This window comes from Equus caballus, chromosome 9, assembly GCF_041296265.1.
Source record: "Equus caballus isolate H_3958 breed thoroughbred chromosome 9, TB-T2T, whole genome shotgun sequence".
In the NCBI taxonomy this organism is placed as follows: domain Eukaryota; kingdom Metazoa; phylum Chordata; class Mammalia; order Perissodactyla; family Equidae; genus Equus; species Equus caballus.
In genome coordinates this window covers 73,825,535-73,969,713 of record NC_091692.1, presented here as the reverse complement: position 1 = coordinate 73,969,713, position 144,179 = coordinate 73,825,535, and the positions used below count along the sequence as shown (strand labels likewise).

The following is a 144,179-nucleotide window of genomic DNA, read 5'->3' as shown; positions in this document are numbered from 1 at the left end:
AAATGCTAACCAAGAATTTATTTCCCTTTATTTTAAATGGGAAAAAAATAATTTTACGTGTCAGTCCCACATTCCCAATTTCTTTAAAAAAGCTAAATTTTTATATAGGAGTATCTGTTAAATACTTTTAAAATTTCACCAAATGTAATCGATGTGTTTATTTAAATAATAGTTTGTCATAACATGGTCATTCTTAGTAATGGCAACATCGAAGATGAGTACCCCCTTTGTTGAGATTTCGCCTGCTTCACAAAATGTCTACGTGATTCAGACATTCTATCAAGTCTATTCAAAAAATTACTTTTTCCCACACAATTTGTTAAAAAATGTCATATTGAGTTTTAGAAACATACATGTAATTTTTTTCTATGTAAATATTGTTTGGAAAATACTGTGTTAAGAAATACTTATTTCCTATAAAGTTGAGATATTAAAAGTGAGGCAGCCTTCTAGAAGAAGAACTGTGGATTTTCTGTGCAGTTTTACTTCATCTGTGTGTTTAATTCATTGTTTATTCATCTATTCGACATACATTTATTGATTACCTGCTATGGGTCAAATCTCCTGTAGGCATTAGGCATGCAAACATTAAAATCAATTCCTGAAAATTAACTAAAAGTCTAAGGGAGAGTAAACACATATAGAAAAATAATTACAACACAAGATAACACAGGCCCTAATACATTTATGAGATCCTAGTGGGAGAAGTTACTAATTTTTCCGTAGTGATTATTGAGGCCTCATTAGAAGAGATGACTTAGGATTTACCTTAAAGAGATAATAGGAGCGTACCAGGTAGACTGATAACAACAGTTGCACAGAGGGGCCGGCGTGATGGCACAGTGGTTAAGTTTGCACATTCCGCTTCGGTGGCCCAGGGTTCGCTGGTTTGGATCACAGGTGCAGACATGGCACCGCTTGGCAAGCCATGCTGTGGTAGGCGTCCCACATGCAAAGTAGAGGAAGATGGGCACGGATATTAGCTCAGGGCCAGTCTTCCTCAGCAAAAAGAGGAGGATTGGCAGCAGATGTTAGCTCAGAGCTAATCTTCCTCAAAAAAAAAGAGGTCAATTGCACAGAGTTATGTAAAAAACTTTATCTTTGAGGAACTTCCAGAAGTGTTTAATGCCTATAACGCAAAACGTGTGTAGGTGAAAGGAAAGAGATGTAAATCAGAGGTTATTTGGAGCTAGATCCTGAATAGTGTATCAAACACTCGGGAAGTTTGGACTTTAGCTCTTGGTGGTGAGGACCAAATGACGTGGGTGACGTTGGGAGAGAGCTGGTAAGGCCTCACTTTAAAGACAGCTGACAACACTGCTGATTATGGATCATAGTGGGAAGATACTATAGAGAACTGTTTTCAAATGCTCTACGTCCCAAGTACTATGGTAAAAGCTGGTGGCACCAACATGTTTTTATGAATTACAAAATATCAACACCTTGTAATTCTAATTGTAAGAAATTTCCAAAATGTATTTCCATATGATGAAACCTCATTGCAAGAATGGGGCTAATACACAATCACTGAGGAAGAGAATATTAATATTTTATGATATGCTGAGGCCTTATGATTATGCCTTAGTGTCTCATGAAACCTTCAGGTTCTGCTCAGACAAGGATCTGTGGAGCTGGGCATCTGGAGCAAACTGGAGACACATTTCAGGTTCTTCATCCCATCCCATTTCCCCAGGCATCCCTTCTTTCTTCTTCAACTGAGAGTCTTCTTCAAATTGCTCAGTGCAACTGACCCCCTGCCACGGTTCTGGATATTCCTTTACCCCAGCAGTGGCCGAAGATAGGTCAAGCTAGTACCCCTGCCAGATCTTTACATGCAGCGTCACTGGAGTCTGGTTGAAGAGGTGCAGAGAGGCAGCCTTGTGCATGCTTTTTCTTCAATCTCTCAGAGAGAAACATCATTTGAGCAGTTCTTTATAGGAACACTTTCGACACCCCAGGAATATCGCTAAACTCTGATGCCTCATGCTTCAAAGTATCTGGTTAAAACTACCGGGGCTGTATTAGAAGAAAAGCAACTCTGAATGCATGTTGATGCAAAAAGAAATGTAGGCAAAGGTTAGCCAACCCGGAAAAAATTAAGTAGCAAATAAACGTACTTGTGGGAAGTGAAATGTATTCACAACCGTATTTCAATGCTCAAAAAGTTCTTTCCTCCTTGCTTCAAAACTTAATCCCATGTCTTATGGACAATTAGAAAACTTTTAACATCTCAAAGGCATTTGGGATATTTTATAGTCACATGGCTCTGTTGAATATAAAAACTCCATGCTAAGGTACAATATGGAAAAAATATATTTATCAACTTGATCCTTTTTAATTGATTAATTTTTAAAGATAATGTGATTTTGTTTAAAGGGAAATATTGTTAGAAAGTAACTCTTAATCAAGCACTGTAGTCTTGGAATTACTCAAATATTACAGTTGAGAGTAGTGTTTTTATGCAGAAGTCCACAAATATGTTCCAAAAAAGTACTAAAAAGAAACTAGTAATTCAAAGAGGAAAATTTTTGCTAAAGATTTTTCTTTTAATCTCTAAAAGTGTACTTTATTTGGAGGAACTAAAGTCTTGGGTTTTCCTAGTTTGAAAAAAGATGTAAAATATTGAGAAAATAAGTAAATTGAGAAAAAGAGAATTAAATTTTTGATGTCTGTTGAATGATCTTACATTGATTACTAGCATTCCCTATCTCTCATATATAAAAGATTTGCGTAGCTTTCTACTGATTGTACTGTTTGCATTCATATTGAAGTTATTTTATTTTGATTTATTTGCAATGATGCTGAAATTTGGAGAGAATTATTAGTTTTAAATAGCTTGGCTTTGTGAAAGATGACGTCAGTTTATCCATTCAAAGAAAATTTAGATTTGGAGATTATATTTGGTTTTATTAAAAGGAGACAAGCAAACCTTCCAGTTTGAATTCATGTTTGTATTTTCCCTTTCTTTCTTTTTTTTCTATCTTGCAGGGATAGGCAAATAAATCTTCAATTTAGTAACTTTAAAAATGGCAATAAATAAGTTCTAAACCCTAGAGTATGGGAAATCGATTGTTTCATACTTTAAATGGGAGCATAAATTGATATAACTGGAATTAAGTACAGCTTTATTTATCTAATCACAAATGTAAATGCATGTCCTCTGTCTCAGCAATTAAATTTCTAAGAATTTATCTTACAGATATACTTTCACATGCACAGAATAATGTATGTATAAGAATAGCCATTGCAGCACTGAAAAATGTACACTAATGGGGACTGTTCAAATAAATTACTGTAAATCCACCCAATGGAATGCCATGCAGATATTAAAAAGAATAAGAAAGCTTTATATGAAATGAAATTGAAAAATCTGCTATTTATATTAAGTGAGAAAATTCAAGATATAAAAAAGGCTCCATATCGTGTTAATATTTATGTGTTAAAGAAGAAATATACATGTACATACTTATATGCGTATAGGATGTCCATGGAAAAATATCCAAGGTGCTGGTAACAGTGGCTGCCTTTAGGGAGAAAAGCTGGGTAGGAGTGGACGAGAAAATTGCTTTTTATTGCATACAGCTTAATATCATTTGAACTCTGTTCCCTGTGCATTCATTACAAATTCAGAAAAATAAATTAATTCTAAAAATAAAAATAAATCTATAGCAGCTATTCTTTTTTTTTCTTGTTAACTTAATCTTCTTTTTGTTTGTGTGTGAGGAAGATTGGCCCTGAGCTAACACCTGCTGCCAATCTTCCTCCTTTTGCTTGAAGCAGATTGTCGCTGAGCTAACATCTGTGTCAATCTTCCTCTATTTTACGTGGGATGCTGCCACAGCATGGCTTGATGAGTGGTACTAGATCCATGCCCGGGATCTGAACCCATGAACCCCGGGCTGCCAAAGCAGAGCACATGAACTTAACCACTATGCCACTGAGCCAGCCCCAGAATAATCTTTTAAAAAGTATTCATTTGTGACTTTTGGGAATATACTAAAGTTAAAGGTTAATATTATCAACAATATAGAGTAATATTTATAAGGTTTTTCTTTTTTCTCTTTTATATAGAAGACATTTAAATGTATAGTAGTTCCCCTTATTTGAGGTTTCACTTTCCACCGTTTCAGTTACTCTTGGTCAACTGTGGTTTGAAAATAATTAAATGGAAAATTCCAGAAATAGACAATTCATGAGTTTTAAATTGTGCACCATTCTGAGTAGTGTGATGAAATATCATGCAATCCTGCTCCATCCCACCTAGAACGTGAATCATCCATTTATCCAGTGTATCCACACTGTTGTATACACAACCCACCCATTAGTCACCCAGTGACCATCACGGTTATAAGATCTACTGTCATGGTATCACAGCGCTTGTGTTTAAGTAACCCTTATTTTCCTCAGTGATGGCCCCAAAGCACCATTAATCTCTTACTATACCTAACTTATAAATTAAACTTTATCATAGGTAGGCATGTATAGGAATAAACATAGTATATATAGGGTAGGTACTATCCTAGGTTTCAGGCATCCACTGGGGGTCTTGGAACATATCCTCTGGGGATAAAGAGGGATGACTTTATAGGCAACTGGGTTGTAGGGGAGGAAGACATTTCCTCTACTCAATGTGGGTTCTTCTGCCTGGAGAACGAATTAAACTCACATGAGACAGAATAACAGGAGAAAATTAAACAAGCTTTATAACATGCTTACATGGGAGAGGCTCAGGCAAGCTGAGCAACTCGCCAAAAGGGCTGAAGCCACCACCTTAAATATCATATTCAGCTAAAGACAAAGGAGGATGTTGGGGGTCGGGGGAGTCAGTTACAGGAGGTTACCAGACAAGCACAATAAACAGGAATAAGATTATTATGCAGATTTAAGTCCTTGCATTCTGTATTGATAGGAGTTTCTAGAGATAAGGTCATCCCCCCTTCTTCCTGGTATAGAGTGGGAGACACCTTTACAGATGGAGATTTCCTTTACAATGTAAATGTCTCTTACAAAGGATAAGTAAATTCTACTTTTCAGTTGCAATTTATTAAAAGTAATTTAATAATTAATTAATTATTAAATTAATAATTTAATTAATTAATCTACTTTCCTGTCTGCAGTTTATTAAAAGTAATCAGCACCAAATAATCCTCATGCCAAAGAGACATATTTTGGGGTGACCAATTCCAGGCCCCCACAGGGTCATGAAGCAATCCTGGTGCCCTGAATGTGGTCTTTATGGTGTTTGCATATGCAGAAGCATAGTGTAGTTTTGCAACTGGCGAGCAGCCATATGGTTTCCTTACATATACTTCTGTAACCTTGAAACTTTATTTCAAAACAAATGATAAATAGTAACAGAAAACTCTATCTATGCAGCTATAGAATTGTAGTCTTCAAATTATGCTCTATTTTGGAATAAGCTGTTATTAGATAAATAAGGTTTTATTGAATATAGCTATTACAAGTATTTTTCAAATATTTAGGAAAGACTATATTTTACAAGACGGCAATTGAAACATGTTGGCAAACTATGTAAAACATATTTCTAGAGGATTGAAAATTCTCTACATACAATGATGATCCTTAAGCTATTGGCATTGTGTCCTGCAAGGTCATTTGTAGTGTACATTTCTTATCAGAGTATATTTGGTTCAAGACAACAATTTCTCAAACAATTGGAACATAGAAATAGATACCCCTTTTTCATTGTCTACCTTTTTTCCCGTAGAATTCTGACAATTTTACCCTTGGCACATAATCAAGAGATATGATTTCCTTTTTAATTCTCTACTGTTCTTCACATGGTTAGAGGGAGGGCTGAATAATTCTTATCTACAATAAGTTTTAATGAGCCCAAGAGTTTGTGAAGTTAATAGAACAAAGTTTCCTCTATCTGTGACTGAGAAATATAATGATACATGTATATAAACTTTTAATTAGCACCAGTGTATAAAAGTAAATCTCTTAAGTGTATTTAGTATCTTATTATAGATAATCTTGAGTTAATGGATTATGCTACATAATTAGTGTTTCTGATTCAATTTTCTTTGTGACCTCTTATTTTAAATGCATTCATAAGACTTTAGGTAGTCAAGGAAGACTTGTATATAATTTGACTATCTCTTAATATTTGTTCACGTCCCATGCAGTAAGTTGCAATCTTTCCTTTGTAAAATTATATTCCCCTTTAACAGATTGGGCTCTAGAATGTCAGAAGTCTTTATATTTAAATTAAGGGGTACATTTATTTATCTGTAATGTATGAAAAGTTTTCACTCATGGAGGCCATCACACTCCCTTAAATTTTCCCTGTGGAGAAAGAAAAAAAAAAACAACAAGGAAATTGGAAAAGTCCATTTTCTATTCTAGCTATGTATAGTGAAGAATAGATGGTTCCACGCCTCCTGCTGCCATTCTGATCAACTGCCTCGGTGACAGGCACACTCCTCCACAGAGATTTGTGGTCTCTGCTGCCAGAAGAGGCAGGAGCTAGAATGTTTTACATGACCCATTCTCTCAATAACAACAACAACAACAACAACAATGATAGATTAAAATGCCATCTTCTAGATACTCTGACCTACATTTATAAGACATTGGACATTTTGCAGTCACAATTCAGCTGTGTATTAACGTGAGTTAATTTTGTCTTCATTTTTTAATAAGGGAACTTAACTTGGTTGGGGAATTCCCATTTTCACAGATGGTGTAACATGCTTAATCTAGAAACTTCTAGATTACGAAGGCACTTCTGATTTACAAACACAACATTCCTCCTGAGACAGTATGATGTAAGTGCCATGGTTTGGTCACCCACCTACTGCGGTATTCCTTGCTCTGTCTGGTTTGGGGGGTCTGTAGCTTAACATCCACAGCTACCTTCTCTGATCCCCTGTGGTCTCTGGTCATTTAGTCAGACCTGTCCCAACTCCTGGCCAAAGTGCATTCAGTCTATAGAAGACCCTCTGAGTGTGCTTACACCTCCCCCTGCCCCTTGGGAGTTTTCTCTTATCTGCTCTCCCTTCCACTCTTAGTCCTGATGAACTTTGTAAGGCATGTCCTTAGGCTCATCATCGTGGAAACACCACTCTCAGAAAATTCTAATCTCTTTTCAGATGTGTCCTGACATCCAGGCACCTCTGGGAATGAAGAATTTTGAGGAGATAGACATTTTCCTTGGATGTTTCCTGTGAAGTAAGATATAAATTCTCTCCACTGGATTTTGCCAATCCCTTCTACGTAGTTATATCTCATTTTCTTTTCTCCTCCAAGTCAACAGGTCACGACTCAGAAGTGTGGGATTCTGGGTCTCTTCTCAGGGAGCCAGAGAACATCTAAACCTTAAAGTATTGCCTTCAAATATTCTTCAAACTTCTTCTTCCTGGCCTAGAGGGGTGTGTGTGTGTGTGTGTGTGTGTGTGTTTGTGTGTGTGTTTAATACTTCTTTCCCGTGTATCGGGGAAGGTGCTCTTTTGTTACCATCCTCACTGTCTGCTTGTTTCATAGACTTTGTTTAGTCCCTTAGGCTCTGCCTCCTGTTCTTCCAAGACAAGACTTTTCTGTAATTCAAAACCACAAACTGAAAACTGTCCCCATCATAAATGCCTGGGGTCTTACATATGAATAACTCTTTGGTTTTTAGTCAATTGTGTTTGTTATGAATTTCAAACTCCATTTAGCTTCTCAATTGAGTTCTTTGTTCTAAGCTATACTTGAACGCCCTACTCAGGACCCCAAGGCTGATATTCCTACCATTTTAATAGTGCAGAGAAGCATAAGGGTAATAGGAATGGGAGGAAAAAAGAGAGTTTATTGTCAAACTGTCATCCTTTACACATTCGTGCATCTGATTTATTTGTAGAGTCACACAATAATACATTTGTGAAGGATGCAGAAATTGTCTAGTTACCACACTCATCTTACAGACAAATGAGTAGAGTCTAAGACATTATTTTTCCCTAAAATCACACAGTGGGCAAAAATAGGATAGAACCTAGGTCCTTCGATTTCTTGTGATATGTCAGAATATTCCTCTGCTATTCTTTACCCTGTTATCTATTTCCTTTTGGTTTTAGCTGCTCTAAGCCCCTATGAATAGACTTTCATAAGTTATTTGCATGAAAACTCTGTATTTGTTGTTGCAGAAGGAAGGCACAGTGCTGTAGGTTGAAATGGAAACACCAGGGTTTCAGATTTATGCACAACGTACCTAACATAACTTTCCATGTTTTGTCTTTTTTACTATGAGATAGATTCTCTCTCCTCCTAAGCCACCTGAAATCCATGTTGACAATATAATTTCTTAGATTTATATAAGTGTATATATTTAAAGAAACAGAAGCCTAAACAACTAACAAATCATTTTAACGTCAGCATTTCGTTGTCATACTGGAGTCACTGCGAGTTGTGTATATATGCACAACAGAGAAATTGGCAGGTGATATATACACATTGTGTAGATCTTTGTAGGAATTGGAGTTTATTCTAATCACACTGAGAAGCTACTGGAAATTATAAGCCAGAGAATGAAGTGATCTTCCATTTCTTAATGGAAGTGTAAGGATCTTACACTTAAGTGTAAGGATCTTAATGGATCTTCCATTTCTTAAGTGATTGGCATTTCTTAAAAGATAAGTGTAACTGCTGAGGAGAGATCAAAATGAGAAATTGTCTTGGGGGAGGAAGGTGAAGAAGAGAGAAGCAGAAGAGAGGAAGCAGAAGAGAAGAGGCCATTATAACAGCTCAGGCAAGAGATCCCTCCAGACTGAACTAGACCAGTGAGAAGGGAGACAGAGAGAAGTAAGCTGGTTGGATATGTGTTGGAGATAGAGTGGATGGGACTTCCTATGCCCACTACCTGGGCTCAGACTACAGAGGGATAAGAGAGAGTCGGTAACTCACTGTAATTCTCTCATAGAGCTACGCACATTTAATTTAGCTTCTCTACTAATCTAATATGAAACCAGGAAGAAATATGGAGCTCGGTGTACAATAAATAGGAAACTGTTAATACCACATACTCTAATTTTGTTGGTTATTCAGTATCACTTCAAAAGGCACAATGTTTAAAAAAATTGTCAATTAAATGTTGGCACACTAAAATAGACAATTATTATTATTATCATTAATATTAGTGTTGTTTTAAAGCCATTGGAATTGGACTTTCCTTTTGTTCCCAGTCCAAGAAGGGTTTATTTTTGTTGATCTTCTTGGCCTAGTGTAAAATCTGTCTTTTCAGATTGGCATTCCCCAGTGACTAAGTGGTGAATTATGCTGTCTGGAAAGTTATTGTGAGTTCCACTGTGGTTTTGGTTCAGTAGGTTTTTATGTATTTTTACAAATTTTGTACATACACCCAGAGGCTTTTTTGGCGCTGGTTAGATTTTGAAATTCAAGAAAATAAATATGAGCTATTTAATGGTCTCCAATTCTAGATGCAGCATTTTAAATGTATTGAAGTATGTATATCAGGAATTTTCTGAAACTTGGAACAGAGACTAATTTGGCAAAGATTTTTACTAATAATACAAAAAAGAGCTTTCTTTGCAGCTCATTTGGTTGCATATCCTTTAGGTCACGAGAGGTATATTTTGAATCTGAGCTCTGAAACTTAGAGGGAGTCTACTTAATATTCCGCATATTTGTTTTGCATTTCTAGTGGCTGGATAAGACCAATACTAATTGATTTAACCTATTCCTGGGAAAACTCTTAAGCCTATAGTCACCTTGAATTATAGTCAACAGGATAGTGAAATGCAAAAAGGTTTACTTGAGAATGAAGAAAATTTATTTTTCAAATAAAGCATAGCTATTTCAAGAACGTAAAAGATGTATTTGCTAATCTTTTTTCCCTCCCATTTGTCAAATTTAAATAATTCACTTGCAAAATAAAGTCAAATGGCATATTCTACTGAAAATTCAATTTACAGTGAAATAAAACCCTAGAATTCTCATATACATAATGACCCCTCCAAATTGACTGTCAATCACACAAGTAAATTAATATCAACCAAATAATCTTATGATTATTAAAGGTAAAAACATTACTAAATATTCAAGATTATGTAACATACATCTTGGAAATTGCCTCTGAGCTTGAAAATGTGAGCCTCGTTCAGGAAGTTAGGGTACACACAGACGCACAGGTAATGTCGATAGTTTTATAAAGGGGTAACATTTTGTGTGTAATCCCAGTGAGACTGTGTTATGACAGAGGTGTACAAAAGTTTCAGAGGCAGCAATAGTTTGAGGCATAGGATTCTTAGTTCTATTGTTATTTTCTGCCTCATGGTACCCTCATTTTGGCCATTGTTTTTTCATCTGCCAAAGGATGTCAGCACCTCCTGTCTGCTACCGCCTCAAAATGTTGTCAGGGATTTCATACTGGGCTTGGTAATCCCTTGGGATCTTTAGATGAAAAGAACCATAAAACTCCAAAATGTTTTTTTAGGTGGGGGTTTCCAAAATTGGTCCCTTTCAGGGAGCCACCCACTTGGACATTGAATACCCTCCCCGTGTAATGTGGAAAAAGCGGTTGGTGAAAATTTGCTCGTCTAGCATCACCAAAAAAACAGACGTCTTTATTGTTTAGAAAGTGAAACACACCCGTTGGGGATCACTTCATCATCTTTTTTCAAGTGAATGAAAACATCACAAGCTGAACTGATGAAATGCAGGATAAGTGCACACAGGCTACGCCCTTCCTCTTTCAGTCACAAGGAGCGGTGGTCTGCCAATTCTCCAGCGTACCCTCCCTGTCTAGTAAAGGCCCTACTTGGCTCACAAACCCTGTCCATATCTGAGCTACAACTAGTCATGCCCCTGTTGAGTCACCAACAGAAAAATCCCACAGACTGGTTGCTTTCCTCTTTGTGGTGTAGGGCAGTGATGTGAAAGACCATCTTTTCCCTGTTATTTTTTTCTCCTTTCATCTGCGTCATTTTCCCCCTTTTCCTCACTCACTTTCATTTCTTCCAGTTTTTAATTATCGTTCTTCTCTTAACCCATCTTTTTTCTAATCTCAAGGGCTGTTTGAAAAGGATGCTTGTTCACCAGATGCAACTCTCTTAGGGCTCATTTGGAAAAACTAACAATCTTTTCTGTCTCTCCAGCTGCCAAAATTCATCATGAGTCATGTTTTTGACTCAATTGACAGAAACACTTAATATAAAGAATTGGCCTTTCCCAGAGTTGCTTCTTAGTAACCTTTCCATCTTGTTGGTTTCAACTGACTGATACGATGCAGCATTTGACCAGAGTAGCTTACCTGCTCATTGAGTTCTTTGTATTTTTCCTGCCTCTGTTACACCTGGCTAACGCTTTCTCAGATAAAGCAAAATGAGTGACTGTCAGTGAGCATTCTAGCTCTAGAGTATCTTGTTTGAAACATTCTTGCAAAGTTACTCCTCAAAATTGAATTGGGTTCTATATGCTAACTAAAAAATTAGTAACCTACTTTCTAAGTAATATTATTTCTAAATAATAACAGTAATTATTATTATTTAAGATCATTCCTTAATAGTGTCACTATTACAACTCAGTGTTAGTTACACTGCAACCATGGAAAGAAATTTATTTCAAATAGGCACAATATTTGTTTCTTACTATACTAAGTTTAGTAGAGCCCAAAGCAACTATGGCTGATATTCACTATTTACCTTGTCAAAGTAAAAGTTTTTAAAAGTTGAAAAAGATAACTCTCATATAAATATCGAATAAACATAAAGGCTTATTTAACTCATGAATGAGGTTTATCAGAATTCAATCAGGGAAGCAGAATAAGTAAGATACATGGATATACTCGCTTCTCCCAAACACATGTTTATTTATTTGTTTATTTCAAGGAACTGGCTTATTTGTGGGGACTGGTTAAGCAAAGCTGAAATCCAGTAGGTGAGAATGTCAGGAAGGGGAGATCGCAAACAGGCTGGTACCCACAGGCATGGGCCAAAGCCTTTTGTGCACAGGCAGTCAGGAAGGAATGATAAGAGCAGGCTGGAATCCAACAGGGCCCAAGGGATGAGGAAGGCTTAAACTCCTCTTTTTTTTTTTTTCTGGTGAGGAAGATTGGCCCTGAGCTAAAATCTGCTGCCAATCTTCTTCTTTTTGCTTGAAGAAGATTGTCGCTGAGCTAACATCTGTGCCCATCTTCCTCTATTTTGTATGTGGGATGCTGCCACAGCATGGCTTGATGAGTGTTGTAGGTCCATGCCTGGGATCTGAATCTGCGAACCTGCCCCACCAAAATGGAGCACACAACCTAACCACTACACCACTGGGCTGGCCCTGAGGCTTAAACCCTTTTTAAGGCTTTCCTACAGAATAAATCAGGCCCACCGAAAGTAATCTCCCTAATTTAAAGTGAACTGATTAACTACTTAATTTACATCTGCAAAATCCCTTCATAGAATACCTAGGTTAGTGTTTGATTGAATAACTGGGAGGACACTGGTTCAGACTCCATAATAGCTGCTGCTGCTTCTCTGTCCTCCAGCTCTCCTGAAGAATGTCTCTTGTAGCTCACTTTATCTGGAAACATCCCAGAAAGGCAATTCTGGAGAATATAGTTTATCCTAGCCAAGTTGACACACCACAAAGCCTTGTATGAACATTTATAGACTCTGTGCTATGGTTTGAGTATGTTCTCCCAAAATTCATACATTGAATCCTAACTCCCAAAGACGATGGTATTGGAGGTGGGACCTTTGGGGGGTAATTAGCTTGCGGGGGTGGAGCCTTTGTCAATGGGATTAGTGTCTCAGAAGTTCCAGAGATATTCCTAGCCCCTTTTGCTGAGTGAGGACCCAGTAAAATAGAAAATTGGCTAATGTTTAATAAGGCAAGGAAACTATAACATTTGAGGCTGTCTTTCTTGTCAGACAGAAATAATTTACGTCTCTACTGGACACAAATCCATAAGTTAAGATGTAACTTCACAGCCTCTGAGATGTAATTAATTATAAACAACAAGTCAAACAAAGGCACATAGGACCAGAAAATTAAATAATCTTTGCATGGGCCTGTGAGACAATGTTCCAATATGACTCTGAAAGGACATGCAGACCTCCTTTCAGTTTATTTCTAAGTTTGGATAACTGTTCTTAACATCTTAATAAATAGTTTACCTTCTTTCTTCATTAAAAAGATAACCTTTCTTTGAGAGTATAGGTTTCCTGAAATGTTATATTCCATCTGCTTAATCAGAAATTAGTGTTGATTTTGCAATTTAATGGTGATTTCTTTTGGTTTTCTCTGATCTAGCTACTTATAGTATCTAGCCATTTATGGCTATAGCTGCCTATCATATGAATTTCTCTGGGTGTATGAGAGACGTCATTCATACGCCTAGGTACATGGGTCCCTTGAATCTACAGGATCCAAGCCATTAGAAAGAAAGAAAAGAACAAAAAGAAAGAAAGGAAAGATCATTATTTTAATTAAATGCCCTGAAGAAGTGTGATGGAAGTATTGGGAAGGAAGAATAAAAAGAGGCAAAGAGACAATCATTATTTTTACTTGTGTGTAACTTTTTTCCATGAGGAAATAAGATGTAGACCCCAATTTGAAAATAATCAATTGACTGTTAATATAGGTTCAGTAAGAACAAACAAAATGGGGCAGCTATCTTGAAACTTCCATGCTATTATAGCTATATATTACTATTTTGAATGAAATTAATTTAATTTTTCTTTTATCTTAAACTGAGGACCATATAGGTCATATTTATAAACCAATTATTCAGTAAATGTTTCTAAGTATACATTTCAAATGCACTTTGAAGTGACAAATTTGGGGAAAAAATGGAAAAATCATCTGTGCAGACATTTTTCTTCATTGACTTAAAACAAAACAAATATTTTGCAATAGACTCAGTACATTCTTTACTGAGATCTTTAAAGACAATTGTTTAAAGGAATTTTCACCTTTTATGACAATGAAAACATCACTGACGTTGTAAATAATGGGAAATTCACGTCTTAAACTAGAAATACTAGTGCTGTGAACAAATTCATATTGATGTGTGTCCAAACTACTGTTTCCCTTTAGATGTCCTAGCAAGTTATTGTAATAAGTATATAACAAACATCTAACACATTTCTCTCTTTCCACTCTGACTCCTTTCCCAGTCATCATCTAATCAGCTGGTAAAATCATTATTCTAAAATTCAAGGATCTCTGTTTTCTTTTCTAGCTTAAAATACTTCCATGATGCACATTGTCTACTGGATCAATGCCACTTACCTCAGCATGTCAGCATGGTGCACGAGGCTCTTCGTGATCCAGGCTTTATTATCCCTCCATTTTTATCTTTGGCTATGCACAGTCAGCTTCCATGTGCACTACATCTCCAGCAAAAGGAAAAGACTTGATATTTCTCAAATCCTCGCATGAGCCTTGCTGTATCTTATTTTCATGTATAATTATCCGCACAAGAAATGCTCTTCACTAACTCATTCTGGAAAACTTCTATTCATTCTTTAAAACTCAGCTTAGGTTCTCTTTCTCTGAGTAACCTGCCAGTATCCTTGCCTATTCCACCCAGGCAGCTATGTAATACTTTTCTGGGTTCTAATGGCACTCTCTGGGGACAACTCTGTTATAGCCCTTGGCTTATCAGTGATTCAAAGGCTTTTATGCAGGTTTGTTGCTCCCTGAGTGCAGATGCTTTTCCTCCTTTCCCTTGTTCCCAGAATCTAGCTCAGGGTTTAATTAGGTAATAGTTGCCTATTCAAAATAAACGTTCAGTGAATACTGAATATAATCAGTTCTTCTGATCCGATGCTGGCTTTGGGAAATTAAACAGGATAGTAGAGAAGCCATTCACCTGAGGTCATGAGCATTGTATTATCTTTATTCACTAGTGGGTCTCAAATTTTACCCTGCTACTGAATCTCTTTATTAAAACATAGATTGCTTGGCCTCCTTCCAGGGTTTCAGATTCAATAGATCCAGGTTGGAGTCAGAAAGTTTGCATTTCTAACCAGCATCCAGTTGTTTCTGTTCCTGCTGCTCAAGGACCTGAATTTAAGAACTACTGCTCTATATCTACACAAAGACCAAGGTGTTGAAATATGTGTATTTAATAAATGCTCATCCAACTGCTAATGTTTTAGTTATAAAGAAAACTTAGTGCAGAATATGATTTTTTCTGTTCTTTTCTAAATCAAGAGAAATGGGAACAAATAAATATATTTTATTTCAGTTTATTCAGTAAAGAAAATCAATATTCTGAGTTTTCCATCATAGTCATACATCTCCCCCATTATTTTCCAATATGTTTAACAAGATATATTTTTTGAAAATTCTGGCAATGCTAGTTTTCCTTTAAAACAGTGTAATTTAAATTTTTGGGGCTGGTGAGAGATTATCATAACCATCTATGTTCCCATGAATGTAATTAACCCACTTCCCAGAAAATTTTAAATACATAGTAAGGTTGTCATGTTATTTTAGGTGGTCCCTGGACTCTCTTGAATTTCATAGGGAGACCCAAATTAAGAATTCTTATTTTTCAACTTATCATAAGTTGGGGAAAGAGATTGTAGAGTTAAAATGGAAGCAGTCTTTAAAAAAAAATCAACTACGAGAAAGCTACTAAAGCTAATAAACAAATTCAGCAAAGTTGTAGGGTACAAGATAAACAAAACTCACAAGACTTAAATAAATGGAAAGACATTTCACGTTTTTGGGTAGGAATATTTAACATTGTTAAGTGTAAGTCATGCTCAAAGCAATCTACAGATTCAATGTAATGCCTATCAAAATTTGAACAACTTTTTTTGAAGAAATGGAAAAGCAATTCTCACATTCATACGAAACTGCAAGAGGTCCCAGGTAGACAAAACAATTTTGGAAAACAAGAACAAAGATGGAGAATTCAGACTTCCCACTTTCAAAACTTACAAAAATTCTGCAGTAGTCAAAACAGTGTGGTACAAGCAAATGGATAGATGTATAGATCAATGGAATAGAATTGAGAGAACAGAATTAAAAATGTATAGCTGTGGCCAACTGATCTTTGACTAGGGTGCCAAGTCTACTCAATGGGAAAAGAATAGTCTCTTCAACAAATGGTGCCAGAACAATTGTATTTCTACATGCAAAAGAATTTTGTTGGATGCCTACCTTATATCATATACAAAAATTAACTAAAAATAGATCGACAATGTAAATTTAAGTGCTAAAACAATAAAACTCTTTAAAGAAAACATAGGGGTGAATCCTCATGACCTTGAGATTGGTGATGGATTTTTAAACATGATACTGAAAGCACAAGAAACAAAAGGGAAAAAAAAAAGATAAATTGAAGTCCGTCAAAATTTAAACCTTTTGTGTATTAAAAGACATTATCAAGGAATTGAAAAGACAACCTAGAGAATAAGGGAAAGTATTAGCAAATCATACATCTGATAAGTATTTAAAATTCAATATGTATAAAGAACTCTTAAAACTTAAGGACAAAAAAGCAAACAATGGGCAAAGGACTTGAATAGAATCTAAAGATATACAAATGGCCTGTAAGAACATGAAAAGATGTTCAGCGTCATTAGTCACTAGGGAAATGCAAACCAAAACAACGATAAGATATCATTTCTCATTAGGATGTATATAATAAAAGAAAAAAATGAAAATAGCAAGTGTTTGTGAGGATGCGGAGACTGGAACCCTAGTACATTGCTGGTGGGAATGTGAAATGATGAGAAGGTGAAATGGGAAAACAGTTTGGCTGTTTCTGAAAAAGCTAAAAATAGAGTTGCCATATGACCCAGACATTCTGCTCCCAGGTTTATACCCTGTAAGATTGAAAACAGGGATCCAAACAGATATTTTATGCCAATGTTCATTGCAGCACTATACACAATAGCCAAAAGGTGGGAACACCCCACGTGTCCATCAACAGATGAATAGATAAACAAAATGTGGTATGTACCTGGAATGGAATATTAAGTTTTGAAAAGGAATGAAATTCTGATGCATGCTACAACATAGATGAACTTTGAAAATATTGTGTTAAGTGAAATAAAAAGACAAATATTGTATGATTCCAGTTAATGAGATATCTAGAATAGGCAAATTCATTGAGATAGAAAGGACATTAAAGGTTACCAAGGATTTCCTGGTGGGCAGGAAGGGCGGGTGAAGGAATGGCCACCAGTGCTGCCCAGGCCCAGGGCCATGGAGAGGCCGTGGAAGGTCCTGAGCAGCCAGGATGACAAGGAGCAGAACCTAACTGCAAAGGGCCTGGATGACTTGTCCCTTAGTTTCAACACTAGATTGAATTGATTTGTCATATGCTTTGTATGTGGCATTTCTGTTCTATCCTTGGAACTGGATTGCTGTGGTTTCTGGTGGCATAAAACTTTTTACACTCTTTTATATCCGGGGAAATATTGCTGTATGAGCTTTTTAATGGGCCCCATGAGGCAACGGAAGGAAATGTTTGAAACAAGATTATCTTGCAATAATTATTATCCTTTTTTGCTTCATATTTACCATTTGTGCTTCTCTTTGGGGACATAAGAAGGGACTGGCCTTATTGTTGAGCATATTGCAGTTCTTGTGAATGACCTGGTATAGTCTATGGTGGGTCCCATATCCTAGAGATGCAGTAATTAAATGCTATTCTGTCCTATGTTGAAAATCAGAAACTCATTGAAAAGGGCATTTGAAAGTTCTTGCAGTGGTTTTGGTGAAGTATGCTTTTCCTGATACAATAAATACTCCAAAAACAAGTGCAGTGACAATTTAAGACCATTTGTATTCTGGTACGAACTACATGCTTGATTGAACTGTTAAATGCTTGTAACTTTAAATTCATTATGTGTCATTAATATGCCCTTCCCAAGATAAGGAGATTTTAATCATTGCCAATTGTACATTATTTTTAGCCACTTTTTTTTCAGTCTTTTCAAAACAGCTTTGAGATGTGAATATTTAGGGATAAATCTGTGCTGCAAGACATATTCAGCTTTATTGGCTCTTTTAAAATGTTTACATTTTTAAAACATCTTTAAATGTGAAAGTTTTAACTTTAAGCTAGAGATTGCTTATTATGCGTAATAAAAAGAAGACATAAATCTTTACAATTTTTAAATAAACCCACACTTTGAAATAAAAATGTTTATGAGGAGACGATGGAAGGGATAAATGGGGAGTTATTATTTAATGTTTACAAAGTTTCTGTTTAAGATGATGAAAAAGGTTTTAAATTAGGTAGTGGTGATAGTTGCATAGTATTGTAAGTGCAATTAACTCTACTGAATTGTACACTTAAAATGGTTACTAGTGCGAAAAACATCAACATAAGCAGATACGGAGAAATAAACAAAGGTACTTTAAACTCCAAAGGTAGGAAGCACTAACAATTACATAGTTTTTCCATACCCAAGTCTCTTCTAGGTGTTTTTGTGTATAACTCCCTGAATCCTCACATCAGTGTTATTATTTTCCTCATCTCATTAATAAGAAAATGAGGCATAGAAAGTTTAAATAGTTTGTGAGCATCACGTAACTAATAGACGAGAGAGCCAAGATCTGAATCCAGGCAATATGTTTCTAAAACCCATGCTTTTAACCATGTTGCGTTTTAACCATATATTACTTCCTCTGCCCATTATTCAGTTAAATGCTGAATGGGGAGAATGAACCTAGACCAGTGGGAAATAGGAAGCTAGGAGAAGTCAGTCTATTTTTCTGATCACTCTGGTTTTGTAAGACAATAAACTTTACAAATCTAACTCCAAATTGACAAATTTTATACACTTTTGTTGTGCCTGCTACCTTCCCAAGTGACTTTTGAGTGAGTGGTGGGATATGATGACTATTTTCTTATCTGATAGGGTATTTGAATACCTGCCATGTACATTTTTTTAGCAATTGATAATCAATTTATTAAAATAGATGATTTTTTTCAGTTTTATTGAGGTATAATTGACAAATGAAATTGTAATATATTTAAAGAGTACATGTGATGATTTGATACATGTACATGTTGTGAAAGAACTTCCCTTATCGAGTCAATTAACACATCCATCACTCCACGTATTTATCCCCCACACCATTCTTTTGGTGAGAACACTTAAGTTCTACTCTCTTAGCACATTTCAGTCACACAATACAGTGTTAACTACAGTCACCTTGTTACGCATTAGATCCTCAGAACTCATTCATCTTATAACTGAAAGTTTGTGCCCTTTTATTAAAACTGTGTGCCTTGTTTCTCCCCCTCCTCAGTCCCCGGAAACCACTTTTCTACTCTCTGTTTCTGTTGAGCTAAATTTTTTTTTTTTTTTTTTTTTAGATTCAACATGTAAGTGATACCATGCAGTATTTGTCTTTGTCTGGCTTGTTTCACTTAACATAATCCCCTCCAGGTTCATCCATGTGGTTGCAAATGGCAGGATTTTCTTCTTTTTATTTAAGGCTAAATAATATTCTATTGTATATATATATCACATTTTCTCGATCTATTCTTTCACTGACAGACACTTAGGTTTTTTCTGCATCTTGGCTATTGTGAATAATTCACTCTCAATGAACATGAGAGTGAATATCTCTTTGAGATAATGCTTTCGTTTCTTTTGGATACATACTTGGAAGTGGGATTGCTGGATCATATATGGCAGTTCTACTTTTAAATTTTTGAGGAAACTTCATACTGTTTTCCATAGTGGCTTTACCAATTTCCATTTACAGAATAGATGATTTTTAGAGCCATTGTGAAAACTACAATAGCAATTGTTGAGAATGTGGCTTTTAATAAATGGACCCTTACCACACTAAGAATACCCTAACATAACAGCTGATCTACATTCTTTCCAATATTTATTTGTTTTCTGCTAATTGTAGCTTCAACAACACATTGATTCTTATGGAGATGATAATGCATCTGTCAATATTTAAGATATTTCTTGAACTATGTTTTATGCACAAGTGAGTGTCAGCATCTTCCCACACCAGTGATAAATTACAGAGATATCCTGATGGTGCACTTGCCTGAGTATTGCTTTATTTTTTTTTCGCTATTGTTTCCTATCTACCCACTTAGAGAACTTGAGAATTGTTTAACGAATGAGTTATAATGAAATACAACAAAAATATTATCTTTGGATCGTGTTATTTTCATATACATCAAAACAGTTTGCAGTAAAATATTTACGATATTTAAAAAAATATAAGTACTCTGTTAAATTTTAATAACCCTAGTATGAGATTTAAAATATTTTCTGCACAACCTAAAAGAAGTTTATATGCTGCAAGCCAATGATGTCAGGAGAACAACTGTGGCCTTTTATTAGCAATTATGATTTGTAACAATATTTATTGCCAATTTTCACAACTCTCCTTCCTTTTTTTTTTTTCCTTTTTTTTCCCTTCAATCAAGTCTTGAACTAGAGTTTTTGGCCCCTGGGACCAATCTGCACCAGGCAACATAAAGCAAAACTTCCGTCTGGTTCTGTACTTTAGCTGTTCCTGGCTGGGATTCAATTATATATAAGACACATGGCTGTTTTAAATTCAATAGGATTAAAAAAAAAAAGCAGAAAAAAGGTTTGCTTCTGAGGAAACACTTGTTGATTACTAATAGGTATTATTCGAGGCTGGAAACATCCGGAATTTAGAACTTCTCCTTTTTTATATGTAATCTGGTTATTGAGGAAGCTGAATGATAGATGTGGGATATAAGTAGAATATTAATTAGTTTTTCATCATCCATCATCTTCAATTCCATTTTATATTTTCCTTCTCTGAGCCTTGAGTGTATCTGAGTAGAAATGGCAGCTTTCTGGCCACTTTGATGGGTGGATTTAGTCCAGATCAAATAAATTTGTCCTCATGTTCAATTGAACGATTTTGTTTCCCCATTGTTCCCACCTCTCAGGTTGGTCTGACCTGTAGTGTGGATGGTATAGTCTGTTTTGTCACTCTTGCTACCTTCTTTCCCTGTTTTCCTGGTTTCTACAGGGACGAAAACGGCATTAGGGAAAGAGAAAGAAACATTTGGACTCTGTGGTGCTGTTACAAGTGGTCGAATGCTGACTTTCGTTTAGATTGTATCTGTGGGCTTATGGAGACTGTCTATTGGGATCTGCACATTGAACAGTTTACTGGTATGGGAAATATACTCTGGGTAATCACTAGCTCTCTCCATTTTGCCTTCATACAAGGGTACCCTACAGTCTATCATTACTGAATCTCCGCTCTGTGAAGGACACTTTCTTGGACAAGGTCCTTTACAGAAACTTTGGGTGACGCTGATTTCCACTGGTACATGGGAACTCAGTATACAAGAGATTGGCTAGTTGTTCACCAAACCCATTTCCTTTTCTTTCTGGGCACAAAATTTTTCTGCATTTCCCAGCTTTCCTTGAATTTGATATGAATATGTGACTGGGTTCTAGCCACGGAAATGTGAGTGTAAGTGCCATTTACAGGCCTGACCCGCTAAAACTTTCCATGTGCTATCCTCCTGGTTCCTTTTTACATCGGCCTCCTTGAGGCCAATGAGCACAGAGCCCTTGGAAGGCACCTTTGAAAATGATGGAAGCACAAGAGAAAATAAATCTGGATCCAGTTAAAGAAGAGCTGCTTGCTCCTTTGTAATTTTCATGGGCAAGACATAAACTCTATCATACTTGAACCATCATACACTTTGGAGTTTATCATAGCAGCTAGCAGTGCTTGAACTAACTCACTCATGCATTCCAGCTAGACTGGTCAGATTTGGCAAATAAAAATAAAGGGCATCAACTTAAATTTGAATTTCAGATAAACAAGCAATCGTATTTAAAATAAGTATGTCCCATGCAATATTTAGGACACACTGACATTAAAAATTATTTGCTGTCTACCTGAAATTCAAATTTAACTGGGTATCCTGTATTTTATGTCAATCCTAATTCTTACCACACTAAAAAGTGGACATATATGGCATTCCCAATGTTTCCCTCTCTTGTCACTCCACTTTCTGTGGCGGCTCCATCTGGAATCTAATTTTCAGAAATGTGTAGAAGAGAATCAGCTTTTAGCCTCTACACTCACATGTGCCTTGAAACTCCAAGAAGGTATATGCCAGCATCTTCCAAAAACTGTTCACCCAAGTCTACTTCAGCACCCTGGCACAAGTTTCTCCAGCTCAGCAAACATCCATCTGGAGAGTGTTATATGATCCCCGTCTTCAGTAGGTTCCCTAATCTCTGCGTATGATTCTCTTGGAGCCCAATTAGCTTTGCTGGGGACAGAGAGTATCACTATGTTTCTTAGTAATCATGCAGCTGAACACTCAGATGAATTGTTTCCTCTGATGAATTTGAGCCTTTTTCTTACTCAAGCTAGAAGAGATAGCGGGAGTGAAGGAAACAGAAGTCCAGTCAAATCTTAGTGAATCCTATGACTACGTGTCTAGAAGCTCTTCTACAGAATGTGGAGAAGCTTATTACCTATATTGTCCTTTTTGAATCTTCAGCAGGAATCTGAGTCAGCAGGAAAAGTTCCATTCAATATCCAGTTACGTATCTTTAGATCATTCAAACAACTGAAAAAATTCAATACTTAATTGCGTACTCAATATCATTTATAGAAAAGAGCATTAGACAAATGTAAAATAGTATCTATTTTGGCCAGCATAATTCTATGTCCTTGAATTCACATTTTCAATAAAATAAGGTTATCAATTGCTTCTTGGCTCACCAAACTCTATAGCAACCCCATACTCCGTGGGCTGTGCTTTAGTTACGTGCTTTGTATTATTCTTTCTTGTGTCCTTATAATATGATATTTGGCAAAATAAAATACTAAATATTAAGTTGTAGTTTTGTTTCTTCACTTATTTTAAGCAGTTTAATCTATGTATCTCCAGAAGTTTGATATCTTTCTAAGAAGGGTATTACATTTTTTCAGGTAAAGCCAGTACAATTTAATGCACTAAAACCTGATATTTAATTTAACAATTCTTTCAAAGTTCAAAGGAAATAATGCCCCTGAAAAATGAGAGCAACACATATTTTCAAATCACTTTGAACAAAATAAAATAGTATTTTAAAAAATAATATAGTTATAAGAGATAAGAAACTAAAGCTCCAGCAAATCTGATTACAAGGTGGATAACAAGCTTAGGTCAGAGACAAACATTTATACTATTATTTTTAATTTTTCAATCTCAGCTCCTAGATCCATGGAGGAAAAATGAGAATAGAAAAAGAAAGGGACTTAACTCATATAATTTTATTATACGTTATTTATATTATATGGTATTCTGTTTTCTCAATCTAATTTTCTATAGTTAGTATCAGAAATATTTGGTTTAACAAAACAATACAGTTTATTATGGAATAGATGCTAAAAGCAAAAACAGAATGTACAGTGATCTAATATCTATTTAGTAAAAAAATAAGGAAGCCATTCAATGGAAATCAAATTTGGTATTTTACGTTAAGACTTTCACTCAATATTAAGAAAATATTGAAAAGATCTGCAAAGAAAAAGTAAACAAAACAGAATATATTGAGCCTTATTCTTAACTCTGGATAGGAAATGTTAATTTACAACAGGGGTTGGCAAACATTTTCTATAAAAGTCCAGATAGTAAATATTCTAGGCTTTGTGGGCCATATAGTCCTTGTAACAACTACTCCACTCTGCTGTTGTAGTGAGAAAGCAGTCAAAGATAATGCATACATGAACAAAGATGGTTATTTCAATAAAACTATAACTATAGGCTGTCGGCTAGATTTGGCTCAAAGGCTAGTGTTTACCCATCCTTGTTCAAGAATAACTAGACACTATATTACCGTCTCTCCCTAGCACAAAAACTGTCTTTTCACTCTGATTAACTTCTCAAATTTACAAATAATTTCCAGTTCTGGATCACACCAGTCTTAATTTCCCACCATACCCTGCCCTCCCTTTGAAACTGATGATGGGTATATTGAAAGGCCTATTAATTTCTTCACGGCTAGAGTTTTTAAAGAGACTGGATTCTAAATCAGATCTAATCATTTGCCAAGCTGTTTGTGGTTTTATACTGACAAAAATGTTGAGACAACAAAGTCTACTATTCAAAAGCAAATGCTTCTTTCTAGGGGGATTATACTTTTCTTAATCCATTTGATTTTATTTTTAACTTCATTTAGGGAGGATCTAAGTGTAGCACCTAGGTGATGTTGCTTTGAACATTTGAGATTTCTCATCAAATATTTATAATTTACTTACAGGCAGTAAGAGGCATTTTAACCAGTTATCATACGTTTGGCTGGAGCTCTCTCTGCATGGTGGATCACTTCCTTGAAATGACCTTCCTGATGAATTGCCACATGGGATGGATAGCACTGTGGCTTTAAAAACAGCCCTTGATGGTCATTCATATCTGTCCCTACCCCTGAATCCCAAATGTGTATAATTCACTTTTCGCTAATTCATATGTTCAACAGAGATGTGTAGAGGCCTGGTGTGCACAATACGTTGTACTTGATCTCAAGCATTGGACGAATTTTGGTTACAGGGTTGAGTTGCTATTTGTGAAATCAGTAAAAAAAGAATAAATACTCCAATAAGAAAAAACCAAAAAAATAAATTTATTCTTATGCATAAAAAAATATTTCTAGCTTCAATATCTCAAACCACCCAGAGTGAGATAATGATGGATCCTATGGGAACAGAATGGCCTTTTGAAGATATCTAGTGAACTTTGTTGAAGTGGAAAACTTTGGACTAGTTTCCAAAGTTATTTAAAGATTTAGATGCCTCAGCTTCTATTTTCCATTCTTCTGGTTCCCCTAGAGACAAATCCTTGCTTCTTTTTATTCTCTGTCTTTGAGCCACTTTTGGTTTGGTTTCTTTCTTTCGACTGCAACGAGAAAAAATTTTTGGCTTAAATTGAGTGCTCTTAAGTATCATCATGTATAGCTTTATCTGATCCTCACTAAATTTCTGTCTTCCTATCTCTTATAAAAGTACAACTGATTCTCGTTACCATGGTAGTTATGTTCCACAAGGTTGCTGTGAATGCTGAATTAGCAAACACTGAGCCAGTGCTCCTAGGGAAAATACAGGGTTAGTCCCTCAGAACCTTTGGACACATTTTTGTCAACCAATCAGTACATAACTTTGTTTTATGTGTGTTTCTCTTTACAAACACCATATTTAATAGATGTTGATTCATTAACTTTGGACTCATGGCCAACAACACTCTAACTCACGCCCAAGTGAAACTCATCTAACACAAGTGTTTTCTCCATAGAGCACATCATTCTCATGCTTAGGAAAACTAGAGAGCATTTCAGCACTATGCTTTGCAGACCATTGTAAACAGTGAAATCGCCAACAAAAAGTACAAAAATGCAAACAACGTGGCGCCAAATAAACTGCAAAAAGGATATTTGTGTACAGAATGGGAGCTGAAACAAGAAGGCAGAACATCATTTTGTTTGATCTCAGTTGGGAACATTCTCTAAAGGTGACTTCAAATTTTTCAACACTGTATGCATGTCTACGAATGACCATGAAACGGCTTTAAGTATTGATTTGGGGGTTACAAATGCATTTCAGCAAATAGGTGGATTTGTAAGTATGGAATCTGTAATAGTGAAGACTGACTGTACTTTTGTCCTATTTTCTTCCTTTCAATCATGTTTTCTACTTAGTTTTCTCTGTTTACCTATAGCAAGGTGGAAAGGAAATAGATCCTTCTTATTACTTGATTTATATGTTTTTTCCACTTAATTTGGCAGTCTATACATTGTCCAACTGTTACCCTTATATTGATATTTATTGATATTTATTCTGAGGCCTTAATTTCCCCATTGTTAAAGAATAGAGAGAAGCGTTGGCTAGCAGATTTAGCAGGTAATCACATATAATTTGTCTTAAGGTGCAACTCTCATAAGGCAGTGCTAAGATATATAATAAAATATATTCTTGAATTGTCTTACAACATTTTCAGCTTCTGCCTAACGATGCAAATCTGGACAAAATTAACTCCAGTAGTATTAACTTTTGACTATTTTAAGCAACGTATTTTCAAAGTCCAAATTCTATGCTGCAGAAAAAAATAATTATTTCCACATATGGTTAAGTTGTCTCTGCATGCTAGAAAAAAATTAATGATTGTAAAACTTGAGTTTATTAACAGAAAAGCACATGGTACCATGTCACTTTTTTTCCTAAGGAAGTCTTAGAATATATACATGGTTATGCTGTTCAGAACAGACCCAAACAAAATAATAGTCTGGCATATTTTTGACTCAGTTCCCAATACCTGGAGCTAGACCTTAAGCTCCATGAGGAAAGAGACTCTGGCTCCTTTGGTCAAGGTTATTTCACTTGTGTATAACATAATGCATGACACATAGCGCAGCAAACATTGGCCAAGTAAGTGAGTGAATGACTCAGTTTATAAATACTACAACCTAAAGAATTAGGAAGGATTTCTCCTTCAAAGTTTATCACCTCCGGGATCCAGGACCCTTTAAAAAGCAAAAACAAAAAACTTCCTTTAAGATACCTCTATTTTTTGCTATCAGGCTGATTTTAATATACTTTTGCAAGTAATCTCATGGAATAAACAATAATCATATTTCATTATAAATCAATATGAGTTAAAAAAAACCCCCACAAAATGTTGTTTTGGCTTTCCTAGACAATCCACATTTCATCACCAGCTTAGTGACACCTAACTAGCCAACCATTTGGTTTATGTCTCTCTACTTTCTCATTAACTTTACATTCTATTTCCAGTCCAAGAAAAGTTGAAATCAATGAAAATAAACTATAAATCAATAAAAAGGTTATTAGAAAAATCCCTAAGTATTTGGAAATGTAAAAATATATTTATACAATAATGTATGGGTCAAAGAATGCATTAAAATGAAAATGAGAACATATTTTTAACTCAGTGAAAACAAAACACCATACCTAGACCTTTGGAGTGCAGCTAAAGCTGTGGTTAGAACAAATGGATAGCTTTATATCAGAAAAGGTGAATGGCCAAAAACTAATGAGCTAGGCATTGTTCTAAATAACCTGAGAAAATTAAAGCAAATAACGCCTAAAGAAAATAGAAAGGAAAAAATTATAAATATAAGAACCAAAATTATTAAGATAGAAAACAAACACGCACTATAGAGACCTAACAAAACCAAAAGCTGATACTTTGAAAAGACTAAAACATTGATAAGTACCTGGATAAACTGAAGAATAATAAAAAGCAAATGAAACAGAACAACTAACAGAGGAATGGAAAAAGAAATGTCACTAACATTCCTACAGATATTAAAGAGCATCATTTAAAATCACTTCGAAAATATTAAAAAGGAAAAATATGGGAATAAATTTCACTAAAATGTGCAATATCTCCGCAAAGAAACATATAAATTATAATTGAGGGGAAATCTAAAAAACATAATAAGAGAGAAATAAAACTTTTCATGGAATGGAAGATTCAATGTTGTAAAATGTCAGTTTTCCTCAAATTGATGTGTAGATTCAGCGCAATCTCAACCAAAATTCCAGCAGCTTTTTTCTTAGAACTTGAAAAGCTTATTCTAAAACTTATGTAGAATTACTAAGATTCAAGACTAGCCAGGAAATTCTGAAGTAGAGGAAAAAAGTGCGAGAACACGCTCTATTAGATATGGACTTTTTACAAAACTAGTGTAGTTAAGACAGTCGTTGGTGTTAAGGATAGACAAATGGAGAAATGAAGCAGAATTAGAGCCCAGTAACAGACAAACACAGACACAATATATAACAAAGGTGAATTTTCAGAGAAGTGGGACAATGATAGACTATCCAATAAATAACGTTGGATTATTGCATATGCAAATGAAAAAAAGTAAAATAAATTTGACCTCTACCCCACACTCTATACCAAATGGATTAAGAATCCAAATGTGAAGAGGAAACCAATAAGTCTACCATAAAATAATGTTGAAAAGTACCTCCCTTTGGGGGAGTTAAAAAAAATATTTATTTAACAGAACATACACACACAAAACTAACCATAAAGGAAAATATTCCTGAGCTAGAGTACATTGAAATTAACAAATTCTCTTTATTCAAAAACACAAATAAGATGGTGAAAAGGCAAGCCACAGAGTAGGAGATGTTTGCAATGCCTGTAATTTAAAAAGTGCATGCTTTTTCAAACTATAAAGAATTTCTATAAATCAGTAAGAAAAAATACAGTCCAAAAGAAAAATGGCCATAAGAAATGAACAGGCAATTCAAAAGACAATTTATGTAAATAGCCAAGAAACGTTTAAAATGTTGCTTAATCTTACTGATACCCTGCTAATGATAATTAGGAAAATAGAAGTTAATCAAGAAGAAGATATGATTATACAACCACCAGAATAGTTAAAAATAAAATTACTAACAGTGTGGTGTGTTGACAAACATATGGAGCATTGTAACTCCATACACTGTTGTATGTTTCTAAATTGCAGCTACTTTTGAAAACTATATGATATCATTTACTGAAATCAAACTGACACTAACTCTATGATTCTCGCATTTCAACAATAAAAAACTTTAGATGCCCCAAGAAAAGAAGTTCCTGATAAGTAGATGAAGCTGTGATATCTTTGTAACTGGACTATGTGTATCATTACCAGACAAGAATGGGAACTGAAAGAAGAGATTTCCTAATATCATTTAATAGATGGAAGGCACTTCTAACCGATGAACCACTGGTATGAAAGATTCATGCATAACATAGAAACTATCGTTAAGGCAACAAATATCAATTTGACAGAAAATTCCTGCTGACTTTCAACAGAGGCTGCATAGTTTTCAGCAAGATGTGACTCAATTGACGAAAAAATGAAACCATAAGTTTGGACAAATAGGAAATGTTAACAAAATTTCCCCATTCTCTGACATAATACAAAATTATACTGTCAATGCCCAAGGTGATTGCGTCATATCTCATTTGTGCCTTAACAAGTCTGAAACAGTACCTGAAATAAGTCTAATAAAAATTGTGTGTTAAGAAACTATTTTGACATTTGAATAAGGTATATACAGCTTTGATCACAATACTCCATCGCCGTTAATATCCTGATGCTGATGATTGTGTGGTGGTTATAAAACACACTGAAGAATTTAGAGCTAAAGGAGGATCATGTATGAAACTTACTTTCAAATGACTGAGAAAAATAATACTATGAATGATATGGGTAAAATTATTTTTATGTTATATACATACGTACCATGTATATAATAGGTGTGTTATACACTAAAGAATGATTAACACGTTACATTTTTAATATCTAAGGGAATCAGGGTGTAGGGAATATGGGCAATCTTTGTACTATTTTTCCAAATTTCTGTAAGTCTGAAATCACTCCAAAATAAAAAGTTAAAAAGAATAGAAAATTTAAAAAAAAGAATAGAAAATTTAGCACATCTGTAATTGCTCCCTCAAAACGCCTGTTCTTGTTGATTTCCAGAGAGTTGAATAGAATGTGCTATGAAGAGGTGCCAAAAAAACTTCCTAAAATTTTCATATTTATGTACTTTAAAGTCATAGATTGAAAATAAAAATAATTGGAAAAGAATGCCACAGAGTGTAGAGTTTAAGAAATATTGCTGCTAATTCTCAAGTCTTTTATAATTTTCTCATAAAATATTTTGTCAATTCTTCCCTAACAACACATATCATTATTAAAATAACATAGAAAACAAGGGAACTAATAATTCACTAGCTATATTTGTTAGGGCTCATTGGTTTAAAAAAAAAGACAACATTTTGTCAAATTTTAATTTAAGCTTTTTTCTCTTAGTATTTCCTAAAATAATGCTGCACATTACAATCATTGGCATCTCAGACTTGATGATGTTGCCTGTAATATTGCCTCCCCTATGCTAATTCTCATGCATATTCATGAGATTCAAAGATTAAGACAAAATTAAATAGCACAAAATATTAAACGTATAAATATCTACCTTTAACAATTTCGTGTTATTTTAACTCATAAGATCTGTGACTCTATACTTTAAAACATTTTAATACTGGCATGCATTAAGGAGTCTAAAATCTTACCAATGCTGAGGGTATGGAAGAATGCCTGTCCGGAAAGGGATCTGTGACTACTTAAATCTCTAGAACCACTGCTCCCAACAAATTGGTTCAAAAATGCCAACTAGGACATTAAGGTTTAGAGATCCAACCTCAGAATTTTTGATTCTACATCTCAGTTAGAAATCTGAAATTTGCTTTTAAAGAACTTCACAGGTTATTATGATGCAAAATTAGGTTGGGAACTACTACTCTAGAACACACTAAAAGATTTTTCACACCATGAGGTGCACCCATGTCAAGCTAAGAGGTGATCACCAACAATAACCACTATTTACTGACCATCCCCAGGATGGTACCAGCCACTAGATTTAATTTACAGAAATAATGAAGTAGATATTAAAACTCTGTTTCTATATATATGTACTCTTACTTGACAGTTATCTCTATGTTTATGCCCATCCATTTGTAAGCAGTTATCTATGCTTGTTTTGAACAGACTTTGAATAGAGTAGAAGATATCTTCTTGTATCTTCACCAAGATAAACTTTAAGAGCAGTGTTCTCCAACCTGATAAACACACAGACAATACAAACAAGTAAAGGTCAACAATATATTTTTTCCTGTTAGTTAGTAGCTTTCTTGGAAATTACGTCATTTCATAATACGAGAAATTTACCAAGAAGCCATAGAAGGTTGAAAAAGCTTTTCTTATGCTTTTATTCAGTAACAGGAAAATGTAATACATTCCCAGGTGTTCTGTGTACTCTTACTTTATTTGGCCAATGAGGAACAAATATAAGAACTTCTCACATTGGGAAAGTTCAATGAAATCTTATTAATTTACCTGCTAACAAATATGTGATTAATTTGTTATTATTTAATACATGATGAGTTGGACAGAAGTACTTTCTTTTTACCATCTATAAAGAATAGATTTGATTATACAATTAGTGAAGAGCAATAATATTTCAAAGACTCATTTCAACCTATTCCAGATAACAAACGTTTTAAAAGTAAGTTAATCTTAGCTTATGAATGGAAGCTACTAATCAGAAATTAATCTCATGTATTTACTTCAAAAGGACCAGCAAGACTTCTGATAGGAAACAATTGGGAACAGTCAGAGAGAAAGAGAGAGAGAAGGACTGATACAGAAATATGTAAAGCCTGGAGCTTTGCTATGAGTTGTGACCTGGGTGAACTGAGGCGTCACTTCCTTCACTGTTTCTTACTGATCCTCTCGGTTCTCTGCTTCTCCCTGGTGGGGTTCTCCTTCAGGAGCAATACATTCTTTGACAATAATTAAAGTATGGAAGAGGTAAGGTTTTAAAATAAAGATTATTTTTATTCCCAACTTCCTATCCTATAACATGTCTGATTTCAGTATTTCCAACAAGAGACAAAATATTCCATTTCCAATGTCACACTTGTATTTAGTAAAATGTAATACAATGCTCTAAATCCTACAACAAGCTTATAGTGTCTTATTCAAAGAGGTTTCACCAACATAAGCAATTTGAATTGTCCATTTGTTTGGTACACTAGTAGTTTTTAAACCCCAGAACAATTTTCCATAGAAGGGTTTGGGTTGGATGACAATTTCCCCTTAATTTCATAGCTAGAAGGACAATTGGGATTGTCCCAGAGAAGGTGGGAAAGGAGATCCTGTGTGGCATCTTGACTGGAAGTACATTGCTAGGCAGCACGTATTTGAGGTTCTGGAAATTGACTTTCTTAAATCCCTCATGCCATGCCCTTGGAATGTCTTTGTGAAGAGTCAAGAATTCAAGTTTTAACATCACGGATTTAGAGAGTATCAGTAATTTGCAAGAGGCCACACAGATTAACTTGTAACTCAAGTTCAAACTTCCTGACATTAGAAACCAAGTTTTTAACCACCGCACTACAGTCCATTTATTTTTATTAAAGATAAATTCTACATAGAAAGTTGCCCATTACTTTTTAGTATTTACAAGTATCACACTGTCTCATTTATATCTATCACTGTGCAATGATGCTATTTTATTTGCCTTAATCTGTAACTATGCCTTTTTCCTGGGATTTTTTTTTCTTTCACGTAGTTGTTTTTGGAAATTGAATTTAAGCCTCAGGATATACTGTATCAATTGAAAATATCAAATAAAGTCTCTACATTTCAATTTAGAAATTTTATAGTAGTGAGGTAATGATGTTTAAAAACAAATTTTTTAGTGTTCAGATTTGTGGTTTGGCTGTTCTATGCTCTTCTAGTTTTTTTGTTCCATTTTATATTAATACAATGGTACAACATTACTATAAGATAAACATTTCAGCTTCATTAGGAAAACCTCAAAATTTTGTTCTAAAAACATTAATCATAGTAATTGCGCTAAATTGATACTGTACATTCAAAATACTCTGTTTGCCTCTGCCAGCTGGAAATTATTTCTCCTTTGGGAATAACATACAACTGCTATAGAGAGACCAAGATGATGTTCCCCTTCCAGAGTATTTTAACTGCTTTGCACGGTTGACAATGGAGGTTACAGTATTTTCCTTGTATTTTCTCAGAATGTTGTGGTTTACCATCAATATATTGTTTTGAGGTGTAGAAAATATTGCACTCACCATTGAAATCTAGAAAAGGAGGGATAGAGGGAGGGAAGGTAGAAGGAAGGAATGGAGGAAAGCAGGGAGAAAGGGAGGAAGGAAGGAAGGAAAAGAAGGAAGGAAGAGAAGAAAGGAGGAAGGAAGGGAGGGAGAGAGAGAGGGAAGGAGGAAAGAAAGAAGGAAGGAAGTGAAGGAAAAAAGTGGGACAGAAGAGTAGTTAGAAAAGAAATTTAGGATTGGAAGGGAATTTGGATATCAAGCATATTAATTATTTCATTTTCTAGGTTGGCATACCATCATCCAATGCAAATTTGGGACTACAACTCATATATTCTATTGAATAACAGAGAAACAACAAATCAATTTTCCTAAAGATATGCCTTCCCTATAGTGAAATAGTCTCTTTTTTACAATGAGCTTTTGATGGCTGCCTGGTTTCCTCATACTTTATTTTGACTTATATTCCCCCTCAGAATTATTGCTAATAATTTCCCCATAGTTGTGAAATAGACAAACAATAAAAACTTGTGAAATCCTTGGGCTACAGCGGATATTGTAGATATTCAATGATGTCGCACAGGAAGGGCTACAGGGTCCTGGTTTCTGCCCAAAAGGATGACCCACTTTGACTCAGATCCTAACCTGGAAATTATTTTCCCTATCCTGAAGTGAGTTATATAAAAATGTTCCATCTACCAATGCAGAACTTTGAATACAGATGCAGGTGGCAATGACAGAAAGAGAGAGTTGCAGTACCAGGTAAGCAGAAAAAGAAGGCTTTCTTAGTAACAAATAGCGAGTGGTAAGTATTTTTCTGAGCTTATTTCAGGCAAGGAATCTTCCCTAGCAATAACACGACTAAGACTGGATGCTACAATAAGTAATCAGAGGCAGAAGATTTGTGCATGTCAAGCAACTCCTTAATGTTTGCTGACAGAGGGTCTCCAAGTCCTCCCACTTTCTGGAGTCTCTCTCCTTTTTTTAAGTATGGCTATATCTCCAATCCCATACTTTTGGGTAGTCCTCACCAAGAATTCCATGAATAATCAAGAGGATGCTTATGTTGTCCAGAGTTGGTGCATATCTCGTTCTTCTTCCCATTCTTCTATAAAGTTCATCCCTGCTAAACACTGCTCCACTTTTTCTGTCTTCTGAAGAACCACTAAAAAGGGCACTTGTAGATAGCAATCATTGCTGTAGATTTTCTTGGGGGGTAGCCCATCGTAGGATGGCACATAGATCATTTACAATCAAATATTACACCTTATTGTTCAGGCCACTGGAAATTTCTCACTTGTTCACTTTCTCCTCAGTGTCAAAGAAAAGTTGTACTGGTTGGAGCTAAGCAGTCAAGAAAGACTTTATTCAAGACTATTGCAATAAGAGATTGAACTCAACTCCACTAAAATGGAGGGTGGGAGAGTTTTTAAGCACCAGGGAAGCTAGTGGAAAAGTGCTGGGGAACATTAGGTGGGAAGTTGGTCAACGTGATTAGGCCCCTCATCTTTACTAACTGGCTAATTTGTGCATAGCAAAGTTAGGCTCCTACCCTCCCATAAAGACTGGGGTATAGAGGTTCCATGTTTCTTGATGACGTTTAGAAATCTTGGCATCCAGGTCCTTAAGAAAGACATTCCTTGTAAACTGGCAATAGGCTGGGGGAAGATTTATGTCTAAAAAGGGGCAGAGAAAGAATTTATAATTGCAAGTTTTCCAAAGCAAATGCTCTAAGACACTACTAAAATGTAGTGAGGGAGAAGCCTGTTTAAAGGTTAGTTAAGCTGAGGAGGATGTTAAAGCCATTTCGGTAATCGGTATCCTAGTCTGAAGCTCATTGCTCACCCATTTTCTCTTTCCACAGTTTTCTCAAATCGTCTCTTGTTTTTCGTACACGTTACTCTCTATATTCTTGAGTATGCTCAGAAACTCCAGGTTCCACTTTACTTAGAATGCAGGAAAAATCAGTTCTCTGTTTTCTCCTTTTCTTTCAGAAAATAGCATATTTGGGATGAGCAGAGTAAGGAAATTTTCACCTTGCACATCTCAGGGGCCCTTCTCCTAAGCAAAATGTCATTCATACTGATGTCAATTCTCTGTATATGGAATCAACTGCTGTCAGTTCTTTATTCAAACAATTTCATCACAAGAAAATAATGGTCAAGGTTCCAATGCAGCTAACATGAGACCAGAGAAAACACAGTTCCAATATGTTCCCAAACATGCCCACAGGGCAAGTGAGTTTGGCTGAGCTGTACCTGTGCCTTAATAAATGCGGAGGAGCCATAGGAAAAGGTAAATAACTCGCCTCTCTGCTTCTGGGGAAGTTCTCCTTTGTTCGTGTAATGTGGGTTCTACATGGATCTCTCAGGGATCTGTGAGGGATATTTCGTGTGCAGTCCTTTATTTACTAAGCATTCACTAAGCTGCTTTCTGAGGGCATGCGTTTTAGTATTTAGAGTCTGAGTCTTTTTATTCTTTTTCTAACTCTGCATTGCTATTTTTATGAAGCCAAGAAAGCATACCCTCTCTCAAAGGAGAGTTAATGGACTAGTTTTGCCTGTTTTCCAGTTCAGAAAGGTATTCCCCATGGGAAAAAAAATAATAGTTTCCTTAACCATTGCTGGAGCACTTTCCTGCTTTACAATGCTGCCTTGGGGCTTTTACTGGGTGTCTGTGAAGAAAAGTGACAGAGGATTTGATGCCATAGGTCCGACCTTCACTTCATGGGTAAAGCTGCTGCTCGTGACAGAATATTCTTGCGCACTAGGCTGAGGAATTTCCTCTCTTCCCTGAGGGCTCTCGTGTAGGGTTAATAATGGGTCTAGATTTTTTTTTTTTTTTTTACCTCTTTTATTAAACTAGCAGATTGATATCTGGAAGGAGACTTTGACAATCTAATGAATGATGTGTTATAATTGCGCTGAAACCACTGGTCCCGTGTTACCTTTTCGTCAGTCACCCTGTTACCCTAGAAGTTGTCAAAGACGAGATGTAGATGAGATGGAATAGACTGGTTCAGAGTCTCTGTTAGTCAAAAATCATACCAGCAGCTGAAAGAATGCACTTGGAATGGCAAAAAAAATCTGTTTCAAGAGAAGATACATGTTTTGATGCATGATATCCACACACTTAGGTCTCAATACTATCTTCCGAATCCTTAGGTTATCATTTAAGTGTTTTGTTTTGGTTCTTTTCTCTGTCGAGCTTCTATTTATGCTTCTCTATCTAGGATTAACTCTGCTTAGTTCAGGAACAATTTTTTAAAACTTGTTTTTAAAAAAATAATGATTAGTTCTTACTGATTTGAGATTTAACATCTTAACTTTTTTAAGAGCCAAATCACCTTTCTATGTATTGCCTAATTGGAAGTAATTTTATAAGCACCAGATGGTTGAAATCAATCAATGCATTTGAATATATCTACATATTCATATATTTATTTTTTCAATAAATATTTCACAATTTGTGCTTGACATGGCCAGTGTTTTGGAAAGGCTGAGTATTGTGTGCATATATCTTAAATTAATATAGAAGTTTAATATAATCTTACAAATTCCCTAAGTGTTTTCATAATTTGGTATGACTATCCCAAAGTACATCAAAATGAAATGATTGAGACAGCACTAGTAGTGATTGTGAAGAAAGAATAATGAGGAAGGATACATGCCTCTCCAGATACTAAATAGTTACCTTAAAGCACAATAATGAATACCTTGTGTTATTAGAACAAAAATAAGTGGATCATGGGGAAAAATAAATTAGAAACAAACTCTCTATATAAGGGTTTAGAATATAATATACATAGTTAAAGGAGTAAATGGGAGAAACCATGTGATAAAACAAATTAAGTTAGAATCATACCTTACATTTTTCAGTAAAATAAATGCCAAGAGACAAATCAAGTTGAATTTATTAAATAAAACCATAAATGAAAAACTAAAAAACCATTGAAATGTTTATAAACCTAGATGAGAAATTCCTAAGGATGAATACGGTGGAAGTATTAACAAAGAATGTGTGATATATTCGGTAACCATCTGTACAATAAAATCACAACTGATATTAAAATATCTATATTACAGAAATGAAAAATATTTGCTATAATTATACTGAAAGTTTAACGTATGTGATATATAAAGTACTTATAAAATAGATGTAAATGAAACAAATTCACTGATCAAAGATGATAATGGAAGATAATTCAGAGAAAAAAATATAAATGGCTAACATATGTGCAAAAACATTTCAACCACATTAGTAATCAAAGAAACAAAAGTTTATCTGATAGCGAGATTTTTAAAAATGATACAAATTGGAAAATATTTTTAAATTATATAAATAAGCTCTTTGGCAAAGTTATGGTATAATTGTTCTCAATTTTGTTAGCCTAAATCATTCTTTTTTATAATAAATACTTGTAATGATCCTTGACAATCCTAAAATGAAATTCATGAATAGAACAAACTAGTAAATGAATAATTTCTAAACAAAAATGAACTGCAATGCCCTATCTAGACTGTAAAGAAGAAAAAGGATTACTCAAATTTGCTAGTAATTCGGATGACCAAATAACTACTTTATGGAGTCTATCACTAAGATTCTTGTTGACTATGTATTTTTGATGAAGAATGCTATGAATTGATAAAATGCCTGATAATCCTTTCGAAAAGTTGTGCATAAACTCATTTGGCTGAACAACGATTTCTCTTGTTCAGGTTTCACTTGTACGGTGGTGACATTGGAGAGGAATTTCTTTCAATACAATTATTTTTTAGGTTTTTAAATACAGACAAAACTTTTGTATCAATTTTCAGTAGTTTTATGCAAGCAACAGTGCCTATTATGGCTCAGGATGTTTCTCCCACTTGAATGTAAAATTTGCTTGACTGCAGTCATTGTTAAACAGCTAATTTTCAAACGTCTTTTGCCATCTAATCAATTCTCTCAAAAGAGTGTCATTGCTGAATGAAATAGAAAAGATTATTTCATTCAGATTTCTTACCAACAATAGGCAGCTGCTAAGATTATTTATTTTGTAAGATTACATGGCCAACCATGCTTTGCGACATTGGTACTATTCTGTAAGGAATAAAATCTTTATTCTACCATTTAGAAGGCTTTTAAAATTTCCGCTTTTTGGAAACATTGCTGTGACAGTATTATGACTTTTGCACTTCCCTTTAAATCTTGTACGATACGTCTTTGACAATTCTATAAGCTTGTTGCTTTGTAAGATATTCCATTTGTCATTTGATTCCATTGCTCTCATAGAGAGAAACGTGCAGAATTGCCACACTGGTAAATCATTTGTGTAAATTGATAAATTCAATTTGTTATATTCAGCCTGAATATTGTATATCCTTATTCTTTACATTGGATATTTTAAGTGTGGGCTAATTTACAACAAATTTGACTTTAACAGATACAGATTAAAGCTGTGCACTGACTGTTGCATGGGCATAGAGAAAGAAAAAGTCAACAGGAATTCACCTTATGTTCTTTGAATGAAAGCTTCTCTGGTCGGAGAGAAGGGTTCTCTCCCCCTTAGAGTTTTAGGTAACTACCCACTCTCGCTGTGATGGCTTTGCTGTCACTGCTGCCATGGTATTGCCAGGGCGTTGGGGTGGTAAGGAAGGGGAAGAAAAATAAACAGGGGATTTCCTTCACTCTCTCTGACTCATGGAGAAACCCTTTCCTGCTGCTTGGATCAGAAATAGAGAGCTTCTCTTGGAGTTTCTTTTATCTGCATCCAATGCACATGTCTAGGTTCAAGCTACTTTTGGGGGAAAAAAAGAAAAGTAAACTCATTTCCATTTCAAGGGAACTTAAAGTTCTGCTCTCCATCTCCCTTTGTGCAGCTCCCACTTCCTTTTCAGTGCTCACAAATAGCTGCCCCATGCATTCTTTCTGGGATTTATAGGTGTGTTGAACGAGAAAAACAAGGTAGGGTATGTGTATTCCATTTTCTCAGAACTAGAATCCTTCAAAGGAATTTTTTTGTTTGTTTCAGCAAAATATTTGCATGATACATAAGACCTGTAAAAGTACCACTTTTTTTTAAGGAAAAAAGAAAGAATTTGGTGAGAAAGTATTATATCTCAATAAACCATAGATTAATTTCCTGAAATTGAAAGTTGTCTAGGATTTTTATTTCAGGTGGGGCAGATAATTTAATAGCTCAGATCATGTTTCTTAGAACAGACTGGTTGATGCTCACTGATTCTGTATGCAATCAGTCTGTGCCTTAGCTTCTATACGTGTAAGACTAGACACTTGTAATACGTACAACTTAGCTTTGTTATAAAGAATACATGTAATTTAGAGCAGTACTTAGCAAATAGTACACACTCTATAAGTGATAGCAATTATTAATGTACAAGTATACAGTGCATATTACAATCCTGAAACTAAATGGAAAATATACTCAGAGAGAAAACAATAATCTAAAATCTAAATTGTGGATGTGACAGTATAGAATCAGCAATTCCCTACAGTTTTGAACATTAAGAAAAGAGTAAATTGCTAAACTTAAAACACAAAATGGAAGAAAGATTAGGCAAGAATCTATTTAATATAATTTTGGGGCAAATTATGATAAAAGATGTAATTTAAAACTTTATTTTTTGTTTGATAAAGTGATGTTTCTTCCTATTGCTTAAATTTTCTTAAATGATAAAATTTGCACCTGTTTGAAATAGTTTCTTCCATAGAAAATAATTGCCATGAATTGCAATCACAATAAACACCATTTTATATGGTCATCATATCTGTGGGCATGGTTGAAATGTCTTCTTTCTTTAGTTTCTTGCATTAAAATGATGTACATTTATTGAGAATCTACTTTATGCTAAGTTCTCTGATTGAACAATCACATTCTACTAAAAAGTTTTGCTCAAAATTCAACTCAGAGAGGTTGTTTCTGGCGTATCTCAAAAATTTCATGTGCTGACATTACGTAACACCTTTCGGTTTAATTGTTTTCTTCTTGGCATTTATCTCTACCCAACCTATCTAACATATTGTATATTTTACTTATTTGATATCTTATTGGATGTTTCCCCCACTAGGGTGTAAGCTGTGTGAGTAAAGGGATTACTGTTTTATTGACTACTCTACCACCAGCAACTTGATAAGTGTCTAGCACATATTAGGAGATCAATGAATTTGAGGAATAAATGGTTTAATGCACATACATGATTTGGCTTCTTAATGTGTACAATGATTATGAAAAATCAAGGATATACACATGCATCTAATGATAACTAACATTGGTGCACTCAGAATGTAAAGCACAATCCTTACCGGAAGGCCGTGTGATGTTGTAGTGAGTAAGAGCAGGTCTGAGTTCACATCCTTGCTCCAATACTCATTAGTTACATAACTTTGAGATAATTATTTCACCTCTCTCAGTTTTCTAACCTGCGTTAACAGTAACGTTAGAAGCAATCCTTGTTTTAAAGATTCAATGCGTGAATGCATTCAAAGCTCTTTAACAGTGCCTGGAACGCAGGAGACTCTTAACAATGGTTAGTAATGATACAGGACATCATTAGTTACTCAAAATTCTCTGCATAATAAATGGAACAGGCGCTGTTTTTATTATTTACTTATATTTTATTATTATTTAGTACTCTCTTTTGTTTTCCAGATGAGGAAAATGATTTAAATAACAGAGCTGATAATTGACCAAACTGGAACTTGCAATCATGTTCTTCTCAATTTATAGCCATGTTTATTCTTTTTATATCACACTATCTCCAAATATTTATTGTTTCAGTGCAGGGCATAGTAATGTGTGGGGCACTGTGGAGAGTATAAAATAAGACCTTGGTACATCGATATGCATCATGGTGTGTCTATAATGGCAAACCAACAATCACCATCACCTGAGTGTCTGATAAAAGAGATTATTGCTTAAACAAATTATGGGCATTAATAGAGTAAGGCATGTGCATTCTCATGAACATTAGCTGTATATGAAATCTCAGTGGTTAAATCTGGGACTCTGTTCACAGAGGATGTTTCTAGGATGTAGGATTGGAGCTGTGGGCCGTGTGGTAGATGCAGTGGTACACTATCCAGATCCCCCTTTGAGAAGGATTCCTTTGCCTTGGCTTAAGGGAGTGCAATTAGATGGCAGTCTTCTGCTCCTTCAGGGTTGCCCCTGCCTCAGAAAGCTGCCTTGTCCCCGTTTACATTCTTATGGAGACCCGCATCTAATGATTGAGGTGGAGGTATAAAAGGCCAGCCATTTAGACCCAATGTATGACAAACTTGATGGCCATTTTCAATCCTGAGCTCCTTGTGGAGTTGCCATTGAAGCTTGACTTGTCTCTGCCCAGTACTCTTTTCTTCTTCCTTCCACAGGTATTGATCCCAAGGATGCTTCCTAGTAAACACCCTGCATTAGCTGCCTACAGTTTCGTTCTTAGAATCTGATTTCCAGACAATCCAACCTTTGCTAGGGTGTATGGAAAGGGACTTTGCTGGCAGCCCAGCACTCTACTCCTAGTCAGAAAACTGAAAGACATTTCCCTAGATAAATTGGACCAACTGTTTGGGAAAAACTTTGTAGTGCTCTTGGAATTGAATAGTGCTCTCTGTACAGCCTCTTCAGCCTGGAATTTGAGGACCCAGTATGTTAAGGCCAAGAAGTCCCCTATGTTTTAACCAAAAAAGAAAATATTTGGGTTGGCATGCTGATAAACCAGTTATCTCTACAGAGACCTCAGTCAGACTTCCATTCTTAGGAAAAAACTAACAGAAAATAAACTTTAAATAATCCATGTGATTCAATTAGAAGAAAGACTGAGAGTGCCGGGGACGCTACACTATCACAGTATTAGCCCAAAATTTAGATAAGCTAATGCCTAGCTACTAGAGTCATTACCCCAGGTAAAATTATATGCTCAGTTTCTAATATTGTTAAAGTTTTCATGTTGTCAAAGATCATAGCAAAAGCTAGTATACGGAAACAGAGAGGGTATTTGAGGAAGGAAAGCTTTAGTTTACTTATAGAGGAAGATTAGCCCTAAGCTAACATCTGCTGCCAATCCTCCTCTTTTTTTTTTGCTGAGGAGGATTGGCCCTGAGCTAACATCTATGCCCATCTTCTTCTACTTTATATATGGGACGCCTGCCACAGCACGGTTTGATAAGCCGGTGTGTAGGTCCACACCTGGGAGCCTAACCAGCAGACCCCAGGCTGCCGAAGCAGAGCATGTGAACTTAACCACTGTGTCACTGGGCTGGCCCCAAAACCTTCAACTTTTCTTCACCAAAGCACCAGCCAGTATGGACCAGTGCTTCAGATTCCATGATCTGTGACCTTACATTGTGATATATCTCCAAACAGGAAGTTAACATTAATCTTGTACATTTCCTATACCTGGAGATGAAATTCAGCTATCTGTAAGATCCATTTTTACTAGAGGCAATTGAGGCTTTGCTGTTTTCTTGCAAAGTTTATAAATTTGCTATAGTGGGAACCTTGAGAATTTTGTAGAATCTCATTAAAACCTCTAACTTTCCATTTTCCCTTTGAGTCTCAGTTTTCTGAAACTGTAGTGCTGTATTTGCTCTGGGAGCTGCCTAATGACAATTTCTTGTAAGCAAGTGTTTTTAATACACAATACTGTTTCCCCTCCTTCTTACTGCGGAATTTCTTAGGTCAACGAAATCTGCCACCTAGGGAAGGATTCCCCTCACATGTTTTTCACCCATCAGGAGAATCATTCCTAGCAGAATCTTCACCTGAAGCTATATTTATTGCTTCTGGAAATCTAGTGAAGACGAAAACTTCTGCCCAAACACCTGTATCTATTTTTAGAAATATTTTATTTGGAGTAATTTTAGATTTATAGAAAAGTTGCAAAGATAGTGCAGAGAGTTGCTATATACCCCTCATCCAGTTCACACTGTTGTCATCAGTTGACATTATTGTGGTACAGTTCTCAAAACTGAGAAACCCACATTGGTACATTACTATTAACCAAACTCCAGACTATTCGAATTTCACTACTTTTTCATTAATGTCCTCTTTCTCTTCCAGAAATCCATCAGGTACCACATTGAATTTGATTGTCATGTTTCCCCATTCTCCTCTCTGACAGTTTCTTAGTCTTTTCTTATCTTCTATGATCTTGACAGTTTTGAGGCGTCCGGTCATGTAATTTGTAGACTCTCTCTTAATTTGGGGTTGTTTGACACATTTCTCATAATTAGGCTGGTGATCACGTGGTTAAGGTAGTCCTTGTTTCTCCACTGTAAAGTTACTCTTTCCCTCTCCTTTTTGAAATGAAGTCTCTATGCACAGCCCACACTTAAGAGGTAGGAAATATGTTCTGTCTCCTGGAGGGGGGATTATCTACATATACATTATTTGGAATTCTTCTGTAAGGAAGATTTGTATCCCTTCTCCACCATTTATTTATTTATTTATTCAATCATTTGCTTTTCTCATTATGAATGCACGTATATTTATATTGTATTTTCTGTTGCTTATTTTGTGAAATTGTTCTAGCTTTGGCCAATGGGAGCTTTTTCAGATTGGCTGCTCTCTCTCTTTGAAGTACTCCATCTTTTGGTTTTTTGAGCCTTTCTTATTTTCTGATACCACGAAATGCTCTAGGCTCATCTTGTGCTATCTCTGCTACATTTTTTTTTTGCAAGAATCAGCCATTTTTCCCAAGAAGCCTTGGTTCCTTTTATTGGAGCATGGTATTTAGAAACCAAGATCAGGGTAATAGGTGTGTTTGTTGCTGCTGGAATGTTGTTACTCTTGGTCCTCTCAGCACACAGAGCTGGATAATATATGCCTGTATACTATCCCATGAGTCTATAACTGTTTCTCTTTCTCCCCGTCTGTGTATATATTAAGCTAAACAGGCATTCATACTAACGTCTCTGACTCCAGTTCAATACCACAGACTTCATTCTGGCCTTTTTTCTTGCTTATCTTTGTCTTCTGGAGCTCTCCGACTGTGAGAAACCTAGTTCCCAGGCTCCAGTATCCATTTACTTGTTTTTCAGCCCCAGTATACATGTGAAGCAGTTTCAGAATTGTTCATCTGCACCCTCATGAGAAACAAATTTACCACGTACAGTGTTGGTGTCCACTTCCTTTGTCTTTCATCATACAGTTTCCAGTGAAAACATCATTTTCCAAAGTTACTGAGGTCAGCTCCTTTTATATCTTCACTCTCTTCAGCACAGTTATATCTTATATTCATAACATAGTTAAATTTATTTACCACAGTCTGCAGTCTTTGTTCGGTCTTTGTGATGTACAGTTTCTTGCTTCTGTTTTTCATTTAAAAAATTTGTTATTGTTGTAAGAACACAACATGAAATCTATCCTCTTAACAGATTTTTAAGTGTACAATACATTGTTTTATCTATAGGCACAATGTTGTACAGCATATGTCTAGAACTTATTCACCTTGCATAACTTAAATCTTTTACCTATTAATTAGGTACTCCCTTTTTCTCCTCCCCCCAGCACCTGGCAACAGAATTCTATGTTTCTTTCAAGGGTTTTACTAATGTATATACCCTTATATAATTGGGATCATGCAGTATTTGTCATTCTGTGACTGGCTTATTTCACTTAGCACAATGTTCTCCAGGTTCATCCATTTGTTGCGTATTATAGGATTTGCTTCTTTTTAAAAACTGAAAAATATTCCAAATGCATGTATGTACCACATTTTTTTAATCCATTCATTCATTGATGGACATCTAGTATTTTTCCATATTTCAGCTATTGTGAATAGTACCACAGTGAACATGGGAGTGTAGATATCTCTTTGAGATCCTGATTTCAATTCTTTGGATATATATGCAGCAGTGGGATTGCTGGGACATATAGTAATTCTTTTTAAAATTTTTGAGGAACCTCCATACTGTTTTCCATGGCAGCTGCATGATTTAAATTCCCACCAACAGTGTATAAGAGTTTCAATTTGTCCACAACCTTTCCAATACTTATTATCATTTTTTTTTTAAATAAGAGCCATCCCAGCAGGTATGAGATGATATCTCATTGTGGTTTTAATTTGCATTTCCCTGATGACTAATGATTTTGAGCATCTTTTCATTTACCTGTTGGCCATTTGTATGTCTTCTTTGGAGAAATGTCTATTCAAGAACTTTGCCCAATTTTTGATTTGGTTACTATTTTTTTTGCTATTGAGTTATAGGAGTTCCCTATATATTTTGGAGATTAACCCCTCATCAGATACATGATTTGCAGATATTTTCTCCCATTCCATATGTTGCCTTTCTATGGGTTTTGACAAACGGATTGATCATGAGTCCATTACCATAGGACATTATAGATAGTTCCTCCATTCTTGAAATTCCCTTATGTGTCCCTTTTCTCATTAACCTTTCCTCTGTCCCTTGACTTCTGGCAAGTACTAATCTCCTTGACATGTTTTAAATGTTCAAGGCCCTGACTATCTTACTAGGCATAATAAATATGACAATTTCATTCTCTGAAATATCACCCCACAGTTACTGCATTTAGAGCTATCTTAAAACTCTATGTGTATGTGTGTCTGTGTTTGTGTAACTTTAAATCCTCAATGTGGTGGTATATGGAGATGGAGTCTTTGTGAGGTGGTTAGGTCATAAGGGTGGAACTCTCATGAATGGGATTAGTATCCTTATGAAACAGTCTGTCTTATTCCTTCTGCGATGTGAGGACACAGCAAGAGGAGAGCCATCAGTAAATTAGGAAGTGAGCTGTCACCAGATACCAAATCTGCTAGTGCCTCAGTCTTGAACTTTCCAACCTTCAGAACTGTGAGAAATGTTTTTGTTCAAGCCACCTAGTCTGTGCTATTTTTGTTATAGCAACCTGAACAGACTAAGTCAGAAGGGACTGTGGTTAGCATAGTGAGTTTTCCCTTCCAGACTTTCCTATCAAATAGGTTATTCCTCCTTTGGTGAGACGTTAGAGAGGGATGGAGAGATGCTGATATTTCGGGGGAGGTCATTACAAATGAAAACAGTGAGGAGTAAATATTTCCCCAAACAGTACTGTTTGCTTTCAACTTTCAGAATGAACCTACAAACAAAATATGGCATACTTAAAATATGATTAAAGAAGAGAATGTAAATGTAATCTATGAATTATGGCAATTTAAAAATGAAGATGCAGCTAAGAATATGACAAATGAGATAGAATAAGTGAAATATGTCAAAGGAGTGAGCACTATTATTTTCATAATCGAGCAGAGAGATCAACTAAACCAAAGATTAGGTAGAGATGATGGAGCAAGAACTGGAATTTAAAATACCAACTTTGGGATGGGAGAGGGGATTGCGTGAGTTAAAATCTTTTCTTTAAAAATATCTTGAAATAAATGACAAAGTAATAAATAAAAATTTGTTAGTTATTAAAGTTAGGGAACTAACCATCAGAAGAAACTCAAAACAGAGACAGTTGAAAGTAATTACTACAGGGAAACAAGCCTTATGTTTGTGAGATATAGGACATATTATAAACGCCTCTATAAAATTTTATTTCTAACATGTGCATTTATTACTTGGATAAAAATTGGAAATGGCAAAAGCAATTGGTTCAAACTTTATGTGATGTGTGATTCCAACATTATAAAAATTTCTGATCTCTAATTTTATGACCATACACTGAAAGGAAATTTTTTATAAAAATATCACAAAATAATGAGCAGAGTGGGATCTCAACATTTGATAACAAATTGTAAATTACTGAGATCTTTAAAAAATAACTTTTATTAAGTGCCTGTAGTTGTTTTTGGTTACTCTAAATCTCAAATATTCTTAAGAAATTTCCTTTATTTTTCTGTGGATTTTGTTTTAAAAATGTCCTTATTTATTGCATTCCAGAGTTAAATATTGAAAAAAATGATTTTGTTTAAATCTGACATGATATGTGGCTATTTTTTTTTATTAATTAAGAAAAGTTTTTCTAAAGTATTTTAGAGAGGCCCAAGGAACATCTGTATCCAGCTTTGGCCTTAATATTGTAGAGAAGGGCTTCAAATTAGAGTTTTATTGGAAAAACTCTCAGTTTTCCTGGAAGTTCTCTTCATTTTGCTATTTCAGTGATTCAGAAGAACAAAAAGTACTTGAGTTACTTCTTATTTTATTAGCTTAATTGTTAGAGTAGACTAACAGACTGCCAGGAGCCAATTTCTCTTTTGCAAAACAGTACACTTGACAAAGTGATAGTGTTCTCAGTCGAAAGCAGACTATTATTATTTCCTGTTTTGGAAGGTGTGACTGCTGTCTCTAGCATTTCTGAACCTTCTGAGTGAAAACTGCTAACATCCTGGTTATCCATCCCAGCATTAGCTACCTTAGGCCAGGTATTGAGACACAACTGCTCATTCTACTTTTGTTGTTGCTGTTGTTTTCTTCATTTTAAAGCATACATTTTGACTAACCAAGTAGCTGCTTAAACCCAAGGTTGCTGACCTAAAGTCAAGTTGTTAAGAGAGTTTAGACTCGCCTAAATTATTATTCATATGTCAATTATCTAATTTTGAATAAATATGATGATCTGTCTGACCTGATCTAACCACACCAAGGATAAGGATTTCCTAATGACCATGGAAGGTAAGTGATTTGGTCCTAATTCATCACAGGTTTGTGGGCTTGGAGCCCCAAAGCTACCACTACCTTTGGGTTTGGGCCCCCAAAATACAGTTTTATTTATAAGAGTAGAAATAGAATTTTTCAGAGCAGATATTTTCAGGAAAACTTTTAAGATGTAACTCCACTTGGGTATCCTGACATTGCATAGGTTTTATATATTATGCACATTACACATTCTTCATTATGTATATTTTATAAGCTTAATCATCCTGGCTAACTGGCGAACTTTTAGGGGATATAGCTGACCCAAAAAGAAAAGTCAATTAAATTTTAAAATATTCCACATCAAATTAGAAATGTAAGTGGAAATAATGATTTCAAATCTCACATTAAGTGAAATGTGCCAATAGAGAAATGATTATCAGAAATAAATCCACTTATTTTTCTAAACACTTATTCCCCTTAAATCTCTAACTAACAGCAATTATATCAGGGGAAATTTCTCTTGACATTGATTATTAAAAATAATGCTCAACCATCTTAACTCAAAGAATTTGAAGATAGAATATAGCTATACAGAATTATAAGTACATTGGTAATGGAGTTATACATTGACCTGTTTAAAGTTTAGAACAGCGTTACCTTATCTAATGAACATATCACAGTGTATCAGATTAATTTTAAGCTGCAAAATTCATTTATTTATGCTATATTAGCATGCCAAAAAAATTTAGGCTATCGGCCAATATGATTTCTGTGCTTTTGTTTAAAATAAGAGAAAACCAAAGGGTAAATTTGCTTCTTCTAGCTGCGTGTGACAGGCTCAAAATAAAATTAGTTCAACTGATTTTATTACATATAGGTTCTACTAGTTTGGGCTCTAGTTTTTGAACAGGTAGATGCGTAGATTCTAAAGGGCTGTTGTTTTCGAGTTAAATTTTAGACCGTCTTACATTGAACGCACTGCATCATCTTCTTCCATTCCTACCACTGGCTTCTATACTCTACTACTGAAAATTAAAAATGATTGCCACCTACTCCCACTGCAAATTAATGATATTTTATTCCAATTCTACTTTCAGAGTTGTCATTATCCCTATATGACTCATTCTAGGTCATATAGGGATACATTTTAGGTGGGTAAGGACATTGGTTATTTTTGGCCGCTTAAAAGTTTTTGAATGCTACGTTTTGACAGTTCTCAGACTGCACTTTAGGCCTTCAAACCAACAAAGCAAAAACCAAATAGACAAACTCAGCCCCCTATTTCCTAGCTTCCCTTTCCACGAGGAGGCAGAGATGTGATCATGTCATTTAGGTTCTCCTGCTCAGATACTGGTTCACAACAGAATTGCAACCAGAGATACTGGTTCACAACAAAATTATACCACAGTGAAGGCCTGGCATGGAGCCTTTAGTTCACTGGCGTTGGGGAGTAAATGCAGTGTCCTTGTGGGCTCAGTAGTGGTGGTGACCATTTTCTGACTGCAATAGAGGTATCGTGGTTCTGGGGTCTCCGCAGCACCTCCACCAAAGTTGTTTCTGGAAGCTCCAGGTTGAGTAGTTTTTCTACCCCTTCCAAAATTCTCTAATCTACCTAATGTTGCATAATAAATCCCTTCCTGCTTATTAGCCAGGTGGGGTCCACTGTTTGATCTCAAGTTTGGAGAGGAACAAGGTTAACTAGGAACAAATTGGTTCTTTTTCAACGTATGTTACTAATTTCACTTCATCTATTTCCCCAAATCTTGGTGTTCTCCAGACTTGGTTAGCTTTATAAGGAATTGCCAATCTGCCTTCTTAAGTGGCTGAACTCTTTGGCATTCTCACCAGCCATTGGTATTGTTAGTGTTATTATTTCTTTTTTATTTTTAGCCATCTGCAAATATATAGTGGTATTATATTGTTGTTTTAATTTGTATTTCTCTCGTGACAAATGGTGTTGAGTATTGTTTTTAAGTTTATTTGCCATCTATATGTATAGCTTCTTTGATGAATGTGCTCAGATGTTTTAAATCCTTTTAAATTGGGTTGTTCGTTTCCTTAATGTTGAGTTTTAAGTGTGCTTTGTGTATTTTTTATCTTATTTTTTCTCAGCTTTATTGAAGTATAACTGACAAATAAAAATTGTATATATTTAAGGTGTGTAATGTGATGTTTTGATGTATATATACTTTGTGCAATGTTTGCCACAATCAAGCTAATTAGCGTATCCACCATCTCACACAGTTATCTTTCTTTGTGTATTTTGGATATAAGTTTTTATAACATATATGTTTTGCAGTTTTTTTCTCCCATGCAGTGGCTTATTTTTTAATTCTCTTAATAGTGTTTTTCACAAAATTAATTTTTTCTTTCATTAATTGTGTCTTTGGTGTTGTCTAAAAATTGATCACCAAACTCCAGGTCACATGGATTTTCTCTTATGTTTTCTTCCACAAATTGTATAGTTTTGTGTTTTGTATTTAGGTCCATGTTCCATTTTGAGTTAATTCTTATGTTAGGTATAAGGTTGTGAAGTTGGTGTCTAGGTTCTTTTTTTCTTTTTTTGGCATATGGATAGTCCATTGACTTTAGAGTAAGTTTTACAATTATGGTGGGTGGAGTCCTTCACAGTCTGAAACTTATCTGCTTCCCTCTGCCAGCCATCTTCTTCTCTCAACCAGTTCCCATCTATATTTCATTTATTTGTTTGTTTACTCACACGTTCACTTGTGTAAAAGGAAAATACGAAGGACCTGTTGTGTTTGGACATTTTCCTAGATTATACTACTCTACTTGCTCTTCTCAGATATTTCCTTCACGTTTATCCCTCCAAGTCATTACTTGTACTGTCTCCTCTCAAATCTTCTTCAGAGAGTAAATTTTTACTTTGACTTCATTTCCTAGCTCAGATGTTGCCATCTCTGTGGAATCTTCCAGATCTCCTTCCTCGCCTCAGCAAAATTAATTCTTCTCCCTACTGGCGCTGTACTCCAGTAATGCTTTGTTCAGATCACCACTGTATCAACGTCGTCACATTTTATGACATTTAGATTTATTCTTTGCTATCTCCCCTTACCCTTTAACGCATACTAAAGAGTCTTTGTGGGCAGTGGTTGTGGCTTACTCATCTTCTTTCCATAACACCTAACACAGTGTTGGGTCCATGTTATCACTTAAATACTGCTTGGTAAACCAGTATATTTCAAAATAAATACTTTAAAATACTTTGACAAATAACTTCATTTCATAAATACCTTTTTATTATTCTTCAATTCACATTAAACACAGTCTACTTATTATCAATAGAATTAATTCCACAATTTTCCAGTACAAGTTTGTTATTGATTTTTGCATGGCATAAATTCAAAGGATGATTAAAAATCAGAAAACATAAGCTTTATAATAGAGAAGCTTGATAAAAGAACCATGCCAGCAAGCACATACACACGCACACACACACACACTCCTCATAATTCACTTTCTCATACACACTTATCACATTTGATTCCCAAGGAGAATTAGAAACTTTATTCTCTTCTTTATATTCTGCATATTCTCTGCTGGTGCATCCTTGCCACTTAGTTTCAAGTCAGGCCACATCTTGAAATTCTGTTATAATTTGGATGACTTTCACTCATGTCCTCCTACATTAAGGTTTTAAACATTAATAACATTAATTAATTAATACATCTTTTTTTTTTTTTGAGGAAGATTAGCCCTGAGCTAACAACTGCTGTCAATCCTCTTTTTTCTGAAGAAGATTGGCCTTGAGCCAACATCCGTGCCCATCTTCCTCTATTTTATATGTGGGGTGCCTGCCACAGCATGGCCTGATAAGTGGTGGCTAGGTCTGTGCCCAGGATCCGAACTGGCGAACCCCAGGCCACTGAAGTGGAGCACACGAACTTAACTGCTGCACCCTGGGCCAGCCCCCACGCATCTTCTTTTAACAAAGAAATATATTTAGGTATTGCATGTAATCTTAACAGCAGTTATTCAGGAAAATGGTGACAAATAATTAGGGGATTAGGAAGAATGGGGTGGGGCAAAAATGAGTCTTTGAAACATGTAAGAGAGACTCAGCAGGGACATTCATGGAGGAGGGCATTCTGAGGAGAAGAAAATGGAGTTCTCTTTTGAGAAAAGAGGAGAGATTCAGCATTCAGCTTAACCGAGGTAAGATGGATGGTCACCAGTGACAAATGAAGTCCCTAAGTCAATATTTTCTGAAAAAGTGACCCATCAAATCCTAGGATTACTAGTTATTCTGAGGAAGCATGTTCTAAACTCAAATAATTGGGGAAATGTTTTATCAATACACACTCATGGTGAAGGGCAATACCTGTCAACAGTCAAGATTCTCAGAAGTTTCCTACACTGAGACAACTTGTATTATTTGTCTTTCTCAGAATTTTCCAAACTTTTTTTCCCGTGGCATACTCCTAGTCCATGTAATGAGCCTTGGAAAATGTTCATGCATTTCCTTACTTTTTTTGCATTCTCCTCATTTGTCTTTTCCATTTTCCAGCAGAGACTTGGACTGGAAAGTCTTTTGGTTTTCTGTTAATAGTGTCCCAAAAGGCACACAGAATTTATCTTTTTTTCTTCTTTCCTGGAGAGTAGTGTTACATCATGAATTGTGTAACACTTAATTATAATAGTGCCAAAGGCTGTGCTAAGCACGTGCAAAGAAACAGCCCCCTGTTGTTCTTAGAAGCGTGCCAAATCAGAGTGAATTTTGTGTGCTTTATTTTGGCTAGAGATTCCTGATATATTTAAAATCCCCAGTATTGTTTTCTAACATTAAACTTCCAACAATTATTTCTTACTATAACAAGAATAGGCTTTCATACAAAAATTCATACAACTTACTGTTCTATATTTGAGTGCTTAGATTTTAAATTGTATTGAGGGGAAAAACTAAGTATTATGATTATTGTTACTTATATTATGTGTTTTTGTCCCTTGGAGAAACTTTTGCTTTGTGTTCATTGAGCTGACTCCTAGGTGTTGCCTCAGGTTTTTTCAGCAATCTTAGTTTCATTGTTTCGACCAGACTTAAAAAGAGGATTTGGAGGGGATGATATCAATACCTTTAGCATACTGGGATCAGGTTTCATGTTTAGTTTTTGTCCTTTTCCTAACAGTGCTCAGATCTTGTGGTATGGGGTAATGGTTGCCCCCAATGTCTGTTTCCCTTTTCTTCCGTTATCAGAAATTTAGCCAGAAATACAGCCACATAATAGAATGAAGACTTTACTGCGTAGCCTTTCTTGTATCTAGACGGGATCATGTGACTAAATTCAGACCCAAAAGGATGTTAGCAGAAGCTACGTATATCAGCTGCCAGAGGCTTTCTTTTGCTCTCATCCTTCTCCTTTCCTCTAAACTAATGCCTGGAGCTTGGAAGCATTTTGAAGATGAGAAACGCCATCCCTCAGGGGGCGTAGAAGTTGCCTGGATCCCTGAGAAGATCCATATAGAGCATGCTATAAAGCACTGGACCACCTTCTCAGACTGTGACACGCAAAGTAGCGAAAAACACACTTCCATCTCACTTAGGCCATTTATTTATTTATTTACCTATTCACTAGCAGCCATTTCCAAAAATATGCATATGGATGGGGATTGGTTAGGAAAGTGCAGAAGAGGAAGGTCTCCCTGGGCTTACAGCTCTCCTATATGAGAAAACAAATTTCTTAGAATAGTACAATAGTGCATGCTGTACCGTGCCATTGGTTTGTCTATTAATGATTTATGATCATTATTTGAAGAACAATAATTTTTAATGAATGCTTAAGATTCAAGCAAGTGTGGAAAAATCATAGGCTAAAATGTTTAAAACCATAGGCTACAAGATTTAAAATCTAGTTTTGCTGCTCACTGAAGTGTTATTACAGCTTCCTTCTTGAAACTTCAATTTCCTTAACCTATAATGAAGCTAAAGGAGGAGCTTGGAGGAGGAAATAAGATGATGTATTTACAGTGTGTGACAAAATGCCTGCACATAACAGGTCCTTAATACGTGTTAGTTCTCATTGTTCTCCCTCTCCTGCATGAAAGTTTTTGTACTAAATACTGGAAGTTGGAGTACAACGATAATAATAATAATGACCACAACATAACAAGTCTAGCTTCTACTTTTAAGAAATCCATCACCTGCTTAGGAAAAGAAAGACTATAATTTGTCTCCATCTTTTGTAAAAAATTATCCAACACTCTTAGCCCAGACTTCATCATTCCGAGGTTCTTTTTTCTCTCTGGGACTCCTTACTAATGACTACCAAGGTGACTTAGCAGAGAGTACTTACAGATTTGTCCTAAATGTGGACATTACATTTTATTAATCCCAGATCAGATTAGGTTGTTCTTTCTAAACAATCCTTTACTGAAGGATAACCTAATAGAGATAGATGGTAAGTTGCAACTTTAGTTGTAGCATTCCACTTAGTTGCTCTCTAGAGTTCATTGCCTGGAACTTACCTGCAGTTCTCAGATCACACCAACATCACCTGTGGCACATGTAAAGCTAGATGCCAGTCCCACCAAGTTTAAATTTCCTGTGGGTAAGAAATCTCTGTTATAATAAAGTGTCAGAAGATTTCAGTACTTAGCCAGGTTTGAGAAGCAGTGTGTAGCTTCTCAGTGAGAAGCTTCAGTGAGGTGCACAAAGCCATCTTTCCCCATAGCATGGGAGCATTCTCATTTAGGATCAGTATCCTTAGAGCCTTTTTCCTTTCTGTGAACTTTTCTACCAGTCTCTTCTCCCATTTGAGAATTGTTCCTTTCTTAGGATGTTTCACTCTATGAGGTCCCTTCCTTCAAGAGAAGAACTTTTTCTTTTTAAATTATTTTATTGAGGTCATATTGGCTTATAGTATTGTGTAATTTCAGGTGTACCTTATTATATATCAGTTTCTGTATTGACTGCATTGTGCTCACCACAAATAGTCTAGTTTTTATCCATCACCATACATCTGTGCCCCTTTACCCCTTCCACCCACCCCACCACCAACTTCCCCTCTCGTCACCGCTAATCTGTTCTCCTTATCCATGTGTTTATCTTCTACATATGAGTGAGATCACACAGTGTTTGTCTTTCTCTGTCTGGCTTGTATCACTTAACATAATACCCTCAAGATCCATCCATGTTGTTGCAAGTGGGATGGTTTTGTCTTTTTTATGACTGAGTAGTATTCCATTGTGTATATATATATACCATGTCTTCTTTATCCATTAACTAGTTAAAGGGCACCTGGGTTGCTTCCATGTCTTGCCTAATGTGAATAATGCTGCAGTGAACATGGGGGTGCATATATTTCTTTCTTTTGTTCATTTCAAGTTCTTTGGATAAATACTCAGTAATGGGATAGCTGGATCATATGGTACTTCTATTTTTAATTTTTTGAGAAATCTCCATACTGTTGTCCATAGTGGCTGCACCAGTTTGCATTCCCACCAACGTTGTATGAGGGTTCCCTTTGCTCCACATTTTCTGCAATGTTTGTTATTTTTTGTCCTGTTGATTATAGCTATTCTGATAGGTGTAAGGTGATATCCCATTATAGTTTTGATTTGCATTTCCCTAATAATTAACAATGTTGAACATCTTTTCATATGCTCATTGGCCATACATATATCTTCTTTGGAAAATTGTCTGCCCATTTCTTGATTGGGTTGTTTTCTTTTGTTGTTGAGCTGTATGAGTTCTTTATATATTTTGGACATTAACTCCTTTTTGGATATATAATTTGCAAATCTTTTCTCCAAGTTGGTGGATTGCCTTTTTGTTTTGTTCATTGGTATCCTTTGCCTTGCAGAAGCTCTTTAGTCTGCTGTAGTCTCATTTGTTTATTTTGCTTTTGTTTCCTTTGCCTGAGTAGACATGGTATTCAAAAAGATGCTGCTAAGACTGATGTCAAGGAGGGTACTGTCTATATTTTTATCTAGGAGTTTTATGATTTCCAGCCTCACATTAAAATCTTTAATCCATTCTGAGTTAGTTTTTGTGTATGATGTATGATAATGGTCAACTTTCATTGTTTTGCATGTAGCTGTCCAGTTTTCCAAAAACCATTTATTGAAGAGACTTTCCTTTCTTCATTGTAACTTCTTGGCTCTTTTGTTGAAAATTAGCTGCCCATAGATGTGTGGTTTTATTTATAGGTTCTCAGTTCTGTTCCATTGATATGTGTTTCTGTTTTTGTGCCAGTACCATGCTGTTTTGATTACTATAGTTTTACAGTATATTTTGAAGTCAGGAGTTGTGATGCTTCCAGCTTTGTTTTTTTTTTTCTTAGGACTGCTTTGGCTATTCAGGGTCTTGGTGTTGTTCCAAATAAATTTTAGGATTTTTTATTCTATTTCCATGAAGAATGTCATTGGGATCACATTGAATCTGAAGATTGCCTTAGGTAACATGAACATTTTAACTGTGTTTATTCTTCTGACTTGTGAACATGGAATACTTTCCATTTCTTTATGTCTTCTTTGATTTCTTTCAATAATATCTTATAGTTTTCATTGCATAGGTTTTTCACCTTCTTGGTTAAGTTTATTCCTAGATATTGTATTCTTTTTGTTATGTTTGTGAATGGGATTGTATTCTTGACTTCTCTTTCTGCTAGTACATTATTAGTGTATGGAAATGGAACTGGTTTTCATTGGTTGATTTTGTACTTTGCAACTTTGCTGTAGTTGATTATTTCTAATAGTTTTCTGGTGGATTCTTTAGGGCTTTCTATATATATAGAATCATGTCTTCTGCAAATAGTGAGGGTTTCACTTCTTCCTTTCCAATTTGGACACCTTTTATTTCTTTTGCTTGCCTAATTGCTCTGGCCAAAACCTCAGGCACTATGTTGAATAAGAGTGGCAGGAAAGGGTACTTTTGTCTTATTCCTGTTCTCAGAGGGATGGCTTTCAGTTTTTCCCCATTGCGTATGATGTTGGCTGTGGGTTTGTCATATATGGGTTTTATTATTTTGAAGTTCTTGCCTTCTGTACCCATTTTGTTGAGAGTTGGTATCATAAATCGATGTTAGATGTTGTCAAATGTTTTCTCTGCATCTATTGAGGTGATCGTGTGATTTTTATTCCTCATTTTGTTAATGTGGTGTATCACATTGATTTCTTTGTGGATGTTGAACCACACCTGCATTCCTGTTATAAAATCCACTTGGTCATGGTGTATGATCCTTTTAATGTATTACTGTATTCAATTTGCCAATATTTTGTTCAGGATTTTTGCATCTACGTACATCAGTGATATTGGTTTGTAATTTCATTTTAGGCATTTTCGTTATCTGGTTTTGGTATCAGGGTAATGTTGGCCTCATAGAATGTGTTGGGAAGTGTTCCATTTTCTTTAATTTTTCACAATAGTTTGAGAAGGACAGGCATTAACTCTTCTTTGAATGATTGGTGGAATTCTCCAGAAAAGCCATCTGATCCTGGACTTTTGTTTTTTGGGAGGTTTTTGATTATTATTTCAATCTCTTTACTTGTGATTGGTCTATTCAAATTTTCTATTTCTTCTTGATTCAGTATGGGAGGTTGTAAGAGTCTAAGAATTTATCCATGTTTTTCTAGGTTATTCAATATGTTGGCATATAGATTTTCATTGTATTCTCTTATAATCCTTTGTATTTCTGTGGGATCCATTGTAATTTCTCCTCTTTCATTTCTAATTTTATTTATTTGAGATTTCTCTCTTTTTTTCTTAGCGAGTCTGGCCAAGGTTCTGTCAATTCTGCTTATTTTTTCAAAGAACCAGCTCTTAGTTTTATTGAATCTTTCTATTCTTTTTTCAATCTCTATTTCATTTATTTCAGCTCTAATTTTTATAATTCTCTCCTTCTGCTGACTTTGTGCTTTGTTTGTTCTTTCTCCAATTCTTTTGGGTATAGTTTAAGATTACTTATTTGAGAGTTTTCTTGTTTGTTGAGGTAGGCTTGTATTGCTATAAATTTCCCTCTTAGTATCACTTTTGCTGCATCCCATAAGAGTTAGTATGTTGTATTTTCATTTTCATTTGTCTCTAGGTATTTTTTTATTTGTCCTTTGATTTCTTCATTGATCCAATGATTGTTCAGTAGCATGTTGTTTATTCTCCACATATTTGTGTCTTTCCTAGCTTTTTCTTGTAGTTGATTCTAGTTTCATAGCATTGTGTTCACAAAAGATGTTTACTATGATTTCAATCTTCTTAAACTTATTCAAGCTTGCCTTGTTTCCCAGCATATTTTCTATCTTCGAGAATGTTCTGTGTACACTTGGGAAGAATGTGTTTTCTGCTGCTTTTGAACGAAATGTTCTCTATATATCTATTAAGTCCATTTGGTCTAGTGTTTCACTTAAGGCCACTGTTTCCTTATTGGCTTTCTGTCTGGATGATCTATTCATTAATGTAAGTGGGGGTGTTGAGGTCCCCTACTATTATTGTGTTGCTGTCAGTTTGTCTCTTTAGGTCTGTCAATAGTTGCTTTATATACTTAGGTTCTCCTGTGTTACTTGCATATATATTCATTAGTGTTATGTCCTCTTGGTGGAATGTACCTTTTATTGTTATACACTGCCCCTATTTGTCTCTCATTCTCTGTTTTGTCTTGAAGTCTGTTTGTGTGATATAAGTTTGGCAACACCTGCTTTCTTTTGCTTGCCATTTTCTTGGAGTATCATCGTCCATCCCTCACTCTGATCCTGTGTTTGTCTTTACAGCTGAGATGTGTTTCTTAGAGGCAGCATATTCTTGGGTCTTGTTTTTTAATCTATCCAGCCATTTTGTATCTTTTGATTGGACAATTCAATGCATTTACATTTAGAGTGATTATTGATACATGAAGGCTTAATGCTGTCATTTTATCTTTTGTTTTCTGGTTGTGCTATATTTCCATTGTTTCTTTTCTCTTTTATTTCAGACTGCCATTTCAGTTTTTTTGTTTTCTGTGATGATTTTCTCAGTTTTCTCTTTACTTATGATGTGTGGCTCTGCTCTGATTTTTTGTTTAGTGGTTACCATGAGTTTTCTATAAAAGATCTCATAGCTGAGATAGTCCATTTTCTGATAACCTCTTTTGTCCATTAGCCCCAGCAGGTTCCATCCCTTTCCTCTTCCCCTTCTGAGTTATTGTTGTCACAATTTCTTTTTGTTATTGTGAGTTTGTGACTAAATTGAAGTATTTATAGTTACTTTTATGCTTTCCTTCTCTTTATTTTTATGTTATAATTAAGTGTTTGCTAACTTGTTCTGATATAGAGCTGCAATTTTCTATTTTTCTCTATTTATTTCCTTGCTTAAAGTTTTGTAAGCCTTTTTGTTTCAAGTAGGAGGGCTTTCTTCATCATTTCTTGTATGTGATGAACTCCTTCAGGCTTGTTTATCTGGGAAAGCTCTCATTTCTCCATTGCATCTGAAGGATAGTTTCACTGGATAAAGTATTCTTGGTTGAAAGTTTTTCTTTCAGGATTTTGAATATATTTTTCCATTTTCTCCTAGCCTATAAGGTTTCTGCTGAGAAATCTGCTGAAAGTCTGATAGAGGTTCCATTGTAGGTTATTTTCTTCTGCCTTTCTGCCCTTAATATTTTTTCTTTGTCATTGACTTTTGCCAGTTTTACTATGACATGCCTTGGAGAAGGTCTTTTTGCATTGATGTATTTAGGAGCTCTATTGGCTTCATTTACTTGTAAGTCCAGTTTCTTCCCAAGATTTGGGAAGTTCTCAGCTATTATTTCTTTGAACAACCTTTCTGCTACTTTCTCCCTGTCTTCTCCCTCTTGAATATTTATAATCCTTATGTTGCTTGAGTGAAATATTTCTTGAAGAATTTCTTCATTTTTAAAAAATCTTACTTCTCTCTCCTCCTCCACCCAAATCATTTCTATATTTGTATCCTCTAATTAACTAATTCTGTCCTCCATAACATCTGCTCTATTTTTTATGGTTTCTAGATTATTTTTTATCTCATTAATTGTGTTCTTCATATCCAGAATTTCTGTATAATTTTTTTTTTCTGAGGGATTCAATCTCTTTGGTGATGTATTCCTTCTGCTCATTAATTTTTATTCCTGAGCTCATTGAACTGTCTTTCTGAGTTTTCTTATAACTTGTTGAGTTTCTTTATGACCACTATTTTGAATTCTTTCTCATTTGATCATACACTTCTTTGACTTCAGGATTGGTTTCTGGAGTCTTGTCATTTTCTTTCTGTTCTGAAATGTAAGTGTAGTTTTTCTTAGTGTATTATGAATTGATCCTTTGCCAGCACATTTGTGGTAGTATCAGGTTGCAGATTCCACCTGCCATCTTGGGGGTGGTGCAGGAGCTGTGTTTTGTGATCCTGCCCTGTCTGCTCATAGTTGTGCTGGTAGTGCTGCCCTGCATTTTCATGGCAGTGTAATCTGCATGCTCTGCATTTGCATGGGAAGACTTTTTCTACTCCAGGGATATAACCTATCATTTTAATCATAACCGATTATTAATCTATGAATATAATAACCCCAAAAGTGTACACTGATATGTGTATATATAAATTATATGGGTATTAAAGAACGATTTCCTTCTATGATATAGTACAGGGGTCCTTTCACTCTGTCGTGCATTACAATTACCTGGAGAATTAGTTAACACTGTTTGCTGGATCTCAGCCCCAGAGTTTCTAATTTAGTGGTTCAGAGTGGAGACTTAAAATTTTTATTTCTAATGAGTATCCTGATGATTCTGATGCTATGTGTCTAAGCACTGCACTTCAAGAATCTCTAATAAATTAAACCAATAAACACAAGCTCATATGTGATAAGTCAATACAGGTTGTACAAAGGAAGGAGAAGTTATAGTTGCTCATATGATCAAAGGACATTTCTCAGATGAGGGGAACTTTCAGAGAATGCTGTGACTGGTTATGTGGAGAGACAAGAGATGGAGGCGTTCCAAGCTGGGTGAACAGTGGAAGTGGAAGTCATGTGTATTTCAGATATGTATCAAAAGAGTTTAGATGAAGTGTAAAGCTTGCAAAAGGAAGAAATGGGAGATCTTATAAACTAGACTGGTGCAAAATTTAGCTATAACCATGAAGAGTATTAAGTAAATATAAGCAGAGAAGTGCAGAAAAGTCAATGTATTTTGAAGTCAGAGTAGCAAAAATCAGTTATAATTGCTTGATCTTGGGCAAATTGTTCAACTTTTATGGATCTCATTATATTCTTCAATAAAATAGATCCATTTCCTATGGCCATTGGGAAGATTTAATGATAGAATACATACATAGCACCTGAAACAATGCCCAGCCTGTGCTACCCAATAAATGACAACTTTATTTATTGCTATTTTTTACTATCCTGATTACATAGTTTCTCATCTCTAACCTCTACTTGGGTGGTCAAGATCCAGTTATGAACCAGATAGTCTGGGATTTAAAGTTTCATATTATTGTTGTCTACCAGCCAGGCAGTATGTCACCATAAATTAGTGCTTATTTTTATTTTAAAAATGCATAATTCCCAACCTTGTTTTTCATTGTCTAGGTTTCATGATTCTAATATTTTTAAATATCTCTTTTAAGGTGAGATTAAGAGTTTAATTCAAAGGAAGGCCTCTTCAAATAGATAATTTCTTATATTAATTTGGTTGATAAATACCTTGATAAAATAAAAAATATACATATATATATTAGTTTTGGGGTTTACTTAGTAAAAGAAGAAAGACCATTACTTTCCTTACCTTTGAAGTCCTGAATGCATATATAGAGTCATTAAGCATCTGGAGAAGGGCTTTCCTTTAAAGAGAAAATTCTCTGTGTTGTGATTTGAATGCATTGAGCTTGGCTAATTTTTTATATGTTTCTTGAACTAAATAAATTATTGGAAAAAAATGATTCTTCCAATTCTCTTTATCTTGCCTAATGCAGGGTGTTAATTTCTTTAGAGGAAAATGAACACTTGATATGTGAAAAGAAATGTTTTCCTTTAGAAAATTATCAGCCTAATTTTTTAAGAGGTTTAATTAGGACTTATACTTTGGACAATGTAGCAGAACAGATGATGTGAAAACTACAAAATCTCTATCAGCTCTGGGCAAAAACAATGGTGTGCTGGAACCAGCTAATACTGGTTTAGAGAGTTGATTGTTAAATCTTCAGAGTCAATATAAATTTTTTGAGAGCCAGTAGTGAAAACAATCATTCTATTAAAGATTTAAAATTATATTAAATTAAGAGAGTTGTATTAGAAACAAATTTTAAGAATAGTTAAGTTATACTCAAAACTTAAGATATACGCAAGTTAATTAATAGTTAAGAAATACTCAAAACTTATCGTTTCCTATTATTTTACTATATTTTTACTATTATCTACACTTTGAAGTTACTTGTGTCTATTGAATATGTATGGTGATAATACTATATAATGGTGTGTACTGTGCTTTTACCAACTCATCACTCAGTGACGACATGTTGGTAAATTTGAATTGGCCATGCTGAGCATAATGAACCTTTTACAGCATAGAAGTTCTCAATTATTACAAGTGAGGGCTGATGCCTCCTCTTTCACCCAGCTGGTTGTTAAAAATTTACCAGTTAGTGTATCACTGAATATAACATGATATGACATGCTATGTTATGAAAGAATATAAAATATAATATAAAACCTATATTAAATAAAGTAAAAATAATCCTAGAGTATAAATAAAGAAGAAGACAAAGCCAGAGCAGGGAACTCATAAACTGATGTCTTAGCACTAAGTCTTGTTGCTAATCTCTCTTTGGCTTGATTTTTATGCACTTGCAAGGCAGAAGAACAAGGAATTGGGCACATACAGTGTGAGATGGTATGAGACCATTGCAAACAAGAACAACACAAAAACAGAACAAACAAACAAAAGGACAATCAAAGGATGACCACCAAAGTGAAAGAGGAGAAAAAAACCACTTTCTTATATGATGAGATTCGGAAGAAGCTTTTTTCTCATGGCTTGGAATATGAATGAGAAAAATTGCAAAACGTTTCTTTTGAGAATGTGAAACCACTAGTCTTCCCTCTCTTGAATTTTGGGGTTTTCTAACTTATATTACATGTACCTTCTGACATAAAGGAAATCTCAAAAAATGCCAAACATTGGTTCAGTCATATTATACTTTTGGGACAGAATTGAATTAAATTAAAAATCAATAACAAACCTAACTTTAAAAAATACATTGTAATTCAAAAACATTTGTAAATAATTTATTCCCAAACAAGAAAATGTGTTATAAATCTTAAAATATTTAGACCTATTGGTAAAGAAAACATTTTACATCAACTGTATATAGATATCTGTGGTGATAGAGCCTGGAATCAATGATTGTCCAGCCAGCAAGTAGAAGTCGAGGCCCAATCTTGATTATGTATTTATGTCTAGCATTCTCCAAGGAAAGGATCGAGAGTTCTTTAGAGAAATAGATGAGTTGAGGACCAGAATAGAGAAAGTACAAAAAAGGTGTGGAACATCTTTTTGAGCCAGAATGGAAATACTCAAAAAAATAATGTGTACATGTCAAAAAGATACATGAGAATGATTGCAAGGGTGTCAACTGGTCAATTTGAGCATCAATATTCATATGGAGGGGCCAGCCCGGTGGCTCAGTGGTTAAGTGCACACGTTCTGCTTCGGCGGCCCGGTGTTCGCCAGTTTGGATCCTGGGTGTGGACATGGCACACTTGGTTAGCCATGCTGTGGTAGGCATCCCATATATAAAGTAGAGGAAGATGGGCACATGTTAGCTCAGGGCCAGTCTTCCTCAGCAAAAAGAGGAGGATTGGCAACAAATATTAGCTCAGGGCTAATCTTCCTCAAAAAGAAAAATTAAAAAAATAAAGATAAATATGGATTATAAGCCATTGAGTGAAACAGGAATCCCTGGACCATACTGACATAAATAAATAAATACTTTCTGGAATAAGATGTTCTATGCCAACAAATAAATGTAGAAGAAACAATGGAACTTAAAAAAAATCACCGTTTGTCACCCGTAATAATAATTATTGATTCATTCAAGAATTTTAATTGATGCTAAAACAAATTTCTAATTAGAAAAGGAAAAAGAGAAACTTCACAGTGGAAAAATCTGATGTACTCCACATTTACCACGTGATCAAACTTAACGTTACTAAAATGGGCCAAACACACATTATGCTCCTTTCTTTTTGATCACTGAGAAAGACAACATCATTTCTGTGGTATTCCTGTGAAAAGTGCATAACCTGAATCTAATCATGAGGAAACAAACTCAAATTGAGAGGCATTCCACAAAATATTTCACCTGTAGTATTTATTTAAATATATCAATGTCTGAAAACACACACACAAAATGAAGCAACTCATCTAATTTATTAGGGATTAAAGAGATATGATGACTAAAACAAATGATTAATCCTGGATTAGATTTTGGGTGTGGAAAAATGCTAGGAAGGGTATTATTGGGATAATTGCCCAAAGTATAGTAGAGACTATGGATTAGATAATGATGTGTTAGCAATGTTAGATTTTCTGATTTGAATAACTACAGTGTGTTGATGTAAGTGAATATCCTTGTTCGCAGCCTATATATGCTGAAGTATTTAGGAGCAAGGGGGCATACTATATGCAACATACTCTCAAATAGTTCTAAGAGAAAATAAGCACAAATAAAACAAATTTGAATAAAATATTAACAATTAATGGTTCTGCATCAAGAGAATTTGAATATTCTTTATGATATTCACATATTTATTTTTTTCTGGTAAGGAAGATTGGCCCTGAGCTAACATCTGTGCCAGTCTTCCTCTATTTTGTTTGTGGGATGCCACCATAGCATGGCTTGATGAGAGGTGTGCATTTCTGTGCCTGGAATCTGAACCTGCGAACCCTGTGCCGCTGAAGAGAAGCATGCAAACTTAACCGCTATACCACTGGGCTGGCCCCTTGAATTTTTCTTTTTAATGTTTAATCTTTTTATAATGTGTCTTTAGAAATGTATAATAACTACTTTGGATATAAAAATCACATTCCATCCACAGTTTAAATGGTAACAAATAGTCATAACTATTATTTTGGTTCTAAAATTATTTGAGAAGAAAACCTCTACTGAATTATTTTTCAAGTCAGTTCAGTTATATTTTCAGTTTCTATTAATTATTTCAGTTTAAGGTTGACCAATAGTATAAAAAATCCAACTCTTTGTTTTGGAAGAGGTCATGGAGAGGACACAACCACCAGTTGACCTGCAAGCTGGACCAGGGCAATTGGTGGCTCCTCATGCCCTCCCCTGTCCTTGGAATGTAGGTTTAGCTCACCTTACCTACAGTGGGAGCTATTTTCAAAGATGCAGCATTGAGAGAATAGTGCGTTGTTGAGACTTTCTGGACTGACCGAGTGACTGACGCCATTAAGACTTCTTTATAAACTTTGAAGATTCTGATGAGTGAGAGAAGAGATATACTCCACTTGTGGTGCCCAAGACAAACCTCTTATGTAAGTTCACTTGCTTAGTAAAATTACCACCTACCAATCTGGAGTGGTCTTCCCCTTTCTTTCATCTTTCCTTGCCTTCAGGTATGAGGGCCATTTTCATATTTCACCCCAAAGGCTCTTAGGTTTGTAAACCAACATTTGTGTATTTGTTTAGCTTTTTCATGGTGAAGAAGCTCAGTGAAAAATTTGATATCTTTTGAGTACAGAGATGAAGAAATGATTCCTTTATTACTCGAAAAAGATTTATAACACATATGAAAAACTTTTCAATCTTTAAGCAGTCTGAATTAGCTATTCTGGTGAGACTGGTTCTTTGAACATATTTCCTGTATTAATAGCGTAAGTTTTCGCCTCTGAATTCAATGGGTTAAGTGTGTTTTCTCATTCTTCTTTGTTCAACTTAAGTCTTTATAGACTAGTTTTGACCGTGGCTAAGAGGAAACTTCAAGCACAGTCTCTGTGACAAGTTCTTATCACCTTGTGGAGTTGAAATGCCAGTTCAGTACACTACAGAGAACCCCCATGATCACTTGGTGAAAGTCATCGTTTCCTTTACTACTGCAGTGGATTTTACACTGGGGTTTGCATTTCAAGTTATTGTGACCTGGAGACAAAATAAAATATTTAGTCTTTTTACCTGTCATTTATAAAATGAAAAGAAACTACTTTTTATGTACTAGGTTAAAAAACATGTTTTAGGTTAAAGACCATATAGTAGTTAGCAGTTCACAAGATGTGCTTTGTTGCAAATATAATTAAACACACACACGCACACATGGGGTGGGGGTGGGCACTTCTGAACCTGTTGTATTGAATGATAAAACTAATCTAGCCTGTTTAGTATCTCACTCTCATCAATATAAGGCCAGGCAATCATCATGTCATTTGATGCAGCCCAACCAAGAATTCCCTTGCTGCCTGAACTCCAGCTTATCTCTTTCTTATTCATGCAGACACTCGTATTGATTATATTATATGCTGGGACTCCTCATTAGCCATTTGGATTATCAGAGTTTAACAATATAACTGACTCAAGCTGAAAATTGCTTTGCATTATAGATCCACGTCTACCTCACTATGGAAGGATTCAAGTTGTCCTCAACCTTAGATTCATCTTTGGTCATTTGACGACCATGAAACATTTCCTGAAGAGAGAATGTCTGGGGAGATACCAATAATCCAGGGGTGGTCCTGATGATCAACAGCACAGTTTCTCAACCTCGGTACTATTGACATTTTGGACTGAAAATTCTTCGTTGTGGGGAGCTATAGTGTGCATTGAAGATGTTTAGTAACACCTTTGGCTTCTACCAAGTGGCAATTTACTTCTCTCGAGATGTGACAACCAAAAATATTTCCAGACATCGCCAAATGTTCCCTGGGTGACAAAATTGCCCCCAGTTGAGAACAACTCATCTTATCTTTGGCTACCATATGTGGTATTCCTGGCACAAATTATTGGGTTTTTTTGAGAAAGATAATAAATGTCCCTGGTTTAAGAAACTAGTGATTCTAATTGTTGCTTTTCCTTGTAGCATAGTCATAAAGAGAAAATCTTATTTAATACTGCCTGGAGAGAAAAAACGTAGCCCCCTTTAATTCAATCTCTGCAAGGCAGCCAAAATTTCATTTTTAAAATAACATTCTTTATTGGCTACCATTAGTATCCTATTAGTACCAAAGATTTCTCTGAGTAATTGGAATTTTTGAAATGTAATTCCTTAACATGGTCTTCAAGACTGTATAATTTGGCTTCTGCTTCTCATTTCTCAGGCCACTCCCACACTTGTTCAACTGAAAGGATCTACTTTTGTTTCTCTAATGAACAGACCTCTTTCAGCCATAAGAACATTTGCATAAGCTTTTCTCTCCAATAGGAGTGAATCCAGCTCAACTCTCTATCTTCCCTCCATCCAGTAATTACACTGGCTACTCCTACTCAACTTGAAGATCTCAGCTTAGCTATCATTACCTCAGAGACATTTCAACTAAAATTGGCCTCATTATTTTTGTATTTTTGGATAGGACCCTGCTTTTCCATTTTGTGGCATGGAAAACAGTTTACAATGATATTTATTAACATATTTAAACTTTATATACCTGTCACCCCTACTAGACATTGTGTGAGTACAGGTTATGTTTGGAGAACGTGTGAATACTCACTGTCTAGCGCTGTGTTAAATGTGTCAGAGAAATATTTGGGGGTTGATCATTGATCCTCAGAGTCTCTTTTCCTCTCATCAGTTTTAGTACCTCCCAAATTTATGATTCCTAAACTTCTAGTTCAGGAGGTCTGTGAAAATATTTTTGTGTGTTTGAATTATTGAGTGTAAAAATAAAATTGCAACATTATTTGAATAACTCAGAGGCTACATATGAGATAACTTCTCTGTAAAATGTCCAAGATTATGTGGGCTATAGATCAAATATTTATTAAGTGAGAGTTTGATGTAAAATGGTGCCTAAGGACTAGAAATCAGTTATGCCAATTTTAAGAGGCTCAGATCACACAGAAGAGAATTAGAGTGACTCTTACACAGATGGGAAGAACAAGACCCCCATCATATGTGGTAGGTCTGATAGCTGGTCCTGATAATTTATCTTTAAGGCTATCATTTCTATTTCAAGACTGTGCAAAATTGGGTATATGCAAATTTTAGAAAACTATTTCAAAAGAACGTATCATCATGGGCACTCATATTTCATAATTGGGCTCTCCTGTCCATGAGCCCAGAAAGCTGCCAGCACTTCTTTTTCCATGGGTGTGTTGCGGGAGGGTTCCTTCTATTATTTTTCAGCACGAAGTAAGCTGTCAGAGATAATGTCCATCTTTCTTTTGTCCAAAGGTCCATCAATGTGGGTAGAGAAACACAAAGCCTAATCATGGTTCTTGGGTGTCCCTAAATTTCCCTGGATAAAACTGTTAGCTACAGAGGAAAATGATGGAATGATCAACATCTTATATTCAAAACTAAGACACTGATACTTATATGTTTCTTGAATGAATAAAAGAAGGAGGGAAGGAAGGAAGGAAGGATGAAAATAAAAAAGAAAGGAAAAAAGGGAGGTATGGAGAGACGAAGGAAGGAGAAATAACAGTGACTAAATTCTTGTCTTTTCTCTTGAATTGAAGCACTCTGACCTACCCTTAATAAACATTTGTTTGCTCATGCCCACAGGCTGCTCATCTTCTAGAAAGAATGTTAGACTTGATATAAATGCATTATGTACAGATGAAATCTGAAAAGAAAAAAAATTTATGTTTCTTTTTCAGAGACTAAAAATAAAAAACTGCTATTCATTTAAATGTATGTAATCTCACTAAAAAATTAAGGAGTCTTTGAAAGGAGATAAATACGACAAAACGATGCACATCGTCCTCAGTGTGAATTGTTATTGAGCTGTTAACGCCAGTCCTCTTTGTTTTGACTTAGGGTGAGAGGCAAGGAGGGTCAGAGATTCTCACTACGCTTTCAACACACTGCTTATACATTTATTCATTTTAGCTTTCATTTCTCTTGCTTCTGTTCCTCGCTTGCTTCCTTGAGGTATCATTGAGATCTAGCTGCTTCATTTTAGCTCTACTCTTCCCTCCCACTAGTCCTCTCCCCAAATATGAGGATTTGGAATATTGCCTCAAGTTTCCTTCCCAAAGGATCATTCTATCCTTCTATTTTCTCATCTAAATTCTCTGATTTTTTTTTTTTTGAGTTATGTTAACTAGAGATTTGGAAGAGGTTTCTTAGTGTGTGCTTTTTTGTTTTTAATTGTTGGAGTGGAAAGGGTGGCTGCTTTCTTTGTAGCAGCTGCGACGCTTTAGGAGGGAGTAAGAATGCAAAGAGCACATTATCCCAACCTTGCTTACAGGAATGGTTTTAGAATGCACTGCCTGCAGAGAAAGTATTTGTTTTCCAAAATTATTTATTATAGAAATCAATCAGATCACCAGTGCACTGTTACCACGGGCCATCTGCTGGAGAGAGCAACAGCTTTGTCACACATAACCCTTATTTATATCGGCACTCCTGTTAGGGAACTCTAACTGTAACGGTCTCTCAATAGGGGATTCTTAGGTCATTAGTAGGTTAGCTGTTGTCTAGAGAATACGAGAGGGAGGAAGAACATTCAAATAAAATTATTACCCAAAATATAGCCTTTTTTCCTGAACTCAATGGACTCAATTTAACTACAGATGGGATTTAACCAGTTAAATTCTTGTGTTATAGCTATCAGGAGTCATCAAGGTACTCGAGATTAGAATTCATGGAGCCTGAAGTTCCTAGCTCATGGCTTAACCTGCTGAGCTGTACTGTTTCTTTACTGTTCTATACACAAGAACCATGGTACACAGTGATGCTGTACTAATGTATATTCGACGTCTGCAGGTAGGCATTAAAAGCTGGTGTAATCAGATTGGTAGCAGACATTAACAAAAAAATCTGGTAAGCCAGAGTTTGTTTTAAGATGAGAATAACTTTTTCTCTTTCTTTAAATTCCCATGACTGAGACACCTTATTTACTCAACCAACTTTAAAAAGTGCTAAGGACTTTCTGGAAACAATAACTCCAGTAAGCAATGAGGTATGTTTGTTTCTGGAGTCACGTGGTAGAAAGAAGCCAGTGCTATCAGGAGACATGATTTGATCCTTGCACTGTTACTGTGGATGTGATCTTGAAGAAGTGATTTAATCATTTGGTTTAAAATGTCCTCATTTATAAAACAAGACTGGAGATATCTGCACTATCTATCTGATAAACTAATTTTATCTTATGTTAATAAAATAATTTTATTTTAAGTGGTAGGCCTAAAGATCCATTTACTCATCGCACTTCCCTGCCCCGCCCCCCCCACCCCCCCCACCCCCGGGAGTTTGGTTCTACCTAATTTCCAATCCAATAAACTAATGCTAGTGTATGTTATAAACTAAAACAGTGCTATCCTGTATTAAGTTGAATTACACTTTAATATGAAGCACTTTTATTTCTGTAGCTATGATCCAAAACTTCCCCTGGTTTATGAAAATTTCTGGATGCATGGATCTGAAAGTTAGGTATAGTAGTGATGTTCATTATTAGTGCTCATTATTAAAAACATTGAAGAATAGTGAATTATATGCTAGTAAAAGAATTTAAAAGATGGAGTACTCAATAGATGTTATGGTCTAATGGGAAATAATATTTGTGCCACAAATAACCAAAAAGTAACATTCTGAATTCATGATATTGAATATATTTTCTAATATATATGTAGCATGTTAATATATTTTTGAAGCATGGTTTTATGCCAAGAAAATCAAGTCTTGTTTGTTTTCATACTGCTTGGCGATGTTCAGCACATTGTTACACTCCATTGTGGAGAATTTGAAAATGGCTTTATGCTATGAAGTTTTGAAGATGTTATTGTTGGCACACAGAATGGATTTTGGTGGTTGAACAAACAGTTGAAATTTCAAATGTAGTCAAAGGGATTCCCTTTATGACTGAAATGGGTGAACATAAACGCCTTTCTTTCAAATTTCTCATGATTTTTCTACAATTTGCTAAGTGTAGAAGGACAAGAAAATCAAATTATAATTTACAATCATTTAATTAGACCTAAAAGATCTTTACAGTAAGATTTCTAGAATGTAAAATATCTATTTCACTTGCAGTTCTTGAATGTGCCAATATTTTTATCATCTATTTCCCTGTGAAAAGACATTTGTCTGGCAATGGAAATATATTGACAGTGACGTCCTGTCAACATTTTTTTCCTTGTGAATGGAAAATATATTTATGTGACTAAATGACCATATTCCATGTGCAAGAACTATGCAACTGAGTAAAAAATCGCAGAGTTTAGTGTGGTACATTGTATACAGCAAAGTTATGTCTACCCACATTTAAACACATGCTTAATTGTTTTGGTACTGAATGATAATGAGTCATAGCTGGAAGTGTAAGTGGTAGGCTTAAAGATCCATTTACTCATTTCACATGTTTTCTTCTAAGAGTTTGGCTCGACCTAATTTCAAAGAAGACAAATACCAAGTTAGGATGCAGTGTTATAGCCTCACCTCCCACCTCAAGGTAGTCAAGCTTTTGACTACCGTTTGAATTAGTAGATTATATGTCATTTTTATTAAAATTAAAAATATTTGTTTTTATATGAGCACTAATCTCTTTATGCTTAGTTTTGTCCTCCCTCCTTTTTTTTTAATGCTTAGTGTAAAATTTATACATAGAATTCTGGACATAGTAAAGCTTTAAAATTGTCTATTTTGTACCCTACTAAACATCTTCGCTGCAGGTGTAGAACTTATAATTGTACTTCTTGTTCAAATTTCTGAGCTTCTAGTCCCAATGATGTGTTTTTTAAAAATCATGCTTGGAAATATTATTAAGCATTTCCTATGTGTACTTTACATAATCTAATAAATTTGGTGAACCCTGAAGGAATCAACAATCCAAATAGGAAGGAAGGCAAATCAGTAGAAGAATGCATATTTTTAGGGAGTATAGGTAAATCTATCATTACAATCATTTTCTATGATGATTGTCAATATAATATCCTGAAGTTGCAGAGATATATATATATACATATATCTAAGGGGAAGAAAATCATGTACAATATCCAAAGGTCTTTCTCCTAACATTTTTTCCCAAGAGGACCAAAGCAATTCCATGACTTACTGACACTTTCTCGACATTCTTTGAATTTTTTTCATTCCTATTATAAGATCTAGCCCTTAGTCTTCTGTACTCCTCCTCTCTTTTCCTCTCCTCTCCTCTTCTCTTCTCTTCTGTTTTTTCCTCTCCTCTCCTCTCTTCTCCTCTGCTTTCTTCCCCTCTCTTCCCCTCTCCTCTCTTCTCTCCCTCTCTCTCAATCTCTCTCTCTAGGAATTGTCATCTACTCCTGGCTCTTCCTACACTGGCCTTTGGGAAGGAGTCAAACTTAGTTAATTTGAGTCTCGGTTTTCTCATTGTACAGTGAAGATGTGCACTCTCACCATACAGGATTATTATAAGGATTAAATTTTGTACTGAGCACTCAACATGCTTAGCAAAATGCATCCACACTTGGTGAATAGCGACTATTATTGCTGTCATTCTGAGTAATAGCATTGATAATAGTGATCTTTGAACTTCAGGTACTCAGTGTCTGGACTGAACTGTTTGACATATCTTGTCAAATCAATCTCTTGAATACCGCTGCTGTAGTCTACAGCCCCTCGTTACTGATCACCCGTTCTACTGCAAAGGCTGATGTTCTGGTTCTTATTACACACCACTGCCAAGTTCTAGTAAAAAAACATCTTTTCCAGCCTTATCTGCCACTGATTTTTCTTAAGTGCCATTTGTTTCCATTATAAGAAATTATTATTCATTCATTATCTATCATCTAGCTATCCATCACTTATCTATCATGGTTAATCAACTGATTTTTTGTTGTTGTTGTTCTATTTAAGATGTCCTCTCTCTCTGGCAAATGAGAAATACCTTTGAAGACATAACTTAAATGTCATGTTTTCTGATCTTATTTTATTATTTTATTACTATTTATTTATTTTATTATTTTATATTATTATACCCAGCCTCAGGTATAGTCTTTACCTTCTCTGTGTGCTCAATTTTGTATATACTTTAATTTAAGCACTTATTATATCCTTTTATAGTTAATGTTAACCTTTGTTATCTTTCTTTAGACCTTGAGCTCTTCTAAGGTAATGCTTGTATTCTACTCATTGAAACATCTTACAACACCTAGTAAAATGTCTAACACATAGTAGGTGATCACTTAAAAAAGGTTTGAAAGATTATTTTAATTTTTCAGGCTCAATATTTTGGAATTAACCTTAATATAATTTACTTTCTTGCCCTTCATTGTTAATTATTCCAAGTTCTGGTTTCTCCTTTCTATTTTCAGTTTCAAATTTCTGTGTTTAAAAATACTGAAAAGTATCTGTTGCCCAATATTTTCCTTATTATTTATAATCTAGATTTCTAAACTCCGGAAAAAGTATTTCATTTGTTACTTCATAGTCCAGACCAACTTCTTCTATCTGCAATTTCTTTTATGTACTTGGTGTATTTGGTTTTTCCTATTTTTTGAAATAGGAACGAGATATGCAACATATACTTATAAAATTGCAAGTAATTTTTTTAAAGCAGCTATTACCTGCCAAAATATGTAAATCTTTTCTTGTCAGAGAGATCACTAATATCCACCTTCACCATCCATTCCACCAGCGCGCATCTTACAGACTGGAACACCAGGACACATGGCATTTCCGTACTCTAGCAGATCACACTGTCACAAATTTTGGCCCACTATAGCAAATCATATATTATTTGCTATAAACGTGTGATGTTTTAAAAATGGTGCAATTTAAAAGTCCTTTTAGAATAGTTCTATTATTTAATTACCCTTAGTAATATTCTGGGTTTTTTTTTTTTGCATGGAAAGATTTGCCCTGAACTATCATCTGTTGACAAACTTCCTCTTTTTTTTTTCCCTCCTCCCTAAAGCCCCAGTGTGTGGTTGCATATCCTAGTCATAAGTCCCTCTAGTTCTTCTATATGAGCCTCTGCCACAGCATGGCAGCTGACAGACAGGTAGTATGGTTCCGTGACCAGGAAAGGAACCTGGGCCGCCAAGGTGGAGAGTGCAGAACTTTAACCACTAGACCATCAGGGTTGGTCCTCAATTCCCTTTATTATTCTAATACTGGTATTTTCATGATAAAGTAACAAAAATATAAACCTGATTCTGACCACTAAGTAAACTAGAAACAGAATCGTCATTTATATCAGTTCCAAACCACAGATGTCACAGATTGAAAGAACAGAAGTAGGAATCTTATAGTTTCGTATTTCCTAGGACTAACACATGAATGCATAGAAAGTTGGCTTAAACCTTAGCTCCTGTTCTCTACACCCATTGTCAATCTCAGGACTAACATTTCTCTCCTTTGCTGAGGACGTGGCTATATAACATATTTTACTTCTTCATTTGCTGAATAATCAATTGATAAAGTCAGATTTTGATTTATGTCAAGAGATTTAAGTAAAATTTTTCTAAATTATAATCTGAACATTAACTATTAGTGGTAACATGCAGTATTTCTATACTTCGAGTTAAACCAACTTCTGCTGTTATTTTTAAATATCCAATAACCTTATATTTTTCAATATGCTGGAAGGAATATTTAACTGTATCTTAACATCTTTCTCTTACAAAACTTAGAACTAAAAAATACTTCTGGACAGGTGGAACAAAACTTACTAGTGAACCCTTGAGGAAAATTGTACATAGATATTATCTGTCCTGGTTAAAATGCAATATTGTCTAATAGCTTCAGCATAAACGTCAAAATTTGTAATTTGGTTTACATTTTAATAAATGTTTGTTTGCTAACAAATAGTCTTCATTATTTCTAAAATTTAAATCATTTTAGTAAAACTGTTTGCATTTACATGAATCCTTCATTTCCTGTCAAACATAAGAACTATGCAAATTAGTAAGAGATTTTTGTAGATGCCAGTAAATAAGAGAATATTTACACAATTTTCTTAATTAAAAAAGGGTTACTGTTAACACAGACACACATGTACATGTGCATTTACACACACACACACTGACACAGATATACATAAATACAACCTATTTGAAATCTCACCATTTAGAGAAAATACCACTAGCATTTATGCCCTTAAATCTTAAGATTCCTTTATGTGTATATCAATTTAGGAATACATGTGGAGTCTATTATACATATGCTTTGTATCCACATTTAAAAAACTTCTCAGCTGCGTAGAATTTCATTTAGTCATTCTAAATATATTTAATTAAATTCCATTTTGTTGAATATTTAGATCATTTTCTTTGTCTGCTTGCTTGTTGGATTGCTTCCTGAATGAATTGGATTTTCTACCTTACCTAATATCAAATTTAGTTAACTTTTTCCTAGAAAATATTTTATCTCATGCAGATTTTCAAATTTATTAGCACAAAGTTATAGAATGTAGCTGATAACTGTTTTCCTTTTCTTTTTAATTTTGGATGACCATCATTTTATTTTTGATATTGTTTTTTCTTTTTTGTTCCTGAATAGAATGTGTGGTTCATCCATTTAATGTTATTTCCAAAAACCTGCTCTTGGATTTATTGTTGTTTCTTCTATTTATTTGTCATCTAGTTTATAAATACATATTTTAATCTTTATTGTTTCCTGTTTTTTCAGAATAACTTAATTTTTTTAATGTGTGTTTTTTTAAGGACCGTTTTAAAAATACGTTTTCAACTACTGTTTTGATTTTTGCTTTAACACAAGTTTATTTAATGTGATACATAAAATATGTTGGTAGTTGGGTTTTCTGTTTTTGTTATTATAAATAGCACATATATTTCCCCTCAGATTCTCATTTGCTTTACATTTCCAGATTATGATGTTATTTTATTCATTTCCATAATATTTGTGTATTCCTGAAAGATACATATTATTTGGCGTACACCATTCATTAATAAAATATGACCAATTTTAATGAATGGTTACTTGTCCACGTGCATAATTTACACCCACTTTCTATTCATTTTCATTTGTAAATTATATATTTGTCTATTAATTTACATTTTTATCATTAGGATTTACTGTGTTTTAGGTGATTTCCTTAAAGGCGTATAGAGCTGGATTTTATTTTCTGAGTTAAATCTGCAGTTTTCATCTTTTAGTAGATCCATTTAACATGTATTTACATAAGGTTGCATTTAGTCTTCCACCTCCCAACTAATTTAGTTTTTTGTCCTTTAAGAAAATTTGTCTTTGTTATTTCATCTGTTTTAGTTTTCCCTGTAGAATTGAGAAGTTGTACAGCCTGATTTAGATCTGCAATCCTTATTGTTATATTTTTACATAATATATTTACATTTTTATTTCTGAGGCTAACAAATAATTAAGTGAAATTTTATTTTCTTAACCCTTTGGAAAAAATGAGCACAATCTATTTTTCTCTGATTATTCCTTCCTCAATTAAAAACAAAACAAAACAAAACAAAACTGCTCAGGAATTTTTGCCTCAATGTATTCATACTACATTACAATTTTGTTTTATCATAATTCTAATAACTGAAATAGATAGATGTTGGTTTGATCATTTCCTAGTAAAAGTATTGAAACCGTGGCTCTTTAGCGAAATGGCTTATTTTGCGTGTTGGACAAGAGAAGTCTAAAGTAAAACATTTTGTTCAAGAATGTAAAAAGAAAGTGCTCAAAAACTGTTGGAGACAAAATAAAAGACATAGAAACCACAGTAAATGGCTCTCACTGGCTGAATCACTGACAATTTAAGCATCAAAAAGATAATAACACTGTTTTATATAACATAATGAATATAGAAGAATCTATAATCCAACAACAGTGCCAAAAATAATTTTGAGAGCAGGCAGGAGAGATAGCTCTTTATACAAAATACGAACTAATAGATTAAGAAGGAATGACAGAAATAGGAAACCACTGCATTACAACTCCCACTAAAATAATTGATTCTGATAAGGATCTTCAATGGGTACTAAAATTGTTGGTGAGAGATTATTGAAGAATAAATTATTTCCATAGTCTCAAAGTATTGCCCCACATACTACTTATAGATTGTAAAGGGATAAAATAGAAATTTCTTTACAATGGAAAAATCTACAGACTCACCAAATGATTAAACTTAGCATCACCAATAGTGTGTCAAACTGACAGCAAGCTCCTAATGAAAAGTACTGAGAAGGCACCGCACCCACCATGTAACAGTGTTGCCAGCAATGATGAAGAAACAATTATGCAAATCCAAGTTAGGAAACATTTGGTGAAAGCATTAGCTTAGATTTCAAAAAGTATCAATGTTGTGAAAAAAATAAGTAAATAAAAAGATGGGTGCTGGAAGACTGTTCTAGCATAGCTTAAAGAAGCATGCCAGCTAAATTCAGTTCTGTGATGCTTGACTGAATCTTGATCCAGGAACAGAAAGGCACCCATAAAATAATTAGGGGACAGTTTGTGATATTTGAAGATGAAGTTTATATTGCATAATTGAATTGTACAATACTAAATTTCTTGAGGGTATAATGCATTTATGTATTTTGGTTATATAGAGAATGCCCTTGTTATTAAGATATACAAATTAAAATCTTTAAGGATAGAGTGTCAAGGGGTCTGCAAGCGATGCAGATGGTGAGACAAATTATATCTATATCTGCGTATACATACTTAGTGAGAAAGATAAAGAAGTTTTGGGTTTATAGCAGTTTTATTCATAATAGTCAAAACTTGGAAGCAATGAAAATATCCTTCAGTAGGTGAATGGATGAGTAAACTGTGGTATATCGAGTCAGTGGAATATCATGCCATGCTGAAAAGAAATGAGCTATCAAGCCACGAAAAGACATGGAGAAAACTTAAATGAATATTACTAAATGAAAGAAGCCAATATGAAAAGGCTACATACTGTATTATTCCAAGTATATGACATTCTAGAAAAGGCAAAATGGTAGAGACAATAAAAAGATAAATGGTTGCCAGGAGTTGGAGGAGGAAGAAGAGATGAATAGGCGGAGCTCGAAGGATATTTAGAGCAGTGAAACTATTCTGTATTATACTGTAATGATGGCTACATGTCATTATACATTCATTAAAACCAGTAGAATACACGACACCAAGGGTGAACCCTAATGTAAACTATGAATTTAGGTGATAACTATGTGTCATGTAGGATCATCAACTACAACAAAAGTACAACCCTGACGTAGGACGGTCGCAGTGGGGGAGGCTGTGCACCTTGGGGACTAGGGATATATGGAAACTATGTACTTTGTTCAATTTTGCTGTGAATCTAAAACGGCCCTAAAATAAAAAATATTTGTAATTGAAACTACCTATTTTCTCATAACATCGTTTGGCATTACAATTTTTGAACTTTGCTAATCTGATGGGTGACTAAACAATCTTGTTTTACTCAACATGTTTTACAATTATTCTTAAGGTTGACTAATAGGCTTGCCATTTGTATTACTTCATTTGTTAATTGCTGATTTTCTCCTTTTGTCCCTTTTTATTCTTATCATCTATAAAGAATCTTTATACAGCAATGATAGATTCCCTTTGTTATATTCAATATTTGTTCTGCTTATTCTCTTTTAACTTTGCTCATGGTATCTTTTGCCACTAGAAGTTGTAATACATGGTCAAGTCTGTCTTTTTGTTTCTCGTCAAGATTACATAAATATTCTCCTGTATCCTCTTTAAGCACTTGCGTGGTTTGAATTTATTTGGAATTTTAGGTAAGTTTCTGTAATGTGATATTATGTATTTCATATTGTGTTTTTCCAATGGCTCTACCATTTATTGAACAAACTTTTACCATTAAAATGTCTTGTCAAATTTTATATGAACTCACCTTTTCCAGATCCTCAAAAAAAGAAAAAAAGACACATTGAATACTTCTGAGACCTAAAATTGCATTCCAATGAAGTTTCCATTATGTGGTTGTTTCTTTTTCCTTTTCTTTTCTTTTCTTTTTAGTGAGGAAGATTTGCCCTGAGTTAACATTCGTTGCCAATCTTCCTCTTTCTTTTGCTTGAGAAAGATTAGCCCTGAGCTAACATCTGTGCAAATCTTCCTCTACTTTGTATGTAGGATGCCTCCACAGCATGGCTGATGAGTGCAGTAGGTCTTTGCCCTAGATCTGAACTCATGAACCTAGGTCATCAAAGTGGGGTTCAAGGAACTTTAACCACTCGGCCATGGGGCCAGCCCCCATTATATGCTGTTTTATTTTTATTTTCATTTTTTTCTGCCAGGGTATTTGCAAAATTCTTCAACATTAAAATTTTCAATAGAAAATATTTATTTATTATTTTAAATTAGCATTTTCCACAAGCCTGTCATAATTTAAATATCATCACTGTTATTATCATAATGATGATCATAAACATGATTTAAACATTTTTGATATGCCCCAAACTTGACTAAGCCATTAATATATATGAGTTTATTCGATCCTCAGCACAACCTGATGTTTACATATGAGAAAAGTGAAGCTTTGAGGATTTTAATAACTTACCCAAAACCACATCAATGATAAAGATGAGTCAGGACTCAACACAACTCCCTCTAGCTCCAAATCCTGTTTCTTAATCATTATATAATATTAAGCCCTTTTGATCTGCAGATTCAGGTCCTTTTTCAGTAGATGGTTTTATTTTCATTATGCCTTTGATCATTCTATTTGATTTGTTCTATCCCCTTGTTCAGAGGCATCCATCATTTACATATTGGATTTCTTTCTGTCCTTGCTTCTCTCTTTGACTTTCACATCTCTGTTTTGTTTCCCTTAACATTCTGGGATTTTTTTTTTTTTTTGACCTGTGTTTTTCTTGACGTCCTGAATTTGTTTTGTCAGGCTGGACTATTCAGAAATTTAATTTGAGCGACTTACATGATATAAATTAATAACGTGACATGGAGTTGGACAATCAAGATTTAAGCACTATGTTGCAACCAATTATTTAATAATGGAACACACCTCAGATGATACCATATAGGTAGAGTAGAGATTAATGCAGTAGAAAATGATATTCACAGATGGGTTACATATGTGTAATAGCTACACAATAAAAACAGAACTAATATATCTGGACAAGTAAAGGACAGAATTCAATAGCAGAGAAATTGTTGGTTGTTTTTAGATAATTGTGTGATTAATTAAAAGTTACATATCTGTAATCTTGAAAATCAGAAAACCAAAATTGAAAGGGCACTGAATTTGGATCAGATCTTAAACACAAGTGCTGATATGTGACTTGAACAGGCTTCTTAGCTTTTCTAAATGTGTTTCATTATCTATAAAATGGGAAAATTAATATCTTCCCCATATAAATGTTTTTGAAATAAAATAAATAATGCTTACAGGAAATTTTAAGCTGTGAAATATGTAAAGCATATACTACAGTATATTATAACTATTATTATTTTGACATAAAAATTATCATCATTCGTTGTCTGAGCTTAGAAGAACTACAATTCTTTGCCAACCTATTTCAATTTGTCATTTTGTAAGAGACCAAGAATGTGCTAATTATGTCATATCTCTATGGAAGGAACTATAACCAATATTTTTCCTTTGAAATGTGCACACCCCAGTGATAGACGCCTCTCTCAAATCATAGGAGCATTAACAAATGCCATCTCCGATGCGCAAATGTTCAAGGGCATGTTTCTGAATAGATATTGTGCAGCTTTAAAGATAAATAAGAAGAAATGTGACTGTAGCAGCTGAGATTTCAGCCAATGAGGTCTGCCCTTTCCACAGTGTGGTGTACACTGAGCTTGACTCGGTGGCAGTTAGCCGTAGCAACTCATGAATGTAGACAGATTTATGCAGGGTGACCTCCATGACTCAGTGTGCTCGGGAGCTTTGTGGTTTCCACAGGGGTTACTAACGGGACATTCCATTGACAACCACAATGAGTGTTCTCTCTCCCTGGCATTTTTAGAGCACATCTTTATGCATCAGAAAACTCCAGCCTTGCACAGGGCTGCTTTCTGAAGAGGCACCCAACTGGATGAATTTTGCAAAGGATAAAGTTCATCTGCATACTCATCAATTAGCTGGTCTCAACCTCAGGGGCTTTTTTCCCCCCATATTTTGCTACTTCTCTGCCACAATGCACATCCAAACCTGTGTTTCTGTGATAAAATGATTAAATCGATGTTAGGCTCAGAGTGGATAGGATCTGTGATAGCTGTTTGTAGGGGCTTTTAGAATTTCCTTTGATCTCAGAATCAAAGGGCAATGAGGTGCTGCAATAATGACAAAGCATATCCAAGCAGCTTGGTTTTCCTTGCGGAAATTGTTACCAGTCAAGTAGATTAGAAGTGCAATAGGTATATTGCATGTCGACTTCAACAAGACATTTATTAAACCCAATATTAATTCCATTTTGGAAAAGTTGAAATAATTCCGATGTCCTAAAAGAAAGCTAATAATTAAATTGATTTCAGTTGCAAAGCAAGTATCGAAAGCTGTGCGTCTGGATCTACCCTGTTCTTGTCTTACTCCTATTGATTTCTTGGATGATATTATAAAAATATTTTTATTAAATTTATAGAAAGAGAAAAAATGTTCAATTACAATCATGTTCCAGAAAGATTGTTGCATGCTAAAACAATGATCTAAAGCTAATGATAATATTTCAAAACAGAAATATGTCTGATTGCCAGTGAAATCACAGATATTTAGCTTTGGAAAGAAGAAGAATTCAGAAGTAGTGGAAGGTTAAAAAATTTTCAGTGGTCTGACAGTAGAAGAGATATGAGGTACACAAGAAATAGAAGTAGAGTCAGTGATGTAGCATATGGAGAGACTGATTTGGGCTATATTTAAAGAGCAGTCAAATAGAAATTTCCAAAAAAAGAGGAAGTCGCTTCAGGACATTTAGAGTTCTCGTGATTGGAGATGTCCCAGCAGATGCTGGACGACACTTGGATTCTCTATGTGTAAGGGATGGGAATGGATGGCCTTGAAACTATGCCTTACCCTTTGAGCAGCTGTACTTTTATAATTCTGGGGCTCAGCGGATTTTGAGCTGGTTAAAAGAGGTTCACGTTCTGCTTTAATCCCTCTCTTTTTCTTTCAAAGTCCAATATTGAAATTTCAGTGTGTTTAATTATAAAAATAATATGGGATCACTGTGTTCAACAGTTATTAATTCTTCTCACATAGCACTGAAAATGGGACAGAGACATCTTGTTCAAGATTTCACCGTTTTTAAAATCAAAGACACAATTTATTGTTTCCGTATGATCATACCCTCTCACTATTGAATCCAATGTGGAATAAAAAACAAACAATACTAGAGGAGCAGCAAGGCTATTTTCAATATAATCTTCCTAGTTCCAAATGATCATTTATTCAAATCGGTTTCAGTGTTATATGATAGGATACCAAACTTTATCATTCTTAACATTCCACTTTGATGTTTTTGAACAATATCTGTCTTCACTCTTATAAACCATCTAGTTTTTACAGTACCCCCAGCTCTTGCCACAGTAGCTTTTCATTTTTTGTTAAATGAATATATTTCATATACTCTTTTGCATCTGAATTTTGTTTGTCCCCACCTCCAGGCATTTGTACATAGAACTCCGCTCCTTTTTATTGAATGGAGTAAATTCGGTTTGCCTGTAGCATTTAGAATATTCACCGAACGCTTTGAAGGTGTGTCTTTAAACCTTAAGAGTCCCTGTAATCCTTTAAACTGTTTTTTAATGACATGGAATGTGTTTGCCTCTGTTGATCTTTCATATTCATGAATTCTTTTAAACAGTTTCTAAAATCTTTAAAAATGTGTTTATTTTTTCTTTGATCTGAATTCTTTACATTCTGATTGCTCTTAGCATGATAGAATATACTTTTGCGAGGTTTCCAAGTAAATTGCTTTATTGATCTGATATATTAATCTATATTTGTCATAATTTTAAATTTAATTTCTCTTCTGATACTCCTGTGTTTTATGCCTTTAGAGAAACTCAGTTAATTTGTTTTTACCATTTCAAAATAAGAAATATGTTTTGACTCAATAGTTTTAATGATTTACACAGAAAATTATGCATATTTCCAAACACTCTCTACATACTTATGACAATTCAAAGCATTATACTTTCTTATACAATGGATTTGAGATAGCCATGTGATAACCCTCAGAATTTACTGCTTCCCGGTGAACATGCCTTGAATAATCCCCATTTTTGAATACGATGAATTTCACTCCTGTGATTAGGATATGTTACAGATCAAAAGGGATTTTGCAGATATAATTAAGGCTTCAAATCAATTGGCCTTATAGTAGATCATTTGGGTGGGCCTGAGCTAATCACATTAGTCCTTTCAAAGAAGAGTTTTCTCCAGGCAGGAAGCCGGAGAGCTATTCAGCGATAGACTCCAGGAGTCCTGGAAGAAAGCAAACAGTCATGGTGTGAATTGCCTATGGTGGCCACATGGTAAAGAACTGCTGCCGGCATCTAAGAGCTGAGAGTTGACCCAAGTCAACAGCTAGAAGGGTAATGGGGACCTCAGTCCTAGAGTTACTAGGACATAGTCTACCAACAACCAGTGAACTTGGAAGAGAATCCTGAGGCAAGCTGAGAATTGCAACTTCAGCCAACATCTTGATTTCAGCCCAGGAGACTGAGCAGAGAATACAGCCACATGTCCAGACTTATGACCTGCAGAATCTCTGAGGTAATAAATTTTTGTTGACTTAAGCCGTCCATTTGTGGTACTTTGTTACACAGCAATAGAAAACTTACAAAACTCAGGAAATTCGTCCTTAGATGTTCACCAGAATTGAGAGTCAAAGAAAAGCTTCCCAAAGATTCTCCTGAAGGAAACCTCAAGGAATGTACAAGTTTCAGATTCAAAAAGCTGGAAGCTGACAATCAGATTAAATGTCTCTCCTTAAACAATTAATAAACATAATCAGGACTGGAACCAAGGTCCCATGACCCCAAATCAATGCTCTTTCCATAGTAAGCCACTAATTATTTATTCATGATTGGAAAAGGTGAAAGTGATGCTATCAGGAGTTGTGGCTATATTATTTTATTTTTAATAGTTAATATATCTCTAAAGTATCTTGTAGCTGTCCTTCCTTCCTTTTTTCTTTCTTTCCCTCCTTTCTTCCTTCTTTTTTCCTTCCTTCCTTCATTTTTGTTATCCAGGATCCAATCAAGTTTCATACATTGCATTTGACTGTGATATCTCTGCCTTACCTTGTAATTCAGAACGGGCCCTCTGCTTTTTCCTTTCTGTAACATTGACCTTTTGAAGAGCTAGGCCATTTATCTTATAGTGTATCTCACATTCTGGGTGTGACTGTTTATTCATATGTCTTTTAATTTGCTCTGCATTTCCTATAAATATAAGGAAGTTAGGTCTATAGGTTTTATTAGATCCAAATAAAACACCTGGCAAGAACTGTTTACCTGGATGTCGTGAACGCCATAGAGCGTCTTATCTGGAGATGCTGTAAGAATATCCCCCTATTAAAGATTCTAAGTTTGAACTCTTGATTAAGATGGTAAATGCCATTCGAAGGTACATTCTTTTGTTTGTAATTAGTCAGTAATCTGTGGAGTGATGCTCTGGCACCGTGTGAATACCTACTACTCAATAGCATTTTACCCGAAGCTTTTTTTTTGCTGAGCTTTGCTGAATCAATTATTATATAAGGATTGAATTAGTTTTCTGCTGCTGCCATAACAAGTTACCACAAACTTAGTGGCTTAAAACAACGCAAATTTATTATCTTGCAGTTCTGAAGGTCAGAAGTCAGACCCAGATCTCACTGGGCTAAAAGCTGTGCGTTGGTGGGGCTTCATTCCCTTCTGGAAGCTCTAGAGGAGAATGTTTTTTGGACTTTTTCCAACTTCTAGAGGCTACCCTCATTCCTTGGGTCACAGCCCTCTTGCTCCATCTTCAAGCAAGTGACAACAGGTTGAACCCTTTTCACATCGCATGTCTCTGATCCTCTTCTCATAGTCACAGCTCCCAGTGACCATAGGTGGCAAAGGCTCTCTGCTTTTAAGGACTCCTGTGATTACATTGTGTCCGCCCAAATAATCTGGGAAAATCTCCCCATCTCTGGGTTCTTAGTTTAGTTACGTCTGTAAAAGCTCTTTGCCACATGAGGTAACATATTCAAGGACTCCAAGGATTGGGATCTAAGAATATTTGGAATGCCATTATTTTCCCTCCACAGAGATTGCAAAATGCTGATTAAAAAAAAATTCTATCATTACTTCTACCTGTGGTCCCTGGCATTCTTATCTAAAGGACTGCTCCCCCGTCTCCTTCTCTCTATGGGTTCAGAGATTATTTACATTTCAATGTGTTATAATCAATTATTCAGTTTTCTTTTTTGATGCTCAAAGGTACTCAAATTAGGGAAGTTTGTTTAAGAGTATTACATAATGTTATGAAATCATTGTAATTTTCTTGAATGTGATACAAAATGTCTCCTGTGCCTAACAAAGGGCTTTTTCCATTATACTCTTTTACCTGGCCAATAAATACAGATGTGCTACGTGAGTTTTTAAAATGTTACATACTATTTTATTGTGTGTGTAATATATATCATTAATTGAATCTATGAGATCTACCATTAGTTTCCCCTATTGATGTATATTTAGTTGTTTTCTCCTCTAATTCTTGCTACCTGCATGCAATCATGAATTTCCAGTATATGCTTTTTGCTAAACATTTGCATTAGCATATCATTTTATTGATTATAACAACTTTTAAAAATATGTTAGACATATGACCCTTAGTCTATGTTTTTTTTCTGTTTGTCTCTCAACTTTGTTTATAAAACATACATTGTAATTCTCGAGGTGTTGTTTTCTATTTCCATTTTTTAAAGATTTATATTTAGTTTTATTGTAACACAGTCAGGAAGTACATTTTGCATTATGTCTCCATTTTTGGAATTCATTGGGGTTGTCACTTTCTCTCTCTTTCTCTCTAGAAAGTGTGTGTATGTGTGTGCTCATGGCATATGTATATGAAACAGACATATATACATATATTCTGTATATGTGGAATATAAGTATTCCTACATATTCTTATTCTAAAATATATATGACATTATTCTCTACTTGCCCAGTCAGAAATTTTAGTCTATAAATTCTACTGAGATTCCTTATATTACTCAGGGTTTTTCCTCCAGATATGGTATTTTAATGCTATGTTTATTAGAACAGTTATATCTTTATTGTGTAAGATCCTTTATTGTACTAAAGTCCTCTTCTTGATCTGAATTATTGCAAAATGCTGGGAATTTAAATTGTTCAGATAAATATTTTGATCCTTCTTTCTTTCGGTTTGTTTTTGCTTGGTAAATCATTGTATATCTTTTTACATTTTCTTTTTGTAGTCAGTATATTTTAGGCAAGACTGTCTTGTAGATGGTAAATACATATTTTTTTCTGGTTGTTGTGTTATCATGTCTGAAATTTTTCTTTAAAATCCTATCATCTCTTTACTACTATAAGAGAGAAATTTGGTCATTTGTCTTCTTATATCATGTTTCTTTTACTGTTCCCTTTGTTTTTGTACTTTTGTAATATGATTTGTGGTTTTTTGGCTACTCTTGACCTGAGAAAATTTAAATGTGCATAGCGATTTTTCAGTTCCTTAGTAAAGTTAAAAACTGAAAGTTGCATGTTTAAACCTGTGTTTATTAATTTATCAAATTCAGGATTATTGACTACTCATGAAATATGGGGAAAATAGCACACTTACTCTTTGCTGACAAAACATTTTTGTTCTTGAATTTTTTCTTGGCACTGTTTTGAGATATTTTTATTAGTCTACTACCATCGGGTTATTATTTTTATATATTGTGTAATATCTCTTTCAAAGTGTTAATTATAATACACTTTATGTTAAAACATGATTTTGTGACTTACTTGCAGATATTATTTTCAATTAATTGTTAATTTAAATGTATTGAAACCTCACCCACAAGCCATTTTATTCTATGGCTTTCCCAGTTTGGTATTGTTTATTTCTATTTTTCTTGTTCTTGGTTGGATATAATGTATCCATGAATGTTTTTCAGGAGGGATACCAAAAGGCCATAAATATTTCTTTGATGAATACTTGAGGATATCATTCTATTTTCTTCAATCTTGAATAACAATCTAGTTATTTTCCATCAGACCTCTAGATGTTGCTCAATTAACCCCTGACATGTAATACTCATGTGAAAAAGCCTACGAGCATTCTGGGTTCTTTTTCTTCTTCTTTAAGTGACTTGTTTCTTTTACTTGAACATAGTTGTAGGTTTCTTTCTTTATCCTTGGACTTTGTTAACTTTACTAAAATATTTTACTGAGTTAAACATTCACTTTTAATTTTTTTTTCTGAAATAACATAATTTAGTTGTTCTATAGATTTGGATTTTCCTATATTTCAGGGAAGTTTACTTCTTTGAAAAAAATTATTTTTGTTTATTTTTTTCTATTTTACCTAATTAAGAACAAATTATTATGCAGGTACTGGAACAAAATTCTCTATATTAGGGGTTCTGGATTCCACCACCTCTCTTCTCATCTGGTAGTATTATATGCAAGAATCGTTAGCCAAATAAAAAATAAAGTACTGCTTTATAATTTTGGAAAATCTTCCATCAAAATACAGGAGTTCTGATAAACTATTGATGAATGTAGCTTAGTCTATTGAGACTGGTCTAATCTTTCTAGTCCTTGACCCTGAATTGGAAAAATTCAGTTGACATGAAGAAGGTCTTACTGTAGAGAGAATAGAGGTCAGCCTCATCTGTAATGCCTGTACACAGAAGGCAGCATGGGGAGCAACATGGAACATGCTGTGTCTGAGTTCGAGGTGCAAAATAAAAGTAACAAGTGGCCTGTCTTTGGAAAAAGCAACCTAACCCATTATTAAAATAGGGCTTCTTGTGTGTAACCCTCTCACCAATCACATCAGCCATAAGATCTCTATTAGCAGGTTCAGATCCTGGGTGTGGACCTACACACTGTTCATCAAGCCATGCTGTGACGGTGTCTCATACGAAATAGAGAAAGATTAGCACACATGTTAGCCTAGGACCAATTTTCCTCACCAAAAAACCCCCACAAAACCCCTCTATAATTGTGTTTGTCATTTACGTGCTTTTCCTTTTATTCCTCTCCAATTATTTTCTGCCAATTCTTTTTTAATGTTTGTATTGGGACCATGCTAGTTTATCCTCTTTGTTCATTTTAAGTGGGGAAAACCATCAGAACACACTGTTTGTTCAAGGATAACGTTAGTGATGTGAGTGGCTTTTTATTTTTTTTATTAGTCTTGACATTTCTCCATTTCCCTTCTCCTTTGCCCCCCTCTCTTTCAAGTACCATTTGGTCTTTTAGGAACTAAATTTTAGTTATGGAGATTGCTGGTTTGTGTACCTTCTTAATCATTTATTCAATTAAGGAGTATAGGAAAAAAAGTTGAGGCTGCTAATAACTATTGTCATCAAGCAATTTCTCTTCAAGTTTATTGAATGCTCCAGCCTGAGGGCTTCTGACTTTTCATACTCCTTTGATTGGTAGGGAGTTGAACATCCACATAGAAGTCCACATATGTATAGACATGTAAATGTTTCTCTTTGCTCATGTTATTTGGGTCGGAAGCTATAGTGTATAGTTTCCCATCTACCTAGGGTTTTCCTTGTAGGGAGAAAATCAGCTCAAGCAAAGTAATGTGACTTGCCTAGGAAGTCTATATATTAATCATCTCTACCCTCCACCTGCCATTTCACTGTGGTAGAATTAGTCCCATAGGATGCTTTTCTCTTTCTTCCTGTGATGTGTCCATTCTTCAGCCTCATCTCTCCAGCTACAAGCTGTTACTAGACCCCTTCGCAACTTCCTTTCTTATTTCTTTCACCATATAGTCTTCCCAACTGGAGACAAGTCTACTGATAACCAGTCTCTCAGTTTGGTCCAAATTTTTATTGTAACAGACTGATATTCTGCAGAGTTCACTGAATGAGGTTATGACCATTCCTAAGCATAGAGGCAGTTTTTATCTCTCTCTTTTTTTTTTTATTTCAGTAGGTTTTAGGCAAGGAGACTATGAAAACATGAATCTACTCTGCCGTCTTTCTTGGAACTCTTGTATTAAATTTTTATTTTTGTAAAGCATTAGAGAAACGTGCTTGAATTGAGTGAGTAAGTTGGATATGACAGCAAAGTGCTCTTGATCTTGGCTAGATACCAGAATGTGAGCGCATTCATGACTTCCCTAGCTGAAGGGAATGGCACTGTGGATCTACACCAGTAAATGCTACACTGCCACCTGCTTTTCGGCGCATCCCTTTTAGCCTCTATTGCTGAATGCAGTGGCTTAAAAAAGACTTTCCTTAAAGTACACTTTGCAATTTTAAAACTCTGTTCTTCAAAGTTGAAGGGAAGTTCTTAGCATATTAAGTGCGGGCTCTAAGTATGGTACATGCTCCAGAAATCACAGGTGCAAATCCAGATGGGGTTAACTCAAAAAGCAGATAAACTATCTTACATGCAGCTTATTTTGTGGGATTCTTAGGAACTAAAGTCAAGTCTTTACTTTGTTGACCTTTAAGATCCAAGATCAATTTTCCTAATAAAAGGCAGACCTTTGCACAGTTTCTGAAAAGTCACTGAAAACCTTTCCACAACTGAGACACCAGATTATATGTCCCGGTCACTCTCAGTGGAATAAAGTTTATTAGTTGACATAAAAAGACCAACAGCAATATTTTCTTCCTTCCCCAGTGGCAGCAAAGTTTAGAAATGGTGAGGCCATGATTGCCACATACATTTTTGAGTATTTGGAATGTTTTAAGCACAGTGATATCCACACTCAGCAAATTTAAGGAAGTATGATATGTCTATATGAATAATAATAATAACCAGCCAACATTCGTTTAATACATTGTGCCAGACATCATGCTTTAAATTGAATTATGTTATTTTAATCCTAAAATTAACCCTAAAGAGTAGATACAATTACCATTCCCTTACTACAGAAAGAATAATATAGATTTAAAAAATAAATGCCTTACTCAATTGGTGGGTGAGTCATTCAGAATTCAAATTCTGAAATTCTAATTCCAGAGATGTACCACAACAGCTATCCTATTCCGTTTCTTCTATGTATGTCCCTTTTTTAAATACGAGTACATAGTTTGAAGAAAAGTGATTACTTCGGGCATAATATGCCAGTGTTGCCTTAACTTTACGAAACGTAAATTTTAATCAGTGCTATTAGCTCTCCATGTACCTATCATTTTCTTTAAAAACAGAAACAAATACAATAAAATGTTTACATATATTTACAAATACTACTGTAAAAAGATAAAAATGTTACAAAAATTGAATCATAAGCAGCATCAGGTTTATCAAGCAATGTATGCCTATTTCGTTTATATACTTAAGTCATGATTAATATGGTTTAGAGAGATCTCTGTATAAAACTTAGAAGTGGCTGATGCAAAAGTGACTAATATAATTTCATAAAGATGAGACTCTACTATGAATTTCCGTATTTCGAAAATGAGTAGGAAATAAAGTATGCAATTTGGATATTTGGAGGAGTATTTTGCAATAAAGTAGAAAACTAATATTTCAACTAGTAGAAGCATTCTAAATGGATTTATCTATAGACATGCCTGACTCAACTTATATAATATGTTTCTACTTTTCAATATCAAAGAATGCTTTGAAATTCTCCCCCTCCTCCTTTTTGTTTTTATGGTTATGTAACATGTGATCTTGCCTGGCAGAGTGTAGTTACATGTAAATCTGTAGGCCGTTCACGAAATGGGGCTTACCCTCAGGCAATGGGATCTGTGACTGGTCAACATAAGTTTCTTCTCCCCTATCCTCTGAAAGGACAAATCTGAATTTCACCTGTTTTCTCTGAAGCTTTCCAGTAGAATTGAGACCCTCCAGCAAGATTGAGATCCTCCAGTAAGACTGAGCTATTCATAGTCAAACCTGAAAATAAAGAGGTTAATAAGGATCCAAAGATTACCACTGTTAAGATACCATTCAGGTCTATTTCCATGAAAAAATTTTTTTTTCAAAAATGAGATAATACTGTATGTACTTTTACTGAGTATTGTTAATTTTGTTTTTTCCCCCAGCTTTATTACATGACAATAAAACTGACAAATAAAAATTGACTGACAGGGGCTGCCTGGTGGCACATCAATTAAGTGCGCCCTTCCTCCTTGGCAGCCTGGGGTTTGCCGGTTGGGATCCTGGGTGTGGACATGGCACCGCTTGGCAAGCCATGCTGTGGTAGGCGTCCCACAGATAAAGTAGAGGAAGATGGGCATGGATGTGAGCTCAGGGCCAGTCTTCCTCAGCAAAAAGAGGAGGCTAATCTTCCTCAAAAGAAAAAAATTGACTGACACATAAAAATTGTACATATTTAGGTGTACAATGGTGTATATTTAGGTGTACAAGGTTATGTAATGTTTTGATATAATGTATACACTGTTAAATGCTTACCTCAGTTGAGCTAACTAATGTATCTATCAGCTTATAATTACTCTTTTTTATGTGTGTGGTGAGAACAGTTGAGATCTACCCCCTTAGCAAATTTCAAATATACAATACGTTATTAACTCTAGGCACCATCTGAACATTAGGTCTCCAGACCTTATTCATCTTGTGACTGAAAGTTTGTACCATTTGACCAACATCTCCCCTTTTCCCCCATTCCTCGGCCCTTGGTAACCTCCATTCTGCTCTCTGTTACTATGAGTTCAAGTATTTCTTTTTTTCTTTTAAGATTCCAGATACAACTGAGATCATGAAGTATTTATCTGTCTGTGTCTGGCTTATTTCACTTAGCATAATATACTGCAGGTTGATCCATGTTGTTGTGACTAGTAGGATTTCCTTCTTTTTTATAGCTGAATAACATTCTGTCTATATATACGTACACTGCATTTTCTTTATCCATTCATCTGTTGAAGGCCATTTAGATTGTTTCTATATCATGGCTATTGTGAATAATGCTGCAGTGAACACGGAGTGCAGATATACCTCTTGTAGATGGTGATTTTATTTTCTGTGGATATATACCTAGAAGTGAGATGGCTGGATCATATGATAGTTCTACTTTTAGTTTTTTGAGGAAACTCCATACTGTTTTCCGTAATAGCTGTCCCAATTTACCTTCCTGCCAACAGTGTACAAAACTATCTTGACCCGGTTTTGAGACCCTGGTTTAAGCAGCCAGTCAGTTCCTCCTCTTGAGCAGCCAGTTAAGTCCATACCTGAACCACATTCCTTACGGGCTCTCACACTGTAGGTCACTATGTAACTGCCATAATTGCCTCAGGGTTAGGAACCAGACAACAAAAAACAGCCCCTATGCCATGGAATCTGAGAAATTATTCAAGTTAGTCAATCCACGAGGAGCTTGGGAAACGTAGCTAAGCCCAATGGACTTGCCGTCCATTTAATTTCCCCCAGCGCTCCAAATTGCTGTTACCCTGTGCTCAGAAACAACCACCTATGTGGCCCTGCCTGGTGGCCGCCTCTCATTTGGAGCTGTAAGCAACAAACAGTTCTATGTTCATCTATCCCAGTATGTTTGGTTGTGTTCCGCTATCACAAGAATCTTTAAGTCTTATAAAATAAATGCATTGTTCATTTGGTAAATATAGTTCACTGAGTTATATAAATTTCCCAAATGTTGATCAATTTCATTTTACATTAATTACATTTATTAGTATCACTATCCATTTCATCAGAAAAGATGATTCATATTGGGATGCTGTCAAACTCATGGTGGTGGAAACGAGTTTTCTAAATTTCTAATTTTCATTTGAAAATGAAATTTATTATTGGTCACAAATACTGTCAGTTGTTTTCCTTGAAGTAACAAACTTACTTAATTCATTTTGAAGAAAATGTTACCCATCTAGATAATCATAGTTACCCATCTAGATAATCATAGTTTGTCAATTATTTTTTCAAGTAAAAATAGCGTTCCATGAAAAAAACTAATGCAGCCATGAATTTCAACCATCACACACGCATGTGTCCTTGAGACAACCATCATATTTCCATATGCTGCAGAACGGTTTTGTGAGTACTTCCTATTTCTTGCACAGAATGCCAAAAAAAGTTTAGGACACAGTTGATCTATTTTTTCCCCCTGGGAGTGTGTGGCCATGAGGATTCAATAAATATCAGTACAGATTCAGGATACTTTCTCAGTTTGAGCTAACCCGTGCTCAGTTTCACTCACCACTGCTTTTGCATCACCAGTTTAACTATTAACTGCGAAAAGGGCAAATAATTTCTTAATATTATTATGAAGACTTTTTGAAGTTTCTGAGGGATCCCTAAAAGCATCAATACTTTTAGAATCAGGTAGTTTTAAGAATCACTTATGCAGGCATATATAGTGGTGGAACAGAATACAAAGTTCATATATATATATATATGTGTATATATATGTGTGTGTGTGTGTGTGTGTGTACACATTTTTTCAATCAATTTTTAACAAAGGTGCCAAAGTGACGCAATTAAAAAAGAGAGATTCTTTTCAGCAAATGTGATTGAATAACTAGATACTGTATTTTTAAAAACACTTTCCTTACCTAGCCCAATTCACAAAATAGAATTTAAAGTGGGATTATAAATCTAAAAGTAAGATGAACACATACAAGGAAATCTTTGCAAATTTGGAGTAGGCAAAGTTTTTCTAATTAGGATACAAAAGGGAAAACAAAAAAAGAAAAATATCGATAAACGGCAATTTATCAAAATTCAAATTTCCTATACTTCGAAAACCACCATCACGGAAATAGACAAGCTACAGAGAAGGAGAAAAAATTCCCCATACATACATATGACAAAAAACCTTATTCAGAATGTGTGAAAGAAGTTTACAACTCAATAATAAGAAGACAAATAATCCATTTAAAAATGGGCAGTGAAAAGAGGCTCAAAGTTATCAGTCAATATGGGAAGCATAAATTAAAACCCCATTGAGATATCTCTCATGGTGTGAATTCCTGAGACTGGCTAACATTAAAAGATTGACTACGTGTTTGCAAGCATGTAAAGCAACTAGAATTCTTATATATTGTTGGGATTATAAAATGGTCTGGCCACTTCGGAAAAGATTTTGCAAGTTACTTGTAAAGTTAGATATTTACCTACCTTCAAACCAGAGATTCCACTTCTAGGAATTTACTTGGAGAAATAAAACGTATGCCCAACCAAAATGCTTTACACGATCAGCCAAAATATTCTTATTTATACCGTCAAAAGTTTAACAATAAACCGAATATCCCTCAACAGATAATGCAGGAATTGCTGTATATCCACTGAAATGGGATCCTAATCAGCCCCAAAAAGGAATATCCCATGAACACATGCCACAACGTGGATGAATCTGAAAAATATACTGAGTGAAAGAAATCAGATATTTATATGAAATTCTAGAACAGGCAAACTGGTTAATATGACAGAAAGCAGATTAGAATTTGTGTTGATCCCAGAGTAGGAAGGTTGAGATAAATTGCAAAGGGGAATGGAGAATTTTTTTCTGAATTGATTGAAGTGTTTTATAGCTTGATTGTGGCGGTGGTTATACCAATCTGTACATTTGTCACGTCTCTTGGACTGCATACTTTAAATGAATAAATTTTATTATGTATAAATTTTACCTCAACAAAGACAATTAAGTCTTAAAATTCATTTATTGCGAAAAATTATTAGAATGACTTTTATTACATAACATATAACCTAACCATCCTAACAAATTAAGTGGTTTCATTTTTATTTGTAATCTTTCAGTTTATTTTAATTTGAGCACATAAGTTTTATATGGTTGTAATTACAAGTTAGATTCAATTTAGCATTTGGCTTATTTTTTCTTAAAATTTTCCATGTTGCCACACAGTTTTCATAATTATCTATTTTTCTGATTTCCTAAGAATCCGTTAGATCGCATACTAAAATTGACCCATTTTTGAACGCTTAGGTTTTTAATTTTGTAATCTGTTAAAAATAACTGCATGCTCCAACTGGAAGCCACCCAAATTTCCATGAAGTGTAGAGTATATCAATAAATTGTGGTATACTCAGCAAATGGAATACTCAATACAATTAAAAAGAACAAACTTACTGCATTCAGACAAAACATGAATGTAACTTACAGATATAATGTTCCGTGGAAGAATTAACACACAAAAAGTGTATTTATGTGAAGTTCAAGAACTAATCTTTAGTGATGAAAATCAGGAAAATGGTTAACTGAGGATGTTACTGACTGGTAAAGGAGATGAGGCAGCTCTTGGTGTGCTGAAAATGTTCTTTTTCTTACTCTGGGTGGTTACGTAAGTGTACATATACATAAAAGGCCATCAAACTATACATTTAAGAGTTTTGCATTTTTATGTATGCTTATGATACTTCAGTATAGAAGTAAAAACACTACAAACAACAAAATAGCTAAAACTGCTATGCAACTAGTTCTCCTTACTTCAGTTATTTTTTGTGAATTTTTTTGGTCATTGTTTAAATTGAGGCATAATAGACATATAGCATTATATTCTTTTCAGGTGTACAACACAATGATTTGATATTTATATATATTGCAAAATGATCACCACAGTAAGTTTGGTTAACATCCAGCACTATACATAGTTACAATTTTTTTCCTTGTGTCCACAACTTTTAAGATCTGCTCTCTTAGCAACTTTCAAATATGAATTTTTTTTTTGAGGAAGGTTAGCCCTGAGTTAACATTTGCCACCAATCCTCCTCTTTTTGCTGAGGAAGATTGGCCCTGAACTAACATCTGTGCCCATCTTCCTCTACTTTATATGTGGGACGCCTGCCACAGCATGGCTAGATAAGCGGTGCATAGGTCTGTGCCCGGGCTCCGAACTGGCGAAACCCGGGCTGCTGAAGCAGAGCATGTGAACTTAACTGCTATGCCACTGGGTTGGCCCCCAAATATGAAATATTTTAAAATAATTTTAAAAATAATTTCCTTAGGTCTAATTCCCAGGATAAGTGCTATAATTACATTAATAGTTCCCTATACAATATTTTTTTGTTTGCTTGTTTGTTTTTCAAACTAGAAGAAAATGTTTTCTTTTAGTTTAAATTGCCACCAGTGATGCTTAAGTACCAGATTTTATATATCCTTACCAACAATGGGCACAAATATTATAAATTATTTGACCCTAATCTACAGGTCATATATTTTATTTTTTCTAGTAATTGCACTCAATTTGGGGTGCAGGATTTATGTTTACTGTCATATAGGTTTTTCCAGTCATGAGGAAGTTTCTACCAAAAAAATACTTCTTTAGTGATGTTGAGAACAATATTCAATTCACCCATATTCCGGTATTTTTTAAAATCTGATATAAGAGACATCTAGATAAATGCTCCTTTTTACTGGTGGGAGAAAGGCTAAGTGCCTTTTTGCAGCTTTCCTGTTGAGGAGAAAGGGTGCTTGACTGACTTTGATGGAGTTCTTGGGAGCTGTGCTGATTGCCTTGTGCTCTGAGCATCAAACAAGAATATTGTTCACGAAAAGAATGGTTTTTGCCAACACAGCCAAGTGCGTGTGGACTCTGCTGAATCCTCTGTTCAAGTTTTGAGTACTTCACTCAAACTTTAGCATTAAGGCTCGTAAAAAGGAAAGCAATTTAGACATAATTTTGTGCTGATCATGTGCAATAAAAACTCATGTTGAAATGAATAAAGCGTCCTCCTCCTCTACCCACGTATTAGTGCATACTTATCATTCCTGGTTCTATGCTATGGACTTGAAAAACCTAAAATTCATGAATGATAGTTTGAAAAACTTTTAGGATGATAATAAAACCATGCATTTTAAATATCACTCTATCTGGGAACCAAAGGCATGGATTTATGGTTCTTCACTAGAGCACAGCTGCTGTTGTAAATTGTCTACTCTGATGAGATTTACTATTTATTATGGAAGCCACTTGCCTATATTTATCACTGCCTCTGCTGTGGCATGTAAAGAGGAAATGTTGTAAAAATAATCAATAGAATAAGTTATCACATCTTAATTGGTTTTTATTTATTTCCTGAGGGAAATGATAAAAATTTATTGACAAAGATTCAGAGTAATTAGATGCCATAAAGAAAACATCTGAGATTACTTAGAAATGATTATCATGCATCAGTAAAGCACAAAAGAGGTCAAAGAAATATATATGCTCTACATACATATATAGACTAAATATATATCTTTAAGGAATTTGAGAAGAGGTTCACTTTCCTTTTCTTCCTCTCTTACTTTTTCTTCTTTAACGATTAGAGGCTAAGAAAATATCAGTGTTACTTATCCTTACTAATAAAATGGATATCAGTATGGATAAAGTGAACTAGTTTTGCTTTGTTCTTTCTAATATGAGATATATTTTGGTTCTCTGAAATGAGATTTAAAAAAATAGAAACAGTGGGGCCGGCCCGATGGCGTAGTGGTTACGTTTGTGCACTCTGTTTCGGCAGCCTGGGATTCACTGGTTCAGATCCTGGGTGCAGGCTTCTATACCGCTCATCAAGCCATCCTGTGGTGGTGTCTCACATAAGAAGTAAAGGAAGATTGGCACAGATGCTAGCTCAGGGCCAATCTTCCTCATCAAAAACAAATGAAAAAATAAATAAATAACAGAAACAGAGAGAACAGCGCCCTACTCTTTCTGCTCTCAACCATTTGGATACACTGTTCTCGCTGCCCGAGATACAGTCTTCCCTAGATACATTTACATTTTAAATTGTAGGTGTCAATTTAAATGTCACTCCCTGAACCTTCAGAGCAGTTCTGTGCTTTTATAGTATCCTGTGTTGGTTAGTTTCATCTTTCTTTTCAGATCCACTTCCTGTCCTTCCCTTGTTCTATTGTGTATTTCAACAGTCTCACTCTTGAAACTGACATTTTTCTTATTCCTTTTTCAAAACCTCCCAGTCGGGTTTGGCTTCTAAGCAGATGCTTGGAGGAGGAATCACAGTCTTTCTCCTCCTCTTTCTCTCTGCTCTGGGAAATGTTTCTGCCAGTGAGTATGTCTCCTATAAGATGACCAGGTGGCTCATCCACGGGCTCTTTTAATTCCCCTTGTTCCATTGGTCCCCCCAACTCTACCATAACAGCAGCCTCCTGCTGTGGCTCATCTTGGGTTAACTCACAGTCCCATTTTTGCCTTTCTAATACCTTTGTGACCAATTCCCCATATTAAAGTCTCTCTCTTGAATTGGTTGGCATGGCACTTGTTTTGTTGGCAGAAATCTGACTGACATTTATATTGTACTTTTCTTTCCTATAACACAAGTCTCACTTTTATGTAGTTATTTAATTTGTTACTCCAGCTAGACTAAATTGTAGATAAGAGAATTATGTTTGTCTCTTTCCTTTTTACATTTCCAGTCCCTGGAATGGATCTTGGCTCATAGAAGTCAGGCATTATTTGTTGAAAGAAGGAAGAAAGGAAGAAGGGAGGGAGGAAAGAAGAAAGGAGGAAGAAATTTCTAACTATTTTCACATTTATGTATCATATTAATAAAAGAAGACTGGAGTCTGTGTAATTCAGGACGAAATATCTTACCCTTAAACAATCACATGAATGAGATTAGGCTTATGTGTGGAAGTGACAGAGGAAAAGAGTAACCTTTCTTGTGTCTGGTAAACCTTACGTTGTGATTGAAGAGGCAAAGGGGAAAATATAAATGTGTGGAGCTGGCCCAGTGGCGTGGTGGTTAAGCTTGCGCAATCTGCTTTGGCAGCCCAGGGTTCACCAGTTTGGATCCTGGGTGTGGACCTGCACACCACTCATCAAGTCATGCTGTGGCAGCGTCCCACATAAATAATAGAAGAAGATTGGCACAAATGTTAGCTCAGGGCCAATCTTCCTCACCAAATATATATTTTTATATATATTTATATAAATATAAACAAACACGTATTTGCATTAAATGTCATAAAAATGTATTTTTTCTTGGAATGTATTAAAAGAACAGCCTGATCTTAAAATTTGTACCTTCATTTTAAAAAGAAATTTTATATTTGTCTATTCTTTTTTTGCTCTCCAAGGAAACTCAAAGCAAGGTGTGTCTTGGATTGCTCAGCATCTGCTAAAATGTCCTTCTACGGTGCCACATCTGTACTACAGAGGCTGGAAAATGGTCATCTACATCCACATTTCCCCCTTGACATGAACTTTCCATGTCTTGTCCAAGATCTGAATTAGGAACTGAGTTCAATGGGAAGAGAGGAGAGACATCTAGCACATCTTGCGGGTGTAGAGTGACTGCACGGCAACGTAGCTGGAGTGGCATCTGATCATCAGGCCACGGTTAAGGTGGTGGAACCTGGAATCAGTAACTTCCTGACTGTAGCAGAAATAATAGTTCCCTGCCTGAGCCTCTTCCGGGATAAGATGTGCGAGTTGAACCTGGAACCTGCTGCCCCAACTCTACCAACAATGTTTTAACACTAGATTATGTGAACTAAGTCCATTTGTACTTAAATAGCTAGAATGTTTTCTGTTACCCAGAACTCTGAACCCTGTGTGGAAAGGACTAATTTGCATTATCTCTATATCATAATAAAAGTAAATTAAAATTCATATTAGTAGAAAGAAGATGAAGGCGTGTTTGGAAGGAAATCTAAACATTTGGGTCAAGTTTTGTTGTTTGGTTTTGGTAAATTCTGAGAGGTACTAGTGGATGAGACAGTCATTCAACACAGATTCAATTGCTCTATACTCACTGGATTAGACATTAAGGAAACAATGGTAAACAAAAGCAGAAATAGTCCTTGTCTTTGTCATACTGTTTAAAGAGGAATATATATATATAGTCATGCTGCATAATGGCGTTTTGGTCAACGATGAACTGTATATCCGATGGTGGTCCCATAGATTAGTACCATATAGCCCAGGTGTGTAGTAGGCTATACCATCTAGGTTTTATGAGTATCCTCTATGATGTTCGCACAACGATGAAATTGCTTAATGATGTATTTTCCAGAATGTAGTCCCGTCGGTGAGTGACGTGTGAGTATATATTCAAACCCAGAAAATCTTAATTCTTAGGATCATAGTGAATCACACAATTAAGTATTAAATTGCAATTGTTAACTTATGAGGACAATTTGGTTTGTTATGAGAATGTTTAATGGAATGGTTTGACTATTTGAGGGTCAAAGTATTACCTTCAGAAAAAGAATATTAGGGTGATACGTAAGGATAATTTGGATTTACATACAAAACATGAGAGGAGGGGCAGACGGAATGCCAGTCAGAGGTAACATGTCCAAAATCCCCACATCGACAAAAACATGGTATCATTCAGGAGGTGAAATTAAACCATCATTAGAGCACAGAAAACAAGGGAACCTAGAGGAAGCTGAGACTAGAGAGATGAGGCGAGAAAAGTCCAAGAGTGTAGGGCCATCGTGGTCTTGATAATAATTTGCACCCTTATTTTAAGAGCAATGAGATCAGAAAAATTAAGAGAGGCATTCCCCTGTTTCTGTGTTTTATAATATGAAGGGAATAGAGTTGGTTCACATAGTAAATAATTATTAGAACGAGATTACAAGGAATATTTAATTCTAAGCACACTTGAGACTGAATGATGAACAGGTTCTTCACTTTTTGTCTTTATTTGCTCCGCTCTGCCTTAACCATCTTGTTCTTTAGTTTTGCTATTGTTGTTTTGTTTTTTATATACTTTCACTAATTGGCTTTTCCTGTCACTAGGTTCACTTCTATATCATTGACAGTTGAATACGCATTTTTGATTTAGGCATTTGTTTTATATCTACCCTTCTACTTCCCTACACTTTTCATTGTTTAAATTTATTTCTATTTCTTAGTTTTGTCCTTAATGATATTTTAAATTTGTCTTATGCTGATTACTCTTTTGGCCATAATAAAAAAATGAGAATGCTGTTTTGGTTGTCTGAAGATCAGCTGGTGGGGAAGGTTTTCAGAGATAAAAAATAGATTTCCCAGAATTCAATAAGTGCTTAGTTATTTTGGAACATAAATCATCTTTGCAGATGGACACAAGAATAATGTTGTGTTTTAGGTGTTTTAACTAGTGATTGTGATTTTATGTCATGTCCTGTAGTGGTCTCCTTGTTATTATGAAATATAGATCCTAGTATTTGTTTCATTACAACTTTGTTATACATTTCCTGCAAGTTTTAAAACAGATTTTAGATTTGTGTTAATCTCTTTAGTCATTTGTCAATGTAATAGAATATCAGTGCTATCTTAGGCAGAATACAATTTAATGAATCATATATGAGGTTTTCTGTATTATTACTTCAAACAACAGTGTAGTAAAAAAGAAGCAAAAAAAAACATAGTCACTTCCATAGATAGCTCAATCCAAAATAAATGTATGAACTTGATATATACTGATTAATTTCTTTCACAAAGTAAGTAATAAAGTAGCTTTGAGAATAACTTTTTCCTGCTTCTGTTTGAACAGCTGCCTCACCCAATATTCTGAAGCTTATCAAAAATTTACCCATTTCGAATGAGGAGGAAGTTCTTCTGTTATTTCTTGAAGCAATTCAGAATAAATGACAGTGGTAAATTGAACAAGAAATGTGGGGAAAAATATTAATTTTATACAATAGATGCCAGTTAAAAAATAAAAGTGCTATTGAATTGTTCACTGTTAAAAGAAATAGTGATAAAAAAGGCTAGAGGTATAAAAAGTTTGAGAGAAGTAGAAAGTGTAAAATAATTGATCCTGTCAAAATTGTAAACTTTAGAAAATGAGTCACCTAGGTAACTTGTCAGCAGTGTGTTGAAAAAATCCGAATCTATTTTTCTACACAAAAGATTCTGATTTACAACTTTCCCCGAAGCTAAAGCTCGTTTCCATAGAAATGTCTCTAGTTTCTTCACAGACTTAAGATCGCCTGAAGGACTTCAAACCTATTGTGTTCCTAGTTTAAGACAAAATACAAGTGACCTTTTAGCGCAATGAGCCATGGTACCATTTTTGGCTTTTAAGCAAATTAATGAAAATATCACATATAAGCACACGGTGCCTCCTATTATAGGGCTTTTCATAGAGTTTAACATTCAATTTAAATTGATTTTTAAGTGGATGTAATCGTTTAAAACAAAGAACTTCAAATATAGTGAAATTTAAGACAATTTCAGAGAAACTAAAATGAGAACAAGTAGAATTTTCTAGTAACTTGTGTTCTGTCTATGAAAAATATGGGAAGAATGTTAAGATAGATGATGCACACAATAGTATTACGATAATATCTATTTAATCATTTATCTATTAATAGAAATGTCAACAATATTAACAGTTCATCATTATCTAAAATGTATATTTAGATATACACGGTATATTAAGAATAAATGTAACATGAAAACTTGGGCACTCAAAACCCATATTATAAGCATAAGTGCATTTTAAATATACTTTCATAACAATATGAATTATAGAAGCACAAGGTAATTATCTCTCTGCTCGCATAAATGAACAGAAATTGTGCCTGCTTGGTAAAGTTAGGCCAGGGGAACTCTATGTTTTATTGTCCAGCTCACATTGATATAAATTAGTCATTTTGAAATTATCACTTTTTTTAATGATAACTATTGTCAGTTAGGTTGATAACCGTGAACCAAAGATCCAGTGACTTTTAGTGGTTACTTTGTACAAAACAGAGGGTTATACATTATATTTCCTGGTAGACATTTAGTCTGTTTAGTTGTGACTTTCTGTTTTTTTATTGATTTACAAATGGCAATGTAATTAGAATGACCTTAATTTTGCAAAGTTGCTACCTTTTTACAATATCTTTATTCTTCAGTGTTTTATTTAGAAAAATTTGAACGCTTTGGAAAAGTTATAGCAAATGGTACAATATACTTCACCTATATCCATCAGTTTTTAACAATTTTTCTCTCATTTGCACTCTCACTGTCTCAGTGTATAGGTGTGTGTCTGGCTGTGTCCTTGTGTATGTGTAATATGTTTGAGAGTTAGCTGCATACATCAAGATTTTTCATTCAACTGCTTTGGCGTATGTTTTCTAAACACAAAACATAACTACAACATTCATTATATTCAAGAACTTTAATGCTGATGCAATACTATCATCTAAAATAGGGTCCATATTCAAATTTCTGCATTTGTCTTAATGATATCCTTTATACTTGGGTTCTTTTCCTACGTTTTTAATGATCCAGAAGCTAATCAGCATCACACCTTCTTTTACTTGTCATGTTTCTTTTTACTTCATTTTACTTATCGCTTCCTTATGATTGGATTCAAGCTAAACTTTTTGGCATGAATGCTATGTAAGTGATGTGGCATCTCTGTTCATTACATCAGGGCCCTCCTGCTGTGATTTTGTTCCTTTTTTTGTGACAAAATCTAACAATTTGGTCCTTCAGTTAAGAAAGTGTAGAGGCCAGCCAGGTGGCATAGTGGTTAGATTTGTGCGTTCCGCTTGGGCGGTCCAGGGTTTGCCATCCCAGGCGCGGACCTACGTGCTGCTTATCAAGCCTTGCTGTGGCAGGTGTCTCACATATAAAAGGGAGGAAGATGGGTACAGAGGTTAACTTAAGGCCAATCTTCCTCCAAAAAAAAAAAAAGCATCCAATATTTAAAAAAAAAAAAGAAAATATAAACCTCTGCCCCTGACCTTCTCATTTTATTCTAACAGGGTAGCCATTTCTTCAACCTTAATCTTGATTCTTGGTCAGTTACTCAAGCCCCAGCATCCAACTAATTGCTTTCGCTGCTATCCCCCAGTTTTAAGACCCCCATGTATTCTAAAACCAAGTCTTCCCCTGTTATAATCCCCCCAACTTGTTCAGTAAAGATACCCAATCAGTTAACAAGTACATACTGAAGAATCTGAGGAATATGGTTTTTGTTGATGATATAATTTCCCATCCAAACTAAAATATTTTTAAGAGTGAAAGAAGGTACCATTAATAATATCACCAGAGCATATTTTAAAACAAGCATCCATTATTGAATCCATTTTAGCCAAGACCAACAGTTACAGGTTACTACAAGCGATTAAGAGTCTTTTAGAACCATTGGGTGGGCCAAAGAAGTGGAGTCTAGGTTGAGCTTTCAGAAGTGATGCTCAAAGCTCTGAAGCATGAGGGAGGGAGCAATGGCAGCTGCTGCTTCTTTGTGACCAGGAAGCTGCCATCGCTTCTGTCAGATCAGTCCCGCATTGCTCCCCTAACAATTCACACCCGCCACACCTCACGCTCTGCCTCTGGACATCTACAGAGCTGCTAAGTGCTGGACTCAGATTTTTCTCACACTGTTAAAAACAAGAAAAGCCCATGCAACCTTGCTTGCCAACAGAAACAGAAAGAACAGAAACACAAGCAGCAGCACAAACAGCAGACACATTACGCTTTCACCATCAGAAATTCTGACATCAGACTTACCCTCCAGGATTTCCCTCTGGGATCATCCTGAAGCTACTCTTGGGACCGTTGCCAGCATTTGCTTCTTCTCGGTCGGTCTTCAGTTCCCAATTCCCAAAAGCTTTCTCCTGGGAGCACTTCCTTAATTAGATACTTGCCACCTCAGGAAAACCTTGTCTGAAAAATGACCTCACCAAAGAGCACTTCCACAGGCCCCCACACCACATTTACTCACTTATCTCTAATGATGCCCAGATGCTCAGCTATTATTATTATTATGTCCATATGCTCCTACTATTATTATGATGAATTAATTAAGTTCCTATCTAAGGCAAATCTCTACTTTATCTTCTAAATCCTCTTTTCTTGCCTACTAAAGACATCACTTCAGCGTTTCCCTCTGTCTTCACCCTTCTCTCTCCTCCCTCCTTTTTAGATCAGTCCCATCAGTTCACACAAATGATGTTACTTTTCCCAATTAAACAAAGAGAAGACTTCAGTTGACCCCACCGCACCTTTCAGCCACCACTGGAGCTCATTTTTCTGTCACTTTTTATAGTAAATCTCCTCAAGAGTGTTTTTCCTCACCTCTCAATCTCTCACCTCTAAACACTGGAGTGCCTGTGAGCCCAGACCTTAGATCTTTTCAATTCTATCTACATCCCCTAACTAGGGGATTTCATCAGCCTCTTAGCTTCACTCACCCTCTATATGCTGAGGAACCCCAAATGTGACTCCTCAGCTCAAATTGCTTTCCTGGACTCCCACATGATATTTCAACCTGGAAGTCTACTAGAAATTTAAAGTTAACATGTCCAAATATGAGCTCCTCATCTTGTTCTTGCCATCCTCCCCAAACTTACTCCTCTCATGGGCTTTCCCATCTTAGTACATGTCTATCTTTCTGTTTGACTAAAGACCTTGGAATAATTCTCACATCCAGTCTGTCACTGAATGACTTTGAGTAAAAGAATAACAAATTCAGTTGGATTCACCTTCAAAATACATCCAAAATTTGACCACTGCTCACCTCCTTTACTATTCTTCATTGAAACCACCGTCTCTTGACTGCATTAATGAGAAAGCCTCCAGCTGGTCTAACTGATTACGTCTTTAATACCCTAGAACTCATTCTCAACAAGGAGCCTGATGGATCTTTTTACACTAAATTGAAACCATGTCACTCCTTTGCTCAAAACTCACCAATGGGTTTCCATCTTATTGAGAATAAAAGCTGAAATCTTGTCAGTAAACTATTACCCTACAAGTTCTGTCCTCACGGCTTGTTACTTCATCTTCTTCAAGTCATTTGCTCTAATGTTGTCTTCTCAACGAGGCCTTCCCTGACCGCCCTATTAAGATCTTAACCTTCTCCCTTCCACCAAAAACCAATATGACCAGAAAAACTGTAGCTTTTTCTATCCTCCTCCTTTATAATTGTTACCTTCTGACAGTCCATGTTTGACTTCTATTTGTAATGTAAGCTCCATCAAGGCAGGGAGTTTACTGTATTTGGTTCACTGCTATATCCCCAGTGTCAATCACTGTGTCTAGCACATGGTCATATTCAACAAATATTTGTTTTATAAAAATATTGTTGAATAATTTTTCAGACCACTTTGTCCTCCTCTCCTAACTATAAATTACCTCAAAAGGACATCACTCTTTATACTGCCCTCTGATCTACTATAATTCCTTGCCATATTTATTTTTTCTACATCTGTCCTTTTCTGTTTTTACTTCAGTCTCTATCCAGTCTTAACTCTATAATCTGTCAGTCTAGTCTAAACCCTCCTAAGCTCCCAAATCATTTGGACTTTGAGTTCATCAAAAGGGAGATATCCTGGGTAGGCCTGACCAAATCAGGTGAATCTGTTAAAACAAGCTTCACATATTTCTTGAAAGAAGAGACTCAAGCATGAAAGATGCTATCATTCCATGATAGAATGGAAGAGAACAAAATGTTGGAAATATTAAACATGTCCTGATTTATATCATTTCATATTGATTCCATACCCTTTGGGGCTTGCCAGTGCATTCTAGTATATCTGCAAGTCCATGCAATGGTGCTTAATACAAAGCCTTCAGAAATGCATACTGTCTGCTCCCCCATCCTATAACCAAAGGTATTCAGAAGAGTATAGTCAGCCTCATTCATTCCATATAAGCAGCAAAAGGATCCAGGATTCTTGAAGCTCCTCTCTTATCTCTAGCACGCATGTGAATAAAAACATTGTGTCATTCCCAGGATAGATGGAAAGCTATTTGTATCAAAGGTTTCAGAAATTAGTTGCTGGTGATATGGAGATATACTAATTAGTTTTCATGAGACCAACGTCAACAGTAGGAATTGAACTATGAAAGAAGACGGAACAAATTAATTGATTCAATATCATGGTAGAGAAAAATGTGAAGATGAAAGTAAATTCAAAGTAGACCAATCCTTGAAATTATGTACTTTCATTTTTCAAGCTATCATTTCATCTTCTGTTTTGCTTATTTCACACTTTAACCACTCTTTGGATTATCTAGTAAAAATTATATAAATCAATGATACATGATTATGTTCTTTTTTCATTTAATTTTCCTGTATGGAAGGCAATTCACACTAATTCAAAGCAGTAATTAGAAATTAGCTTTGGAGTAGAATTAGCCAGAAATAGATAAAAGAGGAGGATTTTGCGGCATTTTGAGGCAAGAACTAGGGAATGTTTTAATGATTTATAACCAAATGTATTTACATAATTATATATATATATATATCTCAGAGGCAATGCTATGTGCTTAATGTATTATTTTATTTGCCTCCTGAGCCGGAATAAAGACCATATTTCCCCAGACTCCTTCCGCCAGGTGAATCATATAAATATTTCTTGTCAATACAATGTAGTTAGTTGTAATGTATATTATTTACAGTTCTGTCCCTATAACCTCCACATAATTCTCTGTGCTTCTTTTTCTCTGCCTGTGGGCTGGCCAGTTGCAAAAGATCCAGCTCAGGAGTCTGATTACCTGGTGGATGACGGCAGGAAAAGATGAAAGAGCACAGATTCCTAAAATTCCCATCTGAAGGAGAGCCATTTAGGAGAGTCATCCAATCAGAAACATCACATTGGACTGTGTGTTGGTTAGGAAAAATTTCTATGTGTGTATATGTATATAGTATATATGTGTGTGTGTATGCATATGTATATGTGTGTATGCACGTATATATGTATATACATGTACACATATATGCACATCTTTATTTACAAGTCACTGAGATTTTGAGGAGGCATTGACTGGCTGAGAAATACAGAAATTGTTGCTTTGAAGTAGTGTGTTCCTACAACAGCAAGAGCACTGATATTAGATTCTGGAAAAGTTGAAATCCATCTAACAGTAGAAAAAGTCATTGGCAAAACTATTGCCTGCAGTGGTTTGGAAGGCAGACTATAGGGATACTGATCTGTTAACCCTAGGGAAGAAAGAAACACAATCGTATACGTTGATTATTACTGGCTACATTTGGCAAGTTAATAAAGGCAAGAGTTGAGCTTGGGAATGAATTAGTTTACAAGCATATCTGAAGGGACACAGAGACAATACAGGGTTGGAGAAATCAACATCCTTCAGACCCTAAATATTAAGAAATGCAATTTTAGAAGGCTTCGTAAAACGAAAGCTAGGTAAATCATCTTGGCTGAATAAAATAGTAAAGTGACTCAGGGAAAAGACCAAGTTAAGGGTGTGGTCTTCCTAATTATTATTCCAGATAGCTTCAAGGTAGCTGCTTTAATTTCAAAGACAGGGAGTGAGAGTAGGAAGAAAAAGGGGTCTGGACTGGGCGTCTGGAAAGGTCTAAGAAAGAACTTTGGGTGTGGTTATCAGCACATGGCAGAGACTAAAAGCAAGTAAATCAAATCCAAGTAAGTCTGAGTGAATCATTAAAAAAAAATTGTATGTCTGGTTTAATAAAGTCTTTAATTCTTCAAGTTTAAAAATCCCTTGGAACTGCAACTTTCCATGAGTAGTGGCAGGCTCTGAAAATTTCATGGCCTTGAGGTGAGAATTCCCACTGACATACACACACACACACACACACACACACATCATATATGATCTAGGAAAATAATGGACAAGAAGGAACCTACTCTAGGGCAGCACCAGGAGCATTGAGAACAATGGGCCAAGGTGTTCCTTCCAGTAAGAAAAATCAAAGCTTTATTAGAGGACACCTTCGGCCTCAGTATAGGGGCCATTCTTGATGTCTTCCCAGGGAAATTTCACAACTACTATGAGCTAATAACTCTAATGTGTCTTTCAATCTTAGTTTTCCAAAAGCAAGTGTTATTGAAGTAGATGTCCTCTACACTCCACCACTGTGAACTGAGTCTATGTGTGTGCACGAATGTGGGGAGGGTATGGGCTGATGACTTGTCTTTGAAGTTTCTAGGCTTCTGGACAAAGAAGAGCTATACATAGACGACGTAAAAGGTTGTACAAAAATAAGAAGTCTTGAACTTTGAGTTGGATATGGTGGCAAGTGGGGACTTTGGTTGACTCTTTTGGGAAGATAGTGAGTTTTTTCTACATGTAGGAAGGGCAGTTACATGATTTGTGACTAGAGAGAAAGACATGGAATAGAAAATGTTCTAAGTTCACGGTTTCATTTCCTTTTCCTTCTCAGAACATAAGACTGCATTTCTGAGTATATTTGCTTTTAGGTGAAGATAAAGAGCTCTGGCTCAAGGATTTTATTCTGAATTGGCAGAGCCACATGAAAGGAGTCTGGATCCCTTTAGTTCATTGCTTAGAGATAGCTGCCCAGGAGAGCTGCCTAGGAAAACCACCATCAGCCATTGTGTGAGAGAGAAATAAACACATGTTGTGTTAAGCCATAGATTTTGAGAGCTGTTTGTTAGAGCTACAAAGTTTAATATCCCGACTAATTTAATATAGAAAAAAAGAATCATAATTTTCTGTCAGTTTACTTTTGGCCTCCTTGCTTCCAGTATATCTTTTGCTTTGATCTGATTGAAAACTTTGATCCTAGGATATTCCCCTCTTGTTCCAGTCTCTAAGCATCTACAATGCTTCTCTTTCTTTGCCAAAACCTGGCTATTATGATTTGTAACTTCAAAGCCTTCTCACCACAACCCTCAAATTTTTATACCTGAGTTTTTTAATCTGCTTTCACCACATCAGTCTTGAGCCTTAAATACATATAACTTGCTGCCTTCTTTGTTTCTGCTTCCGGGCTACTTATCCTAAAACTATGCAGACTGTAACCTATAAAACGTCTAGTCCCAAAGCTTTGTTGGGTCCCCAATATTGGATATTGTTTAACATTCCTTTAATTGCTTTCACCCCATCAATGTTTAGCTGCCATTCTGGCCTGCCAGGTCACTTTCTCAAACTTTTACCAGTATTTTTGAGGGAGTTATTTCCTACTCTCTCTCCTCATTCTAAGCCAAAAATCTTCTTCCTCTTTCATAGGAAGCACTGAGAGTGTTAAGAAAAGATATTCTCAATTTCTAACCATTCTGTCTTCAAACTCCCTTTTTGCTGAGTTGCTTTTGCTCCTGTTGGAGAAAGAGGGCCACCATATCTTGGCACTAAATTCCATCTCTTCCTCCCTGGCTCTTGTACTTTCTTCTGACAAAGATTGCTCTCATCTTTTCTATTTTTTGTTTTCTCTCCAATGTCTCTTTTCCTTCCCATTTCTGATAGTGATACCTAGTGCTGTTTTCAAATATTTCTAGCTGTCCGCCCTCAGGTCAAACAATAGAATTTTCCTTTGTAGTCCTTGGTGATTTGGTGGGGCTGGATGACTAGTTCCAGACAATAAGTTACAAGCAGAAGTGAAGTAAATCATTACCTGATGGACATGTTTTTGCAGAACTCTCTCTTTTTCTTTGACACAGCAGCTAGAAATGTTTGAGAAGGTGGTTGTTATATCACCCTGAGTCCAAGAGGCCAAGAAGATGGACATGGAGTGTGAACAAGAAAACATCCTTGTGGTTCTAAGCCTCTGAGAATGTAGGGCTGCATTATTGTAGCACAGCCTAGCCCGGTACAATTCAGAAATAAACAACCTTCCCTGGGGCCTGTATCTTCTTCAAGCTACCACACCATCTCCTTTGTTTTTCTCTTTCAAATTGGTTGGAAAGTAGTATAGATGTTTTCACTCTCATTCACTTCTCAATTTGTTACTCTCTGATATTCTTCCTTATGTTTTTATTGAAACTACTCTCTAGGTTCTCTTGCCAGACACTGGAGACACTGTTCTACAAGGAATGACCTTGAGGTCTTAATCAATTGCTTATCTAGACACTGGAGAAGCTTCAAAATTTTGCCTTGAGCAGATCTTTGGGTCTGTTTTTCTGCAATCCTTAAGCCTACCTCCGTGTCTGGGTAGGGGAGATTTTCCTCTGGTGATCTCAATTTTGAAAACAAAATTTAAATCCTATTAAATAACATCCAAAGAATATAAATCCTCCCCAAGTCAGGAACTGAGAGCCCTAAAACCACAGGCTTCTGTCAAAGCTTCTAGCTTGCCCTGCTGTCATTCTACTCTCATTTAAATCTGGCTGGCAGAAGCTGTATTTAAAGAAGACAGTCAAATGGGAGAGTGTCCACTAGTTCCACATATGCAAAGGTATGTATTTGTCTCAGTTCAGATTGGCAAAATGTTTCATAACCAGATGATATTAGCTTAGATTCCACAGAATTTTCATTGTGGGAATCTACACAGCCATATTAAAAATCTTATTGAATTTACAAAACACAAATCAAGAAGATAAACTAAGAGAAAACACTGTGGAAAACATAGAGCAGAACATTATACACAAAAGGCAATGAGTGAAATAGAATGGAATACTAACTGATTATCTCCAGTAGCGAACATACGGGAAATTTTAATTTTTAAATTTATACTGCTATTATTTTCAAAAAATTATTTTAAAATTGGTTTAGGAAGGAGTGTATTTGAACACTTAGTCCTCAAGCGTTAATTTGATTTTTATTGTAAATTTATTTTGAGTCAGTGTGGGGCTTATTGAAAGTAAATTAAAAGAAACATGTTTTGTAGGTTCAATTTCTGTTTCAAGCACTAAATGTCATTTAGCATGGAACAAACTTCAAGCAAAACCAGCAGAAGTAAAAAATAAAATCAGTGGGGCCGGCTGGGTGGCTTAGTGGATAAGTTTGCACATTCTGCATTGGCGGCCCAGGGTTCGCTGGTTGGGATCCCGGGTGTAGACATGGCACCGCTTGTCAAGCCATGCTGTGGCAGGCGTCCCACATATAAAGTAGAGGAAGACGGGCACAGATGTGAGTTCAGGGCCAGTCTTCCTCAGCAGAAAAGGAGGAAGATTGGCAGTAGATGTTAGCTCAGGGCTAATCTTCCTCAAAAAAATAAATTAATTAAAATAAAAATCAGAATGATGAAGGAGGGAAATGGACAGGCAAACGGTAAATTTTAGTTGCAGGAATCAGGAAAGAGAATATGACAAATAATGAAAGATGAAGAATGATCTGAGACACCTAAACTTACTGCTGCTTCAATGTCCACTGTTTAGTTGTGAAAGTGGAAAAAAAAATTGAATTGGTTGGTGTACTGACTGTGTGTTTATTCTATTATTTAAGATTTTTGTTTAAATTTAATAAATCTAATAATCATGTCTAATTGATTTCTTTTGTGTTTGAGGAAAATTGGTCCTGAGCTAACATCTGTTGCTAATCTTTCTCTTTTTGCTTGAAGAAGATTGTTGCTGAAGTAACATCCATGCCAATCTTCCTCTATTTTATGTGGAATGCCACCACAGCATGGCTCCCCCAGCAGTGCTAGGTCCATGCTGGGGATCAGAATCTATGAACCCTGGGCTGCAGAAGCAAAGCATGTGAACTTAACCACTACACCACTGGGCCAGCCCCTCTAATAGATTTTTTTTCAAGGAATAGGAAACAAAAAAATTGAAATGAATGGTACAAAATGCAAGTTAAAGAAATTCAGAATGTAATTTCAGACAGTTCTATATGACTATATTGTATTCTTCCATATTGGAGGAAAAAAGAACAAAACAAATTATTCATTTTTTTCTCCCTGAAGTTAGGTGGGTCTATCGTGGATTTGAAAGTCAATTTGAAGAGAAATAGTCATGTTCTACCATAGGTTTTAGCAGAGAAGCTGAAGGACAGTTTCATATACGATATAGCTAGAGCAGAAAAGAATGAGCTAGCTATAGGTGGTTCCTCCTTTCAGGTAGAGCAGATTTACAATTTAGAGTCTCAACACTCAAATTTGCAAAATATAACTATGTTTATTTCTCTGTTAATATTATTCACTTAACTCTTCACCCCCAATTTCTGCTCCATAGCAAAATCAAATTAAACTCACTTATTAAAATTAACTTGGCTTAGGGCAGGCCTCATGGTGCAATGGTTAAGCATGCACATTCCACTTCAATGGCCCAGGGTTTGCCAGTTTGGATCCCAGGTGCGTACATATGCACGCTTGTCAAGCCACGCTGTGGCAGGCATCCCACATAAAATAGAGGAAGATGGGCACAGATGTTAGCTCAGGGCCAGTCTTGCTCAGCAAAAAAAGGAGGATTGGCAGATGTTAGCTCAGGGCTAATCTTCCTCAAAAAACAAAACAAAACAAAACAAAAGATCAAAAATTAACTTGGCTCTATCCAGGTTAACTCAGTCTCTTTGGAGTAAATATTGTTCTTAGGTTTCTTTCCCTAATTCCTTCAGTGGAATCTGTGTTCAGCAGAACCTTGTATAACATCATGGCAGCTGGGCAATGCCATCAGGTTCCACATGCTCTCCTTTGCTCATTTTGCGGCCAGTGTTATAGGGAGACTTTCTGCTTAGTTTTGCCTCTGCTCCCATTGCATCCACCGCTGTTGTAACTTATTATTACACTTCTCAGCAAGGGCAATTCATGGTGCTTGTCCTTGGGAGCTTGGCTATTTCTGCCTGTCTCTCTCTCACCTGACTAGGCCTCTACCCTGACACACGGCAGTGACACAAGCCTCCTGAAGTGTGACTGAACTCTCAACCGATCTCTAGTTCTGGCAAGCCTCGCTCTTTAGCTAAATGGTGTGTCCCTTTTCCCTAATCCACCCAACCATGGGCACTTGATAGTCAGCTGTCTTCTGAATCCTCCACTAGAGCATGTGGGAACTCTTGGATATCTTTCACACAACAGAGAATCCACAGGAAATTTCACGACAACAAAGGGGTGGATGCTATGTCAGACTCTCTTTCATGACTTACCTTACCAAAATTCCTCCTCCATTTTGGCCATATCAATGTGGTCAAGGGCCTATTGAAAGTCTACATGTTTCCAGGCTTCCAGGCAAATTGGGGCCTTAGGTCCTTTTTTCTGCAAGTCCCTAAACCTATCAGGTCAGTTGCTATATTCCAGGACCTCATCCTAAAAAATTAAATACTGAATGAGACTCAAAGACAAGACTACATCAAGTCAAATTGGTTGAATTCCCTTCCTCCCTTCTCAAATTCTCTATCCGCTTAGCCACTTTTTGAATCATATATTTTTTTTCTCTTAGGAGTGGGGAAAACGGATCCCATGTACTAACGTGTTCTTTTCTATTTGTTGATAATCTCATCACCCAGAAATCCAGGCTTTGTCTCATGAGCCGCCTGGAGCCAAGCCAAGCCTTTTTGAAATTCAAAGCAAACTTTTCTTTCTTCCCAGTGCCTAGTTATTGCAAATCAAAAGTTCTTTGCCTTCAGACTATTGTGTCTAGTGTGAGTTGAAAATCCATTCAACAACTTAACAGATATCTTTGTTCTGGGCTATAGCCAGCTTCTTCCTGAAGCAATGAATACTGATGTTTAAACAAATTAGAAATATTCAACTAAGTAGAAACAACTAAGAGTATAGGGATCAAAAATTATTGGTTAATATCTCAGAATTTCATCCACAGATATGCTGACTCTTTAAAATAACCAAAAACAAAAAATGAACTACTTTTTCAAATGGACCCTTTTGCTTATACATTCCTAGATGTATAATTAAATAAGAGTGTGCGATTTAAACTGGTATTTTCATCTCATTGTTTTGGGCTTGGTGTCAATAATTTACACAAATAAATAAATAAGGCAAATAAATAAAGCAAAATTTCTTCTCTCAAAGAGCACACATATAATAATAAAAATTGCATTACAACGTCAGGGAGAGAACTTTCTTCTTGTCTCTATTTTCTGGACTCAATACAGCTGAAAAAAAATGGTCAATATTTTTATACCCTTGGAAGAAGTGCTGGGGAGGAAATTTCAAACTCTATCTGCTGGTTGGGTAGCTCAGTTGGCGAGAATCTGACACATACAAAATGATATTTATTAGAAGGTGAAGTTTGATGCATAATAAATGGCCTCATATTTGCTTCACAGAAAGAAAAAAGTTTCCAATCTCTCTTTAGGCTCTTATTTCCACTAGGTAGGCATGCCTACCTTCTAGAGATAGTTTTGACAAGAGCTCATAAGGAAGCTTGGAGAGGCAGGCAGGAATGAAAAACAACAAAAAAGCTAAATATATGGGTAAACAGTAATATAGGCTAATATTGCAATAATAATAATGTGTTTTTGATATTAAAATGGATATGGAATTAAGCTATATGACAAAAGAAGTATATAAGTCAGGAAAGGGAAAAATGGAGTTGAAATGTTCTACAACGCTTGTATTAATTAGTAAAACAAGGATGCGCGGTATGACTTCTTGGATAATCAATACAGTAACAGTGAAAAGTGTGTTAAGTGCTATGCTAGTGAAAAAGAAAATGTTATAACAAAAGCTAATCAGTGAAAAAGAAGATAAAAAAATAATTGGTACAAATACAAAGCAGTGGTAAAATGGAAATTTAAACTCAACAGGATCCTAATTCATCATAGAATAGACTAATTACTGCAATTAAATGCAAAAGTTGTCAAACTGACTAAAAATAAACAACCATATGCTCCTAGAAAGTCACATATAAATACAAGATACCTGTAGGTAAAAAGTTTAAGAAAAGAAAAAGATAGCCCACGCAAACATTAACATGGAAAACTGCTATTGCTACATTAATATCAGACGAAGAAACTGACTTTCAGGAATATTGCATAATAAATAAAGAATGGATTCAACAAAAGCTGTAAAAGGTCTAAATCCAATTAAATATATCTAATACATATAACACATCATAGCATTTATTATGTATAATGTATATAATACTACCTCATATAAAATAAAGCAAAAATTTAAAGAGCTAAAAAAAGAAATAGAGACATCTACGATCAACACATCTCTCTTTATAACTCAGAAAGATTTGAAGAAACATCAGTAAAGATATAGAGAATTTGAGCATAACAATTATCTACCTTTTACTAAAGAAAATATAGGAAACACTAACTAAATAATTCAGAATATGTATATTGTTTCTGAGTCCACATGGAACATTTGCTAAAAATTAAACATATTGGGCCATAAGGAAGTTTCAACAAACTTCTGATGATTTATATCAAGTATGATTTCTGAACATAGTGTAAATTAAACTTGAAATTATTCAGCATAAATTATTTAATCACAGTAGAAATAAGCTAGAAATCAAGTTTCAAAACAAAATACCACTAAATAGTTTTTTCACTCCTTACTATAATCTTTGAGTCAATTCATTTATTTTCTTAAATATACTTTTTATTTTAGAACACTTTTAAATGTATGGGATTATTCTGATGACAGCACTAGAGTTTCTATATAGTCCACACCCAGTTTCCCCTACCATCAATGCCTTACATTAACATGGTACATTTGTCACAATTAATGGACCCACATTGATGTATTCTTATAAACTAAAGTCTATACTTTATTCGAATATTCTGTTTTTTCCTAATGTCTTTTTCTGTTCTATTGAGGAGACCACATTACATTTAGTCATCATGTCTCCTTAGGCTCCTCTTAGTTGCAACATTTTCTCAGACTTTCCTTGTTTTGAATGACCTTGACAGTTTTGAAGAGTACTGGTCAGATATTTTATAGAACGTCCCTCCATTGGCGTTGGTCTTATGTTCCTTTTGTGATTAGACTGAATTATAGGTTTTCTAGAGGAGGATCAGTGAAGTAAATTGCCATTCTCAGCACCTCACATCAAGGGTGCTGTCTATATGACTCACCGTATTGATGTTAACCTTGGTCACCTGGCTTAAGGTGCTGTTCACCAGGTTTTCTCCTATAAAGCTACTCTTCTCCTTCACCTTCCACGCTCTGCTATGTGGGAGAATCACCATGTGCAGCTCACGCTTAAGGAACGAGGAGCAATACTCCGTCATGTTAAGGGTGAAGTATTTACATCAATGATTTGAAATTCTTCTGAATAGATTTCTCTCTTTTCCTCCATTTATTTATTTATTTCAAAAGTTTCATTTTTTAAAAATAATTTTTATTTTGGTCTAAATAGTGTATAACATTGTGAAATTTCAGTTGTACATTAATATTTGTCAAACACCATATAAATGTGCCTCAGCACCCCTTGTGCCCACTCTCTACCCATTTCCCCCTTTAACCACTAAATTGTTCTCTTCGTCCGTAAATTTGTTTATATTTCACATATGAGTGAAATCAGGTGGTGTTTGTCTTTCTCTATCTGACTTATTTTACTTAACATGATGCTCTCAAATATTTGCAAATATTTTCTCCCAGTTGGTGGGTTGTTTTTTCATTTTGACCTTGGTTTCCTTTGCCTTCCAGAAGCTCTTTAGTCTGATGAAGTGCCACTTGTTTATTTTCTCTTTTGTTTCCCTTGTCTGAGTGGACATCGTATTTGTAAAGATCCTTTTAAGGTTGATGTCAAAGAGTGTACTGACTATATATTCTTCCAGAAGTTTATGATTTCCAGTCTTACCTTCAAGTGCTTGATCCATTTTGAGTCTATTTTTGTGTATGGAGAAAGATAATGATCTACTTCCATTGTTTTGCATGGGGCTGTCCAGTTCTCCCAGCACCATTTATTGAAGAGACTTTCCTTTCTCCATTGTATGTTCTTGGCTCCTTTGTCAAGATTAGCTGTCTGTACATGTGTGGTTTTATTTCTAGGCTTTCAGTTCTGTTCTATTGATCTGTGTGCCTGTTTTTGTACCAGTACCATGCTTTTTTGATTACCATAGCTTTGTAATATGTTTTAAAGTCAAAGGTTGCCATGCCACAAGCTTTGTTCTTATTTCTCAGGATTGCTTTGGCTATTCAGGGTCTTTTGTTTCCCATATGAATTTTAAGATTCTTTGTTCTATTTCTGTGCAGGATGTCTTTGGGCTTCTGATTTGGATTGCATTGAATCTGTAGATGGCTTTAGGTATTATGGCCGTTTTAACTATATTTATTCTTCCAATCCATGTACATGGGATATCTTTTCATTTCTTTATGTCTTTATCAGTTTCTTTCAGTAATGTCTTATAGTTTTCCTTGTGTAAGTCTTTCACCTCCTTGGTTAAATTTATTCCTACATATTTTATTCTTTTGGTGGTGATTGTAAATGGGGTTGTGTTCTTGACTTCTTGTTCTGTTAGTTCATTATTAGAGTATAGAAATGCCACTGAGTTTTGTATGTTAACTTTGTATCCTGCAACTTAGCTGTAATTATTGATTATTTCCAATAGTTTTCTGATGGATTCTTTAGGGTTTCCTATATAAAAAATCACATCATCTGCAAAAAGCAACAGTTTCACTTCTTCAGTACCTATTTGGATTCCTTTTTTTTTTTCCTGCCTAATTGCTCTGGCCAAAACCTCTAGTACTATGTTGAATAAGAGTGCTGAGAGTGGGCACCCTTGTCTTCTTCCTGTTCTCACTGGTATGGCTTTCAGTTTTTCCCCATTGAGTATGATGTTGACAGAGGGTTTGTCATATATGGCCTTTATTATGTTGAGGTATTTTCCTTCTATACCCATTTTATTGATAGTTTTTATCATGAACAGATGTTGGATCTTGTAAAATGCTTTCTCTTCATCTATGGAGATGATCATGTGGTTTTTGTTCCTCCTTTTGTTAATATGGTGTATCACACTGGCTGATTTGTGGATGTTGAACCATCCCTTTGTCCCTGGTATGAATCCTCCTTGATGATGGTGTATGATCTTTTTCATGTATTGCTGTATTTGGTTTGCCAATATTTTCTTGAAGGTTTTTGCATCTATGTTCATCAGCGATATCAGCTTGTAAGTTTTCTTTTTTGTGTTTTCTTTGTCTGGTTTTGGGATCAGGCTGATGTTGGCCTCGTAGAATGTGTTAGGAATATTTCTGTCTTCCTCACTTTTTTGGAATAGTTTGAGAAGAATAGGTAATAAATTGTCTTTGAATCTTTGGTAGAATTCTCTTGAGAAGCCATCTGGTCTTGGGCTTGTATTTTTAGGGAGGTTTTTGATTACTGTTTCAATCTCTTTACTTGTGATTGGTCTATTCAGATTCTCTATTTCTTCTTGATTCATTTGGGAGGTTGTAAGAGTCTAAGGATTTATCCATTTCTTCTAGATCGTCCAGTTTGTTGGTATATAGTTTTTCATAAGATTCTCTTATAATCTTTTGTATTTCTGTGGTATCCATTGCAATTTCTCCTCTTTCATTTCTAATTTTATTTATTTAAGACTTCTCTCTTTTTTCTTAGCGATTCTGGCTAAAGGTTTGTCAATTTTGTTTAGCCTCTCAAAGAACCAGCTCCTTGTTTCATTGGTCCTTTTTGCAGCCTTTTTTTGTTTCAATTTCATTTATTTCTGCAGTAATTTTTATTATTTCCCTCCTTCTGCTGAGTTTGGGCTTTGTTTGTTCTTCTTTTCCTAATTCCATTAGATATAGTTTAAAATTGTTTATTTGAGCTTTTTCTTGTTTGTTAACGTGGGCCTGTATTGCTGTAAATTTCCCTCTTAGGACCACTTTTGCTGCATCCCATAAGAGTTGGTATGGGGTGTTTTCATTCTCAATTGTCTCCAAATATTTTTTTATTTCTCCCTTTATTTCTTTCATGGCCCATTGGTTGCTCAGTAGCATGTTGTTTAGTCTCCATGTTTTTGTTCCTTTTTCAACTTTTTTGTTGTAGTTGATTTCTAGTTTCACAGCATTATGGTTGTAAAAGATAGCGTATATGATTTCAATCTTCTTTAATTTATTGAAGTTTGCTTTGTTTCCCAATATATGGCCTATCCTTGAGAATTTTCCATACGCACTTGAGAAGAATATATTTTCTGCTGTTTTTGGATGAAGTGCTCTATATATATCTATTAAGTTCACCTGGTCTACTTATTTGTTTAACTCTGCTATCTCCTTGTTGACTTTTTGTCTGGATGATGTATCCATTGATGTAAATAGGGTGTAGAGGTCCCCTACTATTACTATGTTGTCATTGATATCTCCTTTTAGGTTTGTTAATAGTTGCTTTATGTACTTTGGTGCTCCTTTCTTGGGTGCATACATGTTTATAAGTGTTATGTCTTCTAGGTGGAAAGTCCCTTTTATCATTGTATACTGCTACTCTATGTCTCTCTTTACCAGTTTTATCTTGAAGTCTACTTTGTCTGATATAAGTATAGCAACACCTTCTTTCTTTTGTTTGCCATTAGCTTGGAATATTGTCTTCCATCCTTTCACTCTGAGCCTATGTTTATCTCTAGAGTTGAGATGTGTTTCCTGGAGGCAGCATATTGTTGGGTCTTGTTCTTTAATCCATCCTGCCACTCTGTGTCTTTTGGTTGGAGAAGTCGATCCATTTACATTTAGAGTGATTATAGATATATGAGGGCTTACTACTGCCATCTTATCATGTGGTTCCCAGTTATTCTGCATTTCCTTTGTTTCTCATCCAGTGTATTTTGGACTACCAATTTGATTATATAGTTTTCACTGTTGGTTTTCTTCATTTTCTCCTTGTTTACTGTAAATGTCTCTTTCTAATTATTTGTTTAGTAGTTACCCTTAGGTTCATATAAAAAATCTCATAGTTGAGATAGTTCATTTTCTGATAGCATCTTATTTCCTTAGACTATACTGATTACATCCCTTTCCTCTTCTCCTTTTAAGTTATTTTTATTGTATCTTTTTCCATCTTGTGTTGTGAGTTTGTGGTTAAAAAGATGAGATCATTTTTGCCTGGTGTTTTCCTTTTCTTTGTCCTTGATGTTAGAGTTAAGTGTTTACTAACCTGATTGGATAGAGAGCTGCTGTTTTCTGATTATTGCCTATCTATTCATCTCCTTGCTCAGGGCTTTGTAGCCCCTTTCTTATCTTTTTTTTTTTCAGGAATGAGGGTCTTTTTGAAGATTTTTTGTTGGGGGGCTCTTTTGGCAATGAACTCCCCTAGCTTTTGTTTATCTGGGAAAGTTTTTATTTCTTCATCGTATTGAAGGAGATTTTTGCTGAATAAAGTATTCTTGGCTGAAAAATTTTCTCTTTCAGGATTTTGAATATATTATCCCACTCTCTCCTAGCCTGTAAAGTTTTTGCTGAGAAATCTGCTGAAAGCCTAATAGGGGGTTCCTTTTTAAGTTATTTTCGTCTGCCTTGCTGCCCTTAGTATATTTTCTTTGTCCCTGACTTTTGCCAGCTTCACTACTGTGTGCCTTGGACTGAGTCTTTTTACATTCACAAAGTTAGGAGACCTGGAGGCCTCTTTCACATGGATTTCCAGCTGCCTCCCCAGGTGTGGGAAGTTCTCAGGTATTATTTCTTTGGACGAGCTTTCTGCACCATTCTCCTTCTCTTCCCCCTCTTGAATATCTATAATCCTCATGTTGCATTTCCTGATTGAGGCAGATATTTCTCTGGGAGCTTCTTCATTTCTTTTTAGTCTTAGTTCTCTCTTCTCCTCCCTCTGAAGCATTTCTATAGTACTATCCTCTAACTCGCTGATTCTCTCCTTCATATTGTCAGCTCTGTTGTTTAGGGAATCCAGATTTTTCAGTATTTCATCCACTGTGGGTTTCATCTCTTACAATTCTGATTGGTTCTTCTTTATAGTTTCAATATCCTTTGTGAAGAAGCTCCTGAATTCATTAATTTGTCTTTCTGTGTTTTCTTGTAACTCATTTTTTATGATAGCTGTTTTGAATTCTTTGTTGTTTTAGTTATGGATTTCTGTTCCTTCAGGATTGGTTTCCGGATACTTGTCAGTTTCCTTCTGGGCTGAAGCTTTAAGATACCTATCATACTGCTTGATGCGATAGATTTTTGCTTCCTCATGGTGTTCTTATCAGGTCATGGCTGCCGTGTACCACCATAGGATGGGGATCAGGTGCTGTGTGTTCTGGGCCTGGCATGAGCAGGGGCTCCCCAGCTTCAGCCACTGAGTGCTTTTCTCTCTGAGTGACTGATCAATAGCAGATCTGGAGCACTGGGCTGGGGGAGGGGTACTCTCCTTCCCCAAGGCTTCCCCCAGCCTCTGCCTGTCTCTCTGCAGAGAGCTCTGGGTGATTGCAAGACTGTGCACTTTCCCTTTCTCTACCACTGCTGCCAAGCTCTCTGCATCATGCTCCAGACAATTCTGGGGCTGGATTACCAGGCAGGGGCCAGGGTGCCTCTCTCAGCTGCACACTTTCCCCTTCGTGGCTGCTACGTTCTCCACACCATGATCCGGATGACTCTGGGGCTGAGCACTTTCCCCACTGCCACCAGCAAGCTCTCTGTGCCTTGTTCCAGGTGAACCTGCGGCTGGAGTGCCTGTGCCCTTCCCCCCGCCCCGAGCCACTACCATGCTCACCCCACTGTGCTCTGGACAATTCTGGGGCTGGAGTACTGGGCGGGGATGGGGCTCCCTTCTCATCAGCTCGCTTCCCGCTGCAGTGGCCCATCTCTCTCCATGGAGGTCCTGCGGATCAGCTTCCATTTCCTCCAGAGGATCCAGCCCCACCACCACCTCAGGCGTATGGCTGTGTGGGTCTCCCAAACATCTTTTGTGATGTGTATATGTCCTCTGTTGGTGTATGAATGTCCTTTTGCTTGTATCTTAGAGGGGAGAGTCCAAGGGAAGAACCCACTCTGCCATGATGCTGACGTCACTCCTCCTCCATTTATTAATTTACTCAATCATTTGTTTACATCAGTATGGACTCATGGGTATTCATTTTATATTTTAGGCTAAGATCCAATACTGCTTTATTTATGTTATTGCTCAAATTGTTCCAGCTTTAAACATTGGGAGCTCTTTCATTTGGCTTCTGTTTCCGTTTGACATACTCCATTATTATTTTTTGTATGTTTCTTTGTTTTTAGCACTTTCTTACTTTCTCCACAAGATCCTCCAGGATCCTCCTGTATATTTCCTGCCCCAGTCCTCAAATCAACCATTTCTCCAAGGAGCTCTGGCTTCTTTTAGGGTAGAATAGTATTAGAAACCAATATCTCAGCACTTGGTGTGTTTGTTGCTACTAGGCCCTCTCAGCTAAAAAAGCATGGCGATGTATGTGTATAGGCTGACCTGTGTATGCTCATATATCTAAATATTGCCTTATGAAACCATCTTTATCTATGTAAAGCTAAATATGATACAATGACTTTAAATTATTATCAAAAGGATCATTCTAAACTCTTCCCTTTGCTTTTCTCTAACCTCTTATTACAACAGTGAAAAATCCAGCTTACACCATCTACTGTTTATTTACTTAATTGTTCAGTTTAAGTATACACTTTTAGTATTTTCAGAATTGTTAAACAATACCCTTTAGGAAAAAAAACTTTATCAACTAGAGTAAAATATTTATGTACAATTCCTTTTGGTTTAGTCTTGTAGACTCTACTCATTTCCAAAGTTACTTGGGTCAGAACCTTATTCCCTAACTCCCTTCAGGAAGGTTGTTTCATACATTTGTAATACATTTAGATTATTTTTTTCTTATTCTGAATTCCATCTTGAGATTCCCTGATGCATTCAAGTTTTTAAAATTTGCATACATTAAGGTTCACTATTTGTATTATAAAGTTGTATGGTTTGGGCAATGATTGATTTATTGTATTTACCATTACATTATGCTACAGAACAATTTCTCTGCCCTAAAATATCTCCTGTACTTCATCTACACACCCCTCACACATGGACTCCTGGGAACCACTGGTCTTTTTACTACATCTATATTTTTGCCTATTATATTAATAATTGGAATCATACAGTAGCTTTTCCAGATTGGTTTCTGTTACTCATCAATATGATTAAAGATTCATCCATGTCTTTTTGTGGCTTGATAGCTGTATGAGCACTCACCTTATAACAAAGGCAGCTCTGCAGAGCAGAGGTGAGAGAAAGATCTTTCCAAGGAACTGTCCTGGGTCAATGAATTACACATCAATTATAGATCCAAATGTGACAGGCAAAACAGTAAAGTTTCTGAAAAAGAGATAGAAAAATATCCTCACAACATTGAATTAGGAAAAACATTTTAAATAGCTCACAAAGAATGTTAACCATAACATGGAAAAGTTGATAAATTAAACTAAATTATAAAATTGCTGTTAATCAAAACACACCATTCGGAAAGTGAAAAGATAAGCTACAGAGAAAAAAATGAATTTACAACTCATGTATGTGACATACGACTCATGAAAATGAAAAAGTACTCCTACAGACAAATAAGAAAAAGAAAGACTTCCAATATAATGATGGACAAACTATTTGAACAGGTACCTGACAAAAGAAGATATCTGGATAGCTAATAAACATAGAAAAAGATGCTTAAGCTCATTACTAGTCAGGGAAATATTGATTTAAAGCAATGAGAATTCATGTCACAGTCACCACTGAGTCACTGCCTAATTAAAAGAATGATAATACCAAGTGTTGGTAAAAATATTGAATACCAGGAACTCTCATACTGATATTACTCCTGGAGAGAAGGTAAATTGTTACAACTTTGAAAAACAGTTTGAGTTATCTTCTAAGTTTGATCATATAACCTATGACCCAATAATTCCAATCTTAGATATAAACCCACTAAGGAGTTTACACATGTGTACCAAGCATCTTGTATCACAAGGTTCATAACTGAAATATTACAATACCCAAAATTGGGAGTAAACTCAAATATTAAAGGTAGAATAGATGAAAAATGTGAATGTCCCATTCATAGAATGGAATAATATGAAAGAATGAAAAAGAATTAACTGCAGCTACAAAGAGCAACATTTAGAAATTTCACAAATATGTTGAAGAAAGAAACCAGACAAAATAAAACAAGCCTTCTATAGATAGCATAGATAGGATATATAAATATCTATATAAGTCACCTGGGATGTGCTTAGACAGAGAAAACCATGTGAAGACACAGTGAGAAAGTGGTCATCTGCAAGCCAAGCAGAGAGGCCTCAGAAGAAATTCCTTAATTTTGGACTTCTGGCCTTGAGAACTGTGAGACAATGCATTTATGTTGTTTAAGCCATCTAGTCTGTGGTATTTTGTTATGGCAGCCCTAGAAAGTTAACAGGGATTATATATTTCATATATATAAGATATACAATGTTAAAAATCAGACCAAACTAAATCAAAGCTTTAGAAGTCAGGACAGTAGTTACCTGTGGGGAAAAGAGATTGTAGTGATTGGGAAGAAGCACAGGAAAAACTCCTGGACAGCATGAATATTCCACTTGCAATAATTCATTTAACTATATGTATATTTTGTATAGTTTGCAGAATATATGTTATATATTTATATTATCTGTATTTCCATGTTATCTATCTATCCATATATCAGTCATTGTTCTCCTAGAAAAGAAAATATGATAGTGTAAGAGCACAGATTCTGTAGTCATAGTCTATTCCAGGATTTAACACAGCTTTATCTTTGAAAAAGAAACCAGATCAGTAAGCTCATAATATTTTGAAAAGAGAAGTGTAAGTGAGTCTGTGACTTTCTAGATATTAAAGTATATTTAAAGATAGATTACATAGCCATTGGAGCACACAAACAGGTGTTTTGATCAATGATATAATTGCTCTGATAAAATTCTTGTGTTTAAAATAATTTAATAAGTATGTCCAAGAACTACTAATCAATAGAGAATGAGTGTGTGATAAAATAAATAGCACTAAAAAATTAATCCATTATTAATAATTTATATCCCAACTTTACAACATACTTTGAATTAAATGTCAAGTGAATTTTCTTAGATAAGCTTAGAGCTTAAAGTATTAAAATATTTTTTGAAACCTGACATGGATACTCAGGTAATAAGATGGCAAGGGATGTTCTAGTCATAAATACAATGTAAGATAGTCAAGAAAAAATGTTTGATATAGTTAAAAACAGAAAAATTCCACAAAGAAAAGTGAATAATAGCTTTTTATTTGCATGAGTGAGAAATGATAATGTCCTTAATATTTAAAGAGTTTATATAAGAAACAGTATAGAGTAGAATTTCAGAGCTCTGATTTAATAGTAAACAAGTCTGAATTGCAGCTTTCCTGTATATTAGCCATTTAACCATGGAAATGTTACTTGATCTCGTAAATATTAATGGCTCATGTATAATGTAGAGATGATAGTATCAACTTCTTAGTTTTGTTATAAAGATCAAATAAAGTAATGCAGTGCTTGACACATTTTATACTTTTAGCTATTATTGATACTATCAAAATTTCTATTATGTTATAAATCAATATAAATTTTCACTCTTTTAATAAAGACATAAATATAATATTTCATTTTTCTTGTCAAAGTAGTTTAGGTACAGAAAGAAAAAAATTATGTTGTGTTGCAGAGATGTGTATGAACTACTGCAAGTTTCTCATACACAGTTCAGTCAAGAACCTGAGACTGTTAATGTCCTTTCTTCCAAGGGTATGACTTCTGTTGCATTTTCAATCTAATCTGGCTCCTTCTCAGCCACTCATTTGATTTAACTGTCTTATTTCTCTCAATCTCTGTTTCCTCCGTTGTTTAAAAATACTTTTGTTTCTCTTTCTCTTTATGTCTGAAGATCTTTCAAGTCTAGTTTTTCTAATTCAATGTCTATATTTTAAATTTTCTCATTATCACTTTTAATAGAGATTGTAATTTCCTCTCTAATATTTTCCCTCTTATTTTCATTTCTACCATTTATTTCACCTCATTCACTTGTTTTGTCAGCTTTTATTTATTTGATTATTTCCCTCCCTCCCTCTCCCCTTCTCTCCCTTCCTTCTTGCCTTTTTTAACTTTTTTTTACTTTCTATAATACAGGTACAGTTTAGAATATTCTTTAGGTTTTTATTGTAAATATTTATCCAACATTTGCTTTTACTTTGAAGTTTCAGGATAATTTTTGTCTTCAAGTCACGAACTCTCTTTGGAATCCAAATGTTGGATTTTTCTGTTTACTGATTCTTGAATTAACAGTAGTCTAAGAAGTTCTGATATTCATACCTAAGACGGTGTTGGCAGATTATTTTCACCTCCATTCCGTTGCTGCCTACGTGGATATAGAGAGTATCAGTCTCTCAGATCTCAACCCAGACGATAACCTGAAACATACTACTGCACAAAGTTTCAGTGCCTAGTATATGTTAAGGTAGTTTAGCTCTGTTAAAATGATAAACGTGCTTTGGCCTAGCCAAACCATTGATCTTGAAATGTAAAATTTATTCCTTAGAAATATGATACATTTTCACCAAATGGAGTGTATAAAACTTTCCAAATACACTGTTCCTGGAGCTCTTAGGACTAATCTTCACATTGTTCATGAAAAATTCCTTTTGTCTTTACCCTTACAGTTCCCAGTCAAAACACTGTTTTCCAAAGTTACTTAGGTCAGCTCTTCTCCACCTCAACTGATTCAATGAAGTTGTGTCATACAATTCAAAACAGCTTCAATTATCACATTTTGCACTGCATCCTAGGTTACTGTGTATGTGTATATTTTTGTGTTTAGTTTTCATACATTAAAATTCATCTTTTGGATGCATAATCGTTTGGGTTTTGATAAATGTATACGATTATGGATCCACCACTCCAGTTCCATGCAGAACAGTGCCATCATTTCTTGGCAACCATTATTCTGCTCTCCATTCTATAGTTTTGCCTTTTGTAGAATGTCATATAAAAGGTATCACACAATGTGTAAATTTTTTGTCTAGTTTCTTTCACTTATATGCATTTAAGACAAATCCATGTTTTTGAGTGAATCAATAATTCATTCCTTTTTACTGATGAATGGTATTGCATTCTGTACAAGTACCATAATTAGTTTATTTATTCCTCTGCTGAAGGACTTCTTGGTTGCGTCTAGGTTTTAGTGATTATGAATAAAGCTTCTATAAACTTTCGTATACAGGTTTTTGTGTGAACACAAATTTTCAACTCACTTGGATAAATACCTAGGTTTATGATTACTGTGTTGTATAATGTCTATGCATAACTTAAAAAAACTCTGCCAGGGGCCGGCTCCATGGCCGAGTGGTTAAGTTCACATGCTCCACTGCGGTGGCCCAGGGTTCTGATCCCGGGCACGGACATGGCACCGCTCGTCAGGCCATGTTGAAGCGGTGTCCCACATCCCACAGCTAGAAGGACCTGCAACTAAAATATACAACTGTGTACAGGGGCGGTTTGGGGAGATAAAGCAGAAAAAAAAAAAGATTGGCAACAGTTGTTAGCCCAGGTGCCAATCTTTTAAAAACAAAACTCTGCCAACCTATTTTCCAAAGTGGCTGCACAATTTTGCATTCTGATCACCACTGAATGGAATTTCCTTTTGTTCTGCATGCTTGTCTACATTTGGTATTGTCAGTTTTTTGGATTTTAATCTTTCTAATAGATGTATAGTTGTATCACATTGTGGTCTTACTCCTCATTTCTCCATTACAAAATTTTTTGAGCATCTTATCATGTGTTTATTTGCCATCATATATCTTCTTCGGTGAAGAATTTCTTTTCAGATATGTTGCCCTTTTTTATTGGAGTATTTCTTTCTCTGGAATTTTTCTTTTAAACTTTCCAATCTTCCAATATCCCCAATAGAAAGATTCTTTTAGAAATGTTAACTGGATCATGTCACTCCCATTCTTAAAACCCACTCACAATATTCTCCTTTACTAAGTATAAAACGCAAAATTATGAATATGGCTTGCATGATTTAACTCATGCATTCTTCCTCAACATCTCATGCCTTATTTCTCCCACCTCGCTGTATTTCAATCATACGTGCTCTGAATTCTTCAAATATGCAGGGTTTTTCCAAATTCAAAGATTTGGAACATGTTTATCTCTCTGAAATATACACTCTTCTTTCATATTTTATATTTCAGTTTAAATATCACTATTTCTGAGAAGCATTTTATAATCATACAAAATAAAAGAGATTCCCTACTTAATTATTTCCTCTGTTTGTTCACTTCATACTCCCTACATGTTTCTTTGCTATCACTTATCACACTTTGTCATTATTTATTTATTTTAAAAATGTATAACATTTATTTAACCAACTAGGCTCGATGAGATGAGCTCTAGGAAGTCAGGGACTTGCCATTGTATGCCACTCAAAAGACCAGGCAAATAATCAGCACTCAATAAATACTTCCTACCTTAATGAATTAACTTAATTAAATGGTACCATGAAAGTGATACAAATGTTGAAAAGCGTTCATATTGATAGGGATTTGAGTTTGATCTTGACAATGTATAAATATATGCATCTCTCTCCCATAAGGGTTTGAGTCTTGAACTCCAAAATATTCCTCTTTAGTAGATAAAAGGCATCAAGGCAATCAGACAGTGATCTGTAATACGTGCCTTCTGCTTCAAGAAGGCCTCAGTAAGCGTGATTTATCCCAGGGGCTCTTATCTGATTAGATATCGTAACAGTCAAAATAATTCTTCAGGGATACAGTTTCTATTTTAAGCTAGGGCTCACTATATTGGCTTTTAAGGACTGATTTATGGTAACTAGCCTTGGCCCTCAAGTTCCATTGTGTGTGTGCTCCCATTCCAAGGAGTGAAAGCCTGAGCTGGTGTTGTGGCCTCAGCCTTGAAATACTCACATTTAGAGTGATGAACACATATTGGGATCTAAAAACCATATTTGAATAGGAAAAAATTCATGGTCAAAAATATATAGCTGTAAAAATATTTTGCTTGTTCTATATAGATTTTAATGACCATGAAGACCTTTTGCATAATCATTATCTTCCAGAAAACACTATTGTGGCATTTAACTTCAACCTATCACCAACACCATAGTTCAGCAAGCTTCGGTACTCCCACTTAGGCGTAGACTTTACTAATGCTTAAGTCTATTAAAATGACCAGATTTTGCTAGGTGCTTTTTATAAAGAGCAAAAGCGTGACTTTAATATGTGATCTAGAGGCTCAAAATAAATGTGCAAATTTGAATGGCAGCCTTGACATTTGAGTTTATAGACTAATCTCAAATAACACAAAATCAATAGCAATAATAAGGAAACATGTAGTGCTGTGTGATGCTTTAATTGACGTGTAACTACCCTGCAAGTAAAAATTATCTGTTTCATTTGACCATGTCAGGACTCAGTTCAAAAGTAGAATCATAATGTGTGAATGGAATCGTTCAAAATAAGAAGGAAAAGAACAGAAATATTTTATAGTCTTACATAAATAATATATATTAAACAGAAGGAAGTATTTTACTGACCTAGCACTTTCCAAACCAAACACATGAACTCTATTCGTACCTCTCCCTTTCTATTAATAGTCAGTATGTTCTATGAAGATTATCTTCAAATGTTTTTTCCAACCATGTCAGCGCTGCTTCCTTATTAGTCTCCTGTGCTCCCTTGATACTCTCATACCTTATTTGACTGTATTTTGACATTATTTTACTAAGTGTGCTCTATGATTCCTGGCCCTTCAAATGTATGGCTAATTCAACAAATTCAATAGTTAAAAACTGTGTAAAACACTGCATACGTTCTCTCTTTATTGAAATTTGTGATCCACAATAGCATATTAAAATCTCTGAGAAGTCTTACAGGCCCCCAAATCTGTTGTCTTTATTTTGGTTTACTCCAGAAGCACCTAATAAAAAAGGAAAAGGTAAATGTAAGGAGAAAGTTCAGAGGAGGAGTAGATCTCTGTTGACTCCGTTATTTCCTCCAATTGGCACATCTAGGTCTGTGGTCTTGGCAGCCCACATGGAAGGAAGCATTTGCCAAGTCCGAAGAGCCAGAAGAGCAAACTCACTACGTGTTCTATCCCTGACCTTTTCAGTATCTGGAGACGACTTACACCACCCTAAAAGGCAATGACATTGCTTCTCAACAAGTCACACCTCAATGCTCTGATGGCTTGGTTCTACACCTTGAAAGTCTTGCTGTGTTAGCACAAGGGGCATCTTCACTTAGTCACTTCCTCAAAATAGGGCCAGGAGTTTTCCATTTATATTCCTTAGGGGCTCTTATTACACATTAAAGTAAAGCAAGCTTTTAAATTTTGTTTAAACCAGTGTTCCCAATGAGATCTAACTAGAGAACTCTTTTTTCCAGCTTCCTGCTAGCATCTGGTACAAACATCACGTAGGGAATGCTGACCTACAATGGCCTCTCTGGGTATTTGTGTGCCTGCATGAATCCTACTAAGAATAATGGATTAAAAGGACTGAGACACCATTTCTGTGATCTCTGTGGGTGAAAATAACAAAAGTTGCAGCAGGACACTTTTTTATGGAACATATTTTAATGAGAACACTCTACAGCATAATATAGACACTAATATAAAGCTAAATATATAGGGCAGAATGTGGCTTCTGGAAGCAGTCTCTTCCCTACGGAACTCGTAATAAGTTTTAACCAGTGGGTCTAAGAAGAGAGTTCCAACACAATTCCAGATCTTTCTCAGACTGTTTCACTCAGTTTGTGTTGGGATATTTCTTTCTTTCTATTGATCATTTTTTGCTGAAAATTTTAGCATTTTCCTTGCATTTGTTCAGTTACTTCTGAAAGTACTAAGACCACCTGCTCCCATACTGCCTACTTTCTCTTTCTTTCCTCATTCCTTCATGAACTTGTTTCAGTAAATTGCTATGTAGTCTCTTATAACTTTCCCTATACTTGGGTAATCACATCTCTGTCTATACCTATATGTGCTTTATATTTGTTTTAAATAAATGGATTATATACTATACGTGATCTGAATGTTTCTCACTTAGCAGCTTATTATTGAAATTCACTAGATATAATTGGGCATGGTTTGCATGCAATAGTATTGCAGAGTATTATGGAATGCTAACGCGTAAGGCTGGTGGGAAGGTAGGGGAAAAGTAGACTTATATAATGCAGAAGAAAACGGGAATGGATGCAGCTTTTTTAGGAGAGAGATCTGCTGATAGCTATTAAAATGATAAATGCACAAAAGCTTTGACCCAATATAATTTATATATATGTAGTGTAGAAATTGTATTGTACAATACAATTCATGGTGATACAAAAACTATAAATAGATTAAATACATATCAGTGATTATGTTTTTAAAAATGGTGGTGCAATAGTCTTTTAACTTGACTTTATCTTCTCTTTAATCTATCCTTAAGCGTACTAAAAAAAAATCTGACTTAAGATGGTGCTAAAAAACATATATTTCCTGTCCAATTTTCCATTAAATTCAGTAGAAAGGCATCATGTCAAGAGGCAGTTGAATATAGAAGTTCAGAACTCAGAAATGAGTCTGAGGCTGAACATTCAAAGTTAGGAGGACATTGCTAGAATCCTGGTAACTTTCTCTTTTAGAATTCTGGTTACCTAGATGTGTTTATTCTGAAATTTTGGGGAGCCGTACATTTATGGTTTGTGTACTTTTCTCTATGCATGTTAAGGACAATAAAATATAAATTAATAAAAGATATGCCTACTTGTAAAGTTTGACTTGCCACAGTACACTGGGCTTAAAATAAATATGAACAGAATGTGCATTATCCCCCGCTTCTTCATCTTTTTCTTATAAATATCTTCTAATTGCCAACCATTTTGTCAGGGGAATGGTGACATTTAGATCCAAATCGGGATTTCTCAACCTCAGCACTACTGACAATTTTTTTGCTGACTAATTCTCTGCTGTTGGGGGCTGTCCTGTGCATTGTAGGATATTTAACTGCATCCTCGGCCTCCATCCACTAGGTGCCAGTAGTACCCTCCCAGATGTGGTAATCAAAAATATATCCAGACAGTGTCAAATGTCCCCTGGAGAGGAAATTTACCCTTAGTTGAGAATAATTGGTCTAGATAAACTAGACATGACAAAAAAAAGAAAGGTTGGGTAGACTCTGGAGAAGTGAAACTGGATCATTACCTAGATTAAAACACAGATGGCAACCATGCTGAAAACTGGTCAAGGAAGGGAATTAGATAAAATCTCAAAAAACCTTGAGCAAAATTCCAGGAGCAGAATTTACACTGGGGCTTTGTAATACCAACGCTGGGTATTAGTGTTCTCAGTCACAAAACCAATATTTGAAATTTAAGACAAGGCAAAGTCATCATGCAATATTTCTTTGACCAAAGGAAGACCCATAAACTCACCACTATGATCACTGATTGTATATATTTCTGATATCCAGCAATGCATATTCTTTAATCTCAACCATTAGGAGTGACATTTGTTTTTCTAACTCCATCTCCATTTGGTCAGTTTTAGCCCTCTTTGATATTGTGAAGCATACCCCTGATTTTAAGGAACAAAATTTCATGCACAAAATAAAGTTATTGTTCTTAGGCAAACAGCTTTCTATCAGCTTGCATTAATATTTCATACCAGCTACTATGGTGAATGGAGTAGCACCTAATTACTTCGTATTTCCTGGAGCATCTCTAACGGAAAGTGCCCTCCATCAGCTACCATACAATGTTTTGATCTAAATGGTCATGTTAACCCCGGTGACCCTGGAAAGTAAGGAAATGAGTGCCGCAGTGAGGGTTTAAGTGCTGGCAGTTGGTTAAGATTTTTATAGCTGGTATAGTTAAAATTCCTCCATATTATTACAAACTATTGTAGTTTAAAAGATAAAGTATTTTCATCAGAGATGGTTCCCGTTGTCTGAAATGCCTTCAGGGGACAAACTATGCAGAAGGCAAAATTCTGTGAGTGAAGTCTTTTTTCTTTTTCTAATATTTTTGTGACTTTGGGGTAAGGAAGGATTTCTTTTGCGTGTATGTGTGCGTGAGGAAGCTTGGCCCTGAGTTAATATCTGTTGCTAATCTTCCTCTTTTTGCTAGAGGAAGATTGTCACTGAGCAAATATCTGTGCCACTCTTCCTATATTTTATGTGGGATGCTGCCAGAGCACGCCTTGAGGAGCGGTGCTAGGTCCATGCCCAGGATCCTAACACACAAACCCTGGGCCCTCAAAGTGGAGTGGGCGAACTTAATCACTTTGCCACCAGCCTGGCCCAGAGTTCTTCACTATTACAGATGAGCATCTCGTCTATGAGCCTCATAGATTTACAGACTAACTGCAGAGCGACAACCACAGATACAGACAGGATTAAATTTATCATGCTCCTTCGGGGGGGAGAGACATATTTAGTGCATTTTATATGTAATGTGGCTTGAATTAATATGTGTTTTAATTAGTCTTGCTCTCAGAAAACCTGAGAGAACACCAAATCCCTAAGACGTTAGAACATAAAGAATGTTTAAGCAAACACACTATCAAAACAATACTACTATGATGTTTTTACTAGATATGATTATGCTTTATCTCAGTTAGAAATTTTACCTTATGGATATTAAGAAGCTCACAGAATTATTTTTCAAGCTGTACAAGGAATCATTATATTACTGGAAACATGTTTTTGGAAAGCAAATGATGCTTAGGCTGAGCATATGTTCCCCATTCTCTATTTTCTTTTGCCTTCCCCCACCACATTAATTTTACACCTACACTGGAGGTGTTTTTCTCAGGTATTAGTATTCCTGAGTTTTCTGTATTGCTATGCAAAGAGTGGGAAAAATTGCATAGGAAATCCCAGCTGATAAAACATTTCCCTCAGCCCTGTGTAGATTTAGTATTCTGCATTGAGAGACTTTCTCACTGTCAACTCTCTGGACTTATTATATATACATACACAGGGTTCTAGGAATTCCAAGGGTTTCTGAGAGATCTGGGTCATTGTGTGATTGGATGATCATCCGTGTGTGAAATGTTATACACGATCAGAGCACAGGGGAAATATATCTGACTCTCAGTCAGGTGCCAAGAGAAGTTCCAGCTCTTGAATAAAGTTTTCCTGTGTAAACAGACCGTCCAAGGTAAATTCAATCCCAACTCTGTGGTTTGTATCTCCATGGCTACAGGTGGAGACAGAGCATTTTAGGGTTATGTCTATTTGGGAGTGCGGGGGGACAGTCTATTGATATTTTTAAGTGCTTTGTAAGATTTACTGGTCTTTTGTGATCACAGATACTTTGCTGTGGTAATGAGAACAGCCTCCAGACCAAAGTTGGGCCTCTGGTGTTTAGGTTTCTGAAATTCTACACTAAATTGAATTTATTTTATGAATAATTATGTGCAGCTGACTCTGCTCCCTGCCTGGATGAAGTATGGGTGTGATAATAGGAGGTCTGGCTGGAATTTGGAATTAGAAGTGGTTTTAGGCTAGGAGCCCTGATAAGGAGTAGGACTGGTTTAGAGAGGACTAGGGAGGAGAGATACTGACAGAAGGTTTTGTAGTAGGTCTTCTTACGTTTCTAGGCAGCTGACAATTGCTGACATTGGGTGATGTTATTCTTACCATAGATTTGGAATTATAAAGACCTGTTTTATAATCCTGGATCTTTCCTTACTGGCATCTTGCCCTTTGGTAATCTTAGCCTCTATATTACTCAACCTTCTTATTTATAATGGGAAATAATAAATCTTGACATAATTATTTTAATGAAGAATTTAAGCACTAAGCACTTTTAAGGCAACTAAGAGGATAGTGAGAAATTCTAGTTGAGTATTGAGGTCATTCTCCTCTATATATGACACAGGGGACAATAGACCACAGAAATAGTTTATGTATTAGGATACAAGATTTCGAGGACAAGAACTATGTCAAAATTCACTTTGCACAATGCCATACAACAGTCTGCAGTATGGAGTGAATACCACATGTGTTGAATTAATTGAATGACTGATGCAGTAGGCCCATTTCCAAGCAGAAAGAAAAATCTGGCAGGGTGCTATTGTACCCAGCTGTGTGCTGTGGAATGGAGTATATGAGACTGGAATTAGTCGCTCCAGAATTTTATCACCATCACAGATGCAAATTATTAGCTCACTGACCACAGTCTTAATTTTATGTACAGGAATTCTTTTCCTGTTATTACTTTAGACTAGAAACATATCAATATATCATTTTCGATAACTTGAGGAATGAAAACTCCCTTAAGTGAATAATTTATTACCATAATATTGCTCTATTATTAAGGAATCCTGGACGTAGATATAGTTTATTATTTATGAACACATAAGTATTAGTACTTAAGCACTAAAAAGTTCTATCTTAATAGATACTGATAATGCTTTACATACTTAATGGAAGAAATTTCTCGATTCTCTCCCCAAAAAGGGGTATTATATTAAACTTTAGGTTAAGCTACAAAAAATATACTTTTAAAAGGTGACATCATAACAGGTAATTCATAAAATTTGTTTGTACTTATTTGGATGGTCTTCTGACGTACATATCTGTCGTTTAAAATTGGGATTCACTGTAGTTTTTATTTTATTGAATTTAAAATCTTTGATCTATTAGCAAAGTACTATAATATAGGCATATTGTTAGTAATGGAATTTTATTTCCTAGAGAAAGTAAGCATTTTAGCTATTTTTTTAAATTAATAGGAACTGAATATGATTTTCTACATTTGAAATTTCAATATATCTTAAAGATTAGGTCCTCTAAAAACTTAAAAACTTTCTTCTTCTTAGACTTTAAGAATAATACAGTGTAAGTCTAACACTCATTTATTTCTAAAGAAGATGTTTAGCTCCATAGTTCATCCACCAGAAATTAGGCCAATTTATTTGAACTATCTAGGCCAATGTACAATATATATTTAATTTATTTTAAAACTAGCAAAATACCCTTTGGAGGCCACTTATTCCAGATACTACATCAACTTCTGGTTTACCTGAGATCTTTTCAAGCTTGAAATGGTATACGTTGGGCTGGCCCCATGGCCAAGTGGTTAAGTTCGTGCGCTCCACTTTGGTGGCCCAGGGTTTGCTGGTTCAGATCCTGGGCATGGACCTACACACCGCTCATCAAGCTAAGCTATGGTGGCATCCCACATGGAAGAACTAGAAGGACCTACAGCTAGGATGGACAACTATGTACTGGGGCTTTGGGGAGAAAAAAAAGGAAGATTGGCAACAGATGTTAGCTTAGGGCCAATTTTCAGTGAAAAAAAAGGTAGCTTTTATTAGGAAAAAAGAAAAATGAAAGGGTACATATAGGCTTCTGATAACAAATAAATAAATGTACTTGAGAAATGAATACAATAATTGTCATAGAGAATATTATTGGTCAATTAAACATAGGAGGTAGACAAGGAAAAGATCTCTTTCTTAAAAGTAGATTTCTAAAGATTGAGATGGCAGAGTCTTTTCAGAAATGGTCAGACAGAGGCAAAGAACCTGGGAGAACACACTGCCAACAAAGGAAGACAAGGGGAAAGCAGCTTAATTTTTTAAATACTCTCAGTATTTTGGATATTTGTTATCCATGAGAATAAGAATTTACCTGGGGCTTGCAGCCATGGAGGAAACATCGTGAGAGATGGAGAGCTCTAAACTAACAAATTGATTGGTATCAATTATATGGCATCTACAAGAGCAGTTTCCAAATGGGCAGATCCCGTATCAGTGTGATTCTCTTGTGTCAGGTTGCAGAGACTCAGCCTTGCCTCATCTACTCCTCCTCCAGAGATTTCCTAGGGACTGAGATACACCTTTGGATCTCTCTTTCTTTGCAAATCTTTACTTCTCCCAACACCCTCCAAATAATCTTTCGCTTTGCTTTGCAGAGAAAATTGAAGAATTATTTTGTACATACCACTACAACACTATAAAGCTACTAAAATCTTACCTGTCATTACATTTTTTACGTTTATACTTACATTAATTTTTCTTTCTCCCATATAAAGGTAATTTCTCTACCGTGCTTTAGATATAGCTCCTGCAGGCCCTGCTGAATATCAATGCTGTCTCAGTTGAACCCTTTTCACTAACATGTAAATATGCTCAAGTTTCTCCAACCTCTCAAAATCTTTCTTCATTCCATATCCTTTTCTTGCTCAAACATGATGTTTGATTTCTCCTTAATAGCCAAGCTTTTTAAAAACCCTTCTCACTTTTTTTCTTCTTCCACTTGCCTCTCAATCTATTGAAGTCTGAGTCTTCTTCCACATTTGTGAAATACCTCTCCCTGAGGCTAGCAGTCCTCTCTACGCTGCTAAATCCAAAGGACAGTTTTCAAAATTGGTCTAACTTAATTCTCAATGGTATTTAGTATTCCATCCTTCCACGGGCTTCCATTATACTACACTTTTCTGGTAGTTTTGTTGCTACTTATCTGGGAATTTCTTGTCAACCACTCTTGGTAGTTCGTTTTCCTCTAACTGGTCATTAAATACTAAAGGCAAGTCTTTCAAGGCTCTGCTTAGTCCGTATTCCCCTCCTAGTCAAACTTACTCAAACCCATGGTTTCAATCACTATCTCTATTTTAAAGACTCCCAATATTTTATATTCAGTTCAGGCTTCTACTCTGAGCTCTCCTAGATCTAACTCTCTCTCTCTCTCTCTCTTTTTTTTTTGCTGAGGAAGATTCACCCTGAGCTAACATCTGTTGCCAATCTTCCTCTGTTTTGTATGTAAGCTGCTGACACAGCATGGCCACTGAAAGATGGGTGGTGTAGGTTTGCACCCTGGGAACCAAACCTGGGCCGCCAAAGCAGACCACATCAAACTTAACCACTAGGCCACTGGGGCTGGCCCATAAACCTAACTCTTAATTCTGCATCTTTACTTGGATGCTTCCCTAATTCTTCTGTCCCCATTTATATTGCAAAGTAATGCACCTTTTACTTCTTAAATATCTTTCAAATATGACTTTCCTTTTTCACTATAATGTTGATGCAGTACAGACAAATAAAATCTATTATTTGGAATATTGTAATAGATTCCTAATGATTTTACTGTTTAATTCGAGTCTCACTTTCTTCTATAAACTTTTCCTAAACTCCTAATTTGATCAGATTCACTTTTAAGATTCTTTTCTTTTTTATGTTTTTTGATTGATGTCATAATAGTTTATAACTTTTCAAAATTTCTATTGTACCTTATTGTTTATCAGTCATGATATATATGTGCCCCTTTACCACTTATGTGCACTCACTAATCCCCTTCCCCTCTGGTAACCACTAATCTGTTCTCTTTGTCCATGTAGTTATTTATTAATAACTATATATTATATGTATATTATATTAATAACTATAATAATAAGTAGTTATTTATTAATAATAGTTAAGTAGTCACTTAACATAATACCCTCAAGGTCCATCCATGTTTTACAAATGGGAAGATTTTGTCTTTTTTATGGCTGAGTAGTGTTCCATTGTATTTATATACTACAACTTCTTTATCCATTCGTCAGTCAATGGGCGCTTGGGTTGCTTCCATGTCTTGGCTATTGTGAATAATGTTGCAATGCACATTGGGGTGCATAAGCCTCTTTGAGTTGTTGATTTTAAGTTCTTTGGATAAATACCCAGTAGTGGAATAGCTGGGTCATATGGTATTTCAATTTGTAGTTTTTTGAGAAATCTCCATACTGTTTTTCCATAGTTGCTGTGCCAGTTTGCATTCTCACCAGAAGTGCATGAGTGTTCCCTTTTCTCCACATCCTCTCCAACGTTTGTTGTTTTTAGTCTTGGTAATTATATCCATTCTAACAGGTGTGAGGTGACATCTCATTGTATTTTTATTTGCATTTCTCTCATGATTAGTGAAGCTGAACATCTTTCATGTGCCTGTTGGTCATCCATATATCTTCTTTGGAAAAACGACTGTTCATATCCTCTGCCCATTGTTCGGTTGGGCTGTCTTTGTTTTTTTATTGTCGAGATGTATGAGTTCTTTATATATTTTGGAGATTAATCCCCTGTCGGATGTATGATTTGCAAATATTTTCTCCCACTTGGTGGGTTATCTTTTCATTTTGTTCCTCATTTCCTTTGCCTTGCAGAAGCTCTTTGCCCTGATGAAGTTACATTTGTTTATTTTTTTGTTTGTTTCCCTTGCCCGAGTAGATATGGTATTCGAAAAGATCCTTCTAAGACTGATGTCAAAGACTGTACTGCCTATATTATCTTCCAGGAGTTTTATGGTTTCAGGACTTATCTTCAAGTCTTTGATTCATTTTGAATTTATTTTTGTATATGGTGAAAGATAATGGTCTATCTTCTTTCGTTTGCATGTGGCTGTCCAGTTTTCCCAACACCGTTTATTGAAGAGATTTTCCTTTCTCCATTGTATGTTCTTAGCTCCTTTGTTGAAGATTAGCTGTCTGTAGATGTGTGGTTTTATTTCTGGGCTTTCAATTCTGTTCCATTGATCTGTGTGTCTGTTTTTGTACCAGTACCATGCTGTTTTGGTTACTATAGCTTTGTAGTATATTTTTAAGTCAGGGATTGTGATGCCTTCAGCTTTGTTCTTTTTTGTCAGGATTACTTTAGCTATTTTGGGTCTTTTTTTGCCCCATGTGAGTTTTAAGATTCTTTGTTCTATTTCTGTGAACAGTGTCATTGGGATTCTGATTGGGATTGCATTTAAGATTCTTTTTTTAAAATTAATCTAGGAATTTATTTATTTCCCTGGTTTTATTGAACTATAATTGTCAAATAAAATTGTATATATTTAAGGTGTATGTGATGATTTGATATACATTGTGAAATGATTGACATAATCAAGCTAATTAATACATCCATCACCTCGCATGGTTAACATTTTGCGTGTGTGTGGTGAGAACATTTAAGATCTACTCTCTTAGCAAATTTCAAGTATGCCATACAGTGTTAACTAAGTCAGCACACTGTTCATTAGATCTCCAGAACTTATTCATCTCATAACTGAAAGTTGGTACCCTTTGACCAATATCTCCCCATTTCCCTCATCTCCCAGCCCATAGCAACTACCATTCTACTTTTGGCTTCTGTGAGTTGGCATTTTTTAGATTCCTCATGTAAGTGAGATTATACAGTATTTGGCTTTCTGTGTCTGGCTTATTTCATCTAGCATAATGTTGTCCAGGTTCATCTATATTGTTGAAAATGGCAGGATTCCTTCTTTTATATGGCTGGATAATATTCCATTGTGTGCGTGTATATATTTATATACACACACACAAACCATGCTTCTTTATCCATTCATCTGTTGATAGACACTAGTTTCCATATCTTGACTATTGTGAATAATGTTGGCTGCAATGAATGTGGAAAAGCAGATATCTTTTCAAGATATTGATTTTATATCTTTTGAATATATACCCAGAAGTTGGACTGCTGGATCATATGGTGGTTCTATTTTTAATTTTTTGAGGAACCTCCATGCAGTTTTCCATAGTGGCTGTACCAGTGTATATTCCTAACACAGCGCCCAAGGATTCCCTTTTATTCACACCCTCACTGACACATGTTGTCTCTTGTCTTTTTGAAAATAGCCATCCTAACATGTGTGAGGTGATATCTCATTGTGGTTTTGATTCGCATTTTCCTGATGATTAGTGATGTTGAACACCCTTTCATATACCTATTGGCCATCTGTTAGTTTTCTTTGGAAAAATGTCTAATATTCTGTCTTAAAATAACGCTCCTTTTCTCCTTCTCATCTTAGTTTGTAAGTATACTCTTTTTCATATGTGTGAAATTTTTTCCCCCCACATCCCCACTAGCTTTTTGAAAAATATTTATTGAGGTATAATTGATACAGAAAAATTGCACACATTTAATATTTATATCTTGATATATTGATGAGGTTGGACTACGCATATGTGTGTGTGTGAGTATGTTTGGTGTGAAAAAGCACAGGATGAGATCTATCTTCTCAATATATTTTAAAGTGCACAATACCTTATTATTAAACATAGGTACTCTGTTGCACAGCAGATCAATAGAAGTTACTCTCTTGCATAACTGAAACTTTTTACCCATTGAGCAACAATTTCCCATTTCTCCCTTCTCCCAGCGACCACCATTCTGTTCTCTGCTGCTATGAGTTTGACTATTACAGATACCTCATATAAATGGAATAATGAAATATTTGTCTTTCTGTGGCTGGCTTATTTCATTCAGCATAATGTCCTCTAGGTTTACCCATGTTCTTGCAAGTGGTGGGATTTCCTTCCTTTCTTGAGGCTGAATAATATTACATTGTATGTATATACCACATTTCCTTTTCCCGTTCATCTGTTGATGGACATTTGGGTTCTTTCATATCTTGGCTGTTGTGAATAATGCTGCAATGAACATGAGGGTGCAGTTATTTCTTTGATAAACTAAGTATAGTCACTAAAAGGTGGAAACAACCCAAATGTCCATCAGCTGCTAAATAGATAACTAAAATGTGGTACGTTCATGCAACGGGATATTATTCGATCATTAAAATGAATGAAAAACAGATAAATGCTGCAAATTGGATGAACATTGAAAATATTATGCTGAGTGAAAAAAAGCCAAAATAGACAAATTCATAGAGATAGAAAGCAGATTAGTGTTAGGAGCTTGGGGGAGGGGGAATTTAGAGCGACTGCTTTTGGAGACAAGGTTTCTTTTGCATGTGATGAGAATATTCTGGAACTGGATAGTAGTGATACTTTTATACCATTGTGAAAGTATTAAGTGCCACAGAATTGCACACTTTAAAATGGTAAAATTGTTAACGTTTTATGCGTATTTCACCACAATCACTTTTTTTAAGTTTATGTAGGAGAAGAAGCAGCATTTATTCTGAGTTTAGTTTTATCTGAATTTTAGTCCTAGATCCATCACTTACTAACCATGGGTCCATAATCAATCTACTTACTTATCTTTTGAATAATAAATGAATTAACTATATCATGGAGGGTCATTCAATCACCAAATATTTATTGAGTCAGAGGCTGTGCTCTAGAATATAGGGTAAAATAGAGAACAAAACCAATATCGGCCCTTCATTCTTGTGGACCTTACAGTTGAGCAGAGGAAACAGACATGAATCAAGTTACTACAGAAAGAAAAATATAATAATGATCTAGTTAATATTTGCCATTGTTTGAATTAGACATATGTAAAATACCCAGTGAAATAATCAATACAAGATTATTGTTATTACTAAGATTTTAACTTTCACAGTGAAACCTATTCTACTCCACAGAGTGGATATCTTATTGCAACCATCTTGAAAATGTGTATTGTGAGTCACAAGGAGTTGACACTCTGCATTCACGGCTAACTCGGTGGGAGCCTTCAGCACCTCTGAAATTTTAAATGTACATTCACACAGGTGTGAAAGCACATTTGTACGTGTTCACTGTACGTACACACACAAACACGGAATGATATTACTGAAAATATTTAGAACTCCAACTGTCAGAAAAGAACTTAGCTTGTTCTAGTGCATATTTTTAATCACCTCAGTTTTCCTGTGTTTATTTTCTGTATTCAATTTAAGTGAGTCTAGTAAAGCCAGAAACAACTTTATCAACTTTATAACACAAACTCCTTTATAAACTATATAACAATCTAAAATCTGTACGTTCTCTTCAAATATAATATCAAATCACGTCTTGGTGTATGCTCTGAAACCACAATTCCATGCACAATATTTGGATTCAATCTCTTGGTGGTATCTGGCTACTTCAGATTCCAACCATGTAGAGTCTCTTGGTGATAAATCTTTTATGTTGGAACCACAAAGAGAAACAAATTCAACCAATCTTATATTTAAGCACTCCATTACATGATAGACGCTATATAAGAGCAATAAACATTTGAATTCTAAAACTAGAATGCTATATTTTTGGCAAATGGCAGAATTTTATGAGCCCAAACATTCTTCTTAGTTTTGTCTCTTGTTTTTGCATAGTACGATATACTTGGACTGCTGGCAAAAGGAGAGCTCCTGAATCATTCCAATCAGCTAACTATGAATTCTGACAACCAAATAACCAGCAATCCCCTTCCTTCTTTGTGATAATCTGCGTACTTAAGTATTTGAGCAGTCATTTGTTAAGTGATCTAGCTGCATGGATTCAGGCTTTCCAAGACACTCAGTTACATCCCTTAATGTGCTCACTTGAGTAATCTTTTCCTTTGCACAGACATGTAGCCTTTAGTGTTTTCAGATGGTTCCTATATAAAGATGCTGGTAAAAGTCAAGATTTTGCAGTACTCTTATTATCAATAAGACAAATAAACCAGTTCTATCTTCTGTCAAGCTTTAAAAACCCCCCAAAATCACAATATATGATTTGTGTTAGACCAGGGTTATACGAGATCTAAGGACAGTAATGTTGAAATATTATGAGTATATTGTGCTCAACACTTTTCTCATAAAAGTTTTCAATGTGTTTTCTCTAACTGTACTCCTTCTAATTTCGGAGCATAGAACCCCTTCTTAATTTGGGGAAATACTCCATCTCATTCCAAACATACTGTTCTGAAAGGGGTGGAAAATCTTGCTTATTCTGAGCACAACAGATTGATAGCATTTCTAAGCACTTCACGTATCTTAACTCATCTATCTCATGACATTTTTATTGGATAGGCACCGTTATTACCTACATTTTACTGATTGGAATAATAAGGCCCAGAAAAATTAAGTAACTTTCCGAAGTCACTTGGTTAATAAATATCAGTGTTGGGATTTGAACAAAAGAATCTGTTTCCTGAGTTCAGTCTCTTATTACGCTTCTCGGCGAGCTAGTTGCTTAGTCCACTTGGGCTGCTGTAACAAATTACTGTAGACTGAGCGGTTCAAACAACAAACTTATTTCTTCCAATTCTGGAGGTTGACAAGTTCAAAATCAAGATGCCAGTGGATTTGCTTCTTAGTGAAAGTTCTCTTCCTGGTTTCTCCTTGTATCCTCACATGCTGGAGAGCAGAGCAAGAAGCATGCTCTCCCCTGTCTCTTCTGATAAGACCACTAGTCCTCTTATGTGGTCTCCACCCTCAGGCTCTGATTACCTCCCAAAGGCACCATCTCCAAATACCATCACATTGGGGAATAAGGTTTCAATATATGAATTTGGGGGGGATATGAAGATGAAGGCTATAACACTAGTCAGAGGTCTTCCTTGAATTTTTCACATTAGGGTTCAACTTGGGAAGGTCTATGTCTAGCAGCTGCCCTGAGGTAATATTTCCTACCTAGAGGAGAAAGACTGCCTCAGAAAATGAAGCCAATATGGGAAAAAAAAAGTGTTGAGAGAAAGAGTACTGGTAGCATTGAAGAATTGTTCTGGTTGTTCCTGAGACCACCAGCACAGTAGCATTTTCTGTGGTTTGGCTGGTCA

The 144,179-nt window shown here is 35.3% G+C and overlaps 1 pseudogene; it reads left to right on the top strand.

Annotated features, from left to right (window-relative positions):
• Positions 1–17,124: 17,124 nt before the first annotated feature.
• On the top strand, positions 17,125–17,638 carry LOC106781000 (vesicle transport protein SFT2A pseudogene; annotated as a pseudogene).
• The last annotated feature ends 126,541 nt before the right edge of the window (positions 17,639–144,179 follow it).